The following is a 144,179-nucleotide window of genomic DNA, read 5'->3' as shown; positions in this document are numbered from 1 at the left end:
CCATGCATGCACATACGGATTCCACATCTAGCATGATCCCCTTCTCAGTCGCGGGCTACTTCTCCCCAGAATTTTCTGATTTCCGGGCATGCCCAGAACATATGTACCATTCCTGCGTTCACTTCCCCACATTTGGGACATGTTTGTATGTCTGCGTTTTTCAATCGAGCAATCCTTTAGGGGGTCATGTACGCTCTGTGGGTTACATACAGCTGGATTTGTTGCAGCCTCGCATTCCTAGACACTTTTTTGTGATAACTCTGCACCCTCTCCCACAGCCTGTCATTCATGGGCTCCCCGGCTTCCTCTTCCCAGTCCCATCTCAGCTGGGTCACCTCTCTTCCCACCCTGGACATCAGTAATTCATAGATCCGGGAGACCTCGTGCCCCCCTGTACGTGGGGCATGGATTTCAAAGCAGGCTTACCTGTCGTGTGTGCTTTGAAATCCATGCCACACTTGATTGTTGCTCAAAAACGTACTGAGAGTCTAATTGTACTCTCTGGTGCCTTTGTCTCCCACACAGAGCCATTCACTGACATGCGAGCGGTTTAAAATATCTAACCCAATATATAACAATGCAAGACAGCCTTGGGGATCATTATGGCCAAGTAAGTGTTACTCCCTGCCACTTAAATGCTTGAAAGAAACGCAAATCAGGTGAAACCTGTGAAATTGAAAGGCTTTTCGCATTTCTTTTAGATTCCATGATGCATTATGGGACATGTAGTATCCGGAATACCATAGAAACTCGGTACACTACTGAAATTTCTCTGCAGGACTTGAAACAATAATCCCTGCCTTACACATAAAGTGGTAAATATGATTGATTCATATATCAAAATGTAACTATCGTTGGTTCAATATGTTACTTGTTTCAACAAAAATCTAAATAAATGTACGTATTGATTTACAGCTTGAATTCTTAAGACGGACTGGTCTGCCGCCTCAATTAAATTGATTCATGCAATCGCTTTGCCCATCACACCAAAAGAAATCACTTTTAAGGTTAGCAACCTGGCTACTTGTTTTGTATGCACACAAACACCACCATCACCGTTTTTATCATGTTTGAGTAAAACAATTTTTATTTATCTCTTTAGGTCACTACACTGACACATAGGCGCCATGTTGCCAGTGTAACGTGTTTCTTTAACCTATCGCGTCCTGAAGACGGGGCGTTGGACTTTACTGACGAGCTTTAAACTGCAACAGTGTTGTCCTTCTCCCTAGAAACATATTCAAATGTTGACGCTATTATACCATGTTGTTGTATAATTGAAAATGCGATGAAAATACACCATTACTAACATCACGCAAATTGTACATTGCAAATGTTTTGGTGTCTGCTTCTTCCGCCCATTTGTGTTTCTACAAATAACGAATGCTGGAAATAGGTTTTTTATGTTGTTTTATATAATAATTAAAATAAGCTAAACACATTTCTTTGTCTCTTGTGGGAGATATAATCCTATGAAATTCCTACTGTGAGGTAAATTTCTGACAAGTAGCCACCTTTCGGTGTGTTAGAGGTGGGTAGCTAGTGGTATATGTACGTTTTTTTCTGCTGTATCTCTCCTCACATACCACAGCCCCCTTAAAAAATTGAGGAAACCCTTGTGCTCACAACACTTGCTTATCACCATGGGTGTGTAGTCCGGGTATGCAGTGACAGTTGCTGATGCCCTGCTGAGTGTTCCTCCCTTGCTGAAGTGTTCCAGAACCTTCTCCCTGTCTCCATAGTTCAGGGTCTTTGCGATGATAGACCACGGTGGGGCACCCGGCGACGGTCTCCTAGTCAGGGCCCTGTCCGCTCTTTCCACTGCAAACCCTTGGCTTAGTGCTCCTCCCGTTATCTCCTGCAGCAACATATTTTCAACATAGTTTGTCGGATCCGATCCCTCTTCCCCTTCCGGAAGACCTACTATGCGCACGTTGTTCCTACGGGCCCGCCCTTCCGCCTCCTCAGCTCTGTTTTCAAGGTTGCGCATCTGTTGCTGTAGCACATGGACGTCTGTTGCGTTAGTCTTACATGAGCTTGAGTTGTCTTTCATTTCCTTTTCCAAGGTCCCTTGCGTTCAGCTAGGGCTTGTACATCTTGCTGCAGTAAGTTTACATCTATACTAACAGCATCAATTTTGAATTCCAGCACGGTCCTCAAGTCCGAGATGGCTGTGTCCATCCTACTTTCCATCGATATTTTCAGTTCCGCTATAGCATTCAGTATCTGTTGATTGCTAGGTGCCATCTTCTCAGTTTCTCTAGAGTTCTGTCACCGTCCGTTGGCCCCCTCTGTTACCTGCGGTAATTTAGCAAACTCTTTGATGGTGGATTGTTTTCCCTTGCTCTTGGGCAATTTGGTGGACATTTTCGCTCGTGTGTGGCCTACGAGCCTGAACACGTCCTCAGCACTCCCCGATTTATAGGGCCCCTCTTCCCTGGGCCCAGGATATCTCTCACAGCCCGTCCCCTCCTGGGTCCGTCAGGGTTCACCTAGCTGCACTTGTCACGGGGCTGCATGCACCCTCGGGGGTACCGGCAGACTCGGGTATCTGCTGGGCTTGGTTCTGCGTGCCCGGTTGCTGTGTGTGCCGTTATAGCATGAGTTAGAGTGGCCGTGTTCAATGTTGTGTCCCGATTGGCTTCTGGGCCTCGCTTAGGGGGTTTGGATCACTGGACGACCAGTCGGGTGCCTCAAGCTTGTGTACATTCTTTGGTTTAGGCAGTTCAAGTCATGCCTGGCGTGTCCTGGAGTAGTTCTTAACTGGCAGCTCTCACCCTTCTTCCCCCCTCCCTGTTCATTCGTTTAAGCCTCACCGTCAGTCCCTAGTTGTGTATGTACATTCGGGACAATAGTGTAGCACTGTCTCATGGCCCGCGATCACATGGCCACGACTAGCCACCTCTCTCTGTTGCTAAATTAGTCCAGCCTCTGGGACCGTCGGGGCATGTCTCTCCTACTGCCTTCTATGTTCGCTGGTACATGTGCTTGCAATATACGGGGCCCTTTACAGTCCGTTGTGGTCAGGCTCCCTGCTGCATACTTCCAGACATGCTTGTATGATCCCTGGGCCTCTTACCAGCATCCGCGGAGGTGCCTTCAGGTTGCCTCCTACCGCACTCCAGTGCACGTTGGTCGAGGTCTTGCGGCTCTGCAATTGTTCCCCGCACCATGCCTCGCTCCGGCGGACTGGCAATTCGCCCAGGCGCCGTGATCCTCTGGTTCCTATGGCCATTGATAGGTGTCAATCCAGGACAATAGGCGACAGTGTGACACTGGCTTGTAGGCCGCGCCCGTGCTTCCCAAGCTCCCGGCTCTCTTCTGTTGTCGCTCACCTGGGTTGGCCTTGGGACTCCCAGTTTGGACGTTCTGTGTCTCTCTCGCAGCACCCTATGCTCCCAGTGTCAGGAGCCCGAAGCCTAGGCCATTTTTATCCCAACGTTGGGTCTTCCTCTGCTTGCTCAGTCCGCTGTCTCTTGAGCAGCTTTTACACCGAGCTACGTTAATCAGGCCGGCCCTATTTCGGTGCCATGGCCATCCGATGCTTACAGCTGTTAATACTTGTTCCGAACAATGGGCAACACTGTATCACTGCAGGCTGTCTTCCTGCACTCACGGCTCATTGCTCCCTTTTTCCATTGTTTAATCGGGCAGACCTCTGGAGACCCCCGGCTGGGTATATTGTATCCCTCATGTAGCCTCTCGTGTTCTTAGATAAGTGAGCCCATAACGTGGGGTGCACAGCATGGTCCCCTGCATCCAGGGCTTCCTTTGTAGTTTCACGTGCCCAGTTTCGTGCCCAGTGGGGGTACTGCCCCTGTCTTCTCAGACCGCCGTGCACCGCACACCAATGCACGGTGGTCGGAATGTTCTCAAGCTTCCTCGGCTCCTCCTCACTTCGTGCTTCGTTTCGTAAGGCCGGTCCTTTGTCCTGGTGCCGCGGCCATCTTAATTTTGTATGGTAGGGCTCCACTCCGTCATTTCAGCTCGCCTCTCGCGCTCCGTTCATCTTCTCATTTCAATGTTGCGCCCCATCGACTCCAGGTTAGTTCATGCGACCGTAGGTCAGAATATAGCCTTGGTGGTCAGCATGTACTGCCTTCACTCATCCAGATCATTAAAGATCTGCAGGAGACTTGCGTCCTACACCATGGCTCCCAAGCCACGGCCCCTTTTTTATAGTTAATCAGTGCTGTTTTTGCTAATAAAGCATGATCAGGTGATTTCAATAGATACCATCTGTTCTCATGTTATTTATGTTCCATTTTCAGCTAGGAGAGTTGGACAGTATACCAAGCGTTAGATGAGCTTTTAGGGACAATGGTACTGAGAGGGGTATACTTTATACAAATATCACTCATAATTTGAGTCCCCTGTTGAAAAAGGATACCACAGTCTAATGTTGAGGCACAGTTACTCAGTGCCTTACCTAGTTCGGTTCCAGGTGTGCTATCCAGACCCTTTCTTTTTCGAGTAAGTTTGGCCGCCCCAGATGTAGGGGTAATCATTTCGGGGTTGGTTGCCTTAATGAGAAACAACCTGACATAATGATATGTCCACATGATAGGAAGTGTATTGACCATACTAACTCCCTTCCTGTTTATGTGAGGGTGTTTGGCCAAGTATTAACATCTCATCTTGAGATAACAAATCATGTAGTTGTTTTGAATCTGGCTTAGGAGAATCCTCCAGCCAGATATTTGTCACCAATGCACAATACTTCCTTGTATTTACTACCTGTTGTTTGTGATAAGAAAGTCCTCTAACCCCTCTAAAAATAATTCTGCTGGCCCAGGGGGCCTATAAAACAGTACAATCCTTACTGAGTAGTTTGGGGTCACTGTGAAAGTCATTACATCTATCTCAGAGGTAGTATCTCAATGTATAGGTTTAAAATGGCCAAACTTTAGATGGGATCGGTATATAATTGCAATTATTCCTTTCACTTTGCCCTGTCAGTTAATGTGTTGAATTGAATAGCCCTCGGGAATTAGACAATGAAATATAACATGAGAGGTGTCTGTTAGCCAAGTTTTGGTCATAAACAAGACATCTAGTTTATGAGTCTCAATTAAGAGACTAATCTCTGTAGCATGGGCAACGGCTGACCTGGTATTTAACAGACCAGCTGTAATCGAAATCTGAGAATCGGGGAGAAATGCAGTCACTATCTGATTTTGATCTCTCGATTCCCAACCCACGAGTTTTTAATAATGTACAGAGGGAAAAAGCCCCCTTGTTCGTATTCATGCTCAATAAGGGCTTCCTAGTGCACTGGATTCTTGTCATATTTGTTCTTAGTTTAGCAAGAATCCAGTAATCAATAGATAACCAAGATAAGAGCCAACAAAGGATTACCTTTAAAGTAGATACCATAGAGAGATAAAACAAGTAGCGTAACTCGCCGACCGCCGCAACCCGGCCGAACATGCCAAACAGGCCAAACAGGCTTCGCGTCAGAGCTTCACGCTGACGCAGGCCCGTTATGGTCTGCGCCGCGTGCGACACGCATTAGCCAAGAATGCGCCAGTGTGAAGGACGAAGGATATTGAAGTTCTACACTTTGTCTGTCAAACACCATATGTCAGGAACTATTCCAGCGGTAAGGTTATCTAACAAGGAATCAATATGAAATAAGTGCTAAAAACGTATTAAACCTCATGAATTCAAATTTAAAAATTAATATTAATAAAATGATAAACTGAAGCCAATCATTGTATGAAACAGCCAATAAATGCTAAAACATTGGCTAGGCTTTTCCTCGTTTAAATTGTACTGGCAGTAATTAAACGTAAACCTGCTCAGTAGCAGAAAGATCAGCGCATTGTTGGCAGAAGCTTGTACTGCACTGGAGGCACCTATAATGCTGAGTGAGATTAAGGAGGCGATTAGGGGTTTACCGGGAGGGAAGGCCCCGGGTTCGGGTGGTTTGGGTGCAGAGTTTTACAAGGAATTCCTAGAGGTGTAATCTCCCCGTCTTTTGTTGGTGTGGACCGAGGCACTTGCCCTTGTCGTCCTACCGGTGTCGATGCGCGAAACAGTCATTATTCTGTTATTAAAGCCCAAAAGCATCCAGAAGATTGTGGGTCGTACCGACCATTATCCCTCATAAACACAGACGCTAAAGTATTTGCAAAAATACTTGCTTCCAGACTGAATCCGTTAATACCCTATATGGTGCACGAGTTCCAGGCGGGATTTGCACAGGGAAGATAGACTGCATCCAACATTCGTCAGTTATATAATATAATGGCAAGGATACCACAAGATGTTGAGGGGGTTGCAGTGTCCTTGGACATGCAGAAAGCATTGGATATGGGAAACTTGCCTTTTTTCTTTAGGGTTCTACAGAACTACGGGTTTGGTCCAAACTTTATAAAGTGGGTGAAAATTTTATACACAATGCCATATGCTAGGGTGCGCGTGAATGGCGTGCTCTCATCGATACAAACATTAGCGGGAGGCACCAGGCAGGGATGCCGGCTTTCACCTTTATTGTTTGCGCTTGTGATAGAGCCCCTGGCGGATCTTATGACAGCTCGATATACCCGGGTCGGTCTTAACATCGCTGGGCAGGTAGAACTAATAATGTTATACGCAGATGATGGTATCCAGGCATTGTTTCGAAAACAGTTTTGAATAACAAAAAGTTTGAAAAAATGCATCGAAAAAATGCATTTCCTTGGTAGGTAAATGTTTTTTTTTTACTAAAATGGGTGTTAAGGGATGAAAAAACAGGGGTTGGGGGACCCCCCCATTAATAAAAAAAAAATGCATTTTTCCGATGTATTTTTATTCGAAACTTTGCCATTCAAAACAATGGCATTCATTCAAAACTATTATTAGGAACCCAGATGATGATATGATTTATGTCAGGGATCCAGGGAAATATCTGAAGAGGATACTAGCAGCGCTTCAAGAGTTCGGGAAATACTCTACGTTTAAATAGCAATAAATCCAAGATATTCCCGTTAAAAGGAAATTGCACGTGAACCAAGTAACCAGTTCGGGCTGAGATGGGCACCCCAGCATATAAAATACCTCAGGGACGAGATCGCTCGATCTGCGGTCCTGGTTCGTTCCCTTAATTATGACCCAGTGGTTAATGCAATGTGTGCTAAACTAGAACAGTGGAATCAGCTTCCTATTTCATTGATGGGAAGTGTGGCGCTAATGAAATTTTGCCCAAGCTATCCTATCTCTTTAGCAATGTACCGGTGTGGCCTGGCAGAGCTTTTTTCACTAAAATAACTGGAGCGAGCTCCTCATTTGTATGGATGCGGCAGGTAAGGGTTAGCTGGAAGCGCCTCACATTGCGGTATGAGCGAGTAGGGCTGGCAGCCCCTGACTTTGAATTATATTTCCTGGCTGCTCAGGCTTACTATGCAGTACACTGGGTGGCGGGGGGTCACAAACATCATATGTGGAATTAGAAAAGCAGGGGAAAGACATAGCAACACTGCTGAATGGGATAGCTACAGGAATGTGAGGGAATGTTAACCAGCTCGACGCTGTGTTAGTCACACAGCAGGCATGGCAGAGGTTGGTAAGCCACCCCAGGAACACAGTATTGTATAGACCAGACATGCCAAACTGGGCTGCGCCCTTCCTGGACCTGTCCAGGGACACATTGCTAGCAGCACATTGGCGCGGGGTGTGCATATTGAACATGGGGGACTTGTTCCATGAAGGCCTCTTTGTAACATGGGACATGATTATGGTACACGTGGGAGACGTCTCACCTCAGAAACGCCAATATTACAGACTCCGCTCAGCTGTGGCATCAACATGGGCTGAATTTCCACCGGGGCCGGCTTCACACCAGAGCCTCAACTACACACTGTCCCCAGGTACAACGAAGAAGTCTGCTTCAGCACTATATACACTAGCTCAGATGACCAGTGAAGTACAAACACCGGACATTAAAGGGGATTGGGAGAAGGACTTGGGATTTACCTTTACAGAAACTTGCTGGTTACAAATATGCAGACTAACGAAGAAGATTTAAGTCAACTGTAGATACATGCCGATACTCTTTAATATTCTGAACAGAGTTTACCTTACTCCAGCTCGCCTTAAGAGAATGTATGACACCACTAGGACGAGTTGCCCTAGATGTGCGGCAGGGGACGCCAATATAATGCATGTGTTGTGGTCTTGTGGAGCATTGGCAGAGTATTGGGGCAAAGTATGTGATACACTAGAGGGGATGGTAGATCAGCCCATAGTATGGGAACACACGACATGCATATTGGGCTATGTGCATACATTGAATCCATTGAAACGTAAATTGATAAATATCGGTCTGCTGTTAGCAAAAGGGGCTATATTATTGAGGTGGAAGAGTAAAGTAGCCCCACACTTGAAGACTGGCTTGGAGATATGACCTGGGCAATTGACAATGAGGAACTGTACGCCAGCCGGATGCCTCTGGCGGGCTGGCCGAGGGACATATAGAGAGGCTTCCGACAACACTTTATGAATAAAAGTGAGGTGGAGGGCGGTGAAGTAACTGTACAGTGAATACTAGATATATTAAGTTGCCCTTGATGATGGCATTGGAAATAACTCTGTGAAAGGCAACCTTTGGTAATATATGCTAATGAGAAGCTGTGCTTTTGTGCAAGTTAAATAAAGTTCTTAAAAAAAGAAAAAAGAAAATTGCACTGGCTAATTTATTTATACCTCCACAATGCATGCCATCAGTGCCACCCTCACCACATTATAGGTGACCTGTTGAGTGATGCAAGTGTGGTAAGGTGTGGATACCCGGGTACTGTGGAGGTCAGTTGTGCCACTTTCCATGTTGACCAATCACTGTAGTGCTAGAAGGTGTGGTAGTGGCATTCCATTTTGGGCCAGTTTATGCCATTCCTGTCCTTTGTGCTGTTCCGTAGTCCCACGCCAGGTTGTCATGAATAGAGAGAGTGCGTGTGTGTGTGTGTATATATATATATATATGTATATATATATATATATATACATGCCAGTGCTGTTTCGAAGGGGGGGTCTGTTCTGTCAAGAGCTGAAATTTGGGGGTGTGGGGGTTTGTTTTGCTTGTGCAGTAACATGGATCATAGCACCGTGAGAGTCATTCTGATGGCATTGGGCCTCAATAAGAGTGTGGTGGTGCAGAAACTAGGGTGCTGGTAAGCGTACCGGCACGCTTGTGTTTCACCCTTCTTTCAGATTGATACACACGAGTACATTAGGTAATTTTCGGCATTGGAAGGAAGGTCCATGGCAACTTTGGACTGGTCATGCGTGAAGGTCATCGTTTTGTGCCAGTCGAGGAGTTGTTGAGGAAGATTGACACTAGCAACAATCTGTCTAAGTCCTGTAGAGGCACAGTGCCCTAACCCACAGCTCACAGGGCTCTCACTGCGTGAGCAGAAGTCATTTTCATGGTTTGGATTTCCTTCCTTCCTTCCTCTCCTTCTCCCCCTCATTTACAGGCTTATGTCCTGCCTGGTGCAGTGCATATGCATAGCCCCACAGCTTCCTCGTCTGCGGTTCCTCGTGGTCTCCCCAAGTCTTGCCCTGTCTACACGCTGCTACAGTCACAGCCCTCTGGGCGAATCAGCATTTCGAGGATCGTCTAATGCAGGGTCAGTTCTACACTAAGGCGATGCTAGGAGGGCACCTATGGCATCAGCAGGGGGCAAACATTTTGGTACTGGAAAGAGAAAATTACACTTTGCCGAAGTGGCATAAATTGCTTTACTGGCCAGGCCCAAAATGACCAGCCAATGGTCTTTATTATTTGGAATATGAATTTTGTGCTTAAAATACTACTCTTGCCGAGTGTTGAATGGCATGGGAAATCTAAGGAATGGCTCTTATTAGTCAGGAAGCAACATTTGAGAACAGGGACTGAGTAGTCTCTGGCAAGGTCTAAGAAGCGTGAGTTACCAAGGAACCTGAAAAATAGGTGAGGCCAATGTAACTAAAGGAATGGCGTAACAGAAACGGGGCCTCATTACAAGTTCTGTTCTCACACAATTGTACCTGGCATTTCTCTTTAAACGCCAATGATTGTCCATTTGTACTGCATTGTTTTTTTCAGGACTCTGTGCTAGTGACCAATATTTCAATGTTATTCGTTATTACTTTTTTCTTCTTCCTTCTTGCATCAATTATTTAGTGCAATTTATTCAACATTGCCTTTTAAAAAGCATAATTTATATTTTGCAAACAACTCAGATGAACCTCGCTTCTTAAACATCAGAGTGGTACGTAGCAATTTTACCTACATCCTAACTTGAAAAATAAATGAAGCAAAATTCCTAAAACACCTGGTACTGTGTACACCACTAAACACACAAATGAACACTTGTTTCGAATCCAGATCTATGTCTCTGAATCTATGGATAATCATTTCTCTTTTTGGAGCAAACAGATGTTTCAGCGTTTCTGTAATTCGACCACCTTCCTCAGGACCTTGTACTACTTTGGGACCCTGGAAGAAAACCACAAGTGTAAAGAATCCATCAGTGCTATGATTAAAATAATTGTTGACACTAAAATGGTCAAAGGAGCTGTAACGCTCACCTGATTCTCGCAGAGGCGCCGGTCTTGACTGGGCGACTACCGTATCTTCAAAGGTGATGTATAGCACCCGGTTGGCTCTTTGGGCTGGACCTCTGTACACTGTATGCCTGACGTGTAGAGTAAGATGTCTGCAGATAGAAAGTATGGGGTTAATGAACTGGGGTTATTGGGGTGTCCCTATCTCTTTCCTGTTCTCCTCTCCTGTAGACCCCCAAAGGTTAACGCTCTCACCTTAGGTAAGTGAATGCCGAGCTCTCTATCTGCCTCGGGGCAGGGTGCTGTAACCAGTTTCTTCACTGGATAGGTAGCGCAGGCCTCTTGACTTCAGAGGACTGCTGTCCGTCGTTTACTGCACGAACGGTAAGTTTCGAGTCATTCAAATGTCTTTAAAGTCTTTAGTAATGATGTCTCTTGTTTTGCAGGGTTCCGGCGATGGCGGATGACGGGCTGAAGTGAGTTGAAGATGGAGCCCGTGTGATGAATAGAAGCGCCTGGAAGCACGTAAGTAAGCGCTTGTTGCCTGCTTCACTATGCGCTCTAACTGTCTTTTTATTATGCAGGTACGAGTTCGGAGCGGCTGCAGGGTGCCGGAATACCCACTGGATTAGATGTGGAAAGGAGTAATGGCACGTGAGTATTAAAGTTCCCCAATGTCTTTAAACGCACCTTGTTTTGTCTTTCAGATGCGGGATGCAGCGCCGAAGGCCTCCGGAGCGTGCGAAGAGTTGGTAAACTTCTGCCTTTCAGATGCCGGAATGCTAACCTGTTCTTTCTTGTCTTTATAGGTGTTGCTGAAGACTGGATTCAGGATGGTAAGCCTTTGCCTTTCAGATGCCGGAATGCTAACCTGTTCTTTCTTGTCTTTATAGGTGTTGCTGAAGACTGGATTCAGGATGGTAAGCCTTTTTCCTTAGGCCCAGGACCGGATGCAGAAGACACGATGAGCGTTCTGCTGCAGAGGTTGCAGAATAACGCAAAGCAAGATTCATCCACCGGGTGTGGTTTAAATAGCCTCCTGTAGTGCTTAGGTGTCTCCTTCCACAGCCACGCCTAAGTAAGAAAAGAGTTCCTGGTAAGAAAAGAGTTCCTGCCTTCCAGAAGAGTTCCAGTGTTCTGAATCTAGGGAGTGGCTCCAGCCCCACCCAACAGGAAAAGTAGTTCCAAACAGAAGAGGATCAGAGGCTCAACTGGCAGGCAAGTAAGCAGCATGGTCTGCTGAAGGTAAGTCCACCCAAGCATTATGAGCCCGGCGCTTCCAGCGCTGGGACTGGGCATATTTATGAGCCTGGTGCCACTGGCGCCAGGACTGGGTCCAAAAGGTCCCAATTGGGACTGGTTGGCACTCGGAACCTGGGTTATGGATCTGCTTCCAAGGGAGTTGGGAAAACCCTGACCTTTTGGAAGCAGAGATCATGACAGTACCCCCCCTCAAGGCCCCTCCCAAACCGGGCTTCTCCGGGGGTTTTGGCTTGTCAGGAAATGTTCGGTGAAATCTTTTGATTAGGCGAGGAGCGTGGACATATTCAGCAGGTTCCCAGGATCTCTCTTGGGGGCCGTAGCCTTTCCAGTCAATTAGGTAGAATAGTTTAGATTTGGAGATCTTGGAGTCCAGAATGCTTTTGACTTCAAACTCGAGTTCTCCATCCACTAGGATAGGTTTTGGAGATTTGGTTAGTCGGGTTTGAGGTTGCACGGGTTTTAATAGAGAGACGTGGAAGACCGGATGTATCTTCATGTGCGGGGGCAAGTCCAACTTGACCGCTACTGGGTTTACTATGGTAGTGATGGAATAGGGACCAAGGTATCTTGGGTTGAATGTGCGTGGCCCTTTTAGAGATAGATATTTGGTGGATAACCAGACTTGATCCCCTACTTGATAGTGAGGGGCTTCCTTCCGATGTTGATCTGCTCCTTTCTTGTATTGTTCTTTAGCCCTTTGAAGGTGAGAAACAGCTTCCTTAAAGGCTTGGGTGATTGTAGAATGCAGGTATTCTACTGCTGGTGTTTCAAGATCTTGGAGGGGATCCAACTCCGAGGTTCGAGGGTGACTGCCGTACAAAAGAAAAAACGGGGTTTTCCCAGTTCCCGAATGGACAGAGTTATTGTAGGCATACTCGGCTATCCAAAGGATATCTTTCCAAGTTTTTTCAGTTTGTTGCAGCATGCAGCGTAGATACTGTTCCAGAGTTTGATTGGTCCTCTCGGTTTGTCCGTCGGTCTGAGGGTGGTGACTGGTCGATAGTCTCACATCAATTTGAGCCGACCGACAGCAACTTCGCCAAAAATGAGAAATAAATTGACTACCTCGATCCGAAATTAGAACCGAAGGAAAACCGTGCAGTCGGACGATGTTTTCGAGAAATTCTCGGGCCAGAGTTGCTGCTGTTGGCAAGCCTTTGAGCGGAATGAAATGCGCCATCTTGGAGAATAAGTCCACGATTACTAGAATCGTATTGTATCCGGAGCATGGAGGTAGATCGGTGATGAAGTCCATAGAAAGCGTATGCCAAGGGCGAGGTGGGATGTCAATAGGGCGTAAGAGGCCTGCTGGTCTTTCCTTTTGACTCTTGTTTTGGGCGCATACTCCACAGGACATTATAAAGTCTCTGATATCTTTTTTCCAAGACGGCCACCAGAAGTAGCGCTTGATCTTTTCTGAGGTCTTGGCTATACCGGGATGACCTTCCATTAAAGAGTCGTGATAACAAGAGATTACTTTTTTCTGTAAATCTGTGCTGGGTAGGTATAATCGTTCTTGGAAATACAATAAGTTGTCCTTTACTGCAAAGTCCTTTCCCTGCAGATGCCAATTCTGTATGTCTGCTGGAGTTACAAGTTGCCTGGCTTTATCCTTAACTTCCTCTATGGATTCTGTGGCGATTACACCCAGAATTCTTTGTTCGGGAATGATTGGTACAGGTTTAGGGTTGACCAAGTGTTCTTCCACTCCCATCCGAGAAAGGGCATCGGCTTTACCGTTCTTTGTACCAGGTCGATACGTAATTATGAAGTCAAACTCGGCAAAGAATAATGCCCAACGGAGTTGTCTAGAGGATTGGGCTTTTGCGGTCTTCAAATATTGCAGGTTTCGGTGATCCGTAATCACAGTAACGGTGTGTCGGGCCCCCAGCAGATAATGCCGCCAAGCCTTAAAGGCAGACTTGATAGCCAGAAGTTCCTTGTCAGTAATCGTGTAATTGATTTCAGGAGGCGAGAATTTGCGGGACCAAAATGCCACGGGATGCAACTGATTGGTTACTGGGTCCTTTTGTGATAGAACTGCCCCCATGGCAAGGCTTGAAGCATCAGTTTCCACGATGTAGGGGAGTTCGGGGCGAGGGTGTTTTAAGATTGGTGCAGAGATAAATTTAGTCTTCAAATCCTGGAAAGCTTGTTCCGCCTCGGTAGACCATTCAAAACGTTTGTTTTTCTTTAACAAGGCAGTGATGGGCTGGACTATTCGAGAGAATTCGGGGATAAACCTGCGGTAAAAGTTAGCGAAGCCTAACATGCTTTGCACACCTTTTACGGAGGATGGTGATGGCCATTTGAGAACTGCATCGACCTTCTTTGAATCCATACGCACTCCGCCAGGTGATAATATGAATCCCAAGAATTCAACTTCAGTCACGTTGAAAACACATTTTTCCAACTTAGCGAAAAGTTTGTGTTGACGCAATCTTTCGAGGACCATTTTCACGTGTTTCCGATGTTCAGATTCCGATGAAGAATAAACGAGGATGTCGTCAATGTAAACAACAACACATACATCTATGAGCTCTCTGAGGACATCGTTCATAAAATATTGAAAGGCGGCCGGGGCATTGCAAAGTCCGAAGGGCATGACCTGATATTCAAATAGCCCATACTTGGTGCGGAAGGCCGTCTTCCATTCATCGCCCTCTTTTACTCGTACCAAGTGGTAAGCTCCTCTAAGATCCAGCTTTGTATATATGCATGCTTTTCTGACTTGGTCCAGGAGTTCAGGAATCAAAGGTAACGGATATCTATTCTTAACGGTGATCTGGTTCAGGGAGCGATAATCGATACAAGTTCTAAGGTCTCCTTCCTTTTTTGGAACGAAGAACAAAGCTGAAGAAGCAGGGGACTTGGAAGGATGAATAAACCCATTTGCCAGGTATTGATCCAGGTATTGTCGAAGGTGAAGGTTCTCAGGCTCGGTGAGGGCATAAATTCTACTACAAGGAGGAGTAGATCCAGGTATCAGGTCTATCTGGCAGTCATAAGACCTATGAGGAGGTAGAGAGTTAGCCTGATCCTTCCGGAAAACATCTTGGTATTCTAGGTATTCGGGAGGTAACTGGGGAGTCTCTGAAGAAATTGCGGCCAGTGCAACACCAGGTGGAGGGTGACAAGTAGAGACACATTCTGGAAACTGGACCGTTCTTGCTCGTCAATCGATCAGAGGATTGTGTTTCTCTAACCAAGGTATTCCTAGAATAATCTGAAACTGAGGGGCCTTGATCACATCGAACACGATCTTCTCATGGTGTCCATCTTGACTTACTAGCGTCACCTCTTGAGTGGTATGCGTTACTGGCCCGGAGGCTATCTCCGTACCATCCACCGTAGTAATGACGTCCTTTACAGCCTTGGGACAAAGAGTTAGATTCATCCTCAAAACCATTTCATGATCCACATAATTGCCGATGGCACCGCTGTCGACGTAAGCTTCAATTGCATGTAATCGATCTGGATTATCAGGGCTAATGAGGACCATAGGTATCACGGAATGCGAGGTCACGGAACTGGTTTTCACGCTCGGCAAGAGGACCTCTATTCTTGTCGGGCGAGGTCGTTTCCCTGCTCAGAGTTTGTAACTTTGGTAACTGCAGCTCCTACTGCCTTCTTGGCAGGTTTCACCGGACAGTCTCGAAGAAAGTGCCCTGAGTTTCCGCAATATAGGCATAATTGCAACTGTTTCCTCCTTTCCCGCTCCCTTTGTGTTAGAGGACCTTTCAGACCCCCTATTTGCATGGGTTCCCCGGAGTCTACTCCTTTGGAAGGAGTTGGCGGTTTGGAAAATACTCGAGCATCAAACTTGGAACGATCGGCCTTCCTGTTCAGCAGCCTGTGATCTATTTGAACGACCAAGTCTATATAATCCGAACAGTCTTGTGGGGGATTCACTACTTGGGCTAAAACGTCTTTGAGCTCTCCACGTAGACCTCTATAAAACAGCGTAATCCTTTTGTCCTCAGGCCATTGAGTTTCCACTATTAGTCTATTGAAAGATGCAATATAAGCCAAAAGGTCTTGATTACCATGTCGCAACGAAAGAAGCTCATTGTCCAAGGCCTGCCCCTGTGAATGTCTTGCGAACAGTTTTTCCATACTAAGCTGAAAGGCTTGAAAATCATGGAGAACCGGATCATCTTGATTAACTAGAGGGATCGACCAGTCTGCCGCATTGCCACTAAGGTACGAAAGTACAAAAGCTACTTTTGCTTGATCAGTTGGAAAGGCTGCTGTAACGCTCACCTGATTCTCGCAGAGGCGCCGGTCTTGACTGGGCGACTACCGTATCTTCAAAGGTGATGTGTAGCACCCGGTTGGCTCTTTGGGCTGGACCTCTGTACACTGTATGCCTGACGTGTAGAGTAAGATGTCTGCAGATAGAAAGTATGGGGTTAATGAACTGGGGTTATTGGGGTGTCCCTATCTCTTTCCTGTTCTCCTCTCCTGTAGACCCCCAAAGGTAACGCTACTGTAGTGCTTAGGTGTCTCCTTCCACAGCTACGCCTAAGTAAGAAAAGAGTTCCTGGTAAGAAAAGAGTTCCTGCCTTCCAGAAGAGTTTCAGTGTTCTGAATCTAGGGAGTGGCTCCAGCCCCACCCAACAGGAAAAGTAGTTCCAAACAGAAGAGGATCAGAGGCTCAACTGGCAGGCAAGTAAGCAGCATGGTCTGCTGAAGGTAAGTCCACCCAAGCATTATGAGCCCGGCGCTTCCAGCGCTGGGACTGGGCATATTTATGAGCCTGGTGCCACTGGCGCCAGGACTGGGTCCAAAAGGTCCCAATTGGGACTGGTTGGCACTCGGAACCTGGGTTATGGATCTGCTTCCAAGGGAGTTGGGAAAACCCTGACCTTTTGGAAGCAGAGATCATGACAGGAGCAGAGTCCCAGTCTGCCCCAGTCTCCCTCTTTCTGTTGACCCGAGAGGAGCTGCACGACCATCAAGATCTGTTTTTGTTTCTATCAACAAGGAGTTTAAAAACTCCAATTCCGCGCAGAGCGCGGTGCGGAGTCAAGGAGCAGAGTCCCAGTCTGTCCGAGTCTCCCTGTTTCTGTTGACCCCAGAGGAGCTGCACGACTATCAAGTCCTGTTTTTGTTTCTATCAACAAGGAGTTTAAAAACTCCAATTCCGCGCGGAGCGCCACGCAGAGTCAAAGAGCAGAGTCCCAGCCGCCCCAGCCCGCCACGGTCTGCAATGACTGCAAACACCGGCCACGAGGGTCCTGCGACACGGAAACGAACGCTCCAACGACGACGAATGCAGAACCCTTGGACCGCCCTGAAAACCGACACAGCCATAGTTACCAAAACTTCAAAGGTACGTGTCTCTAAGCAAGCAATGCAAACAACCCTTGACATTTCTGCCCCTCTGCCTGTCCTTTCACTCAAGCTCGCCTCTGTCATGCCCACGGACTCCTCTGTGCCGGCAGAAGACGGCGCTGTAAATGAATCCGCGGCTACCAAAGGTCCTTGCAGCGAGGCACCTCCGACTCTCCATCAGCCATGCAACTCGGCGGTTATTTTGGAGAATGAAACTGAGTCGTCCAGTGCCGCCACGCATATAAGCGAGGTGCCCTCTTTTGGCATTACCTCAACTATTCCAACAGAGGTTGCTCATGAAGTTGCTCATAAAGTGGGACTTGCGAACAAACAGCAACACTTTATACCTCTTACCTTAAACGACTCATCACTTGTTCCACTCTGACCCCCTGCTCCTCTTCTCACGCTACCCATGCCAAGTGAGAGTGAGAGAGAGAAACAAACTTCCATTCCCGAAACTGCTGATGTGTTTTTTCCCCCTTTGCATGTACCGATGCAGAGCAAATGGAGGCTTCCCAAGATGAGGACGCAATCACATTTAATCCTAATATAACTCCTCCTACTCAACAAACAACTATAGCTCTGAGGGACCTTTTGCCACAAACAGCTATTAGTATTGACATTGAGTCTAGACGCAAAGAAAAATCGGCATCTAACAGTCACAATCTATGTCTCAGCACTGAATTCACAATGCTTAAAAAGCCCAATGTGAATGTAAACAATACAACGACAGTAGATGAGACATTGGTACACCTCTCTTCTCACATGACTGGTGCAAATGGTCCGGGGAGGCAGTCGAGTACAAACAGACCTCGCTCAACCCGAACATGCCTCAATTAATAACACGCTTCACGGCCATCAGAGTTCTGATACACGGCTCAACGGCGACTTGAATCTAAACGCCGAGCGCGCGTCTACATCTGATTTGACAATCATTAATTCTGTGATACCAGCCGAATGTATACTTGACAACGCCTCACAGCCCGACATTTGTCGGAAATTTAAAACACAGCGAAACAGCAAGGCATCCTCAAGTACCCCACGTCCAGCAGGACTTCGGTCCACGCACTCAAATCTAACGAGTGCCTCTTGTGCCATGCCGTTTACAAATAAATCAGCAATAGCTGATTCTCATTGTGAAACGGGCACTAGCCTCCACTCGTCTACTAACGAGAACTCTGGCACAAGTGCCAAACCCAGCCTCTCCTCAGCAGCCGCTATGCAAATATACAACAACGCCCTTGCAGCATCATCAACTGCGTTGTTATCTTTTCTGAAGATGTATGAATCACTTCTAGATGCCGTAAAAGATCAGACGTCACTTATTTCCAACCTAAAAGAAAAAATGGAAAACTTTGAAACCGTGAATCTGTTTCTGCAGAACCAACTCCTACGTGAAGCAGACCAAACCACTCACTGGCAAGAAAGGTTGAGTGACCTAGCAGCACGACATCACTGTCAAAACGACACCTTGACAGATGGTCTGCTTGAGGCTGTCAAATGGTTGCGACACTCATTCGTTGGGACGCTTCAAAAAGTGCCAATGCCTCTGGGCTTACGATCTAACATCTACCGATTCCAGAGGAATGATGAAACCCAATCATAAACCGCATGCCTCTGGCTTGAACACCAAAAATGCGAAGCCAAAGGCTACACCAAACACCGAAAATAAAACAACTCACCCAGATGATGCGACCAATGGAATACTCTCAAAGGTTGCCGAACATCAGGTCACTATTCAAAAAACTCTTGAGTCTCAGCAAAGCAACTCTGACAATTGTATCACGAAAGAGAACAATCCATCTGACGAGACTCCTGTTCAGTCTAGTTTGGCTAAACCACAGTCTTCGTGCAATAACATGTCGAATAGTTTGGAGACTCAACCGGTGTCTTTTGGGATCTTTGAAGGCGCTGCTAAATCAATCATGCCACTCACGTCTTTTGTTTCCAAAACAACTGCAAAGACAAAATCTCTTCTGAAGCCACATTCAATTAATGAAATCCCAGCTTCAAAAAGTGTACAAAGACCAACGAAACAAAGAAAATTTATCAGAAACATGGGCCCATTGACCAAAACCGGGCTGTTCTGTAGGAAAGGAACATCGACTTCCCTGGCCCCAACATCAATTGACTGTGAAGCTTCTACGTCCCTCGAACGATGTCGACTGACTGTACCCTCAAAAAAACGTCAAAGAATTGACTCCAAAGTCGATGAGTCCATTGCAGGGTCAACAGGATCTGTCACCGACCTTTGTAATTTATCAACTTACTCTGATGATCAACCCGAGTTAGCCACAGGCTGTGAACAAGAGACCAATAGTGCCGCAATCGAAATCCAACATCAACCAAAAATGACAAAACTGGTCGAACACGGCAGCAAGCAAGCGGTGAGTCAGAGAAAATTGCTGACGTACAAATCGTCAGCGACCTCAAGCCTGAACCTAAAACAAACTAGTGTTCAGAAAAACAACTTAATCCATTACACTTCCCGTGCCTCCCAAGCCGCAAGGCCCAGTTGAACAAATAGCAAACTGCGGCTACAGAATCTCCAGTTGGAGGATGAAGATCTAAACCTAAACCGCAGAAATGTGTTGAAACCTTTTGGTTGCATTCCTTCTCTTCACACCATTACGTCGGACGACATCAAAATAGTTGAATATGCGACGGAGAAATGTTGTGATCAAGTACTACTTCACATCGAATCCGCATCACTACGCAAAACAATCCTGAAAGCTGCAGAAGAACTGCTTGTATTTGGATCCGATCTCACTCTTGAACCAACCAATACCTGTTCAAGCACGAGAACCTTGGGATCGAGTCCTGAGTCGAAAGACATTCAACTTGACAGACGCTGTGAGTTACCCAAAGCCATGAAAGCTCCAGCCGATCACGGCCAAATTAACACCGACTCCCAAAGGCGCCCCTCTCACATGCATGACACTCGGAAGAACATGGTCAATTTCAAGTAGCCATCACAAGTCGTTCGTGACCAGACATACGAATTTCTATCATGGAACACAAGAGGATTTATTCATCTATTCAACAGGTTTGATGTCTCATTGGAAAATGTTTTTGCCATATGTCTCCAGGAAACTTGAATAAACGAAGCTCCTTCAAGGGATGGGTAAGTCACCTTAATGAATCCAGCTATTAAAAGTGCACAAGGGCGTCCGTCATCGGGCCTGCTGACACTAATAAAAATCAATCCCTGGTGGTCAATTGTGAACTCTCGCTGTCCAAATCCCTATGTTCAAGTTTTCCTGATGTGTACTGGCGATGACAACATATCCGCAAGAAAACATCTGCTCATTATAAATGGATAATGGAATCCCGAAAAAATCAGTGCCAAGGTCTTTCTAAATTCCATTACATGTTGTATGGATGAGTTTATAACATCCTACTCGAACACTTCAATCATATGCTGTGGTGATCTAAACTGCACTTGGTTTAAACTCGACCGTGCATCCCAGCTCTTTTCTCCATTATCGATTGAAGAGGTGAACATCAAAGGTCAGATGTGGTCCTCGGCCCTACAAAATCGAATTTGCCAAATGGTCAATGGCAACGTGAAAGGTGACCAACCACCGTGCGCAACCTGGTCAAACTCAAAATCGAGTTCAATCATTGACTATTTTTGGGTATCTCAGACCTTTTTTGTTCAAGACCTGAAGCTAGAGGTACGAGGGATGACAAACAGCGGCCACAACCTGCTATGTTTCTCTTGCCTATTGGAATGGCCACAACGTGTCAAGAAATACTACCTCCCCTTATCAGTGAACGCAGGGGGCAACCGATTTCGGATGAACAATTCTCAAATTTACCATTTAAGCCAACAACTCTTTACACAAAATGAGGTACAGTCGATAGACTATGCACCACTTTTGGCCAACTTCATCACTGTCAAAACATCTGACAGGGTCATGGGTACTTCTCATAGACACCTTTCATCTCTATTAATAACAACTGCAAAAAGGATGATGCATCGAGACATAAGAGCATTGAAAAAGTCTTCCCCTACAGGCTCATTTGACATCAACATTGAAAGAGCAATTCGAGCATGACGCCAAACCTACAGGAACTGGTTAAAATCTCAAAAAACGATAATTGAACAAGACAAAGCAGAACTAATGATGAAACGGTTACTCACAAAGGACTCTCGTGAAATTTGGGCAATCTTGAACGCAGGAAACTCGCGCAATTTACCTACATTGTCAAATGAAATTGCAGCAACCACATGGGAGATTCATTTTGTGAATATTCTTAGGTCTTCGTTGAGTGAACCAGCGACTGACCTACCTGACACTGCGATTTCATGGGACCTGCAAATCTCTCAAGATGACATCAGAACTGCAATACGTGCCTTCAAAAACTTGCACGCTGCGGGTCTTGATATGATATCCAACCTTATGTTAAAAGAAAATGTGGTGCAATAGTCAGCTTTCATAGAAGCTTTGTTCTGCTCTCTGTCTTCCTCAAAAACCGTTCCGGAATCTTGGCACGAACCTATCATCGTGCCCATACACAAGAAAGGCAATCGGGCAGATCCTAACAACTATCGCCTGATTGCCCTGTTGGACACGATAGGCAAGCGGTTTGCCTCCTTCTTACGACAACGACTTGAACAGTGGTCTATGAGTGAAGAGATCTATGACGTTCGCCAAACTGGCTTCACCAAAGGAGTTGGTGTTGAAGTCAATCTACTGATCCTAAACATCCTGAAACTGGAAACCATAAAAGCAAAAGGAAAACTTCACCTGGCTTTTATTGACCTTCGGGGCGCTTTTAACAGTGTCAATCGCGCAAAGCTGTGGCAGAAATTAATTGGAACTGCCCGCAAACTCTGCTTCAACCAATTAAAGCATTGCATTCTAGCACCGCCATCCGGATTCGTTTAAGCAACCAGGAAGACTTATCGAGAAAAATATCAACCGATAAAGGGGTGAAACAGGGATGTCCCCTGGCAGTTGAACGCTTTAAATTGTTTATCTCTGATCTCCCGACTCATTTGGAATCCGTCCGATGTTTTCCACCAAAGATAAATAACATCGAAATCCGTTGCATAACTTACGCTGACGATCTCGTTTTATTAGATCTAACGCAGATTTGTCTACAACGGCTTTTAACAAGCCTGCACGAGTATCTCAACAAGAACGAGCTAGTACTAAACACGGAAAAAAACAAGATTGTGACCATTGGGGTAGGTGGCACCAAAAAACAAAAGGCTTTTCTGTGGAAGATCAACAGGATCTCTTTGAGTTTGGTAAACTCCATCCGTTATCTTGGTATCATTTTCAACACTTCTATCAATGAACACCATTGGAAGTCAGACCTCGTAAACTGAATGATCCAATTTAGTATCCAAGCTTAAAAAATAAACAGGCAATATGGAAAGTTTTCGCTTGAACCAGTACTAACATTTTATGTACAAAAGGTCTTGCCAGCTATTACCTTTGGGTCCGAATTGGGCTGGAATAGCGATGCCCATTTCTGGCAGAAGCTCAAAGGTCTATTTTGGCGTCGGGCATTACACCTACCATCTTATATTTCAATGGTGTCTCTTCGATATGAACTTTCTTTAAACTCACTGCACAGTTGTGTCATGTGGAAATCCTTGATGGTACTGCGCAAGACGAAGCTGACTCCGTGGACTCTGGCATACAAAATATTCGAACACCCTCCGGGATGTGGGCAACCGTGCCTCCTCAAAGCCTGGCGACAGCTTTTGGAAACAGCTTTAATTAAAGCTGACTCAAATCTAGCCAATTTAATTAGCCGACCTCAATGTGTCAAAAAGAAATTTGACTCGTGGTGTTGGATCCAGAATCACAACCTACTGCTAACGAAGCCTACGTTCTTGAGATCAGGATTCGGAGAACACAAGCTTAATATTCAATGTCGTTATTTAGTAACCTGTCCATCACAACATCATCGCGATCAATTCTTGAGGCTGCGTTTGAATGCATTGAACACTAGAGAAATGCAATTTTTACGACACATTGATGAAGCAAACGGCAACCTTTGCCGCTTCTGCAATCTTCTAATCGAATCCATCGAACACCTCATCACAAGATGTCCTGCGATAACCACACGTCGAGTGCGCCATCTAGGGGACTTCACACCTGTCGATCCAGACACCGAGAACTGGTGGTCTTATGCAGTTACTGGGCAGAACATCAGGCTGACCTGTGCTATTGTGAACTTTTTAGACTCTCTACATTTAAATGAGAAATGACTCAAAAAGGAACTAGTGAAACAACGTTAAAACCAATGATAATGACACATAATGTCTTCTATGGGAAAGAAGACATTTTATAAATTGCCAATGTTTTGTGGACATCATGGGAACGACGATGTCCTGCTGTGACAAAAGCTTGGCGGCTTGTTAGTTTACTATCAGGTTCGCTGAGCTGAAGTTTCAATAAAAAATAAATAAAAAAATGGTCAAATAGCTGACATCCCTATCTAAATTTGAGCTAATCACAAATTACCAACCTTGCACTGTACATCTTTCCTCCTTTTCCCCCACTCATAGCATTCTAGTGTGCCAGCTGCTTGTATCGTACAGAGTTTTCCTATCTAAAATGACCATGCATAAAAATGTAACCTCGTGTGAACGCGCCCCCCTACTCTGGCTGTAACGCTATTCGCGCCCGGTGGTAACTGCTCTGAAATAAGGGCTACCGCCAAGAAGGCAGCACTAATAGCGCTACCGCCATAGATCCTGGCGCTATGTGCGCCGAAAAAGGTAGTGCCATTTTGAAAAACATAATCCATTAAATACCTCCACTTCCTTGAGCCATTCGGTCCTGGTAAAAAACTAAAATGTCTCAGGAGAGGATAAGAGGCAAGATGGCAGAGAATCACCTTCAAAAACACAAATTCAGCGAGGGGGATCTGGTGGTCCTCACAGATGAGGCAATCTCACACTGTGAGAAACACTATGGCAGTCTCCAAAGCAAGATAGGTAGCGCAGGACAGCCATCTGGACTTCCATCTCCCAGAAGGTGACAGCAGTATCCAGCGTACCCTGTGACGGAGAGGACTGCCGCAAGTGGTGGAACGACCTGAGCAAGAGATGTGGGTCCCTTGCTCGCTGCGCCATAGGGAACCAAGCTGCACCTCACTGAGGAGGCCCAACAAAGCCGAAACATGTCTGGGGTTGCTTTTGATCTGTGCAGAGGGGACCTGGCCTAGCAGTTCGGGCTGGGCTGCTACCATTGGTGGCAGTACCTGACTGATTTGCATATGGCTGGACCCCTTTTGCAATGGTGGAGGCGGGCTAAAAAACGGTGGTGTGGAAGGTTGCCCAGAGCATTGCCAGTGGTACAGATTAGTTCAAAACCTTCCACCCATCACTTTTGTGGTCAGTTTGTCTCACTTTGTGAGAGAGGGTATGCCCAGACGTGGGTCCCTTGCTCGCTGTGCCATAGGGAACCAAGCTGCACCTCACTGAGGAGGCCCAACAAGGCCGAAACATGTCTGGGGTTGCTTGTGTTTCCGTGCAGAGGGGACCTGGCCTAGCAGTTCGGGCTGGGCTGCTACCAATGGTGGCAGTACCTGAGTGATTTGCATATGGCTAGACCCCTTTTGCAATGGTGCAGACGGGCTAAAAAACAGTGGTGTGGAAGGTTGCCCAGAGCATTGCCAGTGGTACAGATTAGTTCCAAACCTTCCACCCATCACTTTTGTGGTCAGAACGGCCTGAGGGTCAGGGTGCGGGTACTGCTGTCCCAAAACCGCCAGGAGTTCCTGGTGACTGGCGGAGGCAATGCAGATTCACTGGTCTTCACCACCTGGGAAGAGAAATGCAGCACAGTGCTGGACCTTGAAGAGATAGAGGGAGTTGGCAGGTGCCAGCAGCCAAGAGGCGAGTCAACCCCCCATGCACAAATGACATCCCACCATAAAATGCCCAAGTGGACAGGGACACATGTCACATCCAGTCTCGCCTGTGGTCTCAATAACTGGCTTGGGAGTTTATTTTTACTCTCTCTGGCTGGTGCTTGGGAACAGAGGTATATGTTTACCTGGAAAGACCATTAGAACAGGTTGCTTGTAATGATGGGTGTGTGACCCATGGCCTGTTGGTCTTTGGCCTGTGTGTGGGTAGGCCAGGTTGTCCATGCTGGCGAAGCTTACGTTTGGCATGCATACTTGTCTTCCTTCAAGGCCCCACATCCCCTCCCCGGGTGGCACTCACATGGGTGGTGGTGGTGGTGGCTTAGTCCATTGCACTGTCATGGCACTATGGGGCACTGCTGTGCTGCCAGCAGGGTGCGCAATGATTGGCAGGCTGGGCACATGTCGGCGTGTGGGACGTGTACTTCCCTGTGTCTTGTCTGCCATGCCGACATAGGACAGGTCTACTGGAGCGTCACAGCAGCGGGAAGGTCAGGCAAGTGAACCACATTTATGCCATGGGCACCACACCCCTAAGGCAAGTGAACCACATTTATGCCATGGGCACCACACCCCTACTGGCGCACCCTGTGCCAGCGGGATTGAGGTGCATGAGCGACCACAACATTGTGCAGCAGTCACACCAGCATGTTGCGGCCCAGGTAGACCTGTCCTATGTCGGCATGGCAGACAAGACACAGGGAAGTACACGTCCCACACGCCGACATGTGCCCAGCCTGCCAATCATTGCGCACCCTGCTGGCAGCACAGCAGTGCCCCATAGTGCCATGAAAGTGCAATGGACTAAGCCACCACCACCACCACCCATGTGAGTGCCACCTGGGGAGGGGATGTGGGGCCTTGAAGGAAGACAAGTATGCATCCCAAACGTAAGCTTCGCCAGCATGGACAACCTGGCCTACCCACACACAGGCCAAAGACCAACAGGCCATGGGTCACACACCCATCATTACAAGCAACCTGTTCTAATGGTCTTTCCAGGTAAACATATACCTCTGTTCCCAAGCACCAGCCAGAGAGAGTAAAAATAAACTCCCAAGCCAGTTATTGAGACCACAGGCGAGACTGGATGCACTGCGCCAGGTCCTCGGTAGTTGAAAGGGAAAGACAGGGGTTAACAATAACAGCAGCATTGTCAGGTATACTCCCCATAGTATACATACAAGCTATTCTTACCAGACACCATGGAAACCAACGCTCTGTTGATACGTAGATGACATGACTCTTTGAAGGGTGAAAGCGCACCAACCAGGAGGGAAGCGATGAAATCCAGAAGATTCATGACTGTGACCGGGGAGGTGCACAATCCGTGGAAAACCAAACATTCAGCCCACCACAGTTCAATAAGTTCCAGAAAAAGACAAGGGGAAGAAGCAAGTCCATAAACCAGTTCCCCAGAGCAAAAGGATAATCCAAAGGCAGTCCAGGAAGCAAAGCCAAGATAAAAAAATAAATGCACAGTTCACCAAATAAATCAGCAAGGGAAATATACAGCAATCCAGGAGTCAGAGCCAAGTCAAAGCCACAGGAGCAGCAGGAGAAGAAGGGTAATCCATAAGCTGTCCAATACACAAGCCACAGGGTCATAAAACAACCAGGAAAATCCAAGGAAAAGTAGGTGATCACAGAACAAGAAAAGTATCAGGAAAGAAAGTAGCCGCCCATAGACTTTGAGAAGCAACGAGGAATGAATGGGGATTCCTTACATAGTGCTGGGCTATGTGATTTCTTGATTATAAAGTCACATGACTATAAAAGTCACGTGACAAGTGCTCTGATGAGTTGAGCACATGACCAATGTCAAAGCCTCAATGCATCGTTCAGGCTCCATGGTAACCACCACAGAGAACTCAGGACCCCTGGTGCTTTGGGGAAGAGCCGCTGCGGTCTCCCCATGCAGCGGAGCTGCAGGGCTGGGAGCCACTGTAGGTGAGCAGGTAAGCGGCATGGGATCATGACAGAGCCCTCCCCTAAGGGCCGCAGAACCCACGGCCGATGAGGATGGGATAGGTGGAAGCGTTGCAGCAAAGCAGGGACATGGATGTTCTTGACAGGTCCGTTTCTCTGGACCATACCTTTTTCAGTCCACCAGATTCTGGAGAGCAACCCTGAAGAACCGTGACTCAAGGATAGCATGTACCTCGTATTCATCACCAGTGACAGGTGAAGGTGGGACAGTAATATGTTTGATGGGTGGAGATGGCTTGAGGAGGGAAACGTGAAAGACCAGGTGACTGTGCCAGGAAACAGGCAGAACAAGATGAAAATAGACAGGGTTCATAACCTTCAGGATGCAGTAAGGTCCCACGAATCTCGGCTGTAGTTTACGGCAACCCAGAATACGGAGATGGTGCGTTAACAGCCAAACCTCATCACCAGGTTTGTAGGGAGGGGCAGGTCGACAGTGCTCATCTACCGCATGACGCATAGTGTCCTACGCCTTTTGGAGATTCGCATAGGTGTGCTCATGGACCACCTGCATGCTGGAGAAACAATCATTCATAGCTGGGACGGAGGAAACAGGGACAGTAGAGATGGGCAAGGTACGTGGATGCTGACCATAAAGAGAAAAGAATGGAGAAGACCCAGAAGAGGAGTGTTATAGCAAATTCAGTAGTACTCAAGCCATTGTGCCATGTTTCCTGGTGTTGGAGGCAAAGGCAATGCAGATACTACTCCAGTGTCTGATTCAGACGCTCGTTCTGTCCATCAGTTTTACGATGGTATGCCAAGGAAAATGGATGTCTACACCCAACATGGCTGTTGGTGCTCTCCAGAAGTGGGATGTAAATTGGGACCACGATCAGAAATGATAATGGACGGAAGACCAAAAAGACAATATATGTTGGAAATTCAAACCAGCCAAAATAGGAGCAGAAGGAACGCCTGAGCAAGGAAAAAAACAGGCCAATTTAGTAAAACAATCTACTACCACCCATATTGTGTCATGCACTTTTATCTTGGGCAGGTCAATTATAAAATCCATGGATATGGTATGCCAGACTTTATGTGGTATGGGCATCGGCTGAAGTTGACTGCGTGGTTTGCTCCTCAGATTTTTACCCTGGGCATAACATGCGCAAGTGTTGACATATTCAATGGTGCCTTTTCTCATGGTAGGTCACCAACATCAGCATTGCAAAAGAGTCAGGGTTTTGTTTTGTCCTGGATGACCATTGATTAGAGCATCATGGGACCACTCCAACGCTTTTCACCTGGTGTGCTGGGTTGGTAAGAATAGTTGGTACTGAAAATAAGGTGAACCCCCATGATATGTTACATCCCATTCCTGCAATTCGTCCCAAAGGAGTGCAATTCAATCCTTAATGGCGGTGACTAGACTAGGAGGAGTTGTGCAAAGACAAACATAGTGTACCTTCTCTAGAACAGTAGGTGGGAACACCGGGAGAACCTCGCCCCCATCGTGCAGTGATAGTGCATCTGCGTTTCTGTGTTTGTTGCCCGGGCGTGCTTTCATAACGAAACTGAAGGTGGCAAAAAACAGATGCCAACACACTTGTCGACTGAGGGAAGTCAGATCTTGGAGGTTCTGATGGTCCATGAACACAGTAACAGGCCATTTGCCCCCCAGCAAATGATGCCCATAGGCTTCAAAGGCGTCTTTCACTGCCAGTAGTTCTTTTTCCATGACTATGTAATGCAGTTCCGCAGAAGTGAACTTATGGGAATGGCATGCCACCGGGTACAGGAGCACAGTACCTGAACAAGCCTGCGAGAGTATGGCACCCCGAGCTAATGAAGGCGCATCTGCCTACGCGATGAATGGAATGTCTGGATTTGGGTGTTGTAAAATGGGGGCCGTAGAAAATACAGTTTTCAGAGTATCAAAAGCATCCTGTTGCAGGTCGGACTAGATGTAGGGATTGAGCTGACTGGTAAGGCAGGCCAATGGAGTGGCAATAGCTGAGAAGCCATGGATAAAGCACCGGTAAAAGTTGGCGAATCCCAAGAAAGTCTGTAAGGACTTGACACAGGTGGGCACAGGCCATTCTAGAATCGCTCTTACCTTGCTGGTACTCATAGATAGACTCTGTGCAGAAATATGATACACCCAAAACTCTATTTCATGCAAGTGGAATGCACAATTCTCGGGCTCGGCGTATAATGCATGTCGACTTGACCGAACAAGTACCTCTGCGACATATGCAATGTGGGTTGCATACGTAGAAGAATAGATCAAGATATCATCCAAATAGACAATGACCTAATAATCTACAATGTCATGGACAATGTCTTACATGGAGCGCTGAAAAGTGGCTGGTGCATTGCACAGACCAAATGGCATGACGTTGTATTCAAATAGACTATACCGTGTGCAGAAGGCATTCTTCCATTTGTTGCCCTTCCTGAGGCAAACCCGATTGTAGGCCCCCCTAAGGTCGAGTTTTGTGAATATGGTAGCCTGATGTAGCTGGTCTAGCAAAGCAGAGATCAGAGTTATAGGGTATCTGTTATTCACTGTGATTTGATTGACCCGCCTGTAGGCTATGTGTGATTAATCAACTTCCGGGGTCACGAGTGGCCCACGGATGAATATCAGTTTCTAAACCATCAATCAACCCAACAGCTCTAGTATGCCAGAAAGGATCCGAACAAATTGAAATACAAGTGAATTATAAGACCTCATTGTCCAATTTTGGTAACATGGATGGAACGGCAGGCTTATCTCTGCAAGGTCGTGGATCGTTGTTTAGGTGCAACTCAGCAAAAAATGTTTTATTATCCAATGATAAAAGGGACTGTCCAGTCAAGGTTGTATAAATATATCTACTTTATTATTACTACAACAGACGCTTCTAGCACACTACAAATATGACCCACCCTGTAAAGGAACACAGAGGACAGACAGTTTCACAAAGGAAAGGGATGCACTCTGGAAACTGACAGGAGGGTAGCTGGTAAAGTAATCAGTCTTACTGTTCAAGGTTATTTGGTTTCAGCATCAAGGGGGCAATGGGTCATAACTGTTTCTAAGGGCTTTCAGAGATGGACCAGGGGGGCAGAAACACAATGTACCTGGTGCTGAAGAAGTTCTTGGTGCTCGACAGCGTCAAGGCAGTTCCAGGGCTCTCTGCAGCCCTTGAGATAGAGCTGAACGGATGTCTTCCGGTTGTCCGGCAAGGCTGCTCAGAGCCAAGAATCATCGTCTCTGTGCTGGTTAGCGGATCTGGAATGCTGGTCGAGGTGGCTCGGATGGCTCTTGAGACTACAGCGTGACAACAGTCAGCGGGGCAGCCGGTTGCAGTTCGAGGGCTCGACTGTCTCAAAAAATGTCCTTAAAAGATGGATGCTGGATGATGCTTGTGTGGCACTCCTCCTAGCTTCTTTGCAGGCTTGTGTCCTTTCTAGGCAGACGGGCCAAAGCTCAGGAGAGTGATTGCAGACATCGGTCTTGTCCTTTGTCCAGAGACTCTCCGGCATTTCTCACCTAGGAAGCTTGCTGGCAGAACCTAGCAGGGCACGCTGTGTGCTGGCTGGCTACCGGTTCTGGAGCTGCTGCATGGGTCCTCTGAATCCGGTATATCCCTCTGTTCCCTGGATGATGTTTAGGGAAGGGATCTTGGAACTCTGGGCCTTCCTTCAATGGCAGAAGATGTAAGGTAGACTGTACATTCACCTCGGGTCCAAATGAGTCCTCCTCCTTACTCCTTTCGAAGTCTTCAGATGATCTGCTAAGTGAGGGGCTCAGCCCTCTTTTAAAGCCAAATGGACCCCAGTGATTGGTGCAGGCTAAGCCTACCTTAATGAACCAATCCTGGGTCCCCCACCCACAATCTTCTGTTATGCATGACGTCAGGACCAGGGTGCTCGGCAACAGGTCAGACAAGGGGTGACAATGTATACCTAAGTCCCACCCATCTTCCTGTCTGTTGTAGATCAAAGTGTATCCCTGGTTAACTGAGCCCTCTGTGACTCTTGATGAAAGCGCAGGCTTCCCTTGAAGTATGTGCTGGGAGCAGACTTCCTGTCCCTCCCAAATCACATTCTTCATCCCTCTGAAAGAGGTCTGGCTCTGCAAGGACACCTGCGGTAACTGCTGGACCCAGACAGGCCATTAACTGCCTTTCACACAGAGAGGTGGGAACTAGCTTCAAGTTGACACATTGCATACCAAAGGGGTTTTAGTCCCGCCTTTCCTGTTGTCTATTCCGGCAACCAAGCCCCTTCAGGCTTGCTTCAATTATCTCTCAGTATTATGCACTGCCACCAGGCGGAGGACAAAGGAAATGCAGATCCATGGAGCTATTGAAATTTAAATGAGGCTGCTCATGGCTGCAGGAAGGTGTGCCTACCCCCTTCTGGAGATGCTTTGATGTACCCGGGGCTATCACATTCCAGCTAAATGGAAGCGCATGTAGGCTGTCTCTTCCCGGAGTGCATGTGACTATGCATTCTGTGCAGGAAGCAGATGGACTGTGTGCGGAATGGCCTCACACAGTCCTCAGAGGTTGATCTCCCATCATTCATTCTTATTATTAAAAGATCAAAAAGCCCAGGTGAGCGAACTCTCCCCGTGCGGATGGTCTAATTCCTCATACTATGCAGGGTCTCAAATCACCCTTGCGCTTCGGGACAGAAAATATGGGACTGGCCGCAGGAGATTGTGCGGGTGAAATGTGTCTGTTTCGAAGGGCAGAGTCAATGTCTATTTTTTAGGGCTAAATCTTCCACTGGTGTTAAGGAATAAATGCGCCTGTGTGGAATCTCTGTGCCTGGGACCAGATCAATGGGGCAATCATAAGGGTGGTGGGACGGCAAGCCCTCTGCTTTGCCCTTGTCAAAGATATCCTTGAAGGAGGCATATTCCTTCAGAACAACAGAGGGAACAGAACCAAACACATGATTCACGGAGACCAAGGCTTGGCATGAGGACACAAGACCAACATGAGTAGATAAACAGTATTCCAGACAATTGGACGAATGAAACTCAATGGTGAGAGGGTTGATTTTTCAACAAAGGGATTCCTAGTATGATTCCGAACTGAGGAGTTGCAATGAGGTCATAAGTAATACATTCTAAATGGGTACCTGAAATACTAAGAGTGAGTAGCTGAGTTTGTTGTCCGATAGGGCCCGAGGCAAGGGATGATCTGTCTACAGCTTGAACCAACTTGGGTCTGGGTTTCTCCTGAATATGGAGCTGCAGAGAGTTGGGTAGGGTAATATCAATTTAGTTGCCTGTAGCAGGGGAATCGATGGTAACATGCACTGCATGTTTGGTGGAACCGGGGATAGCTAGACAGGCGTCCAGTACCAGATGAGCAGTAGAGTCAAGGGCGGGTGATCTAGCAGGGGTACTTGCATCAGGGCTCATCCATACCCCTTTCTCTAGGGATGAGCCTTCTGAAAATCCAATGGTTTTTGGGGCCTCTTAGGGCATTCCTTGACAAAATGGCCAGCTTTACCAAAATATTAACAGGCATTGGTCAAGCGTTGCCTTTCTCTTTCTGATGTTGTTAAGGGACCAGGTACACCTCCTACTGCATGGACTCGGCAGGTGGTTCAGCGGAACCGTAAACAACTAGAAGGAGATGCAGTGTTAAACCCAGGTCCTTTATGTGCTTCAGACCTTCATTCACCCCTTCTAGCATCAACCTGTAGGGCTAGGTCCACCCGGTCAGAAAACAGGGTAGGCAGGGTCGGTATTACTGCCAGAGCATCTTTCATTTAGTCGCTAAGTACTTTATAAAATACCACTGCCTTCTTGCTTTCAGGCCATGATGTTTCTACTGCAAGCTGGTTAAAGTGTGTGATGTAGTCCAATAGACTACACTTCCCTTGGGTCAGTTCTAGTAGTGCCAGGTCTCAATCCTGTGCCTTGAAATGGGTGTCAAAGACCTTGGTCATTTCTGTTACTAGCAGGTCAAAATCATACAAAACCGGGCTGTTGCTCTCTAGCAAATGATTGGCCCAAATAGCTGCTATACCACCCAGGTGGGATACTGTGAAGGCTGCTTTGGTAACAGTCAGGAAAGGCCTTTGGGTGGCATAGGAAATGGAGTTTGTATTGGTACATGAAGGTGCAGAATTTCCACTGATCTCCACAAAACCTTTCAGGTGTAGCTAAGGGGAATGGCGTGGGAACATACACCGGAGCTGGTTTAGTCGAGCGGCTGCACCCCCGAACTCCTCATGAGGGGGTAAAGGTTGTGGTTCACTTTGGATGGCATTCAATCTTTGGTGTAAAGTGGAATTGGCTGCTGTCATTTCTACCCTAAACTGGGCGGTAGCTTGCACCAACGCCGCCATTGGGTCCCCGGCTGCATCCATAAGTTCAGGTGGGAAGAGGAGGGTTTATCAATCTGTTTTAATGATCTTCCCAGGTGAACGTATACCTCTTTTCTCAAGCACTAGCCAGAGAGAGTAAAAATAAAATCCCTAGCCAGTTATTGAGACCACAGGTGAGACTGGATGTACTGCCCCGGGTCCTCGGTAGCTGAAAGAGAAACACAGGGGTTAACAATAACAGTATTATCAGGGATACTCCACTTAGTATACCTACAATCTATTCTTACCTGACACCAGGGAAACCCACGCTCTGTTGATGCATAGATGATGTGACTCTTTGAAGGGAGGAAACGCACCAACCAGGAGTGCAGTGATGAAATCCACAAGTTTCTTGTCGTGAGCCAGGAGGTGCACAATCCGCGGAAAACCAAACACCCAGTTCAACAAGTTCCAGAAAAATCCAAGGGAAAGAAGCCAGTCCAAAAACCAGTTCACCAGAGCAAAATGATAATCCAGAGGCAGCCCAGGAAGCAGAGCCAAGTTCAAAAACAAATGCACAGTTCACCAAAAAATCAGCAAGGGAAATCTAAAGCAATCCAGGAGTCGGAGCCAAGTCAAAGCCACAGGATCAGCAGAAGGGTAATCCAGAAGCAGTCCAATGCACAAGCCAGGGGAGGGGGTCATAAAACAACCATGAAAATCCAAGGAAAAGTAGTTAATCACCAGAACAAGAAAAGTACCAGGAAACAAAGTAGCCACCCATAGACGTTGAGAAGCAAGGAGGAATGATTGGGGATTCCTTATATAGCGCTGAGCTGCGTGATTTCCTGATTACAAGGTCACGCGGCTATAAACATCATATGACGGATGCTCCGATGTGTTGAGCAGGTGACCAATGCCGAAGCCGCGTCGTTCAGGCGCCATGGTAACCGCCACAGAGAACGCAGGACCCCATATGCTTTGGAGAAGAGCTGCCACGTTCTCCCCATGCAGCGAAGCTGCAGGGCTAGGGGCTGCCATGAATGAGCAGAAAAGCAGCGTGGGATTATGACACAAGCCCATGATGCTGGGCCCACATGCATCCTCGCAAGACCAACCATGCCCATTTGTTCATGTATGTGGGTCACACTCCATACCATAGCAATTGTGCCTTGCATGTCAACACATGGGAGGGAACCATACCTGATAACATTTCCTATGTCCCCCTACACGTACTGAAGCATCTCCAGAGGCATCAGAGGAGGAGTATGCAGGCCCATCAGGGAGCGCCGCTACCAGGCCCTCAAGGCCTGCCACAACTACCCTGTGAAAGCTTACACAGGGTCACACCAAGGCGGATGTCCCGGTGCGTAACGCTGCAGCAGAGCAGGGCCAAGGCAAGGCCCATGCCACAGGCCACCAGGAGCAGTGCTGGGCACACTGCACCCAAACCCGCCCACAGCCGAATGCACAGACACTGAGGCCACACCTGCTGGCAGGGCGACTGAGGAGCCACGGGGGGAAAGCAGCCCAGTGTCACCACCTGCCATAAGGCCAGACTCTCCAGAGAGCCCTCCATGCCACCAGCGCAAATGCTCTCCAGAAAGCCTTCCACACTCCAGCACCAACACTCCCCACAGAGCCATCCATGCCACCAGCGCCCACGGACATCAGAGCCGGATGTTGACACTCTGCCATATGGCTCCACTGCAAACAGCCCTGGGCCAGTGCCGTGCCCCTCACCCACGTGCCCACCACCCACAGAGTGCAGTCCAACATGCAGAATGCTGATGGAGAGGCTTGAGGACATGGAGCGCAGACAGCGTGAAATGGAGCAGATTGGTCACACTCACTCTGCACACCTGGAGGCCATTCGGGCAATATCCAGTGGGCTGCCCGCAGTGTTGTGCATGCCATGGCACGGAACAGGGCCAAGAGGACTGCCAATACGTCCATCATGACACTGTATGCATGACGGGTCAGGGAAATGATTGAAGGTGTCTCTGCACTAGCAATGGCAGCAGAACCTGCATCAAGATCACTGGCGGGGGGGTTGGCCACAGTTGTGAAAGACTCTGGGACACTGATGGGGTGTTACGTGGTGGGAGGGGGGGACAGTGTGATGGGGAATTGGTGTGGTGAGGAAGATAGTGTGATGGGGAGTTGGGGGTATGGGGGTTAGTTGGGGGACTTTAGTCCATAAAAACCGTTAAATTTCATCAATGCAAGGACATTCCTTATTCTGTCATTGTCGTGTTAATTGATTGAGGTGAGATCACACAGTGGTGCAGGACTTGTGCCATGTGAAAGTGTCAAAAGAAATTGTCCGTCAGTCCCTGGTGTGCCATTCTCCTGTCTCTCACGTCATCTCTGGCAATGCCTGCATTTGCCTCTGCCACAGGTACTGCATCCTCATTCTCCACATGTCCACATCGGAGGGTAGCGAATATTTCTCTTCAGGCCGATATTGTGCAACATTGCACACACAAGCACAAGTATTCCAACTTCCTCTGGAGCGTACATCAGGGCTCCACTGGTACGGTCAAGGCAGCAGAAATGTGCCTTCAGGAGGCCGAAGGTATGCTCGATGCACACAAAGGTCCTGCTGGTAACATGGTTGTAGGCATTCTCTTGTAGTGTTTGTGGATCACGCACAGAGGTCATTAGCCAGGGCAGCTGTGGGTATCCGTTGTCACCTGCATGGGTGAATGCACAGGCATTAGTCATGGTGTAAGGTGTGGAGGTAGACTTACACAATATCAGGTCAATGGACTACTTGTGTATGCATATGGGCCTTCATTTCATGGCATGTGTCTGTTCTATGTCTGTGTATGCCGTGTGACTCACGCCATGCATTGTTTGTGCTTTGCATGCACCCTGTTCCCTTTCAGCATATGTTATGTAAGGCATCTGTCGGTGGCATGTGCAGTGGACATGGTGGCTGTCATGTGGCTGTGTATTTACACTGTGCATGTAGCATGCTGGGTTCCCCATCAACCCTCTCTGGGCATCTGGTGGCAATAGGGGGGGGAGGCATTGTGGGCTAGCCGCGCATGGGTTCATGGCTGTGGAACTGGCAGGGATGTTGTTCTGTGTGGCAATTTGGTCATTTGTCTGCATTGCTTTAGTAGTTGCATGTTGCATTGTGGTACCTGTAGTCCTGTTCGTGTGTTTGGTTGATACTGTATGTGTACTACTGCTTCTCCATGCAGGTAAGTCCGAGATGCATGCTCCCTGGTCTGTACTGTGATGTTGGTGTGGGAGGTGGTCAAGTGCGGATTTCACATTTGCTTGTCCTTTCTGTGGTCATTTGCACCTCCCCCCATCTGGAGATCTGACCTGCAGCACATGTGTGCTGGCTTTTCTACGCACCCACTATCCAGGTCCATTGTCCTCTGTGCCACCCCATGTATCCTGGCAGTGTGCTGTTCTGTAGGACCATGGCATTGTGGGTGGAATCAGGGATGCCAGTCACAGCAGTGGGTGATGATGAGGTTGGGGTCGCAGGTCACCTGCACATTCATGGAGTGGTAGTGCTTGGGGTTTCGGTACACTGCTTCATGGGCCTGGTGGGGGGGCCACCAGCGCAACATGGGTACAGTCTAGGGCAGCAATCACGTTTGGGCAATTGCATAGAACTGTGTCTACATGGCATTGACATGGGGTGGTAGGCAGTGAGATGTGGCATTGCATTTGCCGCAGGAGGGCTTCAGGCACCTGCGTCAGCACTGCACAAAATGTGGGCTGTGCCATGCCGTGCATCATGGCCACAGAATGTTGGAAGGTGCCAGACTGGGTTTTTGAGAGATGCCCTTCTATTCTCACCTTTAATTTTAATAACATTTCAATTGAGGAATTGGAATTGATCATAAATCAATTAAAGGCTACTAAATGCACGAATGATATGTCAGCGACCATGATCATTAAAACTTGCTCTCTTACTATACTGGCATCTATTTGTACATTTATTAATACTTCCCGGGAGACAGGAATTGTCCCACAAACTCTAAAAAAAAGGCTTGGGTTACACCAATTTTGAATAAAACAGGTCTGGCTACTGATCCCACTGGCAATTTCAGGCCTATCACGAACATGGCGTTCCTCTTGAAAATTTTGGATCAGGTGGCTTACCGACAGATCTCAAACCATGTGAAGGAATACCCCATCCTTAATGATCTCCAATCAGGTTTTAGGGCCGGATTTGGCACAGAGTCAGCTCTCCTAGAACTTAAATCCAAACTACTTCATTGTATGGATAATGGGTAGGCCTCCCTTTTAATTCTGTTGGACTTAACAGCGGCATTCGACCTGGTGGATCATCACATCTTAGCCACCAGGTTGGGCGAGGTGGCGAATTTCTCCCCAGAAACCAGTGGATGATGTCTTTTCTTAGCAACCGTGAGAGCTGTGTATTCGGCCCAGAGGTCGATCGCACTGTTGTCAGCATTGGGGTGCCTCAGGGCTCCTGCACCTCGGCCTGTCTATATAACCTCTTCACTGTGCCGTTTTTTGCGATGTTAGCACATGAGGGGGTTATATTTACGAACTATGCGGATGATACTCAGTGTATCATTCCTCTCTCTGGGAACCATGATCTTGATGAAACTTTGATTAACAAAACTTACCAGCTCATTGAGTCATGGATGGTTCAGAACAAATTATCCCTGAACAGAGGGAAGACTGAATTTCTAGTTGTCGGCTCACCTAATGTGCTACGAAAAATGTGAACAGCATATGAATGCTTCCATCGGGGAGATGTAAAAATCTGTCCTCTTAATAAAGTAAAGACATTGGGGGTGGTGCTAGACCAAAGTCTTAGCATGAAGCCTCACGTCTCCAATATTGTCTCATCCTGTGTCTACTATATTAGACTTCTGGCTCAACTTAGGCCATTGATCTTGCAGACCAACGCAGAGACGATTGCAAGGGCAATAATAGGAGCCAAGATCGATTACTACTCTAGTCTTCTGATCGGTATTAATAAGACGACCTGTAAGAAACTGCAGGTAATCAGGATCGGACTGGGACAAGAAATAGGCCTGGTCACCCAAAAAAAAAGTGGCCCACCCCTCGCCTCACGACCCTTGGCCTCTGATGACATCACCGGAAGTGATGACCCCAACCCAAAGTGACATCCAGGGAAGCGATAAAACACCTTTCACCCCTTGACAAAACAGGAAGTGGCATCAAATGGCATTGTTCCTAAGTACACTACGAAAAATATGGTTATGATTTCACTAATGTGATTTACGTTTCAAACAAGAATTGATCACCATATGTATCATTATTATCTGTGTGTATAGATCCAGATTGTCAAATTACTGTGAATCCAAGCAGACGTCTAAGGCCAAATGATAATATGTTATTGTATAGCACTTACACCTAATCTCTTTTTTAAAGAACACATATGCATACAATATCACCCCACCTGTGTTGGCACTCATTTATCGACCTAAGAAGGCTTTTTGGAGAGAAAAAATGAAAAAAAGATTTTTTCTTCTTTTTCTATTTTTTTTTCCAAACCGGCCCATGCGTGGCCGGAAACTGGCCCCCACTCCCCAGGGTCGATTTCAGCACGGCAACGGGCCGAAAGGCAGAGGGGCCAATCCGACCCTGCATGTAATCCAAAACGGAGCAGTAAGGGTGGTTCTAGGATTCTCTCGCAGAGACCATATAACCCCTGCAAGACGCTCACTTCACTGGCTCTCGGTGGAATCCAGAATTCAGTTCTGAGTCCTTGTTATAACCCAAAAGTGTAGACAGTGTAAGATGCCGGCTTATCTCCAAACCTTACTCAACAAATAAAAAAAAGCCATGGCAGAGTGCGAAGGTCAAATAATCAGGATGTCTTATTGAATCCTAGATGCAGAACTGAGAAGGGAGCCTTCTATGCGATCGCTCCAAGGCTGTGGAACGATTTGCTCAGTGATGTGAGAAGCATTGAGTCTACAGACATCTTTAAAAAGAGGCTTAATATTTTGTTGTTTGCTTAGATCTTGCTCTTGGACTTGATCATGGCGCTACTCCTTTCCATTCTTCTCTCTGAATTAGCACCTTTATGTGTTTTTTGTTGTGAGTCAGTCTGCGCCCTAAAGCTTAGGGGTCTATGTGAGCGTGTTACAAATGAATAAAAGTAAAGTTCCAAGGAATTGTAGGACGAACACTAGTTTCAGCAGTGGGGGCATAGCTGTCCGGATGTTGATTCTGCTCCCTATGTCGTCCTGTATTGTGGTGAGCAGCTCTGTTATGTTCGGTGGTAAATCCACTGAAATACTGCCAAACTCAATTACCATTATCACCACTTGGGCCCATGGAGATACCACAGGATTACAAGTGATGGTTAGTCACCATTTTTGGAGTCGATTGACTCCATGGTGCTTTTTGGCCGATTTACCGCAGGCATAACTACAGTGCGTTAAATCCACCAATTTTGGCAGCAAAGTGGAGGATATACCTCCAGAAACAAGCTGTGGGTGAATCCAACAATTTAACCTGGAAAATCGTTCAATTTACTGATCACTAATTCTACCAGCAGTACATCTGCCAAAAATGATAATTTGGCAGTGCGTTAAAAGTGGCAGGATCTGAATTACCGCTAATTGTTTCCTCGAAAAGCAGAAACATTTACAAAATGGATGTTAAACATGCTATAATTATTTCATATTCAAGAAGATAGCCTGAAATAAAAATATTCAACTAAAGTAAAAAATAAATATCCAAAATAGATAAACACAACAAAGAACTCAAAGACCGTCTTCAAGAGATGGAACAAGATTTCTTGTGGTTCTGAACTCTTCCCTTTCCCTTTAGTTTGCTGTACTGTCTGCTGTGCTTGAGTAGTTGACAAGGATGACATTTTGAAATAAAAGGCACCTTTGTATTAACATCAGCAAAAGCACACAGGAAAATTCCATGTCTGGGGGCGTCTCAGAAAATGGCAGCACGATGGTCATCTTTGAAAGATCGACGGGGACAGCTCGCTTCAAGGAGCACATTGGTGGGGGGGGATCCCTGGTCTAGCATACAAACAGGTTTCATCTCCAGGACACCCAAATGCTTGGAGTATTTCAGGACAACAATCCAATGCGTTCCTTGGAAGACAGAGCCTTTAGTGGGTCCAGAGAACATACATCTGATAAAAATATTAAGGGCACATTGCAAGGTATTTTTTAAGCAGGTTCTGCATGAACATGGGTGAGCTAATCAATGGAATCAACAAGTTTTGATGTATATAATTGTACAATTATAATTGTTTTTTTATAACACGTGAGAGACCGGATTCGAAGCTGTGTTGCTATATGTTGTCTTGCTTCAGAGACCGAGGCCCTCATTACAGGTTTGCGGTTATACTGCCGGTTATACTGCCGGTGATTCTGTGGTCTCAGCGGCACCGTTTCCAGCAGCCATAACCACGGAATCAACGGCACATCACAACATCGTAGGAGCGTGCATTCCGGCATGCCAGAAACGGTGCCACCGGCATGACGGAAACACTGTAGTTGTACACTTTTGCAAGAGTTTCCATCACCAAAAAGATTGGTGGCACCGTTAGCGGCATGTATACTACACAAACACTGGCAATGGAAACGCAGTGATTGGAAACATCATCACAGGAACTGGAAGCTCGCTGGCGGCCATCTTGAAAAACACAATCCATATAAAATCACCCACTTCCTGTTGCCATCTGGTCAATATAACATAGGCATCATGTCTGCAGCAACAAAGTCACGTGTCCCAGATGTCCGCCAGAGGAAACCATGCTTCATGGAGCAAGAACTGCCACAGTTGTGGGTAATGCAGGGGAGCTATTTGCTACAAGCCACAGTCGGTCAAGCCTAATGAGTAAGACTGCTATATGGCAGGAGGTGGCACAGAAGGTGTTGGCTGTGGGCCCCGTCCCCCCCACGCCCCAAAAGATTGCCACAAGCGGTGGGATGACTTTTGTCTGAGAGTCTGCAACCTGCTCTCGGTCCACAGGAGGGAAAGCATGGCAACTGGAGGCGGTACAGGCTCCCCAATAAAGTTGATGGCCTAGGAGGAGACATACAGCACTGTGCTGCATCTCAAATGCATCGAGGAGGTTGGAGCAGCAGAGGCTGGTGCAGGGACACATCCCGAGGGCGGTGAGTACATCATGCAACACCAAAACAATGACTGTGGGCATGCAAAAGTAGGGCACAATACAGGGACACATGTCCAACTGCACGATAACAGATCACATCCAACCCATACAGTGGCCAACAAACCATAGCGGTTGGCCAAGGTTGCACAAACATTCCCCCCTCCAAACACACATATGCCCACATGAGTAGGGGTCATGTGCAGACACAGCGACAACATGAGAATCAACACATACACGAGGCACACACCCTCCAAAGCAGCATGCATGCACCACAAGCAATCTACCCCGTGACACACTAACATGCGGGCACGCATCCAAAGCACCCTGGCATACCTGGCACTGGCATGCTTGACCGGCTACCTGTCTGACCGACACCCCTAAGTGCAACAGTGCCCTTCCCACCCATCCACCTCACCCCCCACCCCCAACTGTGGCGTCCCTCAGGGCACCACCCAAACCCCATCGCTCTTCCAACACATACCTCGCACCTCTGGCCATCTCGATCAACACCATTGCACCTCACTCCCAATGTTATGCTGATGCTACACTGCCCACCAACAGACTCCCATCCTGTACTGCCTTTCCATCCCCTCTCAAACATGAGTGCCTGACTGCCAATCATGCAACGTGGCCTGCCGACGAGCCCTGCCCCAACACAAGCAAGACCGAGAGGCCCCTTACCTTGACGGTTGTGCCCCAGCACCCAACCACTCCCTGGCCACCCTCCATGGGCCCCCTCACCACACCCCTCTAAGACACCACAGACTCTGTTGACACCTTTGACTCATCCCACACCTTGCATCTGCACATCACAAACCATGGCAAGAGGGCTGACTCACTGCACCACCACCTCAGAGGCACCCTCTCCAACCTCACCTACCTCCAGGAGCCCAATGTCTCCAGAGCACTGGTTCCCATTGGACTTGACAACAGCAACAACCCTCTCTCATTGTACCTCTTGCCTCTCTTTGCACCCCTCATACAAATCTGGAATAGTGCAATGTGAATCAACCTAGGCCTCAAGCCCCAGGACTTCTACCTCCCAGCCCTGGAATCCCTCCACTGAGTCCCTCTGACCGCAAGGTACAATGCAAAGACCCCCTTCCCCATATATAAGTCCATCCGGAGCCTGTTCCCCCATGAGGGACATGGATGCCAGCCCGTACATGACCAGTCACACCCAGCATCCCTCACAAGCACTTACCAATGGCCACCCTTCCCTGGACCAACCCAAATCTGGGCCATCCCCTCCTTTCACCCCTTGCACCTGCCCCTGTGGCTCCCACTCCCTTTTCTACACCCCCTCCCAGCCCGGTACCCTCACCCCTCACTCCCATGTACAGTCCATTGAACATGGCGGGGAGGAGCAAGGACTGCCCTGCACGCGCCATGCTCTTTTTCCACACAACAGAAGCACTTGAGGCTGAGGACTTTAAGCCTCCAGCATGTCAATGTTGTGGACCTTCGCAAATCTTGTTAGACGTGTTTATACTGCACCACTACCATTTGTATGGATTCCAGGTGCTCTGGCGGCAGTGAAAAATGGAGTGGGTTTGGTTAGTGGGGATGAGAGGGACACATGCAAGCTTGCTGTGCTCTTGTGTGATGTGTGCAGACTGGAAGTATCCTCATCTTGGCACGCATGTGAGTTTCTAAGGGTTAAGAGCGTTAGGTTTTGTGTTAAGAGGACTGAGGTGTTTGTGTACAAGTATAGATTTATTGTGCTTAATAGGGGGGGCTGTGGTATGTACGTTGGTTGTAGGGATGGGAATTCTCAGGAACACAACAGTATAGTAACCGTGTATCAAAGTTCTCCACCATCCTACCAGCGCAATGGGAAAAACCTCAAATGGCTCAGTTGTTAATGTACTGTATACTTTACACATTGGCTGGAGCCTATCAGGACGCAGTAGCTTGGATCCCCTATATAGCTCAGGTGATAAGTGCACTGCACACAGAGATGTATTCACTGGGAGGCCCACGCTAATATGCCCTATTAGGACTCGGTTGCAGGAGTTAAGGGCTTCATGGAGAACATTAGAGATAGAGAAATATGGTGAAACATGGTTTGAAAGGACTATACATGTGTAGGACTAATACACCGCCCCAAAAAAGCGGGGAATCAAAGCACTGGATTCTAAATAAATAAATAAAAGCAAAACACAGTACACTCACTAGTGTCTACTGCATACCTCTAAAATATAGTTTGGATGGAGCAGATTGAAACCTGATGCTCAGTTGGTTGAGGGGTTCACCAGGCTCGAACTCAGATTCCCAAATAATTGCTGGTACTCCAGGCATGTGCTTAAAACTCGGATAAACCAACATTACGGTCAGTTATTGTGGAGTGAATGCCTGTGCGCTTGAGAAGGCGTATGTATCACATTCATCGCATTTTTCGCCTCTCAATTGAGTCTCCGTGTGTTGCACATAGAGCACACAGGCTCAAGTGCTTCGATCTCATGGTTTTCATATTTTTGGCTTTACATTTTTAATAATATCATTTTATGTCGAAAATACATATCCATAAAAGCAAAGCCGCATTAACATATTAACTTTATAAGCTCTTAAAAACACGGGGAAAACGACATAATTAAGTCACTGGATGCTTTACACTCGGATCAGCTGGGGCTCTAAAGAATACTAAGGCAACAGTTGAAAATTATACATTTAATCTTATTGAATGAGAAGGAGCCACCTAGTGGCAACATGATAAACAGCATTTTGGGAGGCTGTGTATCAAAGATAAATTAGAGCCAGAATAGCGGTGAAAAGTGATATGTACAAATATTGCACTCAAGTACAGCAGTTTGCCTCCACCAAGAGAGACCATCACTAGCAGTGAACTCAGCGTTTGGGCGCGCTTCCTGGTGTTGGTTGGTGGTAAGCTCCAACTCCCCTGCAGCATTGCGGCCCGTGACCTGTTTACAGTTTCCTTTTCTTGTCCTGTGCCTCATTCTAATCTTAATGATTACCATCTTCCATTGAGCTCCTTCTGTGACGATTTCAATTCTGTTCTATCAGTACTTTCTCCATTGGCTCCCTCTTTTATCGTCACTGGCAATTTCAATAATTTCTTCACTCCTCTGGATTCCTAGGTGTCTCATCTAGTATTTCTCACTTAAGCATATAATCTTATTTCTTCTCCTCCCATACACCTGAAAAGTGGGGTTCTTGATTGCATTTTTGTTTCTCCCGATGTTGTTGCTACATATTCATTTTAGATGTTCCTTCTGTTGATCATGTCCTGGTCTCTTCCTCCTTTCTGATCCCCAACTGCCAGGCTGACTTCTTCTGCTCCTCTTATCTTCTCCTTTGGCGCGACCTTCGTAATCTTGATATTTCTGCTTTCACTGACCCTATTCTTTCTTCCTTGTCTAATAGCGAGCAACCTTCTTTCTCTAACATCCACAGTGTTTTTTCTAAATTTCATACAGTTATAATTTCTGCTCTTGGTCACTTTTCTCCTCTTCATCAATTTACTCCTAAGGGCAAGCCTCCTTGATCCAGGCTTTCCTCCTTCCTAAAAACCATTGAGGCAAACTACATAAAGCGGAATGTTGTTGACAGATGTATCGCTCCACTTCTAATTACCAGATCTATTCTTCTTTGCTTCAGTCTTTTTCTTCTGCCCTAAATCAGGGTAAGGATTCTTATTTTCAAACTCTTATCCAATCCCAGGCTAATTCATCTAAACTACTCTTTTCTGCTTTCAGTAAAATTCATGCTCCTCCCTCCCCTGATCCCTCCTCTACCTCAAATCTTCCTTCTGAGGATGTTGAAGAACTTTTCTTGTCAAAGATTGAGCCCATTCGACTTACCCTGAGCAACAATGTCCCCTAGGATAATGTATCCCTGGACTGCCCGACTGCTGCTTCCCCACTTCTCTCTCTTCCTTTGCCCCAACTTCTGATGGCAAGGTAATTTCTTTGATCTCTCGCACGCACCCTACTGCTGCTCCTTCTGATCTGCTACCCACATTCTTGGTTAAGTCTACTTTTCTTTCACTAGCTCCAATTTTGACCACTCTGTTTAATCTTTCTCCATCCTCTGGGATTTTCCCTTCTATGTTCAAAGCCGCCACTGTAATTCATTTCCTTAAGTAAACCACTCTAGATCCTTCTAACACTGCAGAACTTTGGCCCATTCTCTTCTTCGCCTATCCCACCAAACTCTTAGAGAGGCTTGTCCACTCATAACCTTCTCTATATCTTAATACTCATAACCTTCTTTCTCCTCAACTATCTGGTTTTTGTGCAGGACTTTCCACTGAAACTGAGCCGTTTCTAACTCTATGCTTCAATCTGTCGTCTATTTCGATTTTTTTAGACTTGAGTGCAGCGATCAACACAGTCAACCACATTACCTTGATCTCTGCTCTTTCTTCCTTGGGTCATTCTGGTTCTGTTCTTAGCTAGCTTAACCCTGTAGCTTTCAAAACATTCATTCACCGTCTCCTGGAAAGGTTCTTCTTCCTTATCCTTTTATCTGCTTATGGTGTTTCCTCAGGATTAAGTACTTGCTCCACTTCTTTATACCCTCTATGCGTCTTCTTTGGCTTCCTTAATATCTGGTTATGGGTTTCAGGTTCATCTTCAAGCTGATGACACTCAGATCCTTGTAACCGTTCTTTCCTTTGCCAATTCTGTTCACCAGCACTTGTATGCTTATCTTCCTGCTATTAAGTCTTGATTGTGTTCTCACTTTTTGTTTAAACACTAAAAGATTGAAATGCTCTTCTTTCCTACATCGCCTAAAATTCTTCCCCTCCTATATACTTTTCACCAATTCAGCTTACCTTCTCAAATCAGGCCAGAAATGTAGGCATTATTTTTGGCTCCTTGTTTCCTTTCCAGGATCAAATTGCTACGTTGGTTAAATCTTGTCACTTTCAGTCCGTTAACATTCGTAAAATGCACCATCTGGCTCACCACCTCTGCCACAAAAATTCGACTTCAGTCTATGGTTCTTTCTGGCTTACATTATTGCTGCACCCTCTATGTCGGGCTTCTTCAGTATTCCTTGGTTCCATCTGATGTCGTCACCTGGAAAAAGTCACCGTGTAGACGACAATATTTTCCTGAACCCGAAAATTCCTTCTCCAAATAATCTAGGAGGGGCACAATTATACATTATTGCCCCCAATCCTAGAATATTTGGCCAAAGTGTTCAATTTTCTGGAGGGTGCATTTTTAGGGAAATGTCGCCATCTGGCAGCCATTCCCCCAGTGACATGATCACTGGATACCTATTCCTTTACATTCCATTTTACATTCCAGTATCAGGATTCTTTTCTGCCTTCCTATTCCTTCTCACATTACTTCTCATCACTCTCATCTTTACTTGCTACCTATCCAAAATCACTTTGAATATTGGTTCCTTAGCCTGGTTGTTAAATGTATGCATCTTTGTTCCCTAATCTCATTATATCATCCTTCCCATAACCTTTGTTCAGCATCACTTTCCTTGCTAAGTGCTCTTCGTCCTCCTTGTGCGTCTTCACGCTTTCCTTCTTTTCCCTCCTTGACCCTAAACTATGAAATGCACTACCACTCAATATTGTTCTTGATCTTCTCTCGCTCAATTTCAAAAACATCTAAAATCTTATTTTGGTTGATTTAAAGACAGATATTAAACAACAATCCAGGGCGGTAGTAGAATTGCAAGGAAAATGGACAGCTTCGAACAGCTTGGTAGAATCCTTGAGTGATAACGTAAAATCATTAACATTGGGCGTCCAACAGTTAACTCGGGAGATGCCTGAAAGTTCTCTTGTGATCAGGGAGCGAGGTTGCAAACTTTAGACAATAGTCCACTATCTGAATCCATTATGGAAGAATTGATCCGCCCAGCACAAAGTGCAGATGATCCGCCAGATTCAAGTGAGGCCACAGCTTCATCAGTTCAAATACCATGAACCCCACACATAGAATCAGGGACAAAGTCGACACCAACTGAATGGCTGGAGTCCCACCAACCGAATGGCAGAAGTAAGCGGGAAAAAAAAGGAAAAACCTGGAGGAAGGAGGTAAGGAGGGTCTCCCACAAAATAGTCAAGCTCCGAAAACAAAAAAACAGAAACGTCTGAAGAAGGAGGTGGTGGCCATGGTCCAGTTTGTTTGAGCTATTATAATACCAACTAGTAAAGAAGACAGGAATACCAGGAAAAGCACAAAAACTCTCGTCTGCTCCACAAATTCAATTGGAAAACAACCTTGGAGCTAAAATAATCAGCACCAAAACAGGAGAACAAGATAAAAGTGCGTGGGTAAATTTCTCAGATTCAGGCACTACTTGCAGGAAAGTTACCATGGGGGTACGAACTGAAAATACCCCAAAACCGTTAAAACTGGTGGCAATATTCTTGCGAGGGAAAACAAATCCCCAGCGTACTACTGCATATTCTCAAGTGGCGCTTAGCCAGATAGCACTAGTAGAAGACTCATGGTGTGGATTTATGTACACAAATGACTGTCACTGCCCCTTATGAGGACTGAGTTAGGCGATGTACCTTACTCTAGGAACAGCATTTCAAACACTGACATACACAAATTAGATGCTGAATTACATAGGCAAAAGATGAATGAGACCTTGACTCACTTGGAGAAAGGGAGGAGGTGGCTCACCCGGACTGAAAATAACACAAATTCAGCCAGTTCCCAGTCGATCAGCCAGCCGCTGTGGTGGACGAGGGGGAGAGATCACGGTATGGATCGCGCTCTGAAACACTTGTGTACGAGCGCGATACAAATAAAATATATCATATCATATGGCAGCCCCCCCAGGTAGCCCGCAAACAACTCAACCAAACGTAATACGAGAGGTATGGATGAAAAGAGTGGGGGGGAGATAACAAATTAAAGTCTTTAAACAGGACGAGAACCCTGGCCATTTTCCGAGAGGAGGATGACCTCTTCCTCTTCTCTTACCAAGATATAGAATATGTTTGCTTTTCCAAATTACCCTAAAACTTATGTTGTAGAAATTGGTTTGAAGACGAGGTTGGGGGGTGAAGGCTATCTTCGCCGCCAGCTCAGCCCTCAAGGAAAAGGGCTTTGAGATATTGGCAGAGCTGCTAAAAGACTGCACGACAAATGGCAAAGAAAAAGAGGACTCATCAGAGAACAGGCAGGCTGATGGGCATTGTAGCCCGGATTGGCTATGAATTGGCCGCTTTGGGTAAGGAGCTACTCAAGGTGTCAACGAGTGCATTGATTAAAAATGTAATACCTGTTCGCTGGTGCCAGAGATAATTTGCCAGGTTTTTCAGAAGCTGGGATTAGCTAAGGAATTACTTTATTTGAGCTTAAGGTGCTTGGATAGAATACAAGGGGCCTAAGTTCCTTTAAAAATAAGGTAACTATAGAGCAAATGTTCAATTACCAGGATAAAGTAGCGCTCTAAGAAACATGGTTAGTCTCCTGTTTTGATGTAGATAGTTTTAGAGTAATGGCCCGAGGAGCACAGAGCCAGGGCCAAGGGAGACCTTCGGGGCGGCTACTGATTGGGTTTCTTAATTCTTCTTTTTCTGCCTGTGAATTGGTATGTAACAAACCCCAAGGAATTTTGGCAGTAAAGCAAATTTGAAATCCAATGGAGGATCTCAAGCCCTGGAAGTGATTAATACATATTAGAACCCTGCCTCCTCAATTTTATCTGTTTTTTTGGAACAGTTGGCTGACGTCTTGATTTATATCAAGATGGAGTATGGGTTAATTGGTATAATCCTGACAGGTGACCTGAACTCACATTGTGTTAGCTCAATTCTGAACAAAGACAATCAGAAAGACCCTACAGCCAACGATAAATAATGGTATTCCTTTTTATCCGGATGGGACCTTTAAGTGGCAAATGGGAATACAACTGGGGACGTGCCCCCATCTCTGACCTCGTCTAGAGAGGTGCATGGTTCAACAATTGATTACTTGTTTTTATCAAAAGATATGTTCGATAAATGCACCCACTTTTGTGTAAAAGCAAATGGACCAAGTGATCATGACATGCTTGTTGGAGCTTTCTTTAATCCAAACTTAGTCCCTGGAAGGGCCCAATCTATAGATGTAGTAGTAAACAACTGTGGGAACAGACTGGTGAGATTCAGTGGGGGTGGATCGAAACTGAATAATGCTCTGTCATGTTTCATGGGATCTTCTGTGAACCCCGATTTCAAGGCCATCTGTAACACCCTCACATTTGTTGACTTTCTGTGGAAAATCAACCCACCAAAAACAATGGGGGTCCAAAGAATGCCAAATCATGGACACTCATTTGATGAAGCCACGTGCCAGAGGAAGAGGAACCTAAGCAAGGGCATTCGATCATTAAAATACAAAACCCTAGGTACAGAAGAATACAGGGCAGATGTATAGTAACTGGTCAAAGTCACAGATATTTATGACTACAGAATGACTGAAAACAAATGCTCTGCGCAGTGAGATCGACCAAGTCTAGAAATTTTTGGTCATTAGTCAATTCACAGGGAGTCACTCAATCCAGCATAGAGTAACATAATTGAGGAGGCAGGAACACTTTACATCACTCTATGCACAACCAGCTAAGTGTTGGGAAACAATTTCAAACAGCCACATTTATTTATTGTTTGCTTGTTAGGCGCTCATAAATAAGAAAATATTGTTTCAAAGTGCCCACACGGCAGGGAGGGAGAGCGAGTGGAAAATACATCACAACACAATATTTAAGAGCAGAGGGGGGGGCGTGGGAGGAGGACACAGCTACTATGCCTTGTGAGTATTCAGAATGTGTAAGTGCAGAAAGAAAGAGGGAAGAGAGGGTAAGTGCTGGGGAGTACCAGCCCATGGGAGAGCCATGGACAAAGTGCTAGAATGTTGAGTGCTACACAGCCTGGGCCGTGGGAGGTGTAAGTGCGAGTCTCCAGAGCGGAGGGTATGTAGATGCAAAGTGCTGTGGAAAGACAGGAGCTGGGAAGAATTGGTGTGGGGTCAAGGCCCCGAAGATGCATAAAGGCCAAGTACACCAATTCAGCAACTTTGAGGTTAGCAGAGGCGAGAAGGAGGGAAGGAGGAGGAAAAGGGAAAGTCTTAAGGAGCTTCCAGAATTTGAGAAGATCCTGCTCCAAGCGCAGTGGGAGGGGGAGGCAATTCCCAAGAAGGGAGCCTGCAGAAGAAAGTGAGCAACCCTCTGTCCTATGCTTAGCAAATCGCTTTACACACAAATAGTTGGTGCCAAAGGAATAAAGTGGTCTAGGGGGCGAGTATTTAGAGAGATAAAATTAAAGATAGTGTGGTCCCCGGGCCCCGACAGCCTTCTGGATGATACAGAGGGATTTGAATTTAATCAGTGCTGCAACTGGGAGCCAGTGGAGACTTTTTTAGTGCAGGAGAGATGCGGTCCCAGGGCTTAAGGTCACTGATAAATCTTGCTGCCCTATTCTGGATAAGCTGGAGGGGGTTGCAGAGTGGAAGATCGAAGGTTCAGGAGGCTGTTACAGAAAGTCTAGAGAGAACAAGGGCTTGAGTAACATTGAGCCTGTGAGGGAATGTTAGAAAAGGTAGAATTCCTTTGAGAAACAAGAGCTGATAGTGGGACTTCTTGGCAATGTCTTGAGTGTGAGGGAGGAAGGCAAGAGAGGAGTGGAAGATGACTCCAAGGTTTCTGGCTTCAGTTGAAGACGCAGGGGGTGAGCCCAAGGAGGAAGGCCAGAGTAAAGGGAAGAAGGAGGGAGCAGGGGTCCCAATGGGATGGACCTCAGTTTTACAGGCGTTGAGGCAGAGATCATTGGAGGCGAAGCCAGGACTGAATAGATAGGCAGTCAAGGATGATGGAGGGTGGAAGAGGGTCCGCAGGGAGTCTGAAGAAGAACTTTGTGTCGTCTGCATAACACTGGAAGTTGGAAAAGAAAGTGGCGATGAGGCGTGCAAGGAGAGCAAGGTAGATGTTAAAGAGCCAGGGGGAGAGAGTAGAGTCCTGAGGGACACCAGAGGTGGAGATGGAAGTAGGAGAGGAGAAGGGCCATAGGATGACTTGGGAAGAGCTTTTAGCGAGGAAAGAAGACAGCCAATCCAGTGCCCGTTCCAAAATACCAAGTGTATCATGGAGCCTTTGTATCAGGATGGAATGGTTAACTGTGTCAAATGCAGAGGAGATATTGAGAAGGATAAGGACAGCTGGGGAGTTGGAGTCCAGAGATGCAAGCAGTTCTTCACAGTGTTCAGAAGAGCAGTTCCCGTGCTTCTGGACACTCAGAATTCAGAAACGGGAGCTGAATATTAATCAGGAACTAATAGAGGGCCTGATAAAGAAATCTTCTACCTCAAGGGCGGCAGGCCCGAACGGGCATACCAATCACAAACTCAAATACAACTCAATATTGTGGTTGAGAGTATTGTTACATCTTTTTAATGAGGTGTTTAGCTTGAAGGTCATTCCAGAGTCATGGCGAGGGGCGATAGTCGTCCCGATTTACAAGAAGGGAGACCTGCTGATCCAATAAATTATCGCTCAATCTCCCTTTTAGACGTGGACAGCAAAATATTTGCAGGTTTGGTTTTGAAGGAATTGGGACTCTGAGTGGAAGAGAGGAAAATCCTATCAAAACACCAAATAGGATTTCCGGCGGGGCTGGTCATCATCACTAAATAGCTTAATTATAATCACAGTCTCCAGCAAATCCTTTGTAAAGGGTGGCCCCTCTTTGTATGGCGCCTGGATTGATATGTCACAGGCGTTTGACACAGTAAATAGAGCACGGATGTGGCAGAAATTAAGACCATGGGGAATTCCCGCAAAGCTCCTGGCAATCATAGTGGTTCTTCACAAGAGTTCCTACTTGAGAATTAGGCTGGATTCTCAGGGAAATCTGCCAGCCCCTATCCCCATTGGTAGGGGCGTGACGCAGGGATGCATAGTGGCTCCCTGCCTCTTCAATCGCTATATGGCGGATCTGGTGGAACATCTGCGTGAGAGAGGCTTGGCAAGTCCAAAGATTGGATTGGAACGGCTAAATTGGGCAGCCTATGCTGATGATATTGTGCTATTGGACTTCACCCCTGTGGGTCTTCAAGATCTGTTGGACGCTTACTCCGCCAAGTTCAGGTTGGATAAGTGCAGCACGTATCCACCTGAACTTGGAGGAGTAAGCAAAATCCAACGACCTGAAGATTAAAGCCGCCAAATCCAAAATAGTAATATTCAAGCAACCACTGAAAAAAGTACCCTTATTTATTTGGAGGTTATCTGGTCAGATAATACCTGTTGTGAAAGAGGTCCTATACTTGGGCTTCAATATACAGTATTTTCCGTGACAGGCTCAAATGCAGATAGCCTTGGAAGGGAAACTACTCCAATTGGGTTGCCAAATGAAAAAACGTAGTCCGGTTTACTGTAGATTTTCGATGTTGCATTTGATCCGGTTTTACAATAGTAAGGTAATCCCTGTACTTCTATATGGCCTAAATATAAATCCATCAACATAAACGATGGACTGGCGAAGGCTAGAGGGCAAATTATGGAAACATGTGATGTCCCTTCTGCAGTGCCTGCCAATGGTCTGTCTCAGTTACAAACTGGGTTTCCAGTCCAGACGCACTCACGTCGAATGGAGGGTAATCTCTCTATATAGGTAGATCCTTGTCCCTAGTCAAAGTACATTGTATGATGATTTGAACACTATGTTGGTAGATGGTTCAAACCTTTTTCTGAGTGAATTAAGATCATATGCATTGGTAATTCTAACAATGAGAATGTGAAGAAAAGGACCTGAGGAATAACCCAGTGTATATCAAAAGGTGTTTGAAAAGATCACACTGGATACAAACAATATTGGAAATGCCTAGTACTCAACTTTTCCAGTCATTATCACCCTATGAAAAACCAGAGGGCTTTTTAGGGGGCTATCTGAAGTGCTTTCCTAATCCAAGGAACAGATCAGATTTCCTTAGATTTCGTCTCAATCTTCCACTAACAAGAGAGATCCTACTAAGTTCAGTCCACGAAACCCTGTTAACATGGGAAATTATTAAATTACCAAGAGGGCTCAATTTGTTTTAGAATGTTGTATAAGATATGTATTGTTCTTAATCACTTTTTTAAAATATTTCTTTGTACTGAAATGTATCTTGTTCTTTTTTTCTTTGTAAAAGTTTTTGTAATAAACCGTGTTCAAATAAAAAATAAAATATAAAAAGCTCTGCATCTTTATGTTCACAGTACTCAGTAATACATGTAGGACTATAGATCGTTATAAACTATAGATCGGTATAAACTTTATGTATTCCAAAGAGGGATTCAGAGTAACTTCAGATATATCATTTAATGTCACTCTTTGAATGACCTACCTTTACCCAAAACATTGCCATGTCTTTTGACGTCCCCAAATCATCAATGGTCATAATCACTGTACCATGTTTTTAATGGTTTATTTGCACAAAGTTTGCCTTTATTTTTCAAGTTAATCAGGTGTTCCACAAACCCGTTATGGGCATAACCGGAATCAGCAATGATTAACAGTTCCGCGATTTGGTGGAGCACACAACCATACAAACTGTGGGAAACCCTTGAACAGCATTTTCTTCATATACCTTGAACAGGGACTTTGGGTATGCCTCTGTATTGTTAGTAAATTCTTAGGCCTTTGTCCTTGAGATAGTTATCTTTGGCACAGTCATGCACGTCTGCCAATCCTTGAGCCACTGGACTCTTTGTTTTGGCCATTCCTGACTGCCAGAGGAAAGCCATGCATTGTAATATCCAAGAAGTTATTCTTGAAAATAGGCATTGCCAGCCCGTATGCTGTCATTGCAAATATTGCAATGGTTGGTGAGAAGTCTCTACAATGATAGGCTCTCTACTGATAAACAGGCAGTAGTTTTTCAATGCCCACACCGTCGCCAGAGTGCGTTCTTGCCATCAATACATGTCTCCTATGCCCTCAATACCATAATTATTCCCTGGCTTCCAACAGATGGTCGAAGAACAGATCAGCTTCACAGCTTGCCAGCCAGATTGATCAACAGCAATTGAGACAATTATTTCAACATTTCCAGAGCATTTTCTCCGCCGACTCTTAGGATTGCGGGCCTGCAATCGTAAGATGTTTTACTTGCATAGGAGATTACCTTGTTGACTGTCAAGTTTGTGATAGAACACTGTGTACAAAATGGTATCTGAGAATCATGTCTGTAAAAATAACTCCTTTTGATGCGGTACACCAAATAAGGAGCTTGAGATAGGCTCCTCTTCAATTGCTTTACTGCCTCATATTGTGCTTCACCCTACTCCCACTTGACACTCGGGCTTCAGCAAATGTAGCCTAGGTTGAGTGTTCTCAGTGAACTTTAGACTATAATTAGTGCAAGGTAACTTTGCAATTTATGTAGATTGGTGTGGTTGTTTAATTTGAGTACCACCAAGGTTTTGTTTGTTATGAATTGAGAGCTGCTCATTGTTTCATGTTCGCTTTAGTTTTACGCCATTAAGCTTTCTGGAAAGAGTTTTGCACCTACTATTTGCAAACTGGGCAAGAACAGAGCGTATCTCTGCCAAATGGTCTTCCACAGTTTGGCTTTTCATTACGGTATCATTCACATAGAGCAGTTTCCCCCTTTCTACTAAGTCCGGTGTGGCCTTGTGAAGGAATAGGTTTAATTTCTTGAATTTATGTACCGAAAGCACATACAGGTCCAAGTGTATTGTTGCCTCATAAAGGTAAAGAAGGCAAGTTTGTACTGGTCTTCTTAACTCAAAGGAACCAACCAATATTCATTTTTCAGGCCAGGGGCTGGGTGTACCCTTGACCCCTGTATTTGGGCCAGTCCTTGTTCGATGTAGGGAAGGGACCATTGTGACATAGGTACATCTTTATTCAATTCTCGAAGGGTGGCAGTCTCCACTGTCCATTTTGTTTTAATATCCCCAAGTACTGGATTGTTGAAGGCACTGCAGAATAGAAATTATCCCACAGGATTACAAATTTGGATGTATGTATAGTGCTTAAAAAAACTGCTCAGATCATTTTTCTTGCTCGTTTCTTGTCGCTCACCATTCACCATAGAATGCAGAGGAAGACCCCTGCTGATTCCCCACTATACTGCCCCTCTCTCCCACCAACGCTGCCTGATCTCAACCCACCATCTACATTTTGATGGTAAAATTTCAACAAAAAAATAAAAACTAGCACATAGAACTCAAGCTGTTTTTGGTCGAGCAATTGACCCAATGCCCCAAGTTCTTGATAATCTCTAGGTGTGAGTCCATGGACACAAGAGGCAATTGGAATGGTCTTACAAACATGGGCATCATGTCAGGCCCCATTGGTATGGTAATTAAGTGGATAGTTACATGCCCGCAATCGTAAGAGTCCGCTGAGAAAATGCTCTGGAAATGTTGACAATGTTGTCTCATCTGATGTTGTTGCTGCTGCTCTTCATCTATTTCACACGTCGTCAGCTAGATTGATTTGTCCTTTGACTATCTGTCAGATGCCTGGGAATATCTCTAGTGTTGAAAATTTCAGACGTGTCCCCCAATTGAGTAGAGAGGTATCTCTTGATGGTGTATATCTTGAACGGAGGCGTTTGGTTTCAAGATGGTTATTGATAACTTGACATTCCATTTCACTGTACATGATATCACTAGTAGCATTCTCCAGGGGCATGAAGAGCAACACAAAATTCCACCCCTTGTCGAGTATTGATCTTTTCTGGTCAGATATTGCTGATTTTGTCATAATCATTGGGATTCAACCTATCATTTGGTTGCCTAAATCAATTGAGAAATATTCGCAATAAGACAACCCAATAGAGGTGTCCATGCTCAAAGTGACAATTTGAGGGTCACTATTGTCAACCAATATTCAAATCGGGTCATCCGGAAGGTCGACTAATGGAGTTGGATGTAGGGAAAGTCCTTGATTTTGAGGGATAGAAATTAAAGTTACTCACCGTAGTGACTAGAGTACTTTCCTCCATCCTTGTGGGCGTCTCCCAACAAAGGGATGGTACCAGAAGCTTTGGCAGCGAAATAATGTGCTTCCCCTTTAAATTTAGTATAGCATGCTGGGGCGCGGCCTTGGACGCGGGGACGCCCCACTGAGGCCCCGCCCTCCGGCACATCACCTCAGTCCCCTTTGAAAACAGACACTTTACTATGGTACATATTAGCCCATGGCATACTAGTGGGGGACGGCGGATGGAACGTATGGAGGAAAGGGGACTATGGACTAGGAGTACTCTAGTCAGTATGGTAACTTTAATTACTCACATGTCCCGTACCCTTTCCTCCAACCTTGTGGGTGATTCCACCAAACAGGAACATAGGGTGGAGCTATTATAACCTGCCACATATCTAGGATGAATCAAAAATGTTCTTTAGAACCGCCTGACCAAACTCTGCATCACACCTGGAGCTGGTGTCCAGTGAGTAGTGCTAACAGAAGGTTGACGCAGTGGCCAAGTTGCCACCTTGCTGATGACATCCCAAGAACCATCTATGAAACAAGACAGCTATGGCCTTGGCTCTGACCGAATGAGCATATATCCACTCAGGAACAGGTTTGCCCATGGCTGTGTATGCCTCCGGGATGGCATGAACCATCTGACGGGGTGATGGAAGCATGAGAGCCGGCGGATTATCCCCCAAAAGTCACGAACAATGCTGCAGACTTCCTGAAAGATTTTGTCTGAGAGAGATAAAAACTTGAGGACGCTCTTGAGGTCCAAGGAATGCGTGGTCCTCTCTGCCCCAGACTGCGGGTTTGGGAAAAACACCTGCAGACAGATCTCTTGATTCGGATGAAATCGAGAGCTCACTTTGGGCAAGACGTTTGGATGAGTGGGCAAGATGACCATGTCGTTTTGAAAGGCTTGCATGAGGACAATGCCTGCAGCTCACTCACCCTGCGCGCAGATGTGAGAGCCATCAGTAAAACTCTTTAGTGTCACCAAGCGGATGTCCATAGAGGCCATCAGCTCTAAAGGCTAGCGCTGCAAAGCTGCAAGAACCATATTGTGATCCCCGACCGGGTGCGGCCTAGAAAACACCATAAGGTGGGCCTTAACCACCGGGTTGGCCGCAGAAAATACATGCTCAGGGGAATTCTTGTAAGCCCCACTAGCTGCCAAATAAATGTGGCACGTATCCACCTGAACTCCAGACCGAGCCATGTGTGCTGAAAAAGCCAATACGTCACCCAGAGGACAGTTGACAGGGTCCAGACCCTTGTCCGGAGTCCAATGGCAGAACCTAGTCCATTTACTCTTATAATGGGATGGATTTGAGTGCTGCCTGGCCTGCTGAATGATGTCCCAGTTGTTATCCGAACATTGAGCGTGCTGAAGCCTCAGCTGGTCAGGAACCAGGCTGCCAGCGCCAGCTTGGCCGAAGTCTGGATGTTCCAATGCATGCTGAGTCAGGAATCCCCTGCTTGAGATCGGAAAGAGGACCGGACCTTGCTAGCACAACTACAGCAGATCTGAAACCAGGGTCTCAAAGGCCACTGGTGGGCAATCAGGATGAGGCTGCCACCCACCGAACCTCGAAGCTTGCGGAAGGTCTGCTGGAGCAGAGGGGTGGGCGGGAACAAATCACACCTGCGGCCGAGCCAACAGATCTGGAAGGCACCTCCCAGGGACCTCACCGACCCCGTCCTGCCCATGAAGCAAACTGGGGGCACTTGGAATTCAGAGGGGATGTGAAAAAATCCAGCTTTGCAACCTGCAACGCTGGAACAGGAGCAACAAGGAGTCGGTGTGCAACTCCCACTCGTAGAGTTTGAACCTCAGGCGGCTCACCTGATCCACTTCTGCATTGCTGTCCCCTGGGAGGTGGACTGCCGAAATACAAACTCCCCATTCCCAGATTGATATTGCCTCCATACAAAGGGGGTGGATTGGGGGTGGTTGGGAGGGGGGCAGCTGCCACCCTGCTTGTTCAGTTAAAATATTGCAGTAGAATTGTCCGTCCTGACCAGAACCGACTTGTCCATGATGAGCAGCAAAAATGCCTTGAAGGCCACGCCTACTGCTCTGAGCTCGAGCAGATCGATATGCAGGTGGTCTTCCATCCTGGACCATGCTCCATGAATCGTGTAGCCCCCCCCAGCCCAAAAGAGAGGAGTCCATTGTCACCACCAGCATAGGGTCCGGTGAAGGGGGCATCCACTGAAACATTGCCCTCCATCAGCCACCAGAAAAGATCGGGCAGTAGGAGGGCTGTTATTGGGATACTGTCCGACTGAGACCCAATCTCCTGATCCCAATTGGCCGCCAGGTGTAGCTGGGGGCCGCTCATCTTGAGGAGAGCATGCTGTACAGTGGTCATGCAAGAGGCCATCAGACCCAGAATGTGCAGGAACAACCTGGCAGTCATCGTCCTCATCGCCCTCAATTCACAGACAGAGGGGAATCCGGGCCCTGGAACACAGGTGCCAGTAGGGTCCCCCCTAAGGTCCAATGCTGCAGACTGGTCCAACGGCTGTTGAGGGGGAGGAGTTGGTGGCACAGGAGGAGATGGATGGATCAGAACAACATGTAGGGTCTGGACTGGGGAGGGAGCAGGACTGGAAACGGTAGCGCAGGAGTATTGGGAGGAGTACCCTGAAGAGGGGCTTGGGGAAGCGCCACCTGTGGGATGACCTCCTTCACAATTTCCTTCAGGAGCCCCTTCATCTGAGGAGAACACATAATGAGGAGGAGGAAGAACTTGAAGTGAGTGGTCCTCGCAAGCCGCTGGGTCTATAGGGGCCCAGCCCTCAGAGGCGCTGGGCTTCCGCTACTGGTCAAAGCGCTGAGGCGCGTGGAGCCCTAAGGCTGTGATGGGTAGATGTATCCCTGATGAAACCAGATGCCTGAACCGTAGGATCCGCTGCTGCTTCCAGCAGGAAGGGGGCTGGGATAATCCTGCAAAGCCCATTCGATGGGCGAAAGCACTGGTGGGCCCGGACTGGATCTAAGATGGCCCGACAGTCTGGCAGGCACCGCCACGCACCTCTCCACCATTTTGAAGCCTTGCGCCACACCCTGGGCAGCACAGTGTGGAGGCCCTGAGCCAAGAGAGGCCCCAGACACAGGAGGATACAGCTTAGGACTTGCACCGAAATCAGAGGCTTCGACCTCAGATCCCTCTGGTAGGCCCTGAGCCCTCAGCAGGACAGCTGGTAGTCGTAATGCCCAGACTCTCAACCTCAGAGCGAGCTTGTGTAGACTGGACGCCCTAGGCACCTGTGCCAGTAGCTGTGTTGGAACATGCCGAGGACAGACTCTTAGAGGTGGCACTTGACAATCCCTTACCCCCTGGGGTAGAAGAGGATGAACTTGATCACCTTTCCAAGGACAGCCTGGTAAGGCTCCTGAGCCCCTTAGCTTGGGAGCCGGTAGCCGGGACGGCCTCAGGTCTGTCCTCAGAGTGCCCGAAAGAACCCACCAGGCCCCTCAGCTTAGGAGACGATAGCCTTAGAGACGTCGGGCCTACCAGAACCTGAAATTAAGGAACCCTGATCTGTGGGAACCCCAGGGAAGGAGTTGCTGCGCTGTGGAACCGTGCTGAACAGAGGGCCTACCTTGTCTTGACAAGAGTTCCTGGAGACAAAGTCCTTAAGGAGGGGCAGCAGAGAAGTGTGGACGATCTCTCTCCACTGTGACAACTTATTCTTCAATGCCCTGTGACAGAGCGGTGCAAGCCAAACATGGGTCCCAGTGGTGGCAGGGCCCCAAACACAAGACAGGGTGCATGGGGGTTCCGATGCCAGTAACGAGCAGTCGCATGAGGCACATCTCGTGCTCCTACGGCTGACATGCACCGCAGGAGGCGAGGCACCGAAGGGAAGTTAAAGAAGGTTGAAAAAGCAAAACAGGGAGCAAGCAGAAAGCTAAAAGAGTCTCTGCGCTGGCTGCCAGGTCTGACACTGTCCGTGGGGAAAAGGGAATGAGGTGAGGTGCCAGAGGGCGGGGACTCAGCGGGGCATTCCCACGCCTGAGGTCACGCCCCTGTACGCTATACTAAATTTAAAGGGGAAGCTCAATTTTTCGCTGCCAAAGGTTCCAGTACCATCCCCATGTGGGGGGACGCCCAAAAAGATGGAGGAAAGGGTACGGCACATATGATTTTTTAACTTCAGATCTTTAAAGTTCTAACTTCAATATGTGAGACCCATTTGATTTGATACCACAGAGTGTAGAAAGCGATCATATGCGAGGTACATGCTAATGGATTCCATTTTATTTATTCAAGTTCCCGAAAGCACATAAACTTGGGACTACATTGTAATTCCCAGAGATTTAAATTTAATAAGGGTTCCCCAAATACACCTTAAAATATAAAAATGGATATGTGATTTACTTCCACTCTCTAGAAAACAAGTACAATTCCTTAGAGCATCAATACTCTTAGGTCTCAAATACATGCAGAAAGACAGGGACCACCAGCTGGCACCAGGTATTTTTCTCCCTTTGGTCCCAGGATAGGTCTGCTACGTCCTTTTCAGTCTGGACACTCTGTCATGCTCAGAAATCCTTTCTCCAAACAGTGCCCCTGGATAAGACCTTGGATTCAATCCAATCAGCTCTTCCCAAAACAATGCTATCTGCACTCAATCCAGTTGTGTCCCAGTTTAAGTCAGTTCTCCGTAAAATCTTCTGAGTTGGGACTTCCATAGACTGCGATTTCCACCGTCTGAAGGTGTTGTCCATCTCTCAAATCTCATTGGAGGATTGAACAGACTGTTCGCTTATATTAGTGATGTCACTTGTAAAAAAACAATCTCTCTCATAGGGCAAGGGTTCTTCAGGAGCTGTTCAAAGGGTTTGACTAAGGTTCCACTACACTCCTGTCATTTGGTCTTATACGAGAATTAAATGATTCTAGTTTCTATAAATATTTCTACTTGCCTCACAGGTTTCTAAATTATAACTTGAAGATATCTTTCTAGGAAAATAACTGATTACTTGGGAAAATGTAACTCGAAAATGCCAGAGTTATAACATTTTGTCCTTTTATGGAAGCAATTATTTGATTTATTTCTATGACCTTCAGATGAGTTAACATTTATGAATCCCGTGATAAACATTCAAAGCAGTCAATGTGATTAAAAGACATTTGTTTTTTTTTGTCTCCTATTTCGAATGTAAAACACTCTGTTTGGTTTCTATGAAGTGACATGCGAGGTTTACACTTTCCATTTTTATCTAGAGGTTTGATAAATTGCTCTTTTGAATCTCAGTTCCTTCCCCATCTATCACACTAAATATCAGCTAAGTTGATATATAACCTAATGGGTAGATTTGGTTTTGGAATAGTCTGGAACACCACTGGAAAGCAAATTTCGCTGTGTTTATTTAGTTAATTGTCAAAACACAGGATGCATTGGTCCTCCCTGCCTATACCTCCTCACAAAATACTGAGTTCTCAAGGCTATATCATACTTCTGAAGTCAGGCCCAAGGCCTGCATTTGAACTGTCAAAACAAAAGCATCCCATTTTATCACTTTTCTAGGCAACAATTCATTACAATCAACAGTCTCAGCAAAGTTAATGTATTACTTGTAAAAACAAGAGTTTAAACCTAGGTCACATCGCAATGAATTTGCTGTATTTCCTAGTATCTGAAACATGGGAATTTGTACAAACATGTATCACTATACAATGTCTTTTTCTTATGTTAATCTGTTTGTTTGAAAAGAACCATTATTGTTTTTATACAGCAACAAACAAATGTTTATCAATCAAAAAAGCATTTAAAGAAGGCACACAAGGTATATACACATTATTTTAGCCAGCATGCCCCAAATATTGTTTTGTGGTAGACACCTCATGACAGTGGACTTATTTTGGCAACACCCTTTTATCAAATGTTGCAATGTATAACAACTTTACACACACATTAATAACATTACATAGGACAGTTTAAATGCCCCAAAAGCCTTTTACTGTGTTGATTGGTTGTATATATGCTGGAGACGCCCAAGCAGTTCAGAATACACAAGAGGTTTTTGCACCGGGTCACCTTGCTTTACAAGTAACCATTAGCAAGAATTAAGACCAATGATGTGATATCTTCCAGTTGGGCTGTGGGTTGTGGTATGAGGCAAGGGTGCCCCCAGTCACCACTCATCTTCGCCTCGCTATTGTATCCCTTGCATGCCTCATTAAAAAGAAATTCTGGTAAGTTGGGTAGGAGACCAAATGCAGATCACATTGTTAAATGCGGATGATATATTACTCTATGTGAACAATCCTAGGTCTACTTTTACTGCTGTTCTTGAACAGATTAAAGAGTTTTGTCTATTCTCTGTTTGGAGTATTAATTCATCTAAATCGTTCTCCCCAACCTCATTACAGGTCACCTCTTCAAGTAGATTGAACACTCTTCCATTAAAAGGTTATAATGGCTCCATTTCCTTATATTGGAATTTAGTTCATGGAAATATGGAAGAGGGATTTAATGAAAATGTAGACTGTTTCCTGGCTCGCTTTTAGAATAGGATTGTAAGCTGATTGGAGTATCCTATGCTACTGACGGGCCCCGTTTCTCTCTCCAAAATGATTATGATCACTCGTAGAGCTCTGTATGTTGAAAAAGTAATAATTTAATTACCTGCAACTCCTGTTCTCCAGCATTGGAATCTTTCATAGATTCACATGCTGTGAATATTCCCAGTAATCATGCTGGAATCCTTGGCAACATAGAGCAGCTTATTTTTTAAACTGAAAACTTCAGCCACTTCAGTGGTCTGCTACTCCGTTTGGGTCGTACTGGCCCCAACCAATAGGAACGGGTTCCCTTAGCTCCACCTCTGGTAGCCATCTTCAGATTTTGACAAGCGCAAGTAAAGTGTCAGTATGATCCAAGAAAGCTAAGAAGGGGTAGAGGGGAAGGCGGGAGGGTCACATGTGTATCTATGAAGGATACTAATCAAGGAGAACAGGAGTTACAGGTAAGTAACATATTCCTTCTCCAGGATTGGATCTTTCATAGATTCACATGCTGTGAATAGATTACAAAGAAGTACCATATAACCAAACTGGGCAGAGGCAAGCCCCTCATAGCAACACTTATCACAAGAGACAGTGACCTTATGCAAACAGGTTACGCAGAACCACCTGGCCAACACTGCTGCAGAATCCCGGTAACCCCTGATAGAAATGCCACTGTGGCGGGCAACGCGCTGGTGGAATGCACCCTAGATTTTCCAGAGAGACGCCCGCCATCCTGTTGATGACAAAGAAATGCAGGATGAAATCCGCTAGCAGTGGAACGCTTAAAAAGTGTCTTCACTACACCGGAGGGTCTGAATGACACAGAGTTGAGATGTCTGTTTCCGAATGACTGTGTGAGCGACGTAGTACTTTAAAGCACATCCAACATCCAGGGAATGTAAAGATTGCACTGCCGTGGATCCCAGCGATCTGAACAAAACAGGCAACACCAACGGCTCATTGTGGTGAATGCTGATGGGACATTGGGCACAAAGGATGGATTAGTGTGTTGAACCACCCTGCATTTGTGGACTGTAAGGTATGGCGCCTTGCAAGAGAAAGTCTGAATTTCGCCCACACTTAGTGCTGAAGTGATGGCAACCAGGAACGCAGCCTTCCAAGAGAGAAACTTCAGTGAATCTTTATGCAGTGGCTCCAACTGAGGACGCTTGAATTTTGACAGAACCACATTTAGCTGGGGCCGGATGCTTGGTAGGTGGGAAAGAATGAGGAACTCCTTGACAAGCTGGCTAGACCAAAGGGAAGACGTGGAAGAACAGGTGTAATGAGACACCGCTGCGAGATGCACCTTGATGGATGAATGTGGCAACCCCGCCTGTGCTAGAGACAGTAGGTAGGGTAACAAGTTCTTTGTTTGAACAGTAAAAGGGCCAATGCCCATGGCAAAACATTTCAATTTGCTCTTGTAGCAGGCAAGTGTGGAAGGGGCTCGGACACACGCCAGAATATGTCTGCAATACTGAGGCAAAGGGATGGATCAGAATTCTAGGAGCATAGGTGCCAGGCCAACAGGTTGAGCGAGGCTGGGTTTTGGTGGACAGCAGCACCCCTGTCTCTGGATAGCAGATCCTGTAGAGAAGGAAGTCTAATTGGAGGTGCAGAGGGAAGGGGTAGAAAGTCAGAGTATCAGAAACATATTGGCCATGCAGGGGCCACTAAGATCAGTCTGCACTCATGTTGTCTGAACACAGCTAGCACTCACGGCACCAAAGGTATGGGGGCAACGCATAGAGGAACTCTCCCCCCTGGGGAGTGAGAAGTCATCCCCAAGGATCTCCGGATGCAGGAACCTGCTGACAAAATTGAGGCACCTCTTTTTCTGGAGCATGACAAAAAGGTTGTTGTCTGGAGTACACCAGCGATGAAATATCCAGAGAAGCAGAGAATTATGCAGTTCCCACTCGCGGCAGGAGCAGAGTTCCCAGCGGAGTGAATCCGCCCTGGTGTTTTGAACACCTGGGAGGTACTTTATCACAACTAAAGTCGCCGGGTTAGCACATCCTCTCAGCCCACTCGAATTTTTAACACATCACAGACAGAACACATTTATTCATCAATTTATTCCTCAATCTCAGTTCTCTGCAAATTACTAAATGTCCCTACAGAAACACTCTTTATCCCTAGGTGTGTGCAACTAACCCTGGTGATGCGCTGGTGTGTCGCCTGTCAAGGTTAGGGGATAGAAGAGAAAGCTCGCCCTATCCTCTCCTACTACTTTCCTCATCTGCTAAGACTAAGAGCACACTTGTTTTGGAAGTCAATTCCTTTTACTTTTATTCCTATTGCTCCCAATTTGAGTGACTTATCAACTAGTTAAAAAGCGAAAACATATGGGCAATCAGCTCTTTCAATATGTATCTCAATATTTACTTTGAATGCTTATTAAAATATAGATGTAAATAAACCAGGTCAAATCTTGTTTCTATGAGTCAAGGGGATTGGGTAATCAGCCCGACCCACTATTCGTATATTAATATATAGACAACATCCTCATGTTTTTTGAGGGAACGGAGGACAATCTATGTGAATTCATAAATTGGCTGAATGGCCTAAATCCATTCTGAAAAATTCACCCACAAATTAATCAAGGACACAGTGTCGTTTCTAGATCTAAAACTGAATAGGAGAGGACCAAATGTGGAAACCACGGTATTCCACAAAACCACAGACAGAAATTCTCTTTTTAGAATTCACTAGCTTTCACCAAAGGACTCTACAAGAGAACTTGCCTTTCGGGCAATTCCTGAGATTTAGGTGTAACTGCACCACTAGGTACAAATTCGATGCCCAGGCATATAAACTCAGCCAAAAACAGAGAGAGAGAAACTACCCAGAAATAACAATACGACTTGCCATAAAAAGAGCTTGTAACATACCGATAGAAACGACTCTAACCCAACATCTGAAAACGAAAAGAGATCAGAACCAAATAACGGCAGTATTTAGTCACCCTGCAGTGGTCAACCGCATCAAAAAAAGAGATTAGGAAACGGTGGTATCTCCTGATTGTTGGGGAGAACAAATTAAGTGTCCCCTGTTCTAGTAGACACCTATAGAGAGGAGACAAAAGACCTGGATAATCAAACGCCTCTGTGGGAACACCCTAAGGCCAAAGGGCACACCCCATGTGGCACATGCTCAGTGTGCCCCTTCACGAAACGTTCCACCACTATAGATATAGGATGGACGACACTGTGGGAGCAAAGAATTTTTACAAACTGTAATACCACGAATGTTGTATACTTGATTAAATGCCCCTGAGGTAAGAACTATGTTGGCATGACTACCAGAGTAGTCAGAATCAGAATCTGCGAGCATAGATCCAACATCAGAAGAAAATGGCTGACAGCCTCTCTTGTAGAGTATTTTGTATTGAATAACCACTCTGAGAATGACATCAACTGGATCATATTAGAAAAGGTAGTGGTACCTAAGCGAGGAGGAAACATTGGAACCATCCTACTTAGGAGAGAACAACAATGGATCTTTAGGCTTGGAAGTCACCTGGAGGGACTTAATGAGGAAATATGCTGGCAAACACTAGCAGTTTCACAATGTTGACCCATCCTGTGGGTCTATATTCACTAGAGTAGCTATGTGTCTTAATATTCCAGACATTCAACATAATATCAGCTGACTGCACCCATCCAAAGGACTACACTAACATAAGATGTTTATTGCGACACAAATTACATTCCTAGTTCTAATGCCCAAAAAAGTAATGCACTCCAAATAAGCAATGTATTCCATCTGGTGTGGCTATGCTAATAACCTCAACACCAGCCTAGCACCCGGATGAATAACATTTAAGAACACTGGCCACATAGAGCGATGATGACCGTAGTGCACATGTAGCAACAAAAATAAAGGGGACGAAAAGCAAAATACAACACGCATGCCAAACCGAAACGGGTAACATTGCGTAAGACACCCTACGAGCACTGTAACCTAATTAAGCATTGAATAAAATACACGCACGGCATAACCGTTTGTCGTAATCACCCTGGGGACAGAAAAGTACCTTTGCATGATACGTAAACTATACTTAAATGCGAACCCATACAAAATACCTCACAACCATAAATCTCTCCCTGACTAGGTGACGGGAACGCCCGCATGGAAATTAACATTGCTTACCTATTGAAATAAAGCCTGCTACTTGAACACCAGAGCTGGCTATTTATTCGGCAGAATTGGGATACCTACACACCCATAAGAATACAACCTATGGGGTGAGTACAATCAATTAGACCTAACCGAACATGACCAATAAAACTAGAAAACAATAAGACTCCACCTTTAAGACAGTAAATGGTGTAGAGATGAGATGATGGAACAGTAACTATTTTACCAACAGGTATACTAAATAAGACAGAGCCACCGATGGACATCTGAAGATATAGGGAGAACGCCACTTAAACATACACAAGACACCCTATAAGGTAAGCTTCACATTATCGGAAAGCCGTAGTACCAGTATCTTGAAATATGAAACGTTCTTACAGTCCCCCTCTGTGTGTATTCCCTTCTAGGGATTGAAAAACAAAGCTGAGCCGTCGCAAAGCATAATTGAGATGCCCTCCGCAAACAAGAAAGACGGAGTGCAAATCAACAAACTAGAAAATTGCCTTTTTTAACATTTGACTGTGACTATAATTACCACAGTCCAAGTCCTGAAGAAAGTGGAGGGTGGGTCCAATTCCACTGAAACCCGTTCACTAATAGTGAGTCGGGCTGATTACCCGATCCCCTTCACTCATAGAAAAGAGTTTGGGCCTGGTTTATTTACATCTTTATTTTAATAAGCAGTAAAAGTAAATATTGAGATACATATGGAAAGAGCTGATTGCCCATATGTTTTCGCTTTTTAATTAGTTGATAAGTCACACAAATTGGGAGCAATAGGAATAAAAGTAAAAGGAATTGACTTCTAAAACAAGTGTGCTCCTAGTCTTAGCATATGAGGAAAGTAGTGAGAGAGGATAGGGCGAGCTTTCTTTTCTATGCCCTAACCTTGACAGTGACACACCAGCGCATCACCAGGATTAGTTACACAAACCTAGGGACAAATAGTATTTCTGTAGGGACATTTAGTAATTTGCAGGGAACCGAGATACCTGGGAGGTGCAACCTAATGAGGAAAAGGTTGTGTTTCAGTGCCCAGTGCCACAGGGCTTGAGCCTCTGTTGAGAGAGAAAGGAATCTGGCTCCTCTCTGGTTGCGGACATAAAACATTGTGGTGGTGTTGTCTGTAAATATCTTAACCACCCACCCAGAGATCTGCGGGAGGAACGACTTGAGCACCCAAAAAACAGCTTGGGGTTCTAGAAGGTTTATATGGAGTGTGTTTTCCTCTTTCTTTTAAAACCCCCTGGGATGTTTTGTGTATGGTATACAGTGTTATTAATACATTTAAAACAACGAATAACATTTATAACGAATAAAAAATAACAAAATAATGTCTAATGTTTTGTGTATATATATATATATATATATATATATATATATAGGGGGTGGGGTAGGAGATTAAAACAGGTAGGGAAGGGTGGTGGGGTAATACAACTGGGGAAACAGGGGCCTTGGGGGGACCCCTTAAATTGAAGGGGAAAACAAGAATGGACTATTTTTTTGTTATATTACATTTGTTACAAAAGTATTTGTTATTGTTTGATTCGTTAATGACACATGGAACCCCAGCCCTCTAGAAAGGCATCAGTCATGGCAGTGACTTGGTGAGGGGGTATGCAAAAAGGAGCGCATTGAACCAGAGATTGGACCGACCACCATTGCAGGGGCTTCTTGAAGAGTTGTGTCAGTGAAATCTTATCCTCCCAGGAACCCGACAGATGTCGCCAGTGTGCATCTAGGAACGCTTGCAGAGGGCGCATGTGGAGCCAGCACTGCTGGAATATGGGGATGCAAGATAACATCCCCAGTAGGGACCTGAGGAGGCAGATAGATGTAGCTGGTAAGTGGGAGAGCTGTTGGACCTTGGAGAGGAAGGCTTGAACACTCTCCTTCAGTGGTGTTGCCCTGAAATGTTGTGTGTTTAGGCATGCCCCATAGTAGAGATCGCCTTTTGCGATGGGGCAGACAGGATTTTGGATAGTTCACAGAGAACCCGCTGGAATGCAAGCATTGAATGGTGAGTGGTACCCACAGTGAATTTTGCACCTTATAAGCAGCTGATTGAGTGGTGTGCTTGGCTGCCATGTCAAATGATGACGCTTGCACCACCCAATCGTCTAGGTAGGGGTAGATGTGGGCACCCCTCCAGTGCAGATGAGCCACTATAGGAGCCAGACACTTGGGGAAAACCTTTGTGGACAAGTAGAGTCTGAAGGGTAAGGCCTTGAATTGGTAGTGACTAACTACGACCACAAAGCAAAGATAGTGGTAGTGCATCCGGCAAATTTCAATGTGGAAATAAGAGTCCTCTAGGACTAGTCAGGACAGAAAATCCTCTTAATATAACTGAGCCAGTACCTGCTGCAGCATTTGCATTTTTAAAGTTTGGGCTTTTAAAGAACTTGTTTAGCAATCAGAAGTCCTGTATGGATCTCCAACCCCATTACTGTTTTATTCTTATCAGGAAATACCTTGAGTAGACTCCTTGTCGGCGTTGTGGCACCTCCTCAATGCCCCGCTTGGATAACATCACTTGGACCTCCTGTTGTAGCAGCTGTATATGCTTCTCCACCTTTGTTCGAGGAGGGATGGTGGGAGGCTTTAGGACGAACTCCAGCGTGTGGCCCTGCTGGAGAAGGGATAGCACCCACTTGTCGGTGACCCTGTGCAACTCCCGGATGAACTGAGACAGCCTTCCCCCCATTTGGTTGTGAAAGTGGGGTGGCTGGACCCGAGCCGGGTCAGATTTGTTCTGCCGATTGGCCACTGGTGTGTTAAGAGCCTCGTCAGCATTGATTGCCTCTGTAAGTAGGTGACTTGTTCCTATAGGCATCTGATGGCGCATAGGAAGGGTACTTGTAAGACTATGATGGGGACTGGTAGGAAAGCTTGATGCTCCCGTGTAGTTCTTGAGAAATGGGATTTTCCACAAGAGTACTGGCACCTCTACTGCAACGTGCCCAAGGAGAATGCAGTGTCCATATCCGTCTTAATGGACTGCAATGTCTCGTCAACCTTCTTTCTGAAGAGGTCACTGCCAATGAACGGCATGTCGCCCACCTTTGCCTGCACCTCAGGCCTGAAGTTGGTAGTCTTGAGCCAACCTTGTCTGTAAAGCACAGCGCCATTCACCAGTTGCCGGAATCCAGTGTCCAAAAGGACCACAGAAACTGAAATCACACGGTCAGATGCCACTCCCCCTTCCTGAAAAAGGGCAAAGACCTCCTGATTTCTGTTATCTGGCAGGAAACTCTAGGATGGGGCCCATCTTGAATCCGAGCTGCCAGCTGTATCTAGAGAGAATAGCCATGACATTGACCGCCTTAATAATTGTGGAGTCTGTCATAATCACCCTTTTCCTAAAGGCGTTGAGACGTTTCCCTTTTTTGTCCTGAGTGACTGAACAGGAAGAAGAGGGGCTGGCGGAATGTTTTCGAGCCACTGCCGACACCACAGAGTGCAGGGTTGGCTGCGACCTAAGGCATGTAGGGGCAAAGTTTGGCTCCTTTTATTTCTTGTCAAATCTCTAATTCTTGGGAGGAGCAGAGTAAGGGTTGGTCATTGTTAGTTAGCCGTCTCTTCCCAGATGCAGTCCAGCAGGGGTATGGCCACAACCGACTTTCAGTGTTATTCCTGCAGCTGTTACAGCAAGCTGTCCTTTTTCTGTTCATCTAGGGCTAGGCCGGCCGAATTGCTTTGACGCATTAGTCATTAAGGCGTGTAAAGAGCCAATTTCGTCCGGGGGAGAATATCTTGGGGGATCCTCATCTGGTTTCGCAGTCTATAGATATGAGGTCATTAAATTTATCTGTGCCCATGTCTGTCGTGGGACATCATCATCTGGTGACACTGCCCTAGATAGAGGAGCATGAATAGGAGCTGCCCTAGGTAGAGGAGGCTGAGCAAGAGCCACCTTAGGTGGAGGCCTACTCTGTTTTATCTCCTCCACAACTGTCTCGTCGTAGTCTTACAAAAATACAGTTATTGGATCTTCTAGATCTGAACTGGGCTGGAGGATATCTTGCGGGAGAGCTGTAGATGACTGTACCTCATATGGGGGGATCCCAAGAGCCAGAGGGCGAGCAGGCCATGGCAGCTCAGCAGAAGCAGATGGCTGGGGCGACTGTGTAGCAGTACCAGATTTAATTGAGCTTGTTGACGTCGTAGCCATGAGTTATCTACAAATGGCCGTCGGCAGGATCGATTTTTGTGGTCGTCAACAGTGTTGTGACTTTAAACGTGGATGTTGACGAGGGCCTAGAGATCGACGACAGAGTCGTAGTTCTTGTCAGTCGTTGATGGAGCCGTGGTCGACAACTTTGTGTGTGTGTCGACAGGGACATCGACAGGTCTTTAGTTTTCAAAGACGATTGACTGAGAAGAAGCCTTTTACTGCAAGGCAGGCCCAGATGGAGGTGTATCATGAGCTTTCTTCCTGCTTCAAAAGGCCTCCTTGTGCAACCCAGACCTCGTTCTAGAGGTGGTATGCTGTGTTGTTCTGCTTTGCCTGAGTGATGCATGACTACGGACTGAAGCAGAGTCAGAGGCCTCACCCAGTATCATCTGTTCACGCTACCAATCTCCTGTGGCCGTTTGAGTGTTTTGTTCGAGAACGTTTGGCAGATGTCACACTTCTGTATGACGTGCATCGGGTGCAAGCAGTAAAGGCAGTTGTTGTGGACATCCTCCACAAAGACCTTCTTTAGCGGGTGCAGGCGTTGTAGACATTCCTCCTTTTGTATTCATCCTTGATGTAGACCTCAATGCCGGAAAATAAACTGATCACTGTCTGTTCATGAGCAGATTCTCATCTATCGGAGAAATAACCCACAAGAGTCGCAAGAGCACAGGATCCTCGAACTGTCACAGGAATGCAAAGGTTTAGTTGAATAACATGAAAAAACATCAAAAAGCAAAGAGATTTTTATAAGGTCTCCCAACACAAAACATGCAGTAAAAAATATGGCTACATGGGGTGGAGCTATGGAAGCCTTTCCTATAAATGGGAGCAGTATGACCCAAAATGACTATAATTGAGCACTAAAGTGACTGAAGTTTTTAGTTTAAAAAATAAACTGCTCTATATTACTGAGATTTCCCAGCCTGACAACAAGGAATATTCACAGCATGTGAAACTATGATGGATCCAATGATGTGGAAAAATATGTCATTCTTCAAATTGTATTGGCGCAACCAATCATCAAAAGTGGACTTGAAGCTTAAAATTGGCATGTGATTGTAGAGGGACCCTTGTCCCAGACTTCCCAGTTGCAATATATGGTTTCATCATTCAATGATGGAGGAAAAGATTTACTAACTAGCCTATTTGAAGCTCTAGTATTTCCAATGGAACATGAATGATTCCCTTACTAGTTCTGCGAGTTGTTATATTTTACCTTTACGTGTTTGTACAATTTGGAATGTATGGATTTGGTCTGTTAAAACTGAACAGTACAAGAAAATGTATCATTCAAATGTTCTTTTGTGGAACAATGACACCTTTTCGTATGATTTACCCTTGATGTGTGCAGCTGTGAACATAAGCCAGTGACAGCCTTGCACGATTGGTCAGTTCTATGAACATGGTTGACCTGTTTCTTTTCAGGCTGTCATAAATGACAACTGAGGTCCTTTACATTAAGGAAAAATGCTGGATTTGGCATGAAATTTGGTCCGGTTTTACACAGGGTCCTAAAACACACAAAATAAGTAACTTTTACAACTTCTAGGAAGACCATATAGATCCATTTCTGTGCTGAATATGGCATGTCTCAGTCCAAATCGCAGGTAACTGAGTGGTGCAGGTCAGAGATGGGAGACAGATTTGGGTGAAACATTGGTGGATGCCGAGTGGACCAGAGCTTCCCCTAACACTATCTAAGAACATGCGGTTCAAGCTGATTAACATCAAATGTTTTTAGAAAGTCTGATTTCTGCACGACTACATTCATTATATCCTGCATCGTTCTTACATATTATGTGGTAGGACCACACTAGTGACAAATGTTCTGGCTTGCGGTGGTGGAATGTTTGCTGAGTTTTCAGAGTGGGCATGAGTTCCATCAATAAAGTTCTAGTTGCTTGATTTAGTCCTTGTTGGGAAAATGATAAGTTACTCACCGTAGTGACTAACGTACTCTTAGTCCTTAGTCCCCTTAACTGCATACTGCATGGGCGTTCCTCGTGAGGGACGGGAGACAGAACCTTTTTCACCAGAAAAAACCTTCTTTCCCTTTAAATTTAGAGGTGCGCAGGGGTGCAGCCCTGGGAGCATGCGCTGCCCTGTCTCCGCCCTCCGGCGCCACACCTCAGTCCCCATAGACGCGTCACCAATAGATTTAACATTGCCTAATGACACCAGTTTTATCACGGGGAAGGTTGGTGGGAGGTATGGAGGAAAGGGGACTAACGACGTTAGTTACTATGGTGAGTAACTTATAATAACTCTTACGTCCCGTCCCCTTTCCTCCATACTGCATGGGCAATTACAACTGAATGTAACCCCAGGGTGGAGAGGAGACACTCCTTAAGGAAACAGGTTCCTAAGAATCGCCTGTCCGAAAGCCGCGTCTGATCTAGAACCGGCATCCAAACAATAGTGCTTGCAGAAAGCCAGAGGGGTGGCCCATGTGGCCGCCCTGCTTATGACTTGCCAGGGGACATGATGCTGGAAGGCGATGGCAGTTGCTTTGGCTCTGACCGCGTGGGCATGCATGTTGGCCAGGGGTGGCTTATGCAGTCTCTCATAGGCTTTTCTGATGGCTGAGATCATCCATCGGGCTATGGAGGCCTTGGATGCCTGATACTCCGGTCTTAAGCCTCCAAAGGTGATGAATAGAATGTCCGACTTGCTGGAGCTCTTCATCCTGTCCAGGTAGAATTTCAGTGCACGCCTGACGTCAAGGCCGTGCAGAACTCTCTGCGCCTCATCTTTGGGTTCAGCAAAAAACATGGGCAGCACAATGTCCCTGTTCAGATGGAATGCGGAAGGCACCTTAGGAAGGAACATTTTCCTTGTGAAACGTGTATGGCTCTGAGGCGACCAGCGCCTGGATTTTGCTGATTCTGAGAGCCGAGGTGAGGCCGACTAACCAGGCCGTTTTAATGGTGACCAGCCTGATGTCTGCGGACGCCATTGGTTTGAATGGTTTGTCCGCCAGGGCACCCAAGACTATGTTGAGGTCCCACACGGGGCGTGGCTTCTTGATGGGTGGGTAGAGCCTGGCGAGACCGGTCAGATGTTTCCTGACAATCGGGTTGGAGGAGGAAAAACTCTCCTCCTCAGAGTTTCTGTAAGCCCCAATCAATGGCTGCCAGGTAAGTGTGGCAATGTTCTCCTGCACGCCTGAACGGGCAAGATGCGCCGAAAAGGAGAGCACATCGTCCAGGAAACATGCCAGAGGGTTAATGCCCTTAGAGTCTGCCCAGTGGCAGAAACTGATGCACTTGCTCTTTTAGTGGGCCCTGGTGGACTTGCTCCTGGCGCCCTGTATGAACTCTAGATTAGCTTTAGAGAGGCGGAGATGTCGTAGCGTGACCTGTTAGGAACCACAATGTGAGGGCTAATTTCTCTGGTGCGGGGTGGGTGACCCTGCCCACCTGCTGGGCCAGAAGATGTGCTGGGCCCGTCAGCAGGTGCATGGGAGGCCTCTTTGAGAGGCTGAGCAGGTCCGAAAACCATGGCCTGTCTAGCCACCATGGAGCTATCAGAATTATGCTGAGTTGGTGAGACTCCTTGATCTTGCATATCACCCTGTGAATCAGTGGTGTGGGTGGAAAGACATATGCTGTCATTCCGTCCCACCTGATCGGAAAGGCATCGCCCAGGGAGCTCATCCCTGACCCTGCCAGGAGGCGAACAGTTGGCACTTCCTGTTGCCCCAGGAGGCAAAGAGGTCCACCTGAAGGTGACCCCATTTGCAAAAGATCTCCTGCAGCTCTAGGTAATTCAACTGCCACTCGTAGTTGTCTGCTCCCAGTCTGCTGAGCCTGTCTGCCTCCAGGTTGGATTCCCCTGGAAGGTGGACCGCCGTGAGGGCCCACTCCCACATGTTGACTGCCACCCTGCACAGTGGAGGGGATCTGGTACCTCCCTGCTTGTTGACATAGAACATGCTGGTCGGGTTGTCTGTCTGAAATACAAAGAAATGTTAAGGAATCTTCTAGACGTTAATACCAACTATAAAAAACTTTAAAAAGATCCAACAACGGAAATAAAGATCAAAATCCAGGAAGCAACTAAATTGGCTTTCGAGCGGGGGTGGATATTAGACAAGGAGGAAACCTTCCTCAACACCTCGGAGGGCAGAACCCCGGCATTTTATGCCCTACCCAAGATTCACAAAAACCAACGGGATCCCCCCAGCAGACCCATAGTTTCCGGCTGTGGGTCCATTCTTGAACCCATCTGCAAGTTTGTAGATCACTTTCTTAAACCTCTGAGCCAGGAAACCCCAACTTACCTAAGGGACACCATGGAAACAACTGCCATTTTTGAAAACCTAACCTTCCATTCCACAAGGGAACTTTTGGTCACCATGGATATCGCTAGTCTTTATTAGGTCACTTTATTAGTGATAAAGTGACCTAATAGTAAGTCTTTATTAGCATCCCACAAGACGCTGCCTTGGAATGCATTCATCATCATCTCACACATCATATGAAACAAAATAGGGTCCCAATTAACTTCATTGTGGAACTATTGGAACTGGCCCTTACCAACAACTTCTTTTCATTCGATGAGGTATTTTATCTTCAAGTTAGCGGGACTGCAATGGGAGCGGCATTTGCCCCCAGTATGGCTATTATTTTTATGTCCGATTATGAACAACAACACATCTTGATCATTAATAATCCATTCAAAGACAAGATCTCCCACTGGTACCGCTTCATCGATGACATCATCTTCATATGGCAGGACAATGACATCTCATTACAAAACTTTTTACATTGGGCGAATGAACAAACAGAAGAAATTCCAATTCACCATCTGTGAAAGCAATCAGACGATTAATTTCTTGGACTTGGAAATTACTGCCAAAGAGGATAAACTTATCTTCTCTTTTTACAGGAAGGAAACAGATAGGAATACCCTCTTGCATTACAGGAGCAACCATCCGAGCAATCTTAGGAACAATCTACCATTTGGCCAGTTCTTACGGCTCAGACGCAACTGCACCGAACTTGAACAATATAAAGAACAAGCCAGCATCTTGCAAAACAAACTTCTGAGTAGGGGCTACCCTAAAGAATTGGTCCGCAATACCACCAAGCGAGCACAATATACTCCACGAGAAACTCTACTCACCCCCAAAATACAAAACCTGGACAGCCAACAACTGATGACTTGTGTGACCACCTTTGGCCCCAATACAACTAGACTCAAGGCCATCATCAAGAAATGTTGGCCTTTGGTACAACTGAGCCTCCCGAATGAACCAACCCGAGAATGGCACTCAAGCGGGGCAAGAATCTTAAAGACATGCTAACCCATGCCATGTATGTTTTGTTTGTTAATTCTCCTCAAGCATTTGCTATTTTCCTTTGATGCATTTGTTAAACAAGATGAATGCGTCTTTGATTTATATGTATACCAAAAACTAAAAGGTTTCATGTTAAACTGAATGCAGAAAACTCTCTCTGCACCTACTAACACTGGCTAAATAAAAAGCTACAGTGGAATCTTTAAGGGCTTAATTGCTCGTCTGTTTATGTATGTTAGTTAGCTTAATGAAATAGCTTCTGTCATATCAAGCATGCTGAATAACTCAGCCTTTACTAAAATGTATATGTAAAGTGACCAAAAGCAAGTGGTAGGACGTCATCCTTTTTGTTTCAAGCCTCTCTGGGAGGCTGGGTCTTCCTCCACTGCCTGGCTCTCGACGAGCGACCGGATCTCCGCCAAAAGAGTTGCTGACCCAACCTGTGGGAGTGGAGGGGAGGAGGGAGGAGAGGCTGGGACAGGGAGGCGGTACCCTTTGGAGACCACAGAGAGGATCCAGGGGTCCGCGAAATTCTGGCGCCGAAAATGTGCATGGAGAGCAAGCATGCCCCCCACTGGAGACACGTGGACCCAGAGGGGCGTGTCATGCCTTCTTTCCCTCTGGGGCTGCTGCGGCGGAGGGGGACTGGAAAAAGCCCTTAAACCCCCTCACGCCCCTTTTTGATGTTTGTGCCGATGCTGGGATGGTGAACGGTCAGGCTGCCTGGACCGCCTCTCTTGGAAGCCGCAGAAACCTCCATATGTAAGCCCCTTCTGAGAGCTTTGCTGTGACTGGGTGTACAGTTTGGGCGTGGTCTTTGTAAGAATGGATAAAGACTTGGCCGTTTGAGAGCGGGTTTTTCTTTTTATCCAGCTCCTTGTCCGTTGTGGAGTGGAAGAGGTCACCCCCTTCGAACAGAAGATCCAGCAGGCTTTCCTAGACATCTGGGTTGAATTTCGTAGCACAGAGCCAGGCCGTTCGTCTCATGTCCATGGCAATACAGATGGCACAGCCAGGAGGTGTCAATGTGGGCCACGGAGGACTCCATGATGTCCTGCGCCACGATTTTGGTCTCCGCCAATCCCGCCTTGAATCGTGATTGGCTCTGCGCTGGAAGCTCTGGGAGGAAATCCGCAATTTCCCGCCAGAGCCTCTGGTTAACAGCTGCCAGCATGGCATCCGCGTTGGCTTGACGCAGGTGCAAGGACGCATTGGAATACAGCTTCTTCCCGTATGCCTCCAAGATCTTCTCCTACTCGCCTAGCAGCGCTGCAGAGGAGGAGGCTGAGGCTTGGAGTACAGTGATGCTGCAGTGATCACCGACAAGTGTGGCTGAGGATGGGCCAATATCCCCTTCCATCTGCCTGTACTTGGCGTCCAGTTGTTTACTCACCGGCTGGGCTGAGTGGGGCTTGAGCCAACCTTTCCTGGCCAAGGCAACTACATCCTTCTGCATCAGGATTCCCGTTCTGTCAATGGGACGTAGCGTGAGGACTTCTGTGAGGATCCCCTCTGCTGGTTGCTCAGGCTGAGGAAGGCCCAAGTACTCAGCCAGCCCTGCCAGTCGTTCGTGGAAGGCTTTGGCTGAAGATGGCGTGTCTGGGTCCTCCTCGTCTGTGTCCACCTGTGGATCCGGAGGGTCTGGCACTGGAGGGGGAGTGCTAGGAGCCGGGGGCTGCGGCACGGGGACTGGAGGCTGGTGCGGAACCGCCTGCGTGATCGGCTGGGAGGCCGGAGCGGCCTGCTGAGGCTGAACAGGGAACAGAGGAGCCTGTGCTGGGGCCTGAGGCGCCGGCGGGACAATTGGAGGGAGCAAATCCCTGATGGCGTCCCTGAGGATAACCCCCATCTGTGGAAATTTCATGAGCCTGATGAACTTTTCAAAGAACCTCTCCTCACAGGCTGGATTGGTGGTAGGCAATATTGACGGGGTAGCGGCCGGCTGCTGGAGCCGTTCCGTGCCCTGCCCATATGGACGCAACGGGAACCTGCCTTGCACAAAGGAAGGATAAGCTGTAGGCCACATATCTGGTTGACACCAGTCCCACCTCGACACACGGTCCTCCGCCTGCCTTCCCTGGAGGGGCGTCAGCCGGGTGTCTGGATTTTCTGGCGTGGCGGCCATTTTGTCGAGCTGCCTTCCACGTGCCTGGATCGTGTTGCTCGGCTCACTGGGCCCGCCCCATCCAGGACTCGAGTGTGGATCATGGGGCCTACCCTGTTCCTCAGGCCTAGGCCCAGAAGGAGTTACGCCCTCCGCGGATCTGCCGGTAGAACTGCGTAAAGGTGCCCCCCCAGACATGCTGCCGGTACTAGGGCATAGCCCCTCGGGTGAAGACCCGGTAAAATAACCTTCCCGTCCCTCTGCACCCTCACCGGGAGGATCTGCAGATCCCTCAGCCTCTCGGCCGGTAGCTGATACAGCCTCCTTACTTGTGCTGGTACGAGGGCCAGTGCAGTCCGTCCGCACGGGCAAATTCTTGGGAAGGAATCTCCTTTGCAGGGTGCACTGGAAAAGAGCGGCCCTACCTTGGGCTTAGATCGATGATAGACTAAGTCCTTTAGATGCTCTGGAGTTGATCTGTGGAAGAGCGCCCTCCACCTGGCCAGTCTGTTCTTCAAAGACCTTGAGGAAAGTGTGTTGCACGCAGTACAAACTTGCCAGTCGTGGTCAGGGCCAAGGCACCGTAGGAAGAGGGGGCCTTTAATCAGGAAGAGCTTGTCGCAGGATGGACAGCTGCTGAACCCTGTAGAAGTCGACATGCGCCGTGGAGGAGTGTGACGCCTGTGGACCGAGTACCTGAATGATAAAAAAACAAAAAAAGACAGAAGTATCCGCATGTGGAATTACATGGCCGAAGCCAAACCCAGGAGTGCTGGTGAATTCAGCCAGTTCCCGCCGATGCGAAAAAAATGGACTGAGGTGTGGCGCCGGAGGGGGGGGGGGGCGTCAGGCTAGCGCATTGTTCCCTGAGCCACACCCCTGCGCACCTCTAAATTTAAACGGGAAGACGTTTTTTTCTGGTGAAAAAGGTTCCGTCTCCCGTCCCTCGCGAGGGACGCCCCATACAATATGGAGGAAAGCGGAATGGGACGTAAGAGTAAGAGGGAATTTAATTGCCAAATTTCTAAACCTGGGCCCGATTCCTGTGAAGAGATGAATAGCAATTCAGTGGGAGTTTTTCAATAACATGAATGTAATGGGGTAGTATGCAGAAATAAGGAAATGGGCTGGGCATATTGGGATCTACGTATATAGATTAAAGAATACGCCGAGGACAATCAAATTCACTGTATGGGGAAATGTTCACACAGGATTTGGGGTGGAACTCTGATCTTTGTCCACTGTAATAACATTACCTTGGCCAGATGATCTGTTCCAGATTAGCTATATATACACCATTGGGTAGGCCCCTTGCTGGTTTTACTCCCTGGCTTGTAATGTCGTAGGGGTGCTTGGATGGCCGGGAACACACTTACTTTTGCAGTCATTGTATCCATTTTAAGGATTGGTTTGCTTGGAGTGGTTGGGTTCTAGCCAATGCTTGCATGCTGCTGTGTACCTTTACATTTGTTTGTTGTATCTTCTTTTTGGTATCAATAAAAAGATGGAAATAAAAACAATTAAGGGAGTACATTTACAATGTTGACTTTGTAAGTGAATGGAAGAACTAGTTACTCTTACCTTGTAACGTTCTTTCGATGGGATGTTCCTCCGACGTATTCCTTATCTTAGATATAAATCCTTCAGCTTTGCTGGCCTCGGAAAATTTTTTCGCCAGAGGGCGCTGCGCGTCGATGATCGCCGAGTCGATGACCCTCGACGGCCTCCGTGCCGACGTCGACGTCATCCTGCCTATAAAGGCCGCGCGCAGCGTCCGTTGCTCAGTTCCGTTTTGTAGTCCCCAGTAATGTTTTTGGATTAGACTAATCACCTTGAAGGAGCATAGGCTGCAAACCCACAGGAAGTCATACTGCGGGGATGGATGGGAGGGTCGATAAGGAATACGTCGGAGGAACATCCCATCGAAAGAACGTTACAAGGTAAGAGTAACTAGTTCTTCGAAGGGATTGTGTCCTCCGACGTATTCCTTATCTTAGATAGACTCCCATAGCAGTGGTATTGTGACTGGAGGCGGGAGTAATAAAAGTTATGTTACCCTTCCAGAATGGACAGAGTGTAACACAGCCTTGCCGAATCTAGTTTCTTGACTAGAGGAGGAATCCAGGCTATAGAATTTGGTAAATGTATGTGCGGACGACCATGTGGCAGCCGCACATATATCTCGAATTGGCACCCCTCTTTGAAGGGCTGAGGATGTTGCGATACCCCTGGTAGAATGAGCCCTTAGATTTTGAGGAGGCTCCTTTCCTGCCAATTTGTAGCACTCCAGAATGGCTAAAATAATCCATCTGGAGATGGTTTGTTTTGTTATTGGAAGGCCCAACTTATGTCCTGCATAACCTACAAAGAGTTGGTCTGCTTGTCTGATCTTAGCCAATCTGCTGATATAGAAGCTCAAGGCTCGCTTAGGGTCCAGCCTGTGCAGTCTCTCTTCCTCCTTCCCCGGATGAGGAGGAGGGTAGAAAGAAGGTAATATAATCTTCTGAGTGATGTGAAACTCCGAGACTACCTTCGGGAGGAAGTTAGGCTTCACCTGAAGAACAACTTTGTCCTTGTAAAAGATTGTATGTGGAGGTTTACACGATAAGGCTTGCAACTCGCTAACCCTTCTAGCAGATGTCAATGCTATTAGCAAAACAGTTTTGAGGGTGAGAAGCTTCAATGAACAAGAGTGTAGTGGTTCAAAAGGGGCACCCTTTAGGAAGTTTAAAATTAGGTTTAAATCCCATAAGGGAACTTGAAAAGGTTTCGGGGGATAAACATTAGTTAATCCTTTTAGGTATTGTATTACCAATGGAATTTTGAAGTATGAAGGCTCCTCTGCAGTGCGCTTAAAGATTGATAGCGCTGCGAGATAGCCCTTAATTGTGCCAACCTGTAGGCCTGAATTAGCCAGGTAAAGTAAGAATGACAACACCATAGGTGTACCACAAGAAAAGGGTTCAATATTCTTTTCTCTGCACCAGCTGCAAAATTTGTTCCAACGGCAGCGGTATAGAGTTTTAGTTGCCGGCCTTCTGGCCGAAAGCAACACCTCCATAACATCATCCGGAAGGTCCCAATCCTTGTACCTCAACCTTTCAGACACCAAGCGTGAAGGTTGAGGGTCTTGATGGCTGGATGGAGAACCTGACCTTCCTTCTGCGAGAGAAGATCCTCTCTGTATGGCAGTCGAATTGGAGGGCAGATGGACATGTCTAGAAGGTCCGGGTACCACGTTCTCCTGGCCCAATCCGGGGCAATTAGGATCATGGTCTTCCGAAACCTTCTCAACCTCCTGATCATTTGAGGAATGACAGGGACCGGAGGGAACGCGTACAGAAGTGGGAACTCCCAGTCCACTACGAACGCATCTCCTAGAGCTCCTCTCGGGGGAAATTCCCTTGAGCAAAATCTGTCGCACTTCCTGTTGATACTGGTGGCGAACAGATCCACTTGAGGGGTTCCCCAAAGGGCGAAGATCTCTTGAAGGACTTCCTGAGCTATCTCCCACTCGTGAGAGACTGTGCTCTGCCTGCTCAGAGCGTCCGCTGTCAAGTTCTTCTCTCCGGCTAGGTGAATTGCCGATAGAGAGATTCCTTCCTGAATTGCCCAAAACCAGAGCTGCATCGCCTCTCTGCACAGTGGTAGTGAGCCTACGCCTCCTCTTTTGATGAGGTAGTGCATGGCCACTGTATTGTCCGTCATTATTAGGACGTTTCTTCCCCGTACAGACGGCAGAAAAGCCTTCAGCGCTAGTCTGATGGCTCTCAGCTCCAACAGGTTGATATGTAGTCTGGACTCCGATGGAGACCAACGACCGCTGATGGTCAAGTCGTTGGCGTGAGCTCCCCACCCCGTGAGTGAGGCATCCGTGACTACTGTTATCTCCGGCCATGGTTGCCAAAACATTTCTCCTTTCAGGATGTTCTCCCGACAGGCCCACCACTGAAGGTCTCGGGCTACTTTGACCGGGATCCGAAGGAGATCTGTCATCCTTCCTGAGAACTGTGACCACTGAGTTCTCAGTGCCCACTGGAGGGATCTCATTCTCAGGCGAGCCTCCGGCACGAGGAATATGCAGGATGCCATGAGGCCTAGCAACCTCAGAAAGTCGTAGGCTGGGAGATATTGGGCATTCTGAAATCTGATGACCATCTGCAGAATATCTCGAGCCCTCACCTCTGGTGGCAAGGCTTTTCCCAGGGAAGTGTCCAGGACTGCTCCAATGAATTGGAGTCTCTGTGATGGTATCATCTGTGACTTCTTTAAATTGAGGGAGAAGCCCAGCTTGTGAAGGAAGTGGCAAACATAATCCAGTTGTCTCTGAGCCTGTTCCGAAGATACAGCTCTGATCAACCAATCGTCTAGGTAAGGGTAGACATGAATCCCTTCCCTCCTTAGACTTGCAGCCACAACCGACATTAGCTTGGTAAAGACCCTCGGGGCGGAGGTTAGCCCAAATGGCAGAACTCGAAATTGATAATGAGAGCTGCCAATTGCGAACCTCAGGTATCTCCTGTGCCTGGGATGGATCGGCACATGGAAATAAGCGTCCTGGAGGTCTAGAGATACCAACCAGTCCTGAAGCTGGAGGGCCTGAAGGATCTGAGAGAGAGTCACCATCTTGAACTTGTCCTTTCGGAGGAATTTGTTCAATTCCCGTAAGTCTAAGATGGGTCTCAGTCCTCCGTCCTTCTTCGGTATTATGAAGTAGGGGGAGTACCAACCCTTGTTCCTTTCCGCTACAGGTACCAGTTCTATGGCACCTTTCTCTAGCAGGTCTAAAACCTCCTGCAAGAGGAGCGGATCTGGAAGCTTCAAAGGGTTGTTCCCCGGTGGATGACTCTGAGGGATATGTAGGAAGGGCAGGCAGTAACCTTGGGCCACTGTCTCCAAAGCCCAAGCATCTGACGTAATAGCCTGCCATTCCGTCAGATGGTGAGTTAACCTGCCCCCTACTGGTGTTCTGTGAGGGGAGACCTCAGAGTGGTTTTGAAGCGGCTGATGCAGTTGCCGAAGGTAAAGTGGCTCCTGCTCCTGCGGGTGCGGCTTTCTTTCCCCTACCCCGTCCACCACGGGTAAATCTTCCTTGGCCTCTTTGAGCCGGTCGTCCCCTGCCCCTTCCATATGAGGAATAGTAACGAAAGGACCGTCCTCTCCACGATGATCCCGAAGGACGAAAGGTATTCTGACGGATAGCAGCTCCCAATGACTTGGCTGCTGCCTTGGACGTTTGCAGTTTCTCCAAACTGTCATCCGCCTTCTTTCCAAAGAGGGTAGAACCGTCAAAGGGCATATTCAAAAGCCTGGTCTGCACGTCAGAGGCAAAACCAGACTTCCTCAACCACGCATGCCTGCGGATTGTGGTACTTGCCGCCATGGCCCTGCTGATACTGTCAGCAGAATCTAGGCCAGTTTGTAGGGTCTCGCACATCGCATCTTTACCATCCCTGATGATGTTTAAAAATGCGTCCCTTTCCTCTCCTTCTTGGAGGCAGTCAGCCGCTGATGAAGCGCACTCCCAAAGGGTGTGGCTGAACCTAGCGAGCGTACAGGTCGCGTTAATAGACTTTAACGCCATGCTACAGGCAGAAAAAACCTTCTTAGCCATGGCATCATACTTTTTGTCATCCCTATCCTGCGGAGCAGTGGGGTATGCAGATGTGCTGCCTGATGAGGTTGCAGCCTGTACAACCAAGCTCTCAGGAGTAGGGTGTTTTGACAAATATTCAGGGTCAGAACTAGCCACCCTGTATTTTGTTGACAGTTTTTTATTTACTGCCGGGATAATTTCTGGCGTTTCCCAGTTTGTCAAAATCCTTCTCTGTAGAGCAGAGTGAAATGGAACCACAGGATCCTCCTGTGGGCCCTTGTCCAGTATGTCAGTGAGGTCATCCTGCTGAAAGGCAGGAGAAGGTGCAGACCAACCCATAAATTCTATGATTCTAGACATCAGAGCTCTATATGGAGTCTCCGCATGTTCTCCTGGGTCTGGTTTGATAAATTCTGCTTCAGGAGAAGTGTCCAAGCCACTAGCTTCCCGAAGTGCATCTTGAAGATTTTTTAATCTTCCTTCCTCAGAGGCGAAAGTCTCTGGCTCTGGTGATGTGGTCCTCTGTAAATCAATATCTTGGTCTGAATCCTCCCTTTCCTCAAAAATCGAGGTTAAAGGGGGATACATTGGTTTTTGGAATGGTATAAACCCCATTTCCAATGCAGAAGGAGCCATCATCACAGGCCTTGAAAACGTCGATGTCGTCGACACCGACGTGAAAGTACTCGAAGGCGCCGTGAAAAGCGTCGAGAAATGTGTACTAGGCCTCGAAGAACTCGAAAGGATCGGAGTCCTGCTCGAGAACGACGTCGACGTTCTCGGCGTCGAGTCGGAGGTCTTTTGTCTAACCGTTGGCTGTGGAGTAGCCGTGGTTCTTTCCTTCACCGGCGTCGATATCGGCGTCGACGTCGGCGTCGACTCGATCGACTGATGCGCCGATGGATCCTTCGACAACGGCGTCGATGGCGCCGACCTCTGTTTCGAAGGAGTTTTCGACGATGGCGTCGATGATGCTTTATCTCCCGATGGCTCGAGGCGCTTTCGGGTTGACTTTTCCGCCGGGTACTGCGACTCGCGGCGTTTAGATTTTTTGGGTTTTTTACCCGGGGTATCACCCTCAGCTGTCTTCGAGGGGGACGAGGCCGCTTTCTCGAAGACGCTTAGCATCTTTTTCCTGAATTCCTCCCACTCAGCTTGCGAGCTGCGTTTTGTGGGGCAATGAACTCTCTCAGGAGAACTCGACGAAGATGACGAAGGGGATCTCCTACGTCTCTTCTTCGAGTGTCTCGATGTCGACGAGTGGTGGGAGCCACTTCGTGATCTAGATCGAGAGTGTTTTTTATGGTGAGGAGACGAACGTCTCGACTCTACCGAAGAAGCTTTCGAGGAAGTTAAAGTTGACCTACCTCTCTCGAGCTTCCCCCTACGCTCCTTCAAGGCTTTCGCCGTCATGGAAAGGCATTCCTCACACTCCGAACTCTGGTGCGTGATTCCCAGACACCACAAACAGACCCTGTGAGGGTCCGTCAACGACATTTTCTTCCCGCAGTCTCGGCACTTTTTGAAACCGGACCGAGGGGTCGTCGGGTCGGAGGAGGATGCCATCGATATCGAGGTAAATAGTAGTTATTATATACGTTATCTTGACGAGAACTGAGCAACGGTGTTCCGAGGCACAACGAAGCGCGGAAAAACGGAACTGAGCAACGGACGCTGCGCGCGGCCTTTATAGGCAGGATGACGTCGACGTCGGCACGGAGGCCGTCGAGGGTCATCGACTCGGCGATCATCGACGCGCAGCGCCCTCTGGCGAAAAAATTTTCCGAGGCCAGCAAAGCTGAAGGATTTATATCTAAGATAAGGAATACGTCGGAGGACACAATCCCTTCGAAATATATTTTGGCTCTAGACCAGGCATTTTCTGGAATCTAAAGTTTTACACCTAACTATTATTTCGCATTAGAAGATCTTTTTTCCCTTAAAATTCATCTGCTGATCAGGCAGCAATATTATTCAAGTTTCTTCCACTGCCACTCCTTTGCTGAGATCACTGATCAAAAAAAAATCAGTGGCACTTCATGGGTAGAAGCTAGAGGTGGGCTCCTCCATGTCCATCATTTCATTTCTTTGTGGGATGTTGTTGGGAAAGATTTTTCATTTTGCAACTTTTCTTCCATTGATTTCAATGGGATGCCCAGCTTTTTGTCTGTTCCCTTGAACGGCTGCTGACTTTAGGCAAGTAATGCTTTTTTAGCTTCACTAACTTGGCCATTTATTTAAAGGGCACTGGTGCACGCATACGTTTGCTAGCGTAGCAAAATCGTTAATTACTTTTATGTTATCTTGTTCGCATTTTGAAACAAAACACCCTTCTTGGAAACATTTTATATGCCTAATACTGATGTGAGTAAAATATACCCATAATAGCTGCTCGACATGGTTGAAGTCCTGTCCTTTGGCCATCTTCCTAACCTCTCAGGATGTAAACACCCTTACACTGGCATACATTTTGATGGGGCCCTGCTTGGCTTTCAGGAAACGTCTTGTGACTTAACCACCTGAAACTGGGCTTGAGGCGGTCTAGGCCCAATCTAGGATTCAGCCAGGGGATGTCTGTTGTGTATGTCCATGACTGAACAGCCTTTATTTGTTTGACTGGTGCAGATCTATTCAATTGGTGGGTTGGGGCAACACCCCCAGCCTGGAATTTGCTTAGGAGGAGAAGCTCTGTCACCATCGTTGAGGTCTCCCACTGAAGGAAAGAATCGGAAGTGAAAACTGCACTCATGATTCAACAGATTACTGCTATGGACAAACCGCACTACCAAAGCCATCTACTGGTGAAGCTCTGCTGCCTTCTCCTGCATCCAGGGAAGACCTTAGGTGGTGTCTTTCGCCCTTGGACTGGTGGGATCAACCAACCCCGTGCTCTGAACCAGCATTCGGACATCAGTGGACGTCAAGTTTTCTGGAACCATCTTGAGGGCTATCCATCTGCTGACCAAGTCTTCCTGATGCAGGCTGCCATACTGAGCTGGTGCATGGGACTGTAGATCTTCTACTCTTGGGCCCTCACTCTCGGGTCTGCCTCTCTAGCTCCTGGGCTCTCGCCCTTGACTCGAGGAGGAGGTCCGATATTCTGACGAGTTGTTCTCTTCTGACTTGTCGCTGCTCATGCAGTCTTTATCAGATGTGTCATCTGAGCTGAAATCATATCTGGCTCTCAACCTCTCCTTTCTTTTGCCACTCTTGCCCTTCTGTGGCGGGGGTCTGGGCGCTACGCTATATATATATATATATATATATATATATATATATATATATATATATGATGTCAGGAGACACACTGAACACTGGCCACACTTGAAGTGGCCCGTGACAGGTTGCAAATGCCAAAGTGTAGTTTGTCCAGTGATTTCTTGTTTTTTTAGGATATGTATGGAGAAGCATGACCCTGCAGCTTCTTTGGCGTTTCAAGGCAACATGAGGTTGGGCTGAATTGAAATCTTCAGTGACTAGTATGTGCCAGTTTCTCTTTGCACTTTTTCTTAATGTTTTGCTAATAGGACTGAAAGTGGTAACGCAAGTAATTTTCTCTTCTTGATTTTTTGGTTTGGGATACAAACTTGTCTCTCTATTAGCGAGTTGGGCCCTTTTAAAAGCTGAATGCACAATTTTCCTTGGATAACCTCAGGCCTTAAGACGTTCTTTAAGGCCTTTTCCTTCCCTGATATAATCGGTCATGTTGGAGCAATTCCTTCTGATTCTCAAAAATTGACCAATCTGTCGATTGTCCCTGAGTGCTAAAGGATGAAAGCTGTTATATTTGAGCAGCATATTTTTATTGGTTGGTTTTCGATTAAGGTTCATGAAAATATGGCCAGTCTCTGCCTTGCAGACGAGAAGATCTAAGAAAGGGATCTGTTTGGCATTGTACGTCATGGTAAATTTGATATATTCATTCTGGTTGTTTAACCAGACTAGAAAGCTTTCTAGGGTAGTATTGTCACCTTTCCATACCATCAGAACATCATCTTTATATCGGAACCAATGGCCTATGTTGTTCTTATAGGGGTTGTTGGCATGGCATATGGATAAGATTTCATATTGGTCCATAAACAGATTAGCCAAATCAGGGGCAATAGTTGCCCCCATGCTGGTCCGTGTACTTGTCTATAGAATGTCCCATCGCATTTGAAAAAGCTTTCCGTGAGTGCGAGTCTGATGCATTCTAAAATGAATGCTGTGGGGACTTTTTCTCGATTTGTGGTACGTTGATTCATATATTTCTCCATGACTTTGAGACATTCTCCCTGAGGGATGCTCGTATTCCTACATAGACCTATTGTGCTGTCCTCTATTTTTCCAAAAAAGATGCTGAAATATCACTCTACAAAAGTGTGAGAAGCTTCTTTTGGAAAAAAAAATGAGTTTTGAAAAAAAAAATGTGGGCACTGGTAAATGATTGCATTAACCTGCACCTGTTGCAATGATGCTCCCATATTTTTGCGGGCAGTATTCACCTGGCCTGGTGGATGTAATCCTGGCATGCACTTTGGTGCATCCCATAATTATCCACAAGAAGCTATGCGGCAGTAAATATTTCCAAAACCTGAACATTGAGGAATATATACACAAATGAATGGTGGCCTATGACACTCATTTGAAAACATGAGGCCTCAGTCCCTTTAAATTGAAGCAAGAAACAAAGTCATGTGATCGGCTACAGCTGGCCGTAAACAGACGTGCCTCTTGTAGTATTGACATAAATACAAACTAGATTCCATTAATCTCGCGATCGCCCTATTCGGAGGAGTGTGGAGACTTTCGTGCACCAGAATTGAGGTAAGCGTTCCTTTGCCACCGCACTCTGATACTGCAGTTAATAGGCCCACTAGGCAGCCTCGTTAATTGCAGAAATCCGTGTTTGGTAAGGCATGGGGCCATTGATTAACGTCAATCTTGTTTTGTGATGAGCCTGGGCGTAAACTAGAATGTATCTGCTCCTGTCAGATTAGGTGGCATTTGGCTACCTCTTTGTAATGGCGTTTTTTTTTCTATCAATGCCTTATTGGACTATCCCCTACTCTGCACAGATCCCAATACGATAGGGATTTGAGGATCTGCACAACGGGAATTAAGAATACTGCATCAGTGGCTAGCGAGAGACAGACGGTTTCGCCATCCACCAAGTGCTGAGAAGTATGCGCTTTTGGACACCGAAGAAGTAAGCATGAGTTAGCTTAAGTGGCATAAATATGGGAGACACTAATAGTCATAGGGGCTGCAAAGTAATTATAGATGTAATAATAATCGTATAACCTTGTTATTACCCATGCAGAGCGTCATAATTTAGATGCCATCCCTGTCACACGCTTTGAGAAAGAGCCATCTCATTGGTACAATACCGGATATGAACCAACATTGAGGCATATCTAGCTGTTTCCTTTCTTCAACAAGTGACAAGTATAGGTTCCACCTCACAATTTATTATGACAGAGCTTTTCAGACAGATTTACAATTGTGTTGTCATGAAGAGACAATGGGCCTCATTACGACCCTGGCGTTAACCAATGGCGCTATTAGCGCCACGGTTAACGACAGTAACTTACCGAATCCGCCAGGGTGAAATGGGGAATTACCACCCCATTCCAAGGTTGGCAGGGCGGTAATTCCCCATTTACCATTGGCCATTCCCCATTCCCATTTTTGCCCCATAGGGTTCAATGGGAATGGGGAAGGCGGTAATTACGGTACCGCAAATTGTGGTACCGTAATTACCTTCAAGGTCCCTTTGCGGGACCCTACCTTAACGGCTGGTACAAACCAGCCGTTAAGGTCGGGAGCCGCAAAGAGACCTCGTAGTAAGGCGTTAAGGGGTTAACGGCGCCGCAACCTTTTACGTGCCGTTAACCCCTTAACGCCTGGGTCGTAATGAGGCCCAATAGCTACAAATCTGTAGAGAGAAAATGCCCAATTAGATACAGGAATTTCCAATATAAATATGAGTAGGCACATTTAATAAATAGATTAACTCTTTATGTGTTGTAGGAAAGAAGAATACGTCCTTACGTTTTGAAAATCACAATTTTCTCTGGATAATTCAAGTTCTATGGGAAAAATCACTCACACCGGTTGTGAAAGTAAGTAAAGGGTTGGTTGTGCTTATTTGAACTGACCAGTGTCACAGAAGTATGCAAACTTTTCTCTGACATTAGGTAGGCAAAGATCCCTCCTATAAAGTAGCAGTACATCGATGTGCTAAACGTTGAGAATTGGACTAAAGATGAAGTATATCATATAAATTAAGAACTAGAGAAATACATAGGAATCATCACTTTTTTGTAACTGTTACTGTTTTTAGAAATAGCTCTGGGGTACAAGACAGTATTATTACCGAATCGAAGAAATCAGTTCATCCTGAGGAAGGCCTGAAATAGTAAAGTGTGAAGTGACACTAGAGATAGTGTGTAATGCAACTTGTAATGGCCGAAACATGTTGACAATCTGATAAGATCTCCATTTGTTAAGAGTCTTTGTTAATTTAGTTATACTGACCCCTGTATGAACTATATATATTTTTAATGGATACATTGAAGTTATCAATTTTTTCGCTTTGATGTGTTTTTTGATTATTCTTGTGGTTGTAATGAATTATTAATAAATTGAAATCCTTTTATCGTTAACTTAGTTGTGTGTTTGGTTCTGGAATATGTGTACTCACTGTGTTTTTGATATCCTGTTGATTTAATATGTTGCCTTTGTAAAAGCACCACCAACCCTATCCTGTCCGGTAGTGAGAGGGGTAATCTTTTTCTCACTTCTATAGTATACCTATATCTTCCTCCCTTCCGAGAAAATTGATCCCACTTAAAAAATTGGGAGTTTACCTTATGACAGGTGTTGTCCTGAGGTGCATGGCCTGTCTGGCAGCAAGTATGCAGGAACCATCCAATAACCGGAGACCGGAGAGTGTAAGAGACACCTAGGTGGACCCATTTCCCAATGCCTTCAGAAACTGCATCCCAGATCCCTGCACCCCCAACAATGAGACCAACAACAGAAGAGTTCCCAGTGATTGAGTGCCCTATGTGTGGTGTGACGAATCCTCGGATGTTGTCCCTTCTCGCCTAAGGGGAGCCCCTTCTCGTGAGGCCAGGGAGGCGATGCCGGTATCTGATAGTCCCCCAAGGGGTGGTACTCAGCAGGAGGATCTCATGGAGAGGGACACCCCCTGCCCCCTTTGGAACTAGGGACGACCATCAAGGGACAACGTGGTATTTGTATCTCTCACCAAACCCTCACTTACTCTCCTCTTTCTTTCCATTAGACACCTCATACTCCTATGTGTATTTATCGGATGAAGGAACCCATCTACCTAGAAATTACTGGGAGGAGGGTAAATAGGAGCTACCCAAGAAGAGCTTCTTTATCAACCACTGAGATGAAGAACTTTATTGATTCCTGGAGGAACAGTGACTTTAGTACTGTGACGAGGAGGAAGGGCAAAGTCACCAAGAACACTCCTGTGAACAGTCTTGAACTGTCTAGTGTTTGCAGACATTTTATTGGTCCAAATTCAAATAAAATAGAAGGGGGACTTTACCACAAAACAAGTGCTCCCTGGAGGTACTGGGGGTTTCAACTCCGTGGGTGGAAGCAGAGTATGAAACAGAGGACGAGACGCTACCAGTCGACAAGGACAGCAGAAAGAAGTTTGCTGTGGTTGGATAGTGAAGGGAAGCACTCTGTTGAGGAACCGGAAGCCTATCCCTTCCTTGAGGAGTCACGGGAGAAAGAGCATTAAAGATCCCAAAGTAGGTGCTGGAGCTACCCATTCGCTGACTCAGGACCATAAAAACAGGAGGCTGCTGGAGTTCACCGCCAGTTACCAAAGACTGCTGGGATATGGGGTCAAGGGAAAGGATACAGCTCCCGGAGGAGAAAAAGGCAGAGCTCGACCCTCTCTGGAGGAACAGAAGACTGATATGCCGAATGGTAGAAGGAAACTGGGAGGGCCGATGCTGCGAGCGAGAGGTCACTTGCCAGGAGAATCCCCAATCAAAGACATGGTGAACCAAGACTTCAGTCCCCTTCATTAACGGAAACTAGCGGGAGAAAGGAACCCTGTGACCTGAGGAACAGAGAGGATTGCAAAGTACTTCGAAGAAAACCAGAGCAAACACCAGAGCAAACAGCAACCCTGAACGTTCAGAGAACTGTCGCCGACACCCTGAAGAAGACGGAAACCTTGTGGACCAAAGCCTAAAGTGCATGGGCTGCTGACAAGGCTAGGGGAAGCTAAAAAGGCTGTCAAAGACAGGGGACGAGAGAAACTGCAGAAGCTGTGCCAGGGACCCAGGAGAAAGAGAATCAAGTGATATTAAAGGAGTCTGGGACTCGGATGAGCTGAGTGAGAATAAAGGGGTCTGGGACCCGTGAGAAGTAGATTTGAAAAATCACTACAAAAGGGTCTGGGACCCAAGAGAAATACCCAGGCAGGATAGTGAAACAGGTATCAGATTTTGAACTGTTTATGAAACTACATGAAAACCAGGGAAGACCCATACCCTGAACATTGGGAAAAGCACAAGAGGGGAAAGTCTGGGACTAAGAAGGTTACTATCAGGAAAATCCTTGTAGCCACAGTAACCGATAGCGTTGTAAAACAGGTACAAGGGGAAGACGTGAACATTGTGAAGAAAAGGTATGAGGAGGGCGACATCCTTTTGGCCTGTGAGAAAGCTAAGAAGCCAAGCGAGGAGAGGCAACCGCTTGGCTTTATGAACATTGTGACCAGGGTAGGGAAGTCATTCCCCCTGGTGCTGGTTAAGAAGCTTGAGAAGGCCAAGAGAGGAGAGGCATAACCGTGGCCTTCTGTGAAACCTGAGAAAAGGGTCAGAGACCCACCATGGTCTGGAGAAGTATCCAGACCCCCTTCTTCGTTGTCGCAGTACCTGGGAGCCAGATCTGCCAACCAGCATCTGGGATCCATACCCACAGACAAAGAAGGAGAGACATTTTTTCTCACCAATTGGAAGTTAATATTTGGGAACTTTCAAGCCCCAAGCTATCCCCTTGTCCAGTGGAAGAGAACCATTAGCCTGGAGCAAGGAAGAGCCCCTATTTATTTACTTCTGTACAGAGGGTAAGAGACAGAGTTAGGGGTCTGACATTTGGACTGTGGACTTGTTGCTTTTTGACATCCTGACTGACTCCTTAGTATATTTGGTTGAGACAGGGAAACCCCTCTTACAATTAGGGCAAGTCAGGAGTTTCCCAAACTGCGACCCCACCTTTTTTGCTTTCAATAAAAGTATTCAACCACAAACATAAGCCCTCATTGTCAGAATCTTACTTCTGCACCCTTACAATGGTCACTTGGAAAATTGGAGCAAAGTGTGGGAGTGCACTTACAACTTTGTATCCTCAGAGTAGTACTCAATATCCCCAAGAGAGACCACATCACGCAAGCTAGGCGAGCTGCTCACTAGCTCCCAGTAAAGGAAAGGATAACCTTCAAGATCCTCACCTTAACGCATAAATGCTTAAGCCTCGCTACCCGCCATGCCCATCAGAGACGACAGCACAGATATCTCTTCACGCCACAAAAAGAACCCACTACGCCAATCTACTGCACATCCCACCCATTCAAAAGGGCCAAAGCCGGGGGATTGGCTTCCCACATGTAGCACCCAAACTTTGGAATGCCTTAACCAACGCACTCAGAGCTGAGACTTCTCTCTCAGCATTCCGCAAAACGCTAAAAACCACACTATACAATGAACACAGCCTATCCACACTTGCTCCTGCCCCCCTTCCCCCTCCTCAGGCTTCCACAATGTCACTAATTATGTCTTATGGATGGTCATGTAACCATGTATGACTTATGTATTCTCTTGTAACTAAGTATGTGTTATGCAGTTAGCAACACTGTCTGTAACAGTGCCACAATGCCCACTGGCTGCTGCGCCCTTTATAAATATTAATAAATAAATCATTTGGCTGTGTATAAGTGTTACCTCTACTTGCACAGCAGCCCGTGATCTCCTAAAAATCTTGCTTTTCAATGAATGGTATAGCAATTCTGACGCTATCATTTTCCTGATGCCAATTATGAGAGGCATGCTCTCCTTGCCCCCGAATGACTCAATTCTAGTGGCACATTGCTTTTAGATGTCATTATGCCATCTGGCAAGTAGGTCTGAATTGTTTGTCAGCACGCGTGTTCTTATTAGCAATATGTGTTCTTTGCAACAGTCTTTTTTTCCCAGTGGCATAAAACATTTTCTGTATTGATTGCCTCCGAGCAGTGCTTGCCGCTTGAGAAATGAATAACCCTAAGTACTGCCCTTGCTTATACTGAGCATAAAATGATTGTGTATACAGGAGTATGTCTGCTAGGTAATGTGGCACATCCAGAAGTTTTGGATTGGTTTATGTGCTCTTAGAACTGCCAATATGTTTAGAAACAGGTGCTGCAAGATGCACCTATTACTCTGATTTGTAAACATCTGCAGTGGTGTTCCTTCCAAACTCCTTCAGAGATAATCATACTAACCCTTTGTGTTCTTAGAACTGTCCATTTTATTTAACGAATATGTTTAGAAATAGTGTTGCAAAATGCACCTTTTCTACCAGGGATCTGCAACATTTGGCTGTCCAGATATTTTGCATCACAACTCCTATCCCTAGCCAGCACATTCAGTGATGGGTGGCCATGAGAATTTTAGTCCAAAACCTCTGGAGGGCAGCAGGTTGCAGAACTGTGCTTTATATTGATTTGCAATACGCTGCAGTGGTATAGTGAAGGGGAAATCCCCCCCACTCTCCTTCAGACAATCATACTACATCAGCATGCTCACAAACGGCCTTACCTTATTAAGTCAGTTGCGCACATGGGGGAAAACAAATTCCCACAAATTCCACACTTGGAGAAAAATAATTAGATGCTGCATTGGACGGTTGTACTCCTGAATGAGAGCCTTTCCTTCAATCACTGCAAGGAAGGCCCTCAGTGTCAGAACGATAGACCAGTGTTCCAGAATTGTATAATCCAGTTGCTCTGCTCCCGAGTAGAGGCCATCGGCCAAAAGGTCCTTGAGAGTCCTGCTGAGGCCCATGAAAGGTGAGATTGCTGTCCTCACCAGAGTGTGAGGGATGTTTGCTAAGGGTAACTCTTGGAGGCAGTTCAAGTCCCGCAACCACCAGCAGGGGTCTTCCACAAGAGATGGATGAAAGGGTACTTTTGCTGCCCGACTGTCCTGAAGTTGATCCCAAGAGCCAGCCATACCCAGCTGAATCCTCATTTTGAGTCTAGATAGAGGCACCATCAGACACAGGATGCAAGAAGGCCCAGGAGCCGCTGGAACCAACAGACTGAATTATCAGACAAGGACACAAATTGTTGGACTGTCCTTTTGATCTCGGTTTCTCTCTTGCATAAAAAAAGACAGCCCTTCTGAAAATGCCTGAGTAAATTTAAACAAGAGGCTCTGTTTCAGGTACATTTTGAAGACTTCTGGGTTAACAGGGAGGCCCAGGACGGCTGAGGGGTTGAGAGGGCTGCTTTGGCCAATGGAGCCGTAATGAGCCAGTCATTGAGATGAACAAATTACTTATCCCTGCTAATGTTTTATCCCTGCTAATGTTCTTTCTACTGGATGCTCCTGCCACAGATTCCTAATCTTTGATATACCGATGTCCTGCTTGCAGTCTCAGAAAATATTTCGACAGCTGATAGTGCTGTGTAGCATTGAGTATATCCATCGGCAATTTCCATTACTGCGTCCCAATGTGACGTCAATGATGGTATAAATAGCACATAATGCCCCTGTTGTCTCCGTTCTAGTTTTTCCCCCATTTTTACACAGCCTACTTGAGGATTACGAAAACCCACATGGGCACTGAAAGAGAGAAGTATACTAAACAAATATGTCCACAGTCAGAGGGGGAGGCTTGGAGGGTGATGAGGAATCTATGGGAGGAACATGTAGTAGAAAGAACATTACCAGGGGGTAAGTAACGTGTTCTCCTAATGTATTGTGTCCTCCCACGGATTATTCATCTTTGATAGTCTCCCATAGCAATTTCATAAATGGAGGTAGGACAAGGGGAGTTTTTTGGCTTAAATTTTTTCTTAATGGTTTATATTGTGCCGAACTGCTCTTCCAAAACGAGCGTCCTGACCCGACAAGGTGGCCAAACAGTAATGTTTTGAAAATGTATGTAGCGAGGACCAAGTTGCAGCATTACAAATGTCCTGCACTGGCACACCTCTTTGCAGAGACGATGTGGTTGCCACTCTCCTAGTGGAATGTTTCCTTAGGTTTTCAGGGACTTATTTCCCAGCTATAGAATAGCATTCTGAAATGCACAGAATGATCCAGCATGACATTTTGTTTAATCAAGGTCCGTCCCAGCCTGTATAACCAATACAAAGTTGGCCAACTTGCCTAGAAATATGAAAACGTACAGTCCTTTTTTAGTCAAGTCTATGTAATCTCTCTTCCTCCTTCATAGGATGAGGTGGTGGATAAAATGCTGGCAAGGTCATTTCTTTTGTCATATGGAATTTGGACACCACCTTGGGAAGGAAGACGAACCCTCAAGACTACCAGCTGCTTGCAAAATATAGTGAAAAGAGGTTTACATGACAAAGCCTGCAGTTCACTCGCTCTATGAGCAGAAGGTTTAAGTTACTTACCTGTAACTCTTGTTCTCCAGCATAAGTCTTGCATGGATTCACACGCAAACCCTCCCTCCTTCCCCTCTGTGGTTTATACTGCCACTGCTTCCGGATGTAGAACATGGTGGTGTTGTCCATGAATATCCGCACAACCTTCCCCGGTAGCGGAGGCTGGAATGACTTGAGGGCCCAGAAGACTGCCTGGAGCTCCAAGACTTATATGCAGGTCTGTTTCCTCTGGGAGCCAGAGACCTCTTGCATGAGACTGTCCTGTGTGGGCTCCCCAACCCTCTGGGGAGGCGTCCATGGTGACCGTGGCCTGGTACGGGGGGATCCGAAAGGGCGCTCCTTGAGTGAGATGCAGACGACCGCCCACCATTTCAGAGCCTGCAGGAATACCAGATTGAGGGCAATCATGTCTGTTCAAGTATCTGTGACCTGCGGCCACCTGGTATCTAGGAGCTTGCAAAAGGGGACCAGATGGATGCAGGACGTCATCATGCCCAACAGGGATTTGATGGACCAGGCTTTTGCGATGGACACTGCTGACAGCTGCTGAACTTTCCCAAGGATGGCCTTCACCGTCTCCTTTGAGGGGATTACCAGACATGGAACCGTGTTGAGACGGTCACCCAGGAACAGAGCGTTCTGTGATGGCAGCACACAGGACTTCGGATAATTGATGGAGAATCCGACCAAAGTCAGAAAGCATATGGTCTCTGCTGTGTGCTGGCTCGCCAGCGTGCGGGAGCGTATGATCCAGTCGTACCGGGGCCAAGCATTTTGTGAACACCTTCAGAGGCGATTTCAGGCCGAATGGCAGGGCCTTGGACTGGCAGTGCCGTCCCTGGACTACAAAACGCAGGAACTTCCGATGTTCGCGATGAATGGGGATGTGGAAGTATGCGTTCTCTAGGTCCAGAGTTGCCAGAAAATCCCCTTCCTCCAGCTGGCAGAGCATGTGCTGCAACGCGAGGATCTGGAATGTTTTGGGACCTCAAGTACTTGTTTAGGCGTCGTAGGTCTAGGATCGGTCACCCTCCTGGCTTCTTCCATTCCAGAAAGTGTCTGGAGTATCTGGAGTACACTCCGGAGGTGCAGAGGGATTTGCTCTATTGCCCCTTTTCTCAACATGGCCTGAAACCCCTGTAGCAGCTGTGCCATGTGACGTTCTTGATGCACAACAGGAGGAATGCAAGGGCACCAGTCTTGAAATTCCAAACATATCCTTGCTGAAAAACATCCAGCACCCATTTGCCCATGGTGCTCCTTCTCCAGTGGCTATCAAAGTCAGATTGCCAGCCTCCCACTGGGGTGCAAATTCACAGCCGGTCCAGGCCTGCTTGAGCATCTGCATCCTGGCCTGTGGATGAAGATGCTGCCCTCTGCTGCCGTAGGTCTGAGAGCAGCCCCTGTAGGCTTCCTGGGTGGCGGAGCGGGATGGCTGACGATAGGGGTAGTGTACCCCTTGGAGGACCTGGAAAATCTTCCTCTTGAGGAACAAAAGGACAACTTCCTTTGCTGCAGGGTCACCAGCGAGTGAGCTATCTCTGTTTCGGTCTTGATAGCCTGGAGAGTCATCCACTGGCTTCCCAAACAGGTTGTGTCCAACCAAAGGTATGTACACAACCTTGGACTGCACGGCCACTCAAAAGTGTGTGGCCTTCAGCCCCCCCTTGCGCTGAAGGGCCCCACCAGTCCCTATCTGGCGGAACCCTATGTCCAGCGCCACAGTAATGGTGTGATCCGAAGCCACCTCACCTTCCTGGAATAGGGCCAGTGCCTCAGCCTTCTTGTCTATCGGCCCAAGCTTGAACCAAAGCTCCGTTTCGTAATGAGACAAGATAGTGAGGGCATTGGCGGCCTTGATGGTGGAAGTTGCGGTGTAGATGATGCTCTTGTCAGCCACATCTAGCTTCTTGCCCTCTTAGTCTGGGGGCACCATGGCAAGGACGAGGGATTGGCCGTGCACTTCCTGGCGGCGGCAGACACGGAGTCCAGAGAAGGCTGCAACCTGAGACACCTGGCAGCTGAGTCCGATGTCCAGTATTTCTTCTCCAGCCTGTGCCACTTTGATTGCGTGGTACTTTTGAGTTTTCATAAGGACCAATCCCTCCTCCTAAACGTTGTCCAACAACGGAACCAACACAACGGTCTTTCTTGAGGACCCATGTTGTTGAAAGAGGTAACCCGCCTTCTTTTCTTCCGGCACCAGATGGAAGAGTTTGGACGCCTCCGATTATGGCGTGGAAGGAGCCAATTTTGTCCGGTGGCTATGCCCCGGCGGGCTTGTCAACATCCAGAGGCTCCCCGTCATAATCTTCGTACCCATCAGTATGAGTAGCTGTGATATCTGTCAGTCCAGTGTCTGTGCACACTGGCTCTTCCTCAACTGGGGTCAAGAACCCCCCAAACCCCCCCAAATCCAGATCCAGACACGACAGGCACCCTTACAGGGTAGCATTGGTTGATGCTTTGGCCTGGGAGGACTGCAGGCCGAACCAGGCACGGGAGCAGTAGGTAGCCTTTGCTGAACTTCCGCCACCAAAGAGTGCAGGGTGTTGAGGATGTCCAGTGACATATCCCTTGGTGCCAGTTGGGGTGTGAGCAGTGCAGCCTGGACAGGAGACAGGCTAAAACATCTTGGAGAGGCAAACAGCTGGCATGGCTCATTACACAGAGATCCCTCCTGGGACATGGGTCCCTGATGGGGATCTGCAAAACTGGCACAGCTGAGGACAAAGTCGCGGTTGGTATCACTGACAGGGGCCTTGGAGGCAAAGAGACCCTTGGTGTCGTTGTGAAGGTTGATACGAAGGTCTCGGTCGAACATTTTGTCGAGGGAAGAGCCAGTTTCATTGATGGGGTCATTAACAAGGTCGCTGACGAGGAGTTCATTGATGAAGCGATCGATAATGGTGGTGGTGTTGGTAAACAAAGTTATATACGGGGCCCGTGCGAGTGACGACGAGGGAACGGCCAACGGGCCTCACGCAAGCCTGTCCTTCGTAGAAGACTTGTCGTTAGAACGGGTAAGGTACTTACTCGGGGATGGAGGTAACCCACCAACTGGTAGGCTGTCAACGGAGCAGGTGACGACGAGCGACCCCTTCCCGAACTTGATCCCGCAGCTCCAGCGACCTTTGAGGGAGCAGATGGAGCATGGCGTGTGTCCTCCTTTTGGATCTGAAGGAGCATCCTCCAAGGACCTCAACATCATCTTCTCAGACTGAGCATGCTCATGGGTCCTAGAGGAATAGAAAGTGCACACTCTTAAATTAATAGTTGAGAAGTTACAAGTTTTAAGGAAACGGGCAGAAACTTATGGGTGCGGGGGACGAAAAATAGCCCTGGCACAGGACCACCTAAATATACAAAAGCTTAGAAAAGAGGATCCAAAATGGAACCCTCCCATCCCCTGCACACCTTTATGTTGCGTCACAAAGACGCTTAAGTATCAATTCAAGGAAACTACTTAAAAATTCAAATAGAAAAATTCAGTTGTGAAGCAGGTTTAACCAATTATTATAACACAGTCCATTGTTTATGTACAAAAATCAAGTATTGTTTATTCCAAAACGCAAATAGCAGAGAAGGTTCAGTTCATTGAGGACGGCTGACGCGTTTCGAGAAGCAAATTCTCTTCTTCATGAGCCAACGATCGTGCAAAAAGAACTAAATGTAGAGAATATAAATAAGAGCCAAAGATCGTGCAAAAAGAACTAAATGTAGAGAATATAAATAAGAAATAAGGAAAGTTAATCAGAATTGTGTAGCTATCAAGCAAATTCAAAAGAATGCGTTATATCCATAATTGCACAGTTGCATTTCATCCTTGTAATGTGTGTCACAATGTGTCTACAGTCACAAAAAAGCATAATTGAACTTCATTTATACAATATCTGTTACATTATATCCAAAGCCACAAACAACTCAATCTAGAATGGCCTCAGTAGTCAATAGACAGGAGCAATTTCAAATGGCAAAATCAAGCGAAGGAAACAGCAACTTAAGTGTGTGAGGAGGATAAGAGCTAGACACTCACCATGACCCGGAGGTCCCTTGGTGCTGCTGCGTTTAGTGGTTACTTTAGGAAGAAGAGTTCAGAGAAATATGGGTCACTAAATTGATCAGAAATTCAACTGTGCAGGAGCCCAGTACCCTGCAATGAACAATGCAGGTAATTAATTATATGAAAGTGAACATTGAGTGGTAACAAAGTGGCCACAAACTAAATAAGGTCACAAAAAGGCCGGGACTCACCCTGGCGTAGTGTATAGCCGTCAAGGTACAATAGAGTCCTGGAGTCCGAGTGCTGAAATAGCGTGCAATCTCAGGTCAAGGCTGGCCGAATCACCATGTCAGAGTCTGTGGATGGCCCAAAAGAGCTGAAAGTCAGTATAGGAAAGCAATCGCTAGGACGCACAGAATTTGGAAAAAAACTGTTTGTTTATAAGTGAGGAGGCTTACTGTAGTGACAATATAGAGCGGTCTCCAGTAGCAGAGATCTAAACCCGGCGTCAGGTTAATCTTCAATACGGGTCGCGCATCCAGGCCGAGGGTGCTTGTGCGTGGATGGAGACTGTTGCTAGGCGAGGGACGCTGTGTAGAGTGAAGGACCCTCCTGTGCGGATTAGACTGCACATATGCTGCGTAATCAATAAAAACAAATGACGGACTACCGCTGGAACTAGTTTAAGATGTATAGCTTGCAGGAACATGAAGACGGTGGCGTCCATGTTGTAACGTATTCTAATGCTAATGGAAATCACCAAGGTGAACCAAGTAGAGGCTAACAGAGGCATAAGATTACAGTGGCATGTGGTCAATGGAGACCGGGCGGCCTGTAGGTTGAAAACGGGTCATTCCAATTGTAGTTGGTTGGCTTTGGATTTACAATATGAAAAATAAGGGGGGGCGGAGGGGAACATGATTGTTACATCAGATCTATATACACTGTGCATACGTCTCACAGGGTGCTGAATTTTTGTATGCAGAGGCAGATAATCACTGTCTGTATAATTGCACGATTATACAGCGCATCCCATTTTAAATAGTTTATAGAAAAGAAAAGAACATGTCATTCATAATGATGGTATATAATAGGCATATCTGCCCATTCTATAAACTATTTAAAATGGGATGCGCTGTATAATCATGCAATTATACAGACAGTGATTATCTGCCTCTGCATACAAAAATTCAGCACCCTGTGAGACACGTATGTACAGTGTATATAGATCTGATGTAACAGTCATGTTCCCCTCCGCCCCCCTTATTTTTCATATTGTAAATCCAAAGCCAACCAACTACAATTGGAATGACCCGTTTTCAACCTACAGGCCGCCCGGTCTCCATTGACCACATGCCACTGTAATCTTATGCCTCTGTTAGCCTCTACTTGGTTCACCTTGGTGATTTCCATTAGCATTAGAATACGTTACAACATGGACGCTGCCGTCTTCATGTTCCTGCGAGCTATACATCTTAAACTAGTTCCAGCTGTAGTCCGTCATTTGTTTTTATTGATTACGCAGCATACGTACAGTCTAATCCGCACAGGAGGGTCCTTCGCTCCACACAGAGCGTACCTTGCCTAGCAACAGTCTCCATCCATGCACAAGCACCCTCGGCCTGGATACGCGACCCGTATTGAAGATTAACCTGACGCCGGGTTTAGATCTCTGCTACTGGAGACTGCGCTATATTGTCACTACAGTAAGCCTCCTCACTTATAAACAAACCGTTTTTTCCAAATTCTGTGCATCCTAGCGATTGCTTTCCTTTACTGACTTTCAGCTCTTTTGGGCCATCCACAGACTCTGACATCGTGATACGGCCAGCCTTGACCTGAGATTGCACGCTATTTCAGCACACAGACTCCAGGACTCTATTGTACCTTGACGGCTATACACTACGCCAGGGTGAGTCCCGGCCTTTTTGTGACCTAATTTAGTTTGTGGCCACTTTGTTACCACTCAATGTTCACTTTCATATAATTAATTACCTGCATTGTTCATTGCATGGTACTGGGCTCCTGCACAGTTGAATTTCTGATCAATTTAGTGACCCACATTTCTCTGAACTCTTCTTCCTAAAGTAACCACTAAACGCAGCAGCACCAAGGGACCTCCGGGTCATGGTGAGTGAGTGTCTAGCTCTTATCCTCCTCACACACTTAAGTTGCTGTTTCCTCCACTTGATTTTGCCATTTGAAATTTCTCCTGTCTATTGTCTACTAAGGCCATTCTAGATTGGGTTGTTTGTGGCTTTGGATATAATGTAACAGATATTGTATAAATGAAGTTCAATTATGCTTTTTTTATGACTGTAGACAGATTGTGACACTACAAGGATGAAATGCAACTGGGCAATTATTGATATAACACATTCTGTTGAATTTGCTTGATAGCTACACAATTCTGATTATCTTTCCTTATTTCTTATTTATATTCTTTACATTTAGTTCTTTTTGCACCATCTTTGGCTCATGAAGAAGAGAATTTGCTTCTCGAAACGCGTCAGCCGTCCTCAATGAACTGAACCTTCTCTGCTATTTGCGTTTTGAATAAACAATACTTGATTTTTGTACATAAACAATGGACTGTGTTATAATTGGTTAATCCTGCTTCACAACTGAATTTTTCTATTTGAATTTTTAAGTAGTTTCTTGAATTGATACTTAAGCGTCTTTGTGACGCAACATAAAGGTGTGCAGGGGACGGGAGGGTTCCATTTTGGATCCTCTTTTCTTCGCTTTCATGCTCATGGGACCTGCCAGTCCTGGATGAGGCGTGACCGCACCCGGAGGCCACGTCAGAGGCTTCTCCTGGTTGATCCAATACACTAACCTCTGGTGGCGATCCATCTTGGTCTTTGACGAGAAGCCATGGCAGATCGTGCATCCGTTCGTGTTGTGGTCTGGGTGAAGACAAAGGCCCTTGAGGTGCCAGTCCTCGAAGAAAATGTTCTTCAGGCCACAGGACTCTCAGGCTCTGAAGAGACTCTTCTCAGCCACATCAGACATGGTTCAGGTGAGATATAAGCCCAACCTGGGCTTGTTAAAGTCACAGAGAGAACATCCACCGATGAAAAGACTATCTTCGCCGACCGTGTGACGGTAGACGAAGAAGAGATGGAAGAAAGCTATTGAAACTAGCCCAAAAACATCACAAAATCCACCAATTTCTACGAGCGAAGCATGAAGACTTCCAACACTAGAAACGTGCAGTAAAGATCTGAAGATGTGCACCAGGGGTGGAGCTAAGGAGGACGAGTGCCATTGACTGGGAGCAGTATGACCAAAGGGAAAATATTTTTTATCAGGCGGAGGCTAGCAGTTTTCAGTCTAAAGCGGAACTGATTTCTCTTTACCGAGGATTCCGAGCTTGATGACAGGGAATATTCATGAGCATGTGAATCCATGAAAGACCCATGCGGGAGAAGGGATGGCTACTAGAAGGATTGTCATCAAAGTTAATAACCCAAGTGGACAAGAATGGAGAGGTTCATATGGAGCTCCCATTAAAAAGGTTAATACTAAGTTTAAATCCCAGGATGAGACCAGAAAGGGGAGCGGTGGGAAAGTATTTGTCAATCTCTTGAGGAATTGAATAACAATTGGCATCTTAAGGTAAGAGCCTTGCTCTGGCACATGTTTGAAGATGGATAATGCTGCAAGGTAGCTCTTGACGGTAGCCATCTGCAGCCCCTAATGGGCTGGGTGCAGCAAAACAGAAAGCACCACAGGTGTATTACAAGTGAAAGGATCAATATCTCTAGCTCTACACCAGCTGCAAAACTTGTTCCAACACCAGCAGTGTAGTGCTTTAGGTGCTGGTCTCCTGGCCGAAAGCAACACCTCCATCACGTCTTCCGCGAGATCCCAATCTGTATATCTTAACCTCCCAGAAACCGGCATGAAGGTTCAGAGTTCTGATTTTTGGATGAAGAAGATGGCCTCCCTCTTGTGAGAGTAGGTCCACTCTCTGAAGACAGAATGGAGGGCAGATGTACATGACTAGAGGTTCTGTGTACAACCTCCTGGCCCAATCCAGAGCAATCAAGTTCATGGATTTCCGCACTTCCTCAAGCCCCTGATGACATGAGGAATGACGGGGACTGGTGAGAAAGCAAAACTGAGTGGAAATTGCTGTCTGAGGAAATTACCGGGAGCAGAACAGGTTGCATTTCCTTTCGATACTGGATGTGAACAGATCCACTTGAGGGGTTCCCTAAAAAGCAAAGATCTCTAGCAGGACTTCCTGAGCCAACTCGCACTTGTGGGAGACTGCGCTCTGCTTGCTTAGAGCATCCGCTGTCATGTTCTCTTCTCCAGGTATTTTCACAGCCGATAGAGATTCCGATTTGCAGTGCCCAAAACCAGAGCTGCATTGCCTCCTTGTACAGAGGTAGTGACCCTACACCACCTCTCTTCTTGAGGTAACGCGTGGAACCTGTGCTGTCCGTCATTATCAGAATGTTCTTCCCCTGTATGGAAGGCAAAAAGCCATCAGCACCAGTCTGATTGCCTTCAGCTCTTAAAGGTTTATGTGTAGTCTTGATTCTGATGGGGATTCTTGAAGTCTGCTGATTGTGAGATCGCTCATGTGAGCCTCCATCCTGTGAGGGAAGAATCCATGACTAATGTGAGCTGCGGGCAGGGCTGCCAAAAAGGTTCCCCTACCATCACATTCTCCTTGCAGGCTCACCATACGTGATCCTGTGCAATCTTGCTCAGGACCTGAAGGTCTGCCATCTTGCCTGAGAATTGTGACCATTGGGATCTGAGGGTGCAGTGGAGGGACTTCTGGCACCAAGAAAATAAAAGGATGCCGTGAGGCTCAGCAAGCTCCAAAGGTCAAATGCTGGTACATGTTGGGCATTCTGATATCTTTTTTAATTTGCAATATGATTTACAAATGAAGCTTTTACAATCACAACACACATTATAACTAAAAAAGATTAGGACATTATTCGTATAACAATAGATATGATGTACACAGTCAAAAATCTCCCCCCAAAAAATTGAAAGGAAAACAAGACCAAAACCAATATGATCAGGGCCTTCCAACTGCCATAAAACCAACAAATTACTTGTTATTTTATCTCCCTGCCTGTACGGCAAAGCGTTTAGCAGCAGATATAGCCCCGTTTATGACTTGTTTTGTAAACGCGTCACTGAGCCAAGGGGTAGTTCCAGCTGAACTGAAGTTGTACATAATCTCTCCACTTCTGAAAAAAAAACAAACATAGATACTGACAACATGCAAAAGTATTGTCCGGTTGCAGGCCTTCCTTGGCCTGGTAAAATCTTGGAGAAAGTGGTTACGGTGCAGCTTCAGGAGTATGTAGAGAGAGTGTTCCTATTGGACCCCTTACAATCTGGTTTCTGCCCAGGATTTGGAGCAGAAACAGCATTGGTCGCGGTTTGGGATAAACTATTGCCAGTGGAGTCCAGGGGAAATTATCACTGCTCGTAAACTGAGACCATTCCGCTGCCTTCGATACAGTCGACCACAATACTCTTATAGAGCGGCTGAGGACATTAGGGAATTTCTCAGCTAGCGCAATGAAATAATTCCCCTCTTTCCTGTCTGGGCGGCAACAAAGAGTGAGGTTGTGGGGGGTTTCTTATCAGAGGCTCTCCCACAGCACTGTGGAGTTCCCCAGGGTTCTTTAAAGGACATCCTGCAAAGCCATAAGGTCTGCTTTCAGTCATATGCAGACGACTCTGTTGTTCCTGAGGTTAAATGACAGAAGAATCCTTCTCACGGGGGGATGGATGTCCACTAACTGGCACCAACTCAACCCAAGCAAAACGGATGTCATTTTGTTTGACCCAAGCACCTGGTAGGTGAAAACAGACACCCCCCCCCAACCCCCCGTCTCCGTTTCTTCTGGGATTGGAATGAAAGTATGCTAAAACGTTTACAAATCTTGGTTCTGTGTGGCAGGATGACTTCAGCCTTGAAGGTCAAATTGGGACTAAAGTGCAGACCGACTTTTATAACTTGCGGCTGCTACGGCAAGCCCTTACTTACATACATAGCCCAGAAGGATCACACGGCAGTGGAAGGAGCCCTGGTAAAAAACTTATTTTAATGGTGTATTGGCCGGGGCTCCTGCCAAGCCAATATATCACCTGCAGAATGCACAAAATGCAGCTGTGAGATTGGTCTTTGGACTGAATAAGTCCATACCAATTTCAGGACTGAGTCGTTCAATCCACTGACTGGCTGGGTATTGCCCAATTTATTTGAATAATTGATCGCATGGTAAATCTGGCCAAATTCAGCCTGTACTATTTAATCGATTTAATTCAAACAAATTTGGCAATCAATACCGAACATGGGGAGCGGGTGTTGCGGGGGTGTCCCTCTACCCAATGTTCGGTAGTGATTGCCTTGGGGATAGCGGGGGTGTCCCCTCGCTTCCTGAGGACTGGCGACAGTGGACGGAAAAATAAAAAAATAAAAGCATCCCCTGCGGCGTCAGATCCGACTCACATATGAGGGACAGAACTGACACTGCATGGCCAGAAGCAAGCGGAGAAGCAGAAGGTAAGTGGGGGGGGCTTGTATTTGTGGAGAAATTGACCACGGTCAATTCCACCCTGAACAATTCTGCCACGGTCAAATCACTTAGATCCACTGCTTGGAGGACAGGATCAAGTTCAAGATTGGATGCATGTTATTGAAGTGCTTGAATGGTCTAGCCCCGCATACCTGGCAGATAAATTAAACCGCTACCAACCTGCACGGTCCCTTACATTTAAGAATAAGCTCTTGTTGACCATACCAACAACTCGTTTTGTGTCTAGGGGAGATTATAGATTTGCGGTCTTCGGTCCCAAGCTATGGAACAGTGTTCCTTTAGAGATCAGGAATGTAAAGTCTTTGTTTATGTTTCGTAAAAAAAGCTAAAAGTGTATCTGTTTAAATAGAGGGAGCATACATGGTATAGGAATTTATACCAATTTTCTGGACTTGGTGTTTCATAAGGGAGTAGTTTCTTACCTGTAACTCCATTTCGCCAGCGTTGGCATCTTTCATAGATTCAGATGCTCTGAATATTCCCGGTCATCAGGCTGGGAATCACTGGTTACTTATATTTAAATTCCTTTCCTAAGGAAAAACCTTTGACACCTTGATTGTCCTACCCACATCGTTGTGGGTGCTTTTGGTACCTACCAATAAGACGTCAAGTGTATAGCTCCACCCCAGCAGCTTCGCCTCTGGTTTTAACAGCTTTTGTAGGAAAATGAGGACATACAGAGGGTGTTTGCCTGGAGGGGAAGGCTGAAGGGCGCATGTTAATCCATGAAAGATACCAAGGCTGGAGAAATTGAGTTACAGGTAAGAAACTACTCCCTTCTCCAGCATTGGCATCTTTCATAGATTCACATGCTCTGAATATTTCCTGTCATCAGGCTGGGTATCACTGATTACTTATATTTTAATTCCTTCCCCATGAAAAAAACTTTCGACACCTTGAGTGTCCTATCCACATCGTTGTGGGTGGTTTTGGTACCTACCAATAGGATGCCAAGTGTATAGCTCCGCCCCAGAAGCTTCTACTTTGATTTTAACAACTTTTGTAGGACGATTAGCAAATACAGAGGGTGTTTGCCTGAAGGGGAAGGCTAAAAGGCACATGTGATTCTATGAAAGATAGCAATGCAGGAGAAATTGAGTTACAGGTAAGAAACTACTCCCTTCGCCAGCATTGGATCTCTCATAGATTCACATGCTGTGAATAGATTTTATAGCAGTATACATTACAGGAGGAGATAAACAGGCAGAGATCAGGACCCAGGCATTTTATGCCTGTGCAAGAAGTATAAATATATAAAGAAAATGCCGGCAGCTGCAGGGCTTACCTTACTGGAACAGCCTTTGCCCGTCCCATTTGCGCATCCTCTGCATGCTGATGCTGAAGGCAGTAGTGCCTTGTGAAGGTGTGGGGCTCTGCCCATGTTGCTGCCTGGCAAATGTCTTTGATGGGCACTCTAGACCAGAGAGCTGCCGAGGCTGCTGTGGCTCTTGTGGAATGTGCCCTGCCTGTAGTCTGCAGTGGTTTGTTGGCCTTTGTTTGGCAAAAGTATATAGAGGATATCCACCTTGTGATACTCTGCTTTGTGATATCTTTCCCTTTCAGGGTCCGAACGTGATCAAGAGCGGGCTTGCTGCTCTGAAGGATTTGGTCCGGCTCAGGTAATATTTCAATGCCCTTTTGACGTCCAGGGAGTGCAATATGCTCTCTGTGGGGGGGGGACTGGTGCTTTGGAAGAAGGTAGGCAATGTGATAGTTGCCTTTTTGTAGAAGTCAGGCGGCACTTTTGGAATAAAGTGGGGATTGGTGGAGAGGATCACCTGGTCTCCTGCAAACCTGAGGTATGGAGGTTCCACCACTAATGCTTGTAGCTCCGAGACCCATCTGGAGGATGTAATAGGGACCAGGAAAGCCAACTTTCAAGTCACAAACTTGACGTGTGCTGAAGAGAGGGGCTCAAAGGGGGGGGGCTTCATTAGGCCGGACAGGACCAGGTTTAGAAAATGTTTGAGTAGTCTTTCGCTGTAGAGGGGTGGTCCACCTCTCTTTCTGGTGAACTTGGAGATTGCTGCCAGGTGTACCTTTATGGAGGAGATAGAAAGACCTTCTTTCGCTAGCTTCAGCAGGTATGGAAGAACCAGTTGCGGTTGTATAGCCAGAGGTTGCCTGTTGAGCTGCTGCAAACACCATGTGCAAAACCTTTTCCACTTTTGGTTGGACAAGCTGTTAGTGGAAGGGGCCCTAGCTTCTGCCGGTATGCGTTGGTATTCTTGCAGGATGTCTATGTAGCAAAATTCTGAGTGATCAGGAGCCACGCTGTCAGCTTGATGAAGTGTGGCTCATGATGTAGGCTTGCACCGTTGTTCTGAGACAGGAGATCGGCCTGAGCTCCCAGATGGATTGGGTTTGTCCGCCGATAGTTGGAGGTGGTCCGAGAGCCAAGTTTGTCTGGGCCAGTATGGTGCCACTAGGATTATTTTGCAAGGATTTTCCCGGATGATTTGGATGGTCTTCCTGATCAATGGAATGGGAGGGAACATGTATGCAAAGACGTTGGTCCAAGGGAATGAGACCATGTTCCCCTGCGAGCTTGGGTGTGGCAGAGTGCTTTCACATTTTTGCTACCGTTTGTTGGAATCTGCTTAGATCACATGCTGTGCATAGATTAGCGAGCAGTGTTAGAAGAAGGAGGTGGGATGTGAGAACGGTCATGAGTAAATAAATGTCTTAGAACCGCTTGTCCCACTTGAGTATCTGTCTTGGAATGGGTGTCAATGCAGTAGTGCTGAGTAAAGGTGTGAATAGAGCTCCAAGTAGCTGCTTTGCAAATGGTGTCAAGGGGTACATTTGCAATGAAAGCCAGAGTGGCCCCAATGCCTCTTGTAGAGTGGGCTCTTGGCGTGAAAGGCAACGTTTTTTCAGAAAGGGAGTAACACCGCTGGATAAAATTAACAATCCACTTAGAGATGACACCTTCAGAGACGCAATCTCCCTCTTTGCCTGTAGCTACGGAGGCAAAGAGTTGGTCTGTTTTCCATAGTGGTCTGGTCTTGTTTACATAGTATAGGACCGCCCTATGCACATCTAGAGTTTGTAGTTTCACCTCAGCCGAGCTTTGTGGGTCTTGGAAGAAAGCGGAAGCTTGATGGACTGGTTCACGTGGAATCTTGAAATAAACTTAGGTGAGAACCTAGGATGTGTATGTAAAACCAGTTTATCCTTATGGACCGCAAAGAAAGGATCCTGCACTGACAGAGCCTGAATTTCACTGACCCTTCTTATCGATGTAATTGCTACTAAGAAGGCTGTCTTATAAGTCAGGTGTTTGAGACTGCTTTTATGCATGGGCTCGAATGGGGGGCCCATGAGTTTAGCTAGCACCATGTTAAGGTCCCATCCTGGTGGTGGGTTAGAAATTGGAGAATGAAGTCTCTTTACTCCTTCCATGAAGGCTTTAACCACTGGTACTTTCCACCACGACACCTTGTTATGGGAGGTGGTGTATGCTGACAGAGCTGCCAGGTGTACCTTTAGTGAGTTAAAAACCAACCCTGCGTCCAGCAGGTGGAGCATGTATGTGACAATTGTGGAAGGAGTGCAATGAACAGGGTTGATTTGCTTATTCTGGCACCAGATAGCGAATCTTCTCCATTTGTCAAAGTAGCAGTGCCTCGTGTTTGGCTTCCTAGACTCTCTTAGGATGTTCATACATCTCTGCGGCAATTTGAGATGTCCAAACTCTATGACCTCAGGAGCCATGCTGCCAGGTTCATTGAGTTGGGTTGGGGATGCACTTTCTGACCCTGGTGCTGGGACAGTAGGTTGTACCAGCCCGGGAGTTTGATGGGTTTGCACACCGCTAGTCTGCGTAAGTGTGGGAACCACGGTTGTCTCGCCCACATGGGAACAAACCAGGACGAGCGTCATCGATTCTCTGTTCATCTTGTTGACCACCTTCCTGATGAGAGGTGTTGATGGAAAAGCGTACGCAAACATCCCTGAACATTTCATCCACAGGGCGTTCCCACTGGGAGTCTGGTTGGGGGAACCTGGATGCGAATCCTGGGCATTGTCTGTTTTCGCTTGTGGCGAATAGGTCTTTAGTGGGGAACCCCCACTGAGAGAAGATATCTTCTACGATTTCTCTGTGTAGACACCATTCGGGTTCTTCTGGGAGGGGATCTCTGCTGAAAGCGTCCCCCAGAGAATTGAGATCCCCAGGAACATTTTCTGGGCAAGCTTGGACAGATTTGGCAAACGAGTCCCTCCTTGCTTGTTCAGGTAAAACATGGCTGTAGTGCTGTCCGTCCGGATCTGCACTGACAGGTTCAACAGGTAGGGCTTGAACGCTTGAAGCGCTCTGAATACTGCCAGAAGCTCTAGCAGGTTGATATGATTCTTGGCCACTGAGTGAGACCAGAGACCCTAAGCTGTGTAGTGGAGATGGTGAGATCCCCACCCTGACAGCAGTCCGTTGTGACTACCACCTGTATCTCGGGATCGTAAAAGGGTTTCCCCTTGGATAGATTTTCTCTTGTCCACCAGTGAAGACTTTGTACAAGTGTTGGCGAAACAACCACTAGATCGTCCCACTGACCACTTGCCTGAGACCACTGTTTCGCCAGCCATTCTTGCATGGGACGCATGCGCTGGCGCGCGTGTTGGGGACCAGGTAAATACATGACGCCATCATGCCCAGCAAACGCATTGCTTTGCGTACCGTTATCTGGCGACCGGCCTGATATTGCGGAATTTGCAGCAGTATATTCCGAATTCTTTCCTCTGATGGAAAGGCCAACCCCTCTTGTGTGTTTAGTACAGCTCCTAAGAACTGTTTGGGGGTGCTTGGCACCAGACTTGACTTTTTCTTGTTTATGGAGAAACCTAATTCGAAGAGGAGGTCGATCGTTCTTTGAATGTTTGTTCTGCAAATACTGGGGTCTCCCCCGTGATGAGCCAGTCGTCCAGATAAGGGTACACTGGGATTGCCTCCCTGCGTAGGTGTGCCGCCGCCACCACCAGTACCTTGGTGAATACCCTTGGAGCCGAGGCTATCCCGAAGGGCAGTACCTTGAACTGGTAGTGCTGACTGTACCACCTTGAAGCACAAGCATCTTTTGTGCGCTGGGAACATGGAAATATGAAAATAAGCATCTTTCATGTCCAATGTTGCCATGTAATCCCCCTTTTTTAGGAGGGGGATTGCCTCTTGGAGAGTAGTCATGCGAAATCTTTGGGGCTTGACATACTTGTTTGCAGGCCTTAAGTCCAATACTGGGCGCATTGTCAAATCTTTTTTTGGCACAAGGAAGTAAGTTGAATAAATACCCTTGTTTACCTGGTGTTCCGGGACGAGTTCTATCGCGTCCTTTGCTAGAAGATTGGTGATCTCTTCGAGGAGCATCTTCTGGTGGTCTAATGAGTGTACTTTTTGACGTGGCGGGTGGTTTCGGGGACGCTCTAACAGTTCTATGCAGTATCCTGCGGACACTGTGGACAGCACCCATCTGATGTGATCCCTTCCAAAGCTTGGGTGAAGTTGGTAATGCGTCCCCCTACTAGGGATGCGTGAGAAGGGATCCTGAACGGAACGTCACTGTTTTGGTGGAGGCGTGCCGCCGCCTCTACTGGGGCTTCCTGTACCCTTACCACGTCTTCTCTTATTACCCCTGCCATAACTCTGGGTAGACTGCTGGTTGTTGTTGTTCCATGGTGTACCCTGCCCCTGGGACTAGTTTGTTCCTCTCTGGGAATTTTGTCCGCGTGGGCGACAAAAATTGCCATTCCCTCTTTGATTCAGGGGTTTGTTGGTTAATTGGCCTAGGGATTTGAGAGTCTTGTACTCATCCTTGGCATTTTTCAGGGCGTCCTCTACCACCTTCCCAAACAGTAGATCTGTCTCCACCGGTTTGTCTATTAATGATGCTTGTGTTTCGGTTTTGAACCCAGACTGGCGCAACCAAGCGTGTCTTTTGATAACAATGCTTTCTGCTATCAATCTGCCGCCGTTATCCGTGGCATCAAAGGTTGCTTTTAAGATGCAACCGGACACGGCTCTTCCCTCCGACGCAACCCGTGCCAATTGTCCTTTTAAGGGTTCTGGGGAGGAGTCTATGAGTGCCGCGACTTCCTCCCACTGGTGGCAGTTGTAACTCGCCAGTAGTGTGGTGGAGTTGGCGATCCTTGCCTGGTAGGCGGAAGTGGAGGCTACTTTCCTACCCAAGCCATAAATCTTCTTGCTCTCCTTGTCGGGAGGAGCTTAGGACGATGAGGGGTGTTCCCGCCCTCTTTCGTGTGTTCGTAACTACAAGGGAGTCCGGTTTCAGTTGCCCCCTTATGTACAGCGGGTCTGATTGGGCTTCCCTGAAAAGTTTCTCTATCCTGGGGTTTACCGCCCTGGTGAGGTTGGGATTTACAAGGGAAGGGTCTATCCTCCTTTGTATCGATTTAAGGATAGGGATGGCCTGGGCAACAGGTCTCCTTTCTCCCACTAATTCTTCGGCAAAGTCCCTCTCTTCCTGTGCTCCCTGGGTGTCAATGTGGAAGTGTTCTGCTGCTCTGGACAGAACTTCATTCAGGAGAGGTTGGTTGTCGACCGGGGAGTCGGTAACCGGGGATCTTTGTCTACTGGGGAATCTACCCTGTAGGCTTCTGGGTCGTCCTCTTCCTCCTCTTGGTCCTCATCATCCCCATAGTAGCCCATCCCAGATTGTTCTCCCAACATGCCCAAATCAGGATCCTCAAATTGTGGATCCTCATTATATTGAGAGTAGGGCTGTATACAGAAAGGGTCAGAAGACCGTGTTGGTGCTTCAACCCGGGACTTCTTACTTGGGGGTATCGGGTCCCTAGAACCTGAGGGTGAAGCCCCGTCAGGGGTATATGAGAAGAAGTGTTCAGGATTCTTGGCACAGAAGTCTGCCAAAGACGACATCCTAGACATAAGTCTATGTCGTCACTAGACCATTCCCTTGAGCCGGGAATGACTCTTTCCTGATAGAGTTTCCCTGTCTTGTCCTGACTGGACCTCTGTGTTAGTGCAGGGGTCTTTAAAATGACAGAAGACTGAGACTTGTTTGTCTGTTTTTGCCTGTCTGACTGCTTCTGAGGTGTGGAAGAATGCTTCTTTTGTTGTTTTCCCCCCTCCCCGTGGATGGAAGAGTGTTTTCCCTGTTTATTCGCCACTGGCGTCGAGGTTCGGGGGTGGTGTCCCTATCTCTAGAGTGTGGACGCTGGGACTCGGGAACAGCTGTTAAGCGGTCTGCTGATGCCGACTCCTGGAGTGCGGCTTGGGGATAGAGGTCGGCTTAGTCTTCCGACGATCGACCTCCGTTACCTTATGGAGCGAGGCACTCTTGGCAACAGTGGATGGCTGCCTGGAGTCATACGGCGATCTAGATCGAGAACGCCCAGAGGACACCGATTCGGTGGACCGTTCTCTGTGGGCCTCTTTCCGAGAACTCGACGTGCGCGTCGAGTCTCGGTGGGACTTATGTTTGGTAGAAGTGGTGTGGCTAGCGCTTGTGTCGCCGGGTGGTTTCCCCATAGCCACCCTGCCGGACGACCTTCCAAGGTCGGGGACTTGTGCTTGGCTGTCTCTCGATGCCACGTTGCCCTCGCCAACCGAAAGCACGGCGTCGCTGCCATCGCTGAAGGCGCCCTCCCGTTGCCATGGCCTCTTGACCCCTGGCGTGGTGGGCCCAACGCTTGATCGAACGGTCCTTTAGTCTTTTCGGTTTAAACCTACTACACGCTCTGCAGTTCGCCTCGGGGTGGTCCCTCGGCAAGCAGAGGTTACACGTGGTGTGTCTGTCAACCCAAGGGTACTTGCGGTTGCACTTGGGGCAAAATTGGAAAGGGGTACCCTCCATACGCACCTTGTGGCAACGGGCTAATGATTGTAGGAATATATAGAAGATGTACCTATATATAAAAGAGTGTAGAGTATGTGCCACCCCCCACTCTCCCTACTTGCAGGGCCGAGGCCAGAGGCCTTCCAAGGCCCGGGCCGAGGCCAGAGGCCTTCCGAGGCCCAAGTCCGTCGTGCAGCTAGTGACGGTTGATTCCTTCTCCGGGCCGACGTCGAGTGTCGAACTTCGGTGGCTCGACATTGGTGTGGAGAAATGGGGAAATATTAAGATATTTTAGCAAAATTGTGGCTAAGGCCAGGAACTCTGCGGGATGCTTCCGACCAGTATGGCGGAAAAAAACAATCCGAGGGTCCTAGACGCGCGAGTACAGTGGACGTCACACTAGGGATAGTATTACTGGCACGCCCTGTGTCGGCGCCCATTTTCGAGTTTCAAAAAACAAACTGTAATACTCCGCAGATTCCACTAGATGTCGGCCTATGCACAGCATGTGATCTAAGCAGATTCCACAAGCCCCAGAAATAAAGATACTTAATGTGCTTTATGTGGTGGGTCAGGACAACGCAGCTGGAGGTCATTTTCATGGTATTTTATTAAAGAAATCAGAATAAGGCCTGACCTTCCATATCGCTATGGGGTATTCCATGCCTATACGGTGCTCGTCTGTGAATGTCCAAAAACAATATGTCCGCTGTCCAAAGATTAATGCTACCTGTCTACGGTCAGGAGAAGGACTCCCTTCCCCTGTTGGATGCTCTTCGCACTTGTCTTCTGTAACTTTCAAATTCTTATCAATAGGCATGTTTTAAATAGTCTTTTGGGACTCTCTGCATCAGTTGCTGTAGTTCTCTCAGACAGCTTTTGGCTTTCTTCCCTTTTTTATACGTTTCTCTCCTTGGCCTTGGTCAAACCATTTTATGTGGGTTAGTGACCTCTGAGTATTCGTTAAAGGGTATATTCCTATTTGTTGTCTGCTTTCTGTGACCTTATAGTTCACCCTTCCGGGCGTAGTTTGCTTTGTGTTTTATATATATCTGGGGTTTCTCTCGCTCCCACTTTATAATGTTATTTCTCTGTTAAGCTTGCCTCAATGTTCCTTGAGTTATGAAAAGCTTTCCTCTTATCGTGAGATAGTGTTACCCACGTTTTCGTCGATACCTCTCTCAGGATTATGATTCTTTTTCTCTCATTAGTACTGTAATGATCTTTCTCTTTAAAGCTCCCCTCAGTGTTCCTTGAGTTATGAGAAGCTTTCTGCTCTTTGTATGATAGTGTTACCCACGTTCCATCAATCCCTCTCTCAGGACTGCTTAGGATTCCCTTCCTTTAATTACTACTGTTCGAGTTCATCAAGTTTGCTTTTAAGAGTTCATCATAGATACTAAGATGAGTTTCTGCTGATGCATAATGATTCCCTCTCTACCTTCCTTGCTTGCAGTTACCTTTACTTTGCCTGGGGAACGTCTCTGGGGCCTGTGTCGGTCGAGGACATTCTCCTTCGCTTGGTTTTGTTGTCAGCCTTCTTCCGCTGGCGTCTTCTTCTGCATCTCTCGTTCTAGATTGGTGTTTCGGTTTCTCAAACAGCAACCAGAAAGGATGTCCGTCCCTTAGCAGTATGGTCTCGGCATTGCTATATGGGCCGCCTGCCCACCACGAAGCTCTTGTGGTCACGCCACCTTTGCGCTATGGGCGCCGCTTCCACTTGCTTCTCTCCTTTGTACGCTGATCCTCAGCGTCTGCTTCCTGTGTGCAGAACACTTCCGAACTTCGCAGGATGTGCAGTGTTCTCTCGCTCTGCCTCCTTCAGCTCTTACGTCACCAAGGGGCTTCCCCTGCATGCTTAAATCTTCTGCTCTCTTGCTGCCTTCAAACGCCGATTCTCCTCGCTCTGCTTCGTCCATCCGGCACTCTTTCTTCAACTTCCTCACATACCAGTTGATTGAAGTTTTAGTTAAACAGATATTTCCTCTTTTCTCCTGGGAATGGCATAAGAGATCTTTCTATTCAGCCAAGCCCGGGGACTTGATGCTACTTTGAATATTAGATAGTCCCATTTATGACATCATGTGAAATCGGTTTGGAAGTTCTGCATATAAACTGGAGTCTCTCCCGGTGAGGTCCCACAAGCCTCGACCCCTAGTGAGGGTGTTAATGTCACGCCCCTTATGAGGCGCTGGTCCCTCTGGCATCGTTGGACTCGAAGGTATGCAGCATCATTTTTTCTCTTAAGATGGCGGTTCATTCCGCTTGCTGAAGTCTAGTTGTTCGGCTCCCGAATGGCGGTTTGACTCCGCCCCCTACGCCGCACACAGCATACCTGGCTCTCACTCCAACAGATGCGTTGCTACTCTGCCGATACAATGCTTCGTAAGTACGGACCTAGGCTTTGTCTTCCTGTCCATTTTACGAACTCTATTCATGCTCACTTCCCATTTCTGTTTTCTACTTATCAGCGCGATTTGACTTTCACTCGCGGATCCTAAAACTCAGCTCCAGATCACCCTGAACGAACGCTTGCACTTACACAGATCTCTCCTCCGCGTTCCTTCTCCAATCTTTTCCCGGCTTCCTCTGAGGTACGAAGGGCAGTGCTAGTTTCTTAGGTCAGCTCAATCACTAGTTTCTTCGCCTAACTCTGATCCGCTATATTTCAGTCCTCTCCTTACAGGAAGCAATATACGACATTTGATTCACAGCTCAGACACAATTCCTTTTCAACTATCAGGTACATATCAGACGGTAGAAACCCAATCACTGTTCCTCCGCACTATTCTTGTCTAATACTCATTTCTTTGGTAGTGAAGCCTTTCAAGGTTCAAGGTCTTCGGTGTATGCGTCATCTCTCACCGCAGTCAACATTTAAAGGGGTAAATCTCGCCCGCTTCTCTTTTATTACTTACCTCACTTTATCCTTTCTCTATAATTACTAACCATGTCAATCTCATCTTTTCCTGAGTAGACACCACAGCTTTGAATCAGCTCCTACCTGGAAGAAACATCCGAAGCAGGCGATTTCCAGATGCACAGGGTTTTATTCCACCCCTCCACCCCCCCAAGGGTTTACCTGGAGTCCTTCTCTCCGTCTGGGGCTTTTGTCACAGGGTGAGAGAGGGGCTTCAGGGGGATTCCATTTGCATCGGTTCTCCTAAGCTACGGACACAGACGTGTTCCAGAATCCCACTCTGCTGGTGAGTCCTTGGGTGAGGATCCAGTCCTTGCTATATTCTGATATCATATGAGTATAAATTATTCAGTGGTTTATAACTGTTACAGTCTTACAGATAAGGTGCAGGCTCACCTCTCTAGCCTCACAGGTGGGGCTCCCCCTTGGGGAGAAGTAACACATTCCCTCGATTCATCACACTTCATTCTTTCCCAGAAGTGATCAGACTGAAGGTTTATCTCATTATGCACAAACTTGATCAAAAACTATTTTCTAATAGCTGGAAAGGGGTGACATTCGATAGGCAGGGGCTTTAAAGTTTCCACATAAGTATTAGAAAAACGACACAATTTGGATGCTCTCAGAATATTACTTCTAGCACTTAAAATCTAATGTGTTAAAAAGATATTAATTTGGATTCTCATAAAAGTATTCCTAAAGACGTGAAGGGTATCGCAAAAGAAAGATTTCTTTAAAAGAATCCACATCCACCAGAGAATGTGCTAACAGATGGTACGTCATGGTACGTCACAATACGCTCTCTGGTGACGATCCAATAATTGGAGCACCATTTTTATTTAATTTTCCCAGGTATTTGAAGTAGGCCAATCGTATTAGATTGCAGAGAACTGAGCCAGACAACAGGGAAGGTGTCCAAACAACTAGCGTCTTTAAGACACATACCCAAGTCCTCTAAACGAGACTGATCAACAATCAACTCTGCAGGGACATTTGGTGTGCCAAAAATATTTGTACCCAAGGGGTACGTCGTCATCTCCTTCTTCCTCAAAGATGGATCCAAAGGACTTTAAAAAGTCCTTTTTCGATTGTTGCTTACAAGTCAAATTAGGATCAGAGGTCGACATTGATGGTTTCGACATCGAGTCCTCCAATAAAGAAGTGACCGAAGCCTTTAGCTTTGATGCAGTCTCCATGATCAAGGAAGGAAGGGGCCAAAGAGAACAAGGAGGGGGAAAAGAAAAAAGGAGGAGAGGGTCCACAGACATGATACCAACAGAGGAAAACGTAGTGATCAATCTCTCCAGTAGAGTCTTAACACAATCTGAGACAAACACTCTACAAAGAGGTCTAGGTTTTGTACCCACATATGATAGTTCTCTATTTGATACCAAAGTGGAAGTACTTAAACTGGTAAGGAAAATGAAACTTAAAATCTTCTTTGACGAAATAGGAGATCAAGGAGACAAAAGAGATGGTACACCATATAAAGAATTCAAAACTAAGAGTACATTCGTACCACCCTGTAGTACCCCCAAAGTGGAGATTTTTGAGAAACAGGTACTCAGAGACTTAAATAAGATTAAATTCTCAAATACCAAACACAAAAATCTTAAACCTCATGAACTTAAATTACTCACAGACCTTTATGGGGATGAATCTAGAACCATCAGATCGGCAGATAAGGGAGGAGCATTAGTTATACAGAATACAATAGACTACAACAAAGAGTGCTTGAGACAACTGGCAGACACTAATACATACAAATAATCGGAAAATGACCCTACCACAAGGATTATGCAGGATCTTGAGAAGATCTTGGAGGATGCTGAAGAAGATTCTTGGATCAGTCACCATACACACAAATTTTTACAGAATACCAACCCACGGGTACCTAATTTCTACACTGTGCCAAGTGTAACGCTCACCTGATTCCCACGGAGGCGCTGACCCAAACTGGACTGCTACAGTTGCTTCTATGACTATGATGAGGCGTAGAACTCGGAAGACGCTCTGGGCAGGACCTCCGAATATTGACTGTCTGGCTTGTAAGGTGAGTTTTCTGCAGGTGGAAGAAAAAGGGGTAATTACAAGCTGGTTGGATAAGTTCTCCCACCAATCTTCTGCTTTTCCCACTTCTTGGTTCTCGACTGGTCTCCACGAACTCTCACCTTTGGTTTAGTAAAGCCGAGCTCTCCATTCTGCTTCTGGTGCAGGGGCGCGTGGAATCCAGTAACGTCACTGGATGATTTCAGTGTTTAGGCTCAGTGTCCTTTTGTGGCTTGTAATAGTCCTTCAGGTGCCGAGGAGCTGTTGGCGACACCACCACTGCTGTGCAAGAAGAGGCTCGTGAGTATAGAAGATCTGAGACCGCTTCTGAAGGAGCACCCTTTTATAATGTCCTTTAATGTCTTTCAGGTGCCGAGATGCTTTGGGCGATGCCGCCGCTGTTGCACGTGCGGTGGCACGTAAGTATAACTGAATTGTGGCCGTTTCCAAATGGGCGCCTCTGATAATGTCTTTTCCTTCCTTTCAGGTTCCCGAAATGCTGAGGGCGATGCTGCCGCTGCTGCGCGTGAAGAAGCGCGTAAGTATTACTGAGTTGCGAACCCTTCGGCTCGGACACCACTAACAATGTCTTTTGTCTTCCAGGTGCTGGGATGCTGTCGAAGCGAAGGCTGCGGTGAACTCCGGTGTGATCACGGATGGATAAAGTAAGCGAGCGCAGCTGCGAGCATGTTGCCTGTTTTCTAACCTTATGTCTTTATTTGCAGGTTGTCGGAGACTGGACTCTTGTGGCTGAATTCTGGTGACTAGATGTTCCTGTGCCTTTTCTTCATCCACAGGTTGCTGCTCGAGAAGCTGAGGGTGTGCCTGGACCTGGAATGCAGGAGCCGACTCGGTGAGCGTCCTGCTGCTGTTGCAGAATAACGCGAAGCACGTGAATTCTATCGGGCGTGGTTTAAATAGTGGAGAAGTGCTTTGGTGCGTATTCTTCCTCCAGCCTCACCCAGGTAAGAAAAGTGTTCCAGTGTCAGAGGATTAGCATCAGCCCCACCGAGGTAAGAAAAGAGTTCCTGTAACAGAGGATTGGTCCCTCCCAGCCAGTGGCTGGGACTTCACCCAGCTTGGATTGTTCTAGGTGAGTATGCAGCATGGTCTGCCACAGGTAAGTCCACCCAATCACTACTGCACACTTTAAGAATATGAGCCCGGCGCCCATGGCGCCGGGACTGTGGTTCCTTATGAGCCTGGCGCCAGAGGCGCCAGGACATGGTCCAAAGGGCCCCTGTAGGGGTCTGCTGGAACCGGGGGTGTGGATGAGGAGCCTGCTTCCGGGGACGCTGGGCCAGTCTTGGCTCCTCGGGAGTAGCGGTCATGACAGCACCCCCCCTCAAGGCCCCTCCCAAACTTGTCCTCCCCGGGGGTTTTGGTTTATTGGGAAAGGTTCGGTGGAATTTCCTGACTAGACGAGGAGCATGGACGTAGTCATAGGGTTCCCAGAATCTTTCCTGGGGTCCGTAGCCTTTCCAGTCGATTAGGTGGAATAGTTTTGATTTGATGATCTTGGAGTCCAAAATGTTTTTAACTTCAAATTCGGGCTCTCCATTCACCTGAATGGGTTCTGGAGGTCTGGTCAGTCTGGTTCCAGGTTGCATGGGTTTCAAAAGAGATACGTGAAACACAGGATGTATTCTCATATGGGTTGGCAAATCTAATTTAACGGCCACTGGATTAATTATGGCCGTAATTGAATATGGTCCCAGGTATTTGGGGTTGAAGGTGCGAGGTCCTTTTAGCGATAAATGTTTGGTGGACAACCAGACTTCATCCCCAACCTGGTATTGAGAGGCATCGCTTCGGTGTTGGTCTGCTCCTTTTTTGTACCTTTCTTTAGCTTGTTGTAGATGTGCAGTCGCTTCCTTGAAAGCTTGGGTAATAACAGAGTGCAACTGATCTACGGCGGGTGTTCCAAGATCTTGAGGCGGGTCGAGGTTGGAGGTTCGAGGATGAATTCCATACAAGATGTAGAAAGGACTCTTCCCGGTTCCCGAATGAACTGAATTGTTGTATGCATATTCAGCTATCCAAAGGATGTCCTTCCAGTTGCTTTCAGACTGTTGTAGCATGCATCGTAAATATTGTTCGAGAGTCTGGTTTGTTCTCTCGGTTTGCCCGTCGGTCTGGGGGTGATGGCTGGTTGAAAGTCTTACATCGATTTGAGCTGACTGACAACAACTACGCCAAAAGTGAGAAATAAACTGGCTTCCTCTATCAGAGATTAGTACCGACGGGAAGCCGTGTAACCGGACAATGTTTTCAAGGAATTCTCTGGCTAGTACTGAAGCTGAAGGTAAGCCTTTTAGCGGAATGAAGTGGCCCATTTTAGAAAACAAATCCACAATAACGAGAATAGTGTTGTACCCGGAACAAGAGGGTAAGTCTGATGAAGTCCATGGAAAGGGTATGCCAGGGACACGGTGGAATGTCTAATGGTTGCAGAAGACCAGCCGGCCTTTTCTTTTGACCCTTGTTTTGAGCGCACACACCACAGGACATCACAAATTCTTTTATGTCTTTTCTCCATGAAGGCCACCAGAAGTGTCTCTTCACTTTTTCTGTGGTTTTGGCGATGCCAGGGTGACCCGCCATTAATGAATCATGATAACAGGAGATTACCTGTTTTTGTAAATCGGCGTGTGGTAGGAATAATCGTCCTTGGAAATAAGGCAAGTCATTGTTTACGGTGAAGTTCTCTCCTCTTTGTAACCAGCTCTGTAAGTCTGATGGGGTCACAAGTTGTTTAGTTTTTGCCTCAATATCCTCGATGGTTTGCGAAGAAATCAGACCCAAGATCCTTTGTTCAGGAATTATTGGTACGGGTTCGGGATTGACAACGTTATCTCCCATTCCATTTCGGGAAAGAGCATCCGCTTTGCCGTTCTTGTTGCCCGGGCGGTAAGTGATCACGAAGTCAAATTCAGCAAAGAATAGAGCCCAGCGAAGCTGTCTGGAGGATTGAGCTTTGGCGGTTTTCAGATACTGTAGATTTCGATGATCGGTGATCACCGTAACGGTGTGTTTGGCCCGGAGGAGATAATGCCGCCAGGCCTTAAAGGCGGATTTAATAGCTAAAAGCTCTTTGTCCGTGATGGTGTAATTAATCTCAGGCGCCGAGAACTTTCGAGACCAAAACGCCACAGGATGCAGTTGGTTAGTCTCTGGATCCCTTTGTGATAGAACTGCTCCCATTGCTAAGCTGGAGGCGTCGGTTTCAACGATGTAAGGGAGATCCGGGCGTGGGTGTTTACGTATTGGCGCCGAGGTGAATCTGGCCTTTAGCTCTTGGAAGGCTTGTTCAGCTTCTGCAGACCATTCAAAGCACTTATTTTTTCTTAAGAGGGATGTGATGGGTTGTACCACTCGTGAAAACTCTGGAATAAATCTGCGGTAAAAATTGGCAAAGCCTAGCATGCTTTGAACGCCTTTCACGGAAGTAGGAGATGGCCATTTGAGGATTGCGTCAACTTTTCTCGAGTCCATGTGGACTCCTTTGGGTGTGAGAATAAATCCCAGAAATTCTACCTCGGTGACATGAAAGGCACATTTCTCGAGCTTAGCAAAGAGTTTATGTTGGCGAAGTTTTTCAAGGACCGCCCTAACATGATTTCGATGATCAGCTTCCGAAGATGAGTACACAAGAATGTCGTCTATGTAGACGACAACACAGACATCAATGAGCTCTCTGAGGACGTCATTCATGAAATATTGGAAGGCGGCCGGCGCATTGCATAGTCCGAAGGGCATCAACTGGTATTCAAATAGCCCATACTTAGTGCGAAATGCCGTCTTCCATTCATCACCTTCCTTGATCCGTGCCAAATGATAAGCTCCCCGGAGATCAAGCTTGGTATAAATACAGGCGTTTTTCACCTGGTCGAGGAGTTCCGGGATCAGAGGTAAGGGGTATCTGTTTTTTACTGTTATCTGATTCAGAGCACGGTAATCAATACAGGTTCTGAGGTCACCTTCTTTTTTTGGTACGAAGAACAGAGCCGAGGATGCAGGAGACTTTGAAGAACGGATAAAGCCATTGGCCAGATACTGGTCTAAATACTGTCGCAGATGAAGGTTCTCGGGCTCGGTGAGGGCGTAAATCCTACTGCAAGGGGGAGTTGTACCGGGTAGCAGATCTATCTGACAATCGTATGATCTGTGAGGTGGCAAGGTGTTAGCCTGTTCCTTTTGAAAAACATCTTGGAACTCTCAATACTCTTGAGGTAATTGTGGACCGTCAGTCGTTGCTGATGCTAGGCCAATGCTGGGTCGTGGATAGCAGGTTGGTGCACACTCAGGGAACATTATCGTCTTTGCTCGCCAATCAATCTGAGGGTTGTGTTTCTCCAACCAAGGGATTCCTAGGATTACTTGGAATTGAGGAGCCTTGATCACGTCGAACACAATTACCTCCCGATGCCCGTCTTGGCCTAGTAACGTCACTTCAGCAGTGGTATGGGTTACCGGTCCGGAGGCGATTTCGGTCCCATCCACCGTGGTAATGACGTCTTTAACCGCCTTTGGACAAAGAGGTAGGTTCATCCTGGAAGCCAATTCGCGGTCCACGTAATTTCCTATTGCTCCACTATCAATGTATGCCTTAATAGCATGCAAACATTCTGGTTGCTTTGGGTTTACGAGGACCATAGGCATTATGAAGTGCGAGGTCAAAGAACTGGTTTTTAAGCTCGGCAAGCGGACCTCTACACTTGTCGGGCGAGGTCGTTTCCCGGCTCAGGCTTTTCAGAGTTCTTGTCAGAAGCTCCTACTGTCTTCTTAGGTGGTTTTACCGGGCAATCTCGAAGAAAATGTCCAGAGTTTCCACAATAGAGGCACAATTGCATTTGTCGTCTTCTGTCACGCTCTTTCTGGGTTAAGGGACCCTTTACGGCCCCAATCTGCATAGGTTCAACGGTGTCGACCCCTTTGGCGTTGCTTTGTGTTTTCGTGAATACTCTGGTTTCAAACCTGGATCGGTCCGCCTTTCTGTTTTGGAGCCTATGATCCAATTGGACCACCAAATCAATATATTCCGAACAGTCCTGAGGAGGATTCACGACCTGGGCAAGGACGTCTTTAAGTTCACCACGCAGACCTCTGTGAAATAGCGTGATCCTTTTATCCTCGGGCCACCTAGTTTCCACGATTAACCTATTAAAAGATGCAATGTAGGCTAAGAGGTCCTGGTTGCCCTGTCGCAGGGAGAGGAGTTCGTTGTCCAGGGCCTGCCCTTGGGAATGTCTTGCAAAAAGTCTCTCCATACTCGCCTGGAAGGCTGAGAAGTTGCGAAGAATTGGGTCATCCTGTGTAACCAGAGGGATCGACCAATCAGCAGCGCTGCCGCTAAGATACGAAAGTACAAAGGCTACCTTGGTCTGGTCAGTTGGAAAGGCTGCGGGTCTACAAAGAAAGTGCAGTCGGCATTGATTTATAAACACTGCAAATCTTTTAGGGTCACCAGAAATGCGTTCAGGTGGTGCCAATGGCACATTTCCAGGTAGGTTGATTTGAACGGGATTGGTTGAAGTAACTGGAGTATAATTCCCCCCTGAGTTAGGTAGAGGAGTTTGCCCCGCTTGACTCTAATAACTTTCTGGCGAGATCGTCAGTTCGTTCTTTTGACATTATCAATTCCCTCTTAAGGGCGTTCGTTTCCTGGCGAGCAGCATGGACTTCAGCTCTTAATTCCCCCAACAACTGGGCCAATTGGTCTGTGTCGGAAGTTTCCATAGCGCCTGGGTAGGAGATTATGGGTAGGCTTCGCGTTCTGTAACGCTCACCTGATTCCCACGGAGGCGCTGACCCAAACTGGACTGCTACAGTTGCTTCTATGACTATTATGAGGCATAGAACTCGGAAGACGCTCTGGGCAGGACCTCCGAATATTGACTGTCTGGCTTGTAAGGTGAGTTTTCTGCAGGTGGAAGAAAAAGGGGTAATTACAAGCTGGTTGGATAAGTTCTCCCACCAATCTTCTGCTTTTCCCACTTCTTGGTTCTCGACTGGTCTCCACGAACTCTCACCTTTGGTTTAGTAAAGCCGAGCTCTCCATCCTGCTTCTGGTGCAGGGGCGCGTGGAATCCAGTTACGTCACTGGATGATTTCAGTGTTTAGGCTCAGTGTCCTTTTGTGGCTTGTAATAGTCCTTCAGGTGCCGAGGAGCTGTTGGCGACACCACCACTGCTGTGCAAGAAGAGGCTCGTGAGTATAGAAGATCTGAGGCCGCTTCTGAAGGAGCACCCTTTTATAATGTCCTTTTCTGTCTTTCAGGTGCCGAGATGCTGTGGGTGATGCCGCCGCTGTTGCACGTGCGGTGGCACGTAAGTATAACTGAATTGTGGCAGTTTCCAAATGGGCGCCTCTGATAATGTCTTTTCCTTCCTTTCAGGTGCCGAAATGCTGAGGGCGATGCTGCCGCTGCTGCGCGTAAAGAAGCGCGTGTAACGCTCACCTGATTCCCGTAGAGGCGCCGGTCTTGACTGGGCGTATACCGTATCTTCAAAGGTGATGTGTAACACACGGCTGGCTCTTTGGGCTGGACCTCTGTGCACTGTATGTTTGACTCGAAGGGTAAAATGTCTGCAGATAGAAAATATGGGATTAATGAACTGGGTTATTGAATGTCTCTCTCTTCTTCCCTTTCTCTTCTCCTGTAGAACCCCGAAGGTTAACGCTCTCACCTTAGGTAAGTGAACGCCGTGCTCTCCATCTGCCTCGGGGCAGGGTGCTGTAACCAGTTTCTTCACTGGATAAGGGGAGCAGGCCTCTTGACTTCAGAGGACTGCTGTCCGTCGTTTACTGCACGAACGGTAAGTTTCGAGTAATTCTAATGTCTTTAAAGTCTTTAGTAATGATGTCTCTTGTTTTGCAGGGTTCCGGCGATGGTGGATGACGGGCTGAAGTGAGTTGAAGATGGAGCCCGTGTGATGAATAGAAGCGCCTGGAAGCACGTAAGTAAGCACTTGTTGCCTGCTTCACGATGCGCTCTAACTGTCTTTTTATTTTGCAGGTACAAGTTCGGAGCGGCTGCAGGGTGCCGGAATACCCACTGGGTTAGATGTGGAAAGGAGTAATGGCACGTGAGTATTAAAGTTCCCCAATGTCTTTAAACGCACCTTGTTTTGTCTTTCAGATGCGGGATGCAGCGCCGAAGGCCTCCGGAGCGTGCGAAGAGTTGGTAAGCTTTTGTCTTTCAGATGCCAGAATGCAGTGTGAAGACCTCCGGAGCGCACGAAGAGTAGGTAAGCCTTTGTCTTTCAGAATGCAGCGCGAGGCGTTGGTGACAGCCGATGGCCCGGGTAAGTGAAGAGCTGTCACTGAAGACCGTAATGCTAACCTGTTCTTTCTTGTCTTTATAGGTGTTGCTGAAGACTGGATTCAGGATGGTAAGCCTTTTTCCTTAGGCCCAGGATCAGATGCAGAAGACACGATGAGCGTTCTGCTGCAGAGGATGCAGAATAATGCAAAGCAAGATTCATCCATCGGGTGTGGTTTAAATAGCCTCCTGTAGTGCTTAGGTGTCTCCTTCCACAGCCACGCCTAGGTAAGAAAAGAGTTCCTGCTTTCCAGAAGAGTTCCAGTGTTCTGAACCTAGGGAGTGGCTCCTGCCCCACCCAACAGGAAAAGTAGTTCCAAACAGAAGAGGATCGGAGGCTCAGCTGGCAGGCAAGTAAGCAGCATGGTCTGCTGCAGGTAAGTCCACCCAAGCATTATGAGCCCGGCGCTTCCAGCGCTGGGACTGGGCATATTTATGAGCCTGGTGCCACTGGCGCCAGGACTGGGTCCAAAAGGTCCCAATTGGGACTGGTTGGCACTCGGAACCTGGGTTATGAATCTGCTTCCAAGGGAGTTGGGAAAACCCTGACCTTTTGGAAGCAGAGATCATGACAGCGCGTAAGTATTACTGAGTTGCGAATCCTTCGGCTCGGACACCACTAACAATGTCTTTTGTCTTCCAGGTGCTGGGATGCTGCTGAAGCGAAGGCCGCGGTGAACTCCGGTGTGATCACGGATGGATAAGGTAAGCGAGCGCAGCTGCGAGCGTGTTGCCCGTTTTCTAACCTTATGTCTTTATTTGCAGGTTGTCGGAGACTGGACTCTTGTGGCTGGATTCTGGTGACTAGATGTTCCTGTGCCTTTTCTTCATCCACAGGTTGCTGCTCGAGAAGTTGAGGGTGTGTCTGGACCTGGAATGCAGGAGCCGACTAGGTGAGCGTCCTGCTGCTGTTGCAGAATAACGCGAAGCACGTGAATTCTATCGGGCGTGGTTTAAATAGTGGAGAAGTGCTTTGGTGCGTATTCTTCCTCCAGCCCCACCCAGGTAAGAAAAGAGTTCCAGTGTCAGAGGATTAGCATCAGCCCCACCCAGGTAAGAAAAGAGTTCCTGTAACAGAGGATTGGTCCCTCCCAGCCAGTGGCTGGGACTTCACCCAGCTTGGATTGTTCTAGGTGAGTATGCAGCATGGTCTGCCACAGGTAAGTCCACCCAATCACTACTGCACACTAAGAATATGGGCTCGGCGCCCATGGCGCCGGGACTGTGGTTCCTTATGAGCCTGGCGCCAGAGGCGCCAGGACATGGTCCAAAGGGCCCCTGTAGGGGTCTGCTGGAACCGGGGGTGTGGATGATGAGCCTGCTTCCGGGGACGCTGGGCCAGTCTTGGCTCCTCGGGAGTAGCGCTCATGACACCAAGATCCACAAAGATCCTCGAGAACCTCCTGGCAGACGCATTGTAGCAGGTATCAACAGTGTATTACAACAGATTGGGAAGTATATTGACTTCTTCCTCCAGCCGCTTATCCAGAACACTCCCACCTATATCAAGGACACTACCCACTTTTTGCAACGACTAAAGGCCATACCATATGTCTCAACAAATTTTTTGTTCACTCTGGATGTTAAGAATTTATACACATCCATCCCGCATGATTTAGGAATACAAGCAGTTGATTGGCTACTATTTAACACTGGCGAATTGGAAGCAAACAAAGAATTTTGATAATCCTGTTGGAGTTTATTTCCAAGAACTCATATTTTAAGTACCAGAAACAACATTATCAACAAATTGCCGGAACATCGATGGGCGCCACCATGGCACCCACATATGCAAATACTTTTATGTACAAATTTGAGACAGACCATATTTTGAACCACCCTATATGGAAATCACACCTATCGATTTGGATTAGGTACATTGATATTTTTGGGATTTGGACTCCGAGCGAAGAAAGCTTGTTAGCATTTTTCAGAGATCTTAACACCATCGATGTTAGAATACAATTTACGCACGAGTATTCAAAAGAAAACATCAATTTTTTGGATGTTGAAATCAAAGCCACTGAAGAAGGATATAAGACGAAAATATATACCAAACCTACCGATCGCAACAATTTGCTCCACAGGTTGAGCTTTCACCAGCCAAGCCTTATACGTAATCTCCCATATAGTCAGATGTTACGCGTTAAACGGATTATCATTGACTCCACCGATTACAACATCGAATTACAAAGAATGGGCGAGAAATTCATCAAGAGAGGCTACAAAGAATGTGAAATTACAGATGCTAAAACCAGAATTGAAACCATCAACAGGGATGACCTATTGACCCAACCTAGAAGAATTAAATCTGAACCACCACTGGTTTTTGTGACGAAATATTCCACACAAAGCAACCGAATCAAATCTATTATTAAGAAACATTGGCAAATGTTATCATGCGATCAGAAAACTGAACATCTGTTTAAGGATTTACCTACTTTTGCATACCAACGCAGCAGGAATTTTAGAGATCATTTGGTACAGACACGCCCGCCTCAGAAGAAATTCGACACAAAACGCAAAGGAACATTCCCATGTTTGCAATGCAGTAACTGTGGGTACATATTGAAAGGACAAAGTATAAACCATCCACATACCGGTGAGAAATTGCCCATCAAGGACTTTGCGACATGTTAAACAGCCAACATCATTTATGCCATCAAGTGCCCATGTGGGTTGTACTATATGGGACAATCTAAGAGAAAGGCGAAACTGCGGTGGAATGAACACCGATCATGTATCCGCAACCGGAATATGACTTCATCAGTGGCCAAACATTGGGCAGAGAAAGGTCACAATTTGGCACAGATACGCTTCCAGATACTTGAGGTCATACACCGATATGAACCTCATGAGAATCTCCAACACAGACTGGACAGGAGAGAGTGTTTCTGGATAGACAGGCTTGGAACACTTGCCCCCAGAGGGCTTAATGAGGAAATTAACTGGTCTTGTTACCTGCAGGGCACAGACAGTATGTGGCTACCTACATACCCATTGACATTGTGGACAAGTTATATGTATTTACTTTCATTGTTTAATTTTCTGTTATTTCAGTTTTATCTCTCTATTCTAAGTTTCACTCCTTGTTTACACTGCTCTTTTGTCGACTGTTAATTTTTATACCTAGCAATCCTGGATTAGGTCCACACTTGGTATATTCATTTGACTATATTTATTCCCTTTTTTTCCTAAGTTTGTTTTTTCGTTGTTCAGTTATTCACACACACGTTTCCCTTCCTGAGTCCGTAGCACAGAAATTTGACCTTGACATTAGCTTTGTTTAGCTATTAACAGCCACACTTGTTTTCCACGCTTAGTTTGCAGCATAGGAATTTTTACCTGCACATTCGACCAATCAGATACGGACATTCTATACTTGTTTTTTTTCCCCATAGCATTTATTAACATGTCCATCATGAACGCAGTGGCACGGTCACACGCAAACTGCGGACACTGTATATCCTTAAGCATTGTATCGAGCGAGGTCTCGTCATTTTGAAACATAGCATATCCAACACGCTTACCGGGTGGTTCCCACCCTAGTTAACATTTTCCCTCTTTTTAACTTAGGGGCCTATTCATTACAGGTCTAACAGTATTTTTTCTACTTATCCTTATGATTTACAATAAGGTGTTGTAGCAACACTTGTACAGACGATCTGATACAGTAGATGCATGTTTGAATACACCTCAGCTCATTTTTTCCACTTCGTTACGTTTCTTGTACGTTAATTTTTATTCACACCATTATTAATGCGGTTTTCTTTTATATATCTATGCGCTCTTACCTTCCGCTGCGCATTAAGTATTTATACCAGTGAATGTTGTAGGAACTGCAGGTTGAAGATGTTTATCCAAATGGTTATTCCTCATTCCCGTACTCCAGTCACCATGGAGATACGGAACGCGAGGCACTGCTACGTCAACTCGTACGTTGACGTTGCACAGTGCCGCGCCGGGGAAACCATGGTAACGAATAAAACAAGGAAGTGAACACCGTTCACCGCCTTGGAACACGTACATCTCGTGCTCCGTCACACATTCGAGTGATCAGGTAACTATATATGAATGCATGGCAATTAGAAGTATAATCTCAGCGAACTTTTTTCCATAATGACTAGGTTATTTAAGTTACGCGTACATTCCATTTATATTTATCTTTCCATTCAGCATTCAAGGGAGACAGATACACTCCCCTCACTCGATCTGGAAATAAGACGCATTTTATATTCAAGTTGAACTACAGGTACATTTACTCTTTGAATCCTGATTGGACATGAATGTTGGTTCAATTGAGTACTAAGCACACTTATTCCTTTCGCTCATTTGCATTCTTTTTATTTTTCATTTTCATGTTTGCATTCCTGTTTTATTACGTCCCGTGTGCCCGTGTGATGTGGTATGTATTTGCTATGTACATTACCTTTGATATTACTGTGTGTGATATACTGTGACATTGTTTTCTGTGTATTACATTATGAAACTGTTTTTTGACTATTAGAAAATGCATATTACGCTATGGTTTTAGCCCTGAGGAAGGACCTAGACTCCGAAATGCATAGGCACTGTTAACCATACGTTTTTGGCAGTCAACTTGGATGGTGTTTAATTTACTATGCACATTGATTAATGAAGAAGTCAGTTATATCTGAATACAAATTAAATTGTGAAGTAACAATTTACCAAGGGAATTTTGATTGACTCTACAAAGAAATTAACTATATTGCTCAGTTCTCAGAACAGAAGCGTGAGCACCAGTCTTGGCTGGATGGTTTATCCAGCTTCTCTCACTTTGGTTTAGTCTCACATGGTCCCGGTGTCGCTAGGACCTACTCAGACTGGTTGCTCCGCGCAGAATTAAGTTTTACATTCATCAGAAAAAGTAAGGATACTTTGATAACCGGTGGTGCCCACCTTCCATTTGGCTTTTTGGCGGTCTCCATGATCGACACAACTCGAATAGGCATCTTTGGGCCTTCTGACTCAGGACCTGTGTGTGGATCAAAGCCTTCAACGGTTTCCTGCTGACCTTTGAAGGCACAGTGGTATCGCTAGCCTTTTTTGGCTGTTTCGAGGGACCAGGAGGGGCCATCTTCAAACAAATATCCATCTTTTGACAGAACAGTTGCCATTCAGCTGCAGAGGCAATCTTTTTGGAAAAATATACCAGTCTCTTGTAGGGTGAGGAATCGAAGAATAAGAACGATGGCATCTCTGATCTTTTTTGTCAAAAATTATGCAAATCACCAGTAGACCTCGGCCGCATTCAATGTTTCAAGCGTGTAAGCCTTTCCGGTGATTTGAACCCCTGCACAACTTCTGCCTTCAGAAGATTTCCTCTTTGAAGAAGTAGAGGCCTGAGATTTTGAAATCGACTGATGGGACCCGCACTCTATTTCGTGCTCCTTATCGAGGCACCAGAGACACATCCGTTGCAGATCTGTGATTGACATCTTCGAGTCACAGTCTGCACATCTCTTAGAATGGTATTGCACTTTACCGAATCTAAATGTTTGCATATACAAATAACCCGAAAAATGCTACACCAAAGGTTCGAACACCAAAAGTTTGAACCTTTGGTGGTAGCATTGTAGGCAAGTAAAAAAATAAAAAGAGTGCAGGAGCTGCGGGCTGTCCCCGGCAAAACCCCGCTCATTATACCACACAGTATAGTGAGCAGGGTGTTGCGGGGAACACCCTTGCAGAACACCAGAGAAACAAAAATTAAAAATAAAAAAAAAACAGGGGCTGCGGGGTGTCCCCTGCAACAGCCCGCTCACTATACTGTGTGGTATAATGCGCAGGGTGTTGTGGGGAAAACCTGCAGCACACCGGAAGAAAAAAAAAATGGGGGCTTTGGGGGTGTCCCCCCGCTCACTATACTTTACGGTATAATGAGCTGGAGTTGCGGTGGAAACCCCTGCAGCCACCATAAAAACAAAAATAAAATGAAAAAAAATCAATAAAAAGGACCCTGCGGTGCCGGTTCTCCATCACGGAAGTGAAAGGGAACGGGCACCGCAGGGACACAGCATGAAGAGAAGGTAAGTAGGGATTGTTTATGTTGGGGGTGTGGGGTGTGTTGAGTTTGTGGGTGGGGGGGGTGTCGTGGGTGTGTTGTTGGTGTGGGTGGGGGCGTGGGTATGAAGGGGTTTTGTATGTGTGTTCGCATGGGAAATGTACAAACCTTTTGTGGTTTGTACATGTCACATGCAAACTTGCTGGCCGCGGTAAAATCTGCCACGGTCGGATCATGTAGATCCCTTAGAACAAGTCTTGGCAGTAGACATTTTTAAGAATTCAAGGAGAATTGCAGTGCTGTGCATGCGGAAAAACTAAACCGCAGCAACAGTGCAGTACATGCTATTTATCCCATCAATTTCGTGTCCGGACGCAGGAATGGAAACCGCTGAGGGTCTAAAAAGGAGGCCAGATCCAGAGGTGTCAGTATGTTTTTCTCAAGTCTACTAAGCAGAATCCATCCCCTTAGCACAGGGCGGATTGCATTTGGGTAGGTGTGTTCATCTTTAATTCCACTATGGGAAGGTAGAGGTTTGTAGGGGAGAGATCCAGCAGAGTGCAGGCCAGCCTGGCTTCTTTGGCACAGTGAAGATTCTGGAATTGGCGTCTCTCTGGAATGGATCTTTTCTCAAAGGCCCTCAAACTGCTGAACATTATGAACCTCATGGAAAAGGGAGGTGGAACCCACCAGAAGAATAGGACTGGAGAAGAAGGCATTGAGAGGGGTGTGGGGGAAGGCAACTACCTCCTCTGGAAAAAGAAAGAAACCTTGGATCCTGTCTGCTCAATGTCGACCCTTGCAAACACTTGTGACTCACCCCCCAGAGAGGAATTGTGGACCGTGAAAACAACCTCATTTGAGTTTAGGCTTTGAGGATGGCTGGCGAAAGAAGCCCATAGAGATAGATCACTAATTTTGGTACTCTAAGGGAGCCATCAGGCGGTCTGTGGTGGCTGTTCCAGGTGCCACAGGAGGACTTGGCCATATTCACAAGTCTAGGAGCAAAACCTGAATGAACAGGCTTAGGAAAGGCCATTGTGAGCACTGCGAATGGAAGGTTTGTGGCAAGGTTGATTCAGTTATTTGTTAGTATTGGAGTGGTACAGACCTGACCCACAAAATGATATAGGATTTTATCCTGGATGGACTGGGTTTATTTGGTGGCCTTCAACCATGTGTACTGGTGCATAATACATTTCAGGAGATGACCGGCTGCAGAATCAATGTCATGGGCTGAGGCTTCTATGGGGTTCTGGACAATAAAGCAAACATCTTTGTGCCCGATTTGAATGTTGCGTGCTTGACAGGAGGGAAATCACCCTAAATCTGTCCAATCTAGAGCCATACTCTCTGGTTGGCTGCCACCAATACAGCATTGGTTACTGATTGCCTCAAATGCTGGGCTGAATTAAGAGTCCATTGTACCCCTTTCACCAAGAGGTGCAGTCAGCCTTAATAGAGTAAAGAAGATTTGGAAAAGAGTAGCACGCCACCATAGATAAAGTTTGGGAATAGCTGGAGAGACAAACCATATCCTAGGAGAGCTGCCTATACCAGTTTGTTGGAGTTGTGGAATGGGACTCGTGCCAGATTTCTGATGCTTCCTTAACCATATTGTTCTGGAGTGGAATTGCCTGCTCTCCCAGGGCATCTGAGCCCGACTTCAGATGAGGGTTCCTGTAGGGCAGGATACTCAATGTCTGCTTCTCAGGACATTCGGTCATGGAAAGCCTTAGAGAAGCGAAGGTCAGCCTCTGTATCGCCACCTGCAGATGGGTCTGTCTGGCCATGACAGGTTAAGGCGGTGAAGGGTGGAATCAGATGGCTCGCAAATAACTTGGCAGATGGCTGAGAGAGAAGAACAAGTTACTTACCATATCTGGTAACGTTCTTTCGAGGGGATGTTCCTCTGACGTATTCCACATCTATGACAGGTAATGTCCACAGCTGTGCTGCTTCGGAAGATTTTCGGCAGAGGGCGTCCTTTGTCGATTGCGTTGATCCGTTGCCCCTCAAGTGCCTCCGTCGAGGGTCTACATCACCGAATGTTATATATATATATAGGACGAACGGCGCCCGTGGCCTCAGTTGTACATTTTTCCCAGAACGTGTGGCACCAATCTCCTGCCAGTATGACTGCAGAAAACCTTGGGGAAACGTAAGCTGCAATCGCATAGGAAATTCAGTAGAGGGGCAGGCTGGGAGGGCTATGTGGAATTCGTTGGAGGAACATCCCAGCGAAAGAACGTTACCAGATATGGTAAATAACTTGTTCTTCTCTCTCAGCCATCTGCCAAGTTATTTGCGAACCATCTGATTCCACCCTTCACCGCCTTAACCTGTCATGGCCAGACAGACCCATCTGCAGGTGGCGATACAGAGGCTGACCTTCGCTTCTCTAAGGCTTTCCATGACCGAATGTCCTGAGAAGCAGAAATTGAGTATCCTGCCCTACAGGAACCCTCATCTGAAGTCGGGCTCAGATGCCCTGGGAGAGGGGATTGTGTCCTCTGACGTATTCCACATCTATGACAGACTCCCAAAGCAGTACCAACTTATGGAGGTGGGAAAAGAATTTACAATTTTAGAATTTTAGAATGCCCAATCAGATGGCTGAATAGAGGACGGCCTAACCAAAAGCCAAATCCTGCCCATGGATGGAGTCCAAGGAATAGTGTCTCACAAAAGTATGGACAGAGGCCCATGTGGCTGCTTCGCAAATATTGTGAATAGGAACGCCCCTCTGTAGAACAGTGGAGGCAGCCACACCCCTAGTAGAGTGAGCCTGTAAGCCTACTGGAGGGTCCTTTGCCACCAAACGGTAACACTCAGATCGTCAAAATGATCCATCTAGACAAGGTCTTCTTGGAAACACCCAAGTGCCTTCCAGCATAACCACCAAAGATCTGATTGTCCACTCTGACCCAGGACATCCGTGAGAGATAGAAACTCAAAGCTCTCCTATCCAACCTATGGAGCCTCTCCTCTTCCTTACCAGGATGTGGAGTAGGATAAAACGCCGGAAGAATCACCTTCTGGCTCAAATGGAATTCCGACAAAACCTTCGGAAGAAAAGAAGGCCGCACCCACAGGGCAACCGGTTCTTATGGAAAACAGTAAAGGGTGGCTTAGCGGAAAGTGCCTGCAACTCACTCACTCTGCGTGCGGAAGTAACCGCAACTATAAACACAGTTTTAAAGGACAACAGTCGCAACCGTCAAGAATGTAAGGGCTCAAACGGAGCTCCCATTAGAAACTTTAAAACCAAATTCAAATCCCATCCCGGCATCTGGAAAGGCGACGGTGAAAACACATTAGTTAGCTCTTTTAGAAACTGGGAACATTCCTCAGACGAGTGCTTAAATATGGACAGCGCCGCCAGGTAACACTTAATGGTACCCACTTGCAGGCCCTTGTGGGCTAAAGAAAGCAAAAAAGAAAACCAAAGGAATGGTACATTGGAAAGGATCCACATTCTGTACCCTGCACCAGTCACAGAACGTTCTCCAACGGCAACAGTACAGGGATTTCGTTGCAGGCCTTCTGGCCGAAAGCAACAACTTCATCCCGTGTTCGGGGAGGTCCCAATCCTTATACCTCAACCTTTCAGATACCAAGCATGAAGGCTGAGAGACTTGACCTCTGGATTGAGAACCTGACCCCCCCTCCCGTGAGAGCAGATAGTCTTTTTATGGAAGACGGCGTGGAGGGCAGATGGACATGTCTAGAAGGTCCGGGTACCACACTCTCCTGGCCCATGCTGTAGAAATGAGGATAATTCGGGAACCGAACCGCCGTAACCTCCGCAACACTTGGGGAATGATGGGGACTGGGGGAAATGGGTACAGAAGTGGGAAGGACCACTCCACTACAAACGCGTCCTCCAAGGCTCCTTTTGGGGAAAATTCCCGCAAGCAGAATTTCTTGCACTTCTGGTTGACACTGGTGGTGAAGAGATCCACTTGTGGGGTTCCCCAAAGGTTGAAGATCTCCAAAAGAACTTCCTGAGCCAGCTCCCACTCGTGAGAGACCGTGCTCTGCCTGCTCAGAGCGTCCACCACTGCGTTTTCATCACCGGCCAGATGAACTGCTGAGATCGAAATTTCCTGCTGGATGGCCCAGAACCAGAGCTGCATCGCCTCCCTGCACAACGGGAGTGACCCTGCCCCCCTTTTTTTGTTGAGGTAGTGCATGGCCACTGTATTGCCCATCATAATCAGGACATTCTTCCCCCGCAGAGACGGCAGAAAAGCCTTCAGGGCTAACCTGACGGCCCTCAGCTTTAACAGATTGATGTGGAGTCTGGACTCTGACGGAGACCAACGTCCGCTGGCTGTCAACTCGTTGGCATGAGCGCCCCAACATATGAGGGATGCGTCCATCACGATAGTCCCCTCCTGCCATGGTTGCCAAAATGGTGCCCCCTTCATCAGATTGCCTTTGTCGGCCCACCATAGAAGATCCTGGGCGACCGAGGTCGGAATCTGAACGGGATCCGACATCCTGCCGGAGAACTGCAACCACTGCATCTTGAGAGCCGACTGCAGGGATCTCAACTGCAGCCTGGCCTCTGGCACCAGGAAAATGCTGGATGCCATGAGGCCGAGCAACCTCAAGAATTCGAACGCTAGGAGACTTTGGGTACGTTTAAACTTGTCCACCATCTGCAGAATGTGATGAGCCCTCACCTGGGGAGGCAAACACTGCCCCAGGGATGTGTAGAGCACTGCTCCGATGTATTGGAGCTGCTGGGTAGGTGTCAAATGTGACTTCTTTAAATTGAGGGAGAAGCCCAGCTTGTGAAGGGAGTGGCAGGTGACGGATAGATGATCCAGGGCTTGCTCGGGAGAGCACGCCCTGATCAACCAATCGTCCAGTTATGGGTAGACGTGAATCCCCCCTTTCCTGAGATACGCTGCCACCACCACCATCAGCTTGGTAAAGACCTCGGGCAGAGGTCAATCCGAACGGCAGGACCCGAAACTGAAAATGCGAGTCGCCAACCGCAAATCTCAGGTACTTCCTGTGCTTGGGATGAATCGGCACATGAAAGTAAGCATCCTTGAGGTCCAAAGACACCCACCAATCCTGAAGTTGAAGGGCCTGGAGGACTTGAGAAAGAGTTACCATTTTGAACTTGTCCTTCCTGAGGAGCCTGTTCAACCAACTCAAAGTCCATGATGGGTCTCAATCTCCAGTCTTTTTTTGGGATAAAAAAATAAGGGGAATACCATCCCTCGTTCCTCTCCGCTACAGGCACCAGTTCTATGGCGTCTTTCTCCAGCAGGGATAGGATTTCCTGCGCAAGGAGCGGATCCGGAGGCTTCAAAGAGAGCTTCCCCGGTGGATTGTTGTGAGGCTTCTGCCGGAAGGGAAGACAGTAGCCGTGGGCTATGATCTCTAGAACCCACACATCTGAAGTAATGGCCCGCCATTCCCCAAGATGCTGGGCAAGTCTGCCCTCAACCAGCGAACCATGGAACTTGGACTCATGACTGAGCGGACACGGCTGCGGCAGTGCCTGAGAGAAAAGAGGCAACTGCCTGAGCGGCTTTGGCACCCCGAGTACCTTGCTTTCCATCCCGGGTACTCCTACAGTGGCCCCTGTGACTGGCAGCTCCTCTAGATCTACCAAAGGAAGAGTAGTACCGAAAGGAACCTCCCCTGCATTGCTGTCCCATAGGACGAAAAGGCGGAGGTTGACGTACTGCAGAGCTCAAAGACTTTGCTGCAGCTTTGGAGGTCTGCAACCTCTCAAGGCTCTCGTAAGCCTTGCTGCCAAACAGTTGAACGCCATCAAAGGGCATGTTCAGAAGACGGGATTGCACATCAGGAGCAAACCCCGACTTCCGCAACCACGCAAACCTGCGTGTCACAGCGCTCGCAGCCATGGACCGGCTGACAAAGTCTGCCGTGTCCAAACCCGACTGAAGGGATTTGCACATGGCATCCTTGCCATCTTGCACGAGGGCTAGAAAATCATCCCTTTCTTCCCCTTCGGGAATATGCTCAGCCGCCAAATACGCACAGTTCCACAGAGTGTGTGTAAATCTCGCTAAGGCACAAGTGGAGCTGGCCGAATTCAATGCCATACCCCCAGCCGAAAATACCTTCTTTGCCCAACCATCAAAGCGCTTATCGTCCCCATCAGGAGGATGGTAGGGTATGCAGCCTGCTTCGAGGAGGCCGTAGCCGCCTGCATCACCAAACTCTCCGGAGTAGGGTGCGTCGATAAGTAGCAGGGGTCACTACTGGATGGGCGGTATTTCTTCAGAAGCGACTTATTAATTGCCAGTAGACTCTCTGGGGCAGTCCAAGCCGCCGCCACCCTCCTTTGCAAAGCCATGTGAAACGGAAACACCGGGTCAGTGGGCGGACTTTGATCCAGGATGTCTGTCAAATCATCCTGAGCAAACCCAATAGGTGGAGCAGACCACCCCAAGTATTCTGTCACCCTTGACATGAGACGCAGATAGGAGGAATCTGCATGCGCCCCAGGCTCAGGTCGGCCAAACCACCTCCGGAGAGGTGTCGAGGGCACTAGCATCATGCAATGACTGAAGGAGTTACTCCATCTGACTATGTCCAGACAAAAGGTCATCAGGGACATCAGGAGGCACAGGCAAGGCCATCTCCTCATCAGACAGTTCCTCAACCTCTGAAATATCCTGTAAAGGTTGGAAAAACTCCAATCTAGGAGGAGGAACAGAATAGGGCTCAAAAACAGGCCTGGTAGACTTACTGGCAGCCTTCCTCAGAGGTTCCACAGCCCTCAGGGGCACCTCCGTCAAATCCTCCACAAACGGTGTCGAGGGCGCTGAAGGAATCGGCGTCGACCGAGGCGCCAATGGCATCGAAGACTTCTCCGAAGACAGAGCCCTGAGAGTGTCCCTCGACGGACATGGCGCCAATGGCATCGACGACTTCTTCGAGGCCGGAGCCTCGAGAGAGCCCCTCGACGGACACGGCGCCGATGGCGTCAACGCCTTCTTGGAAGGCTTCACAGGTTCCGACAGTCTCGATGGTGTCAAGGACCGGGACCTGGATCTGGCACAGCTATGGCAATCTCCCTTGTCCGAGCGGGACCTCGATGGCTCCCGATGATTGAACCAACCGCCCGAGCCCGAAGGCTTGCGAGTGGTGGACCTCGCCCGTTCCCCGCTGGCTCCTTTCGAAGGGGCGGCCGGAACTGTGTCTTGCGACTCGAAAATCGCTAACATCTGCTGGCGGAATGCATCCCATTTGGCTGGCGACGAAGACGACTTGGTGGGACAAGTCAACCGTCTGGTGGAGTCCTCCTCCGACGAGGAAGGCGACTGGTGACAGCGTTTCCTAGAATGCCTCGACAAGGCAGAGGAATGGCGTGAACCACTCCTAGACCGAGACACCCTGGATTTTCGCTGACGCAGAGAGTCGCCCCTCGAGTCATCGGTCGAAAGCCCAGCGGACTTCGATTTACGGGGCTTAGACACCCTAGCTACCTTCAATTTCCCCTTACATTCCCGCAAGCCTTAGATGTCAGGGACTGGCAATCCTCGCAGTTGTCGTCGGCGTGGGTTTCGCCGAGGCACCAGAAGCAGATGTCGTGCGTGTCCGTGATGGACATCTTCGAACCGCAGTCCCAACATTCTTTAAAGCCCGACTTCGGGGTAGTAGAAGATGAAGACATCGTACGCGGAGAAAGAATCGAGCGCGCTGAGATTCTGAAGCAAACACGTTTGTGGAAAAAACGGAACTGAGGCTACGGGCGCCATGCATCCTATATATAACATCCTGTGACGTCAACCCTCGAGGGACAACGGATCGGCGCCATCGACGCAGGACGCCCTCTGGCGAGAATTTTCCAAAGCAGCACAGCTGTGGACATTACCGGTCATGGATGTGGAATACGTCGGAGGACACAATCCCCTCGAAAGGATTCCTAGAACCTGGAGTGTCAAGAACAAGAGCTAATGGAACTAAAGGCCCAAGTGCGCAGGTCATCGAACAGTGGACAACGTAATCAGAGACCCTAAGGTCAGGGGCTAAACATGTTAGAGCCTGGGAGACGAAGAACCCACAAATCAGACACCAATATGCTGAAAAAAGCGGTGTACTTCCTGGTAAAACTAATTTTGCAGCTGGTTATCAATTCTATTACCACAAGCCGTGCATAGCCACAATCAAGAGGTTGACCCCGATAAACAGAAAATAATTGCCCAGTCATATTTGTAAAAAAAAGCATTGCATAGGGCATATCCTCGTGTGAGATTGATGGCGCAGGAAACACTGAATCTCTAGGACAGTTTAAGCATCTTTATTGTGATCTTTGTGGGGCATAGGGCCGTCCCACTCGCCCTCGCCTTGCCATGACCACCCTCCCTTATTCAGGTGTTCGTAAACCTGTTGGTGCTACTGATTGTTGACCCCTACTGTCTATGTTCTGGCTTACACTTGCGAAGATTCTTTAAACGTCAGCTCACCGACTCCCTCAGCAAATCCCTAACTTTCCCTACTTCAACCACATGTTGATGTTCTAATTGGGATCGTGCCTTGCAATTGTTCTGTACAATTGATTGCTTATACTCACGCCGACCATCAACTTTCCCCTAGTACTCAACAAACATCTTCTCATTTGACTCCTCCCAAACAACCTTCTGCCCCACTGACTTTTCTTTCCTCCAGTCTCCTGCCTCTACCCTTTGATGTTCACTGTCCTCCCACACTGCGACACTCCTCCTGCAACTACTTACTTCCCACCATTACTACTTTTCCTGAATTACTACTCTCATTCTATTACTAGTCTCCTCCTTCTACTACCACTCACCCCCTCCCACTAACCCACCCTCAAAACTACACCCTTCTTTCACTCTATCCATCAATTTGCTTTCCCTCCTTACACTACCCTATACTACTCACTTGTCACACAAACACGCATACCTCACCTGCTCAACAAAATCTCTGCAAGTCACCACCCTTCCTCCCTCCTGCTGGTCACATTGTCCACTTGCGCTGCTGACCTCACCCGAATAACCCACACTTTCTGCCTTCTGTGCCCCGTTTAAATCTCCATCCCTACAGCTTTCCCCAAACAATTCTGTTCCATCTTTCCCTTTCCCGGAATGTGTATGTGCATGAGGAAGTCTTTAAAATGGGACGAAGACCCACCCACTTTCACTGTGCAGGGCACCATGGAATTGTAAGAGCATTGTGGAAAGTTTGCTACGCAAGATCGTATTGGGGGCATCGTGTTTGCCATGCCATTACAACAATGAGGACGTCATAGTTTTGCTTCATTAACCTGTGAAATGTTGACCGTCCGACATGGTGTAATCAATTAACCAACCCAGTGGACAACTTTTCAGAGTAAAGGAAAAGTCAACATTCTTTTCATTGCCTGACTCGGGCTACAGGAAGTTAACCTAGGTTTTGCTCTCTAGTATTTTACTGTCATACAAAGGCCTATGTGTTTAAGATTGGGCCTACTCTGTTTCGGTTCCCATTTACGTGTTCATTTCGAGGGAGCAGCTTCACAACTGTGGCTACACATCTATTTTGATTAACAAGCTGTGTATCCCAGGAACAATGGCTGGACACCTGACACTATTTTTTAAGATGTTCCATCCTTGGAACCCTCCATCACCATTGCCAAAAATAGAAGAGAAAATGAGAAGGCACAGGAAAAGAAAACAAATAATGAACCCTGCATGCAAAAAAAATAAAAAATAAAAAATAAAAAAAAAGGCAAAGAAAGGTGTTAAAAGAAATGTGCATGGGGGAGACCACCAGGGGGCGCAGGCAGAATGGAAGCCTGATTGCCAAGTTCCCTTGGACCGTGCAGCGATAAACAAATTACAGGAGTTAGCCCAGCCCGCAAACATTTGAGACTTATTGCACGGGGAACGACGGAAGAAGTCAGGCACCAGTGGCTCTACTTGCAGCGAGAATCAGAGCGGATTTCACTGAAAACGTGGCCCGCAATATGACTCCCGCCTCCACCGGTGCAAAGGTCTCCAGAGACATATTGTAGTGTGCATGGTGAGCCATCTGGGGGGCGCCCCGGATGACAGTGGAGGGCCCAGGAGGGAGCCATCCAGGCTAGGGAGCATCAGACGGCCCTCGAAGCGCGGTATGCGGGGCACAACAACTGGAGGCAGCGGTCCCCCCCGCAGTGACTGAACCAGAGCGGGATTCCCATCGGTGGACCTGAGCCCTGGTGGGGCTGCGATGTGGGCTGTGGCCCGAAGCAACAGAGACAGAGGGGGTCCCGGTGGGGAGCGCGAGTGATTCGGATGAGTCCAGGAGTTCCTCCCGCCGAGGCCGCAGTACAGCAGCATTAACGGCATCATCGAACTGTAGCCCAGGACAAGGAAGTGTCTGTGGCGCCCAGGAGGCCTGAAGGAGGGCGGAGTGGAGGCGGAGTCAGAGAGGACCCCCATTGAACGGAGGGGACTTTCCCGGGCCGCAGCGACGCCGGGATCTACCACAGCAGGGGAGAGCGAGGCGGCACTTACCTAATGGGGCGCTCCCCTGGCGAGGCTACGCTGCAGGGGACTAGGCATCTCTGAAGACCGGAATGAGACACGAGACACTAGTGGCTAGCATGCCTCCCTTCCTCCGCGGAACCTCACGGGAGCCAAGAAGGGG

Source organism: Ambystoma mexicanum, chromosome 9 (genome assembly GCF_040938575.1).
Source record: "Ambystoma mexicanum isolate Mex_15411 chromosome 9, UKY_AmexF1_1, whole genome shotgun sequence".
Taxonomy (NCBI): domain Eukaryota; kingdom Metazoa; phylum Chordata; class Amphibia; order Caudata; family Ambystomatidae; genus Ambystoma; species Ambystoma mexicanum.
This window is presented reverse-complemented; position numbering follows the sequence as displayed.